The sequence below is a fragment of the Motacilla alba genome, chromosome 2 (genome assembly GCF_015832195.1).
Source record: "Motacilla alba alba isolate MOTALB_02 chromosome 2, Motacilla_alba_V1.0_pri, whole genome shotgun sequence".
Lineage (NCBI taxonomy): Eukaryota > Metazoa > Chordata > Aves > Passeriformes > Motacillidae > Motacilla > Motacilla alba.
Window position 1 is genome coordinate 43727313 of NC_052017.1, and position 130476 is coordinate 43857788.

At 43.1% G+C, this 130476-nt stretch overlaps 7 protein-coding genes and 2 non-coding genes across 18 annotated transcripts; 6 read left to right on the top strand and 3 right to left on the bottom strand.

Moving 5' to 3' along the window:
- The first annotated feature begins 2444 nt into the window (after positions 1-2444).
- On the top strand, positions 2445-43054 carry GLB1 (galactosidase beta 1). The gene is made up of 16 exons (XM_038127576.1): positions 2445-2719; positions 12670-12839; positions 18372-18522; positions 18816-18876; positions 19709-19803; positions 21039-21219; positions 22442-22500; positions 23380-23501; positions 23583-23623; positions 24084-24196; positions 27034-27108; positions 32598-32687; positions 34221-34334; positions 35348-35479; positions 38789-39028; positions 42794-43054. The coding sequence occupies exons 1-16, from the start codon at positions 2666-2668 to the stop codon at positions 43052-43054; spliced, it is 1959 nt and encodes a 652-aa protein (XP_037983504.1). The 5' UTR covers positions 2445-2665.
- On the top strand, positions 2582-7691 carry TMPPE (transmembrane protein with metallophosphoesterase domain). The gene is made up of 2 exons (XM_038127577.1): positions 2582-2719; positions 5492-7691. Exon 2 carries the CDS (start codon positions 5581-5583, stop codon positions 6895-6897), a length of 1317 nt encoding a protein of 438 aa, XP_037983505.1. The 5' UTR covers positions 2582-2719; positions 5492-5580; the 3' UTR covers positions 6898-7691.
- Positions 43055-58528: 15474 nt separating the features above from the next.
- On the bottom strand, positions 58529-64953 carry LOC119698083 (C-C chemokine receptor type 4-like). Of its 4 annotated transcripts, none has more exons than XM_038129560.1 (3): positions 64939-64953; positions 61653-61885; positions 58529-60420 (listed from the first exon to the last, which is right to left on the bottom strand). In XM_038129560.1, the coding sequence occupies exon 3, from the start codon at positions 60402-60404 to the stop codon at positions 59328-59330; it is 1077 nt and encodes a 358-aa protein (XP_037985488.1). In that variant the 5' UTR covers positions 60405-60420; positions 61653-61885; positions 64939-64953; the 3' UTR covers positions 58529-59327. The 4 variants fall into 4 exon arrangements, with proteins under 4 accessions (XP_037985488.1, XP_037985490.1, XP_037985489.1 ...); XM_038129562.1 differs by lacking the exon at positions 64939-64953 and adding an exon at positions 64594-64634; XM_038129561.1 differs by lacking the exon at positions 64939-64953 and adding an exon at positions 63906-64144.
- A 7955-nt stretch (positions 64954-72908) lies between these two features.
- On the bottom strand, positions 72909-85523 carry LOC119697980 (CX3C chemokine receptor 1-like). Of its 3 annotated transcripts, none has more exons than XM_038129405.1 (4): positions 84637-85523; positions 83312-83383; positions 79467-79544; positions 72909-74576 (listed from the first exon to the last, which is right to left on the bottom strand). In XM_038129405.1, the coding sequence occupies exon 4, from the start codon at positions 74560-74562 to the stop codon at positions 73501-73503; it is 1062 nt and encodes a 353-aa protein (XP_037985333.1). In that variant the 5' UTR covers positions 74563-74576; positions 79467-79544; positions 83312-83383; positions 84637-85523; the 3' UTR covers positions 72909-73500. The 3 variants fall into 3 exon arrangements, with proteins under 3 accessions (XP_037985333.1, XP_037985332.1, XP_037985334.1); XM_038129404.1 differs by having other exon boundaries at positions 79456-79544; positions 84637-85519; XM_038129406.1 differs by lacking the exon at positions 79467-79544.
- Positions 85524-92472: 6949 nt separating this feature from the next.
- Positions 92473-96334, bottom strand: LOC119697979 (C-C chemokine receptor type 8-like). The gene is made up of 3 exons (XM_038129403.1): positions 96231-96334; positions 96076-96144; positions 92473-95175 (listed from the first exon to the last, which is right to left on the bottom strand). The coding sequence occupies exons 2-3, from the start codon at positions 96127-96129 to the stop codon at positions 94096-94098; spliced, it is 1134 nt and encodes a 377-aa protein (XP_037985331.1). The 5' UTR covers positions 96130-96144; positions 96231-96334; the 3' UTR covers positions 92473-94095.
- Positions 96335-96689: 355 nt separating this feature from the next.
- On the top strand, positions 96690-108876 carry SLC25A38 (solute carrier family 25 member 38). 5 transcript variants are annotated; one of them, XM_038129300.1, is made up of 7 exons: positions 96690-99415; positions 101380-101501; positions 102120-102204; positions 102710-102889; positions 103271-103505; positions 104120-104286; positions 105152-108876. In XM_038129300.1, exons 1-7 carry the CDS (start codon positions 99341-99343, stop codon positions 105272-105274), a joined length of 987 nt encoding a protein of 328 aa, XP_037985228.1. In that variant the 5' UTR covers positions 96690-99340; the 3' UTR covers positions 105275-108876. The 5 variants fall into 5 exon arrangements, with proteins under 5 accessions (XP_037985228.1, XP_037985230.1, XP_037985229.1 ...); XM_038129302.1 differs by having other exon boundaries at positions 99341-99415; positions 103337-103505; XM_038129301.1 differs by lacking the exon at positions 96690-99415 and adding an exon at positions 100232-100357.
- Positions 108877-113215: 4339 nt separating this feature from the next.
- Positions 113216-117902, top strand: RPSA (ribosomal protein SA). Its single transcript, XM_038127927.1, has 7 exons — positions 113216-113339; positions 113583-113750; positions 114656-114774; positions 116034-116279; positions 117122-117250; positions 117493-117661; positions 117758-117902. The coding sequence occupies exons 2-7, from the start codon at positions 113618-113620 to the stop codon at positions 117850-117852; spliced, it is 891 nt and encodes a 296-aa protein (XP_037983855.1). The 5' UTR covers positions 113216-113339; positions 113583-113617; the 3' UTR covers positions 117853-117902.
- Positions 115359-115516, top strand: LOC119698396. Its single transcript, XR_005256156.1, has one exon. It is a non-coding gene; the product is annotated as a small nucleolar RNA SNORA62/SNORA6 family (small nucleolar RNA).
- On the top strand, positions 116442-116600 carry LOC119698388. The gene has a single exon (XR_005256148.1). It is a non-coding gene; the product is annotated as a small nucleolar RNA SNORA62/SNORA6 family (small nucleolar RNA).
- Positions 117903-130476: the final 12574 nt, after the last annotated feature.

Here is a 130476-nt window from a genome sequence, read left to right on the forward strand (position 1 = left end):
AGAGAACTTGCAAGTGAAACACTGCTTTTTGGTGAGAAAACTAAAGCCACCAGCATTTCTTCTATGTCTTTTTTTTAAACTTTGGGATGCTTAAGCATAATTTCGGGATGATTTTAAAAGCTCTTCATTTATTACAGGTACTACAGGCAGAGAAGTACTTAGCTTGACATTAGCTTTTACTTAGCTGGAAAAAAATTTGCAGAAACAAACAAAACTTTGGGTTATATCCTCTTCTGAGCCTGACCAAGAAGTTTCCTTTTTTCACAGTGAAAACTGCACCATGTTTGCAGTAAATCTATCTTTTAACATGCCTATTTTCCTTTCCTTGGGTAAAAAGAGGACATTAAGCTGCTTCATTCCAAGCAGGCTGCTGGAGAGGTTCAATACCTCCTCAGAGGGTCTGTTTAGGGGAGAGGCTGTGGCTGCAATTCACTGTCCTCTATGAGGAGGATATTTGCAGTCAGTGAGATCAGCACCTCTGACTGCAATTCCAGACAGGTTATTTGCTTATGTAGATTACACACAGGGGTCCCTGGGGGACTTCCATGAAGAACAAACAAAAAAGGGTCTTCTTGTTCCAGCATGGGTCCACAATCATTAAACTTTTCCTTCTCTTCAGAAAGGTGGAGAGTTAAAGTAGAAAACCAGCTTGAAAACTCTCTGAATGGTCCTGGCAATTAGAACATCCATCACAAAAATGCATCAGCCCAGGCCTGCACAGATAAACTCCTAAAAATAGCTGAAAGAATAGTTTTGGCTGTAAAGATGGGTTGCAAACACAGAGCTTGAGGGAAAAAAAGGATTATTTACATTACCCTAAGTGTAGCAACACTTTTCCTCCACAAAAATAGGACAGGTTTAAAGTCTTGGTACTGAACATACACAGTTATCCAGTTTCTACCACAAAATATATATATATACATATTTCTGCGAACCCAAGTCCTGTTTGCTGGCATGGAATGTTTTAGCAATTCCTGTAAAGATCCATGTCACAAGCAGCTCCTTTTACAGAGCACTTGGCAAGAGGGGACATACAAACCAGACCCCAAAGGCTGGTGTTAAACATTCTCATTTCTGCCAGGTCTTCATATTCCTTTGCTGTGTATTCTTAATTAAATTGGGAGCTGCCTGTGCCTGCCTGCCTAGTTTGGAGTACCCATTTTAGAGTAAATATTACTTTGGCTGCATCTGTTCCCAAGGGATAGAAAAACTTTACAGATCTCAGGTCCAACTACTATTTTAGGAGAACCAATGGCTTTGTTACTCACGCTGCAGGCTGGCTCATACTGTGACTTTTAACTCTTGAGTTAACTCCCTGCAGAAGTGTGCAGGGCAAAGGGATAAAACGAGGCTCACCAGGGATGAGCAAAGGAATTTGACACACCAAAGATTTGAGAGGCTGTGTGCCAGTGAGATCCTTAGTTGGCTACCCGAGCACCAGGTACAAAGAACTGCATTTGAAGTGCTTCTACACACAGCATGAGGAACAAGCAAGAGGAGCTTAGAAGCCTTGGCTCAGCCCCAGAGATGCACAGTCACTGGCATAAGTGAGCCTCCAGGTAAGGATTAAAGGACAAACAAACAAAGCGGGTGTAATTGTGAGAGTCTACTATAGGCCACCCAGTCAGGATGACAACACCAACAAATTAGTCTTTGTAAATCAACATGGTTGATAACAGGTCCACAGGACTCCTGAAACACCTACATCTCTTGGTACAGGTACTATGAGAAGTGACTAGGAAAGGTACCCTCCTTGATTTGTTGCTTGTTAACAGAGAGGTACTTGTGGGCAAAGTGATGATTCGTGACTTTCTTGAGTGATGATTTGTGGCTTTCTTGGCCACAGCAACCATGAAGCAATCAAGTTTAAAATCTCTGCTGATAGCAGGAAAACTGCCAGCAAAACTTAAGCTCTGGTTATGAAGTGAGCAAAATTCAGGCCGCTCTGGGAACTAGTTAGCAAAGTCCCCTAGGAAAATGCCTCTTTCTGCCTAGCCAAGGTGGCAGAGGCTGCGGCTGTTGTGTCATTCCTCTGGGGAGCTGGGGCAAGCCCTTGGCCTCGGACCAGCCAGAGTGTGTGTGGTCTGGCAGATGATGGTTTGATCACTGGAGGTAAAGGCCAGAATCAGCTTTCTGTCCTGGCACCTATTGCGTGGGAGCAATCTTTGGAGATGCTGTACTCGGCATTGGCGGCTGTCTCTTGATTTCAGCGCAGGGCTCCGGAAAGAGGATGACAGTGCTTTAACATGGGAAGGAGAGCACCCAGGCCCAGTGCTTCCCATCAGGATGACGGGCTGCCCAGAGGAGGTAAAGGTCAGCAAGACCTTTCCATCTTGGAAACTTCTGCGTGGGAGAAAACCTTGGATGTATTCAGCATCGGAGCTTGTATCCCAAAGTCTCCTGTGAGCTCCTGACACTGCACGGCTGCGCTTGAACAAGGGAAGCAGCGCTCCCAGCCGCAGCGCCTCAGCGGCACACTGCCGGGGAGCCGGGGGGGGGTGTCCCGGGAGGGGAGGGCAGGAGGAGGCCGGGCTCGGAGGGGTGGAGCGCCGCTGCCGTGGTGCCGGTGCGGAGGGAGGAGGAGGAGGAGGGATGCCCGTCCTGCGCCGGCCGTTTCCCGGCGGAGCCGTCAGCTGACGCCGCCGTTTCCTGGCTGCCGCCCGCCATGCTGCGGCTCCTGCTCCCGCTGGCCGCCCTGGCCGCGCTGCTCCGGGCGGCGGTGAGTGCCCGCCTCGCCTCCCCCTCCGCCAGGGACACCCGGGGGCAGCGGGGCCCGGCTCTGAGGGGCGCGGGGGCCGGCGTGGCCGAGGGAGGGCTGGCGGGGGCCTCCTGCCGCCGCTGGAGGAAGGCGCTTCGCCTCGGTCCTTTTTTAAACCATGAGCGATTTAGGGCTCATGGGCGGCGCACAGGGCGCGGGTGCCGGGCTTGTGGCTGCGCCGCGGGGGAGATCCCGGAGCCGGGGCTGGGAGGGGTCCGTGCCCTTCTCCCGAGCAGGCCGGTCGCTCCCGGCCCGCTGCAGGTGTGGAAGGGCTGGCGGTGCCGCCCTAGGGGGGTGGCGGCCGCCGTGGCCGCCCGGCCGGAGCGGTGCTGCCGGCCCCGGGACTCCCTGCGCGCCCGGGAATCGCGGAGGCCTGGCTGAGCAACCCGGAGCCGTGAGGGAGCCGGTGGCGACACTGCTGGGAGATCCCGTGGGAAAACGTGCTCATCCTGCGGGGTGTGAGAGGAGGGAAAGAGGTTTTTCCCGTTCTCCATAGATTCTGTTGTGGCCGCCTTGTCCCGGGGACACCACGGCCTAAGGACGAATGCTCGTGCTCCACAGTTCCCGTGGTTTATGCCTCGAGTTTAAGGCAGAATGATACTATTAGATGTTGTAGATGTACTAGCAGATGTTTAGATGTTGTAGATGTACTAGCAGATGTTGTAGTTGGATGTGGCACGGGTGGTTAAAGATATATGTATGTATGTATGTATGAAAAACATAACGACGTCACTTGAGACCTTATGGAAGGGAAGATTGGATCACAGTTAGTGTGCTTTCCTAGGGGTGAGGTTGTTGCTGAGCCTTCCAAAATTTTAAAGGTAGCAGGCAAGAACAAATACTCTTCAAACTTGGTAGTATTAGCACTTTTGGGGGATTTAATAGGTTAGTTTCAAATAGATAACTATGTATTTTTACAGTATTTTTTGAGAATTTGCTGCCATGGGAGGTTGTAGAACCAGATAGTACTCAACAGATTAAAAAAAAAAGGATATGCTACATTTAAATATGTCAGGCTCATAAGCAATATCCAAGACTTTCCAACATCCGTGTTCAACAAGAAATGACTGTGCAAGGATTTGCCCTCTAACATCCTTAGTGTAGCAGCTGTGTCAGCTGAAGGAGTGTGAGGAAGGAGACCACAGAATATGGCCAGGGTTCTGTCATTTGTTTAAACAGCGTTTCTTACTGGTGTTGTCCAGACACAGTATTGCATGGTGCCTAGAGGACCTATGGACTTGAATCAGTAGGGCATTTCTTGTGCTCTTATCTTCCTAGCTCTGTGTGTTTTCTGTAGAGACATATGTGCAAAACAGCACTATTTCTTAAGAGTAGTTTAGTAACAACTGAGAGGGTTTGAGGAGCTGAGGCTGGCAGGCACAATTTCCCTTATCAGCCCACAGTTCCCTGACACAAGCAGTGAGGGAAGGGTTTTTTTTAAAACTTAGCCTAGTCCTCAAAGTAGATCAGGGTCCTGTCATCACAAATGTTCTTTTAAATTAGCTTGAGAGAACATATGCAGCAGATAAGCAACCTGGCAAACTGGTATTCACAGACTTCTGGGCTTAGGCTCACTGCTGAGCCCCACGATGCTGCTTTTGTGCCCTAGTTCTGAGATATTTTTGGCTGTAATGATTGCTTGCTTTCTCTAAGTGTGGATTGAGAGGCAGGAAGTGTTTTGAAAATAATTGTGCTATTATGGGACTATTATGTCAGACATGGTCTCTGTTGTATGTTATGAAAGACTGCCGAAACTTTTTAAATCTATGATTAAAATAAAACAATAGGTTTCTTCTAAATAGAAATGTGCAACCTGAGCACTAATAGAAACACCGTGACTGAGCAAAATACAGAGCAAACCAGGGAATTCTGCTGCCATTCAAATATAACTGATGCTTGCTTGTTTGTTTCCAGTCTGTGAGCAGTCATGCATTAGATTCTGTGCTCCCCTCTAAAGGAGCAGGGTGTGGTATTTTAATCCCTTTTCAACTTGGTTGCATCCTGTTAGACCAGGATATACTAGAACAGGTGTTGAGTCTTGGAAAGCTCTACATGTAGTGGAAGTGAGCTGGAAGTGAGTAGCAAAACGCAGTGTGAGTTTCACTGATCCTACTGATTTCCAGGGCTTTGGAGAAATCTGATTCACAGTGGCAGGCAAGGATATCTGCTGATCACCTGCAGTTTCTGGGACCACAGTTGCAACTGTTCCAGTGGGGGTTTCACTGCTGCTGCAGCATGTGTTAGTAGAACCTCTTGCATTTGGTAAGAATGATATAGGGTGATGTCTGCTTTTCAGATGGAGCCAACTGCTTAGCAAGAAGAACAGAAATCATGTATTAAGTTAATATCAGAAGCAACTTAGTCCCAGAACATGTACGAGATTTAAAAATGCTATAATGGTTTTTCCCAGGACTCATTGCATCCCTGTTGGGATGTATTGCCATCTACTATTAGGAAGTCTGGATGAGAAAAAAGTGTTTAAAAGAAAAGGCTGTATGGGGGAGAAATGATTGAGGGAGGCAGACAGGGAGATTGGAAGGAGACTTCCACCATCCAGTCCTTTCTGTTGTCTGGTTTACTCCACTTCAGGACATTTCCTTTATGTTGTTATGACTGATTCTGCATGACCCAGCATCTTGTGTAGTATGTAGGGTAACAGTCCTTTATTGCAGTCTGGGAGAAAGGGAATGTGTGTAATATTTTAAAGCGGCTCATACTGGTTCCTGGTTGCAGGCTTTGTTGACCCAAGGCATCCCTTCATAACCACATTATTGACTTCTGGAGACTTCTGCAGAACAGAAGGGAACAGTCAGGAAGCAAAGATGATCTCCTTCAAGCAACTGCCCATTGAAGCCAAGGCTGCAGTGGCTGCAGGAGTGGTTTTCTTCTCCATGATGCTATCACGGAGTTACCTGGCAGAAAAACTCGATTTCAGGACACGGCGCTGGCTTCTAAGGCTGCAAATGGCACTGTTTGCTAATACACTCATGTTGATGGGATCTCTTCATGTTTGGAGAAGCACAGTCACCACGTTCACCAGGTCTTCAGCTGCCAGCTCCTTTTGTTTCATGCTGTGGAAAATAGCTGTGTTCATGTTTCTAGCTTTGGCTCATTCAAGCTTCTTTACATTGCTATTTCTTGTTGCAGAAGAGCCCTATTTCTTTTCTTTAGCTGCCTACACTTGCTTGGGGGCCTACATTATTCTCATCTTTTTCCTCTTCACTCTGGGCTCTGTAGAGCAGGCTTACAAGTTCTTGGCTGGGAGAGGCGCTAAGGCAGGCACTGGCAACAAGAACAGAACAGCACTGAAACCAGTTCTGGCAGTCTTGCTGACTGTTGTGCTGACTGTTGTTGGGCTGTTAAATGCTTCCCAGCCCCCTACTGTGAATTCAGTGGAGATTCCAGTTCACAAGCTGCCCTCAGCAATGAATAACCTGAAAGTGGTGTTGCTTTCAGATATCCATCTGGGGCCTACAGTTGGGAAGACCAAGCTTGCCATGATAGTGAGAATGGTTAAGGCTTTAAAACCAGATATCACCGTGATTGTTGGGGACCTGTCTGATGCTGAGGCAAAGATCATACGACCTGCTGTTGAGCCTCTTGGAGAACTTGATTCTCCTTTGGGGACTTACTTTGTCACAGGAAACCATGAGTACTACACCTCAGATGTTAGCAACTGGTTCGAGCTGTTAAAATCATTTAACATTCAGCCATTGCATAACGAGAATGTGAAGATTGTTTCACCAAAGAGCACTTCCGACTGGTTCTGCCTGGCCGGCGTGGATGATATTGAAGCAGATGTGTTGCGCTATTCGGGACATGGCATGGATTTGAAAAAAGCTCTCCGAGGTTGTAGCAGTGAGCATGCAATAGTGCTCTTAGCTCATCAGCCAATTGCTGCAAAGTGGGCCCTTCAGGAGAGACCAGACATAAATTTAATTCTCTCTGGCCATACTCATGGAGGGCAGATTTTCCCTCTAAATGCTGGAGCTTATCTTCTGAATCCATTCTTTGTTGGCTTGTACCAAGTTGGGCAGAATACCTTCGTCTACGTCAGCCCAGGGACGATGTACTATGGAATACCCATGAGGCTGGGCAGCAGAGCTGAAATAACAGAGATTGTTCTGCGTTCTCCTTGAGGAGTTTCCATTTGACAGACTTATATATTTTTTTTTTTTTTGGCCAGTTTATTGGCTCTTCTACTATGAAAGCAAATTATTTTTCAGGGAAGCCAGAGAAGATGTGTTGGGCTGAACTTCAGCAGGTTCTGTTAAGTTTGAGCAGAAAACACTAACTGTATCTTGGGCCTATGAAACAAATTTGGGACATGTTAAATTACTGAAGTAATTATGTCTTTGAGTTCATTATTGTTGAGGTTCTGCATTTGAAGATAACACTGATGTCACAGCAATGATGTGTGTCCTGTGCATGTTTAGTAATACCTGTGTCCTGCAGCTACTTCATGTTCCACTTGGTGTCCATCAGGCAGCTGCCTTATCAAATCTCAGGCAGGTGAAGTTCTGAGCTCGTGCAGTGAAGTCACTGATGTGTGCTTTGCAGAAAGGCCTGCAAGAATGTGCACTGAGTATGGAAACTCTAGGAGGCTTATGCTAGAGTTGTTATGGGGAAGGAGGAGTTTAATAGTTTAGAGTTGGTTTGGTTTTTTTTGATTGAGACTGGATGTTTTTATCCTGCTAGCTGTCTGCAGCATGCACCAGGGCTTCCAGTCCATGCTTCTTACTAGTACTATCAGTTGCCAGGCCTCAGTTCTAAAATTCAGTTTCGTCCAGTTAAAAAGTTGTTGAAACTGACACCAAAAGGTGCAAGCAGCTGTCTTTCTCAGGCATTTTCCCCAGAATAGTTGGGCATCCAGTAATTGCTTACTGAAAATAATAGCTCTAATAAAAGCAAATGAGGAAAATTCCAAAATTAACTTCTGTTGCTGTCTCAGCATACAATACCTCCTTATATAAAGCACTAAAATTACTCAGTGTCTTTTGTCTTCATTCTGTATTTTTTTCTTTCTGCCTAATTTCTCCTCCATCATTTTTCTCTTGCAAGAGTAAACAGATGCTATTTCAATACAATGCAAATAAGTTAATGCTTGAAATTTGTTAAAGGCTTTAATGTTTAAGTAAATTATGTCCTCTTTTAATGAGACTAAACTTGCAGCAGGTGACTTTCCCTAAGAGCATTTGCATGTCAGTGTCCTGGTTGTCTGATGGGCACGTAGGAGAGAAACTGCTATGGGATAATGGATAGAGGATTTCTTCCCATCTTTCATAGAAGGGCTTATCATAAATTAACACAATTATGGGATTTTTGAGGTATTAGAGAATAATTGATGCAAATATTCTTGTTTCTATATCTTTGCGTTCATGTGAGAAAGCCAGGATGTGAAATAATGTGTGACTTTTGTCCAAGCCTATGAAACACTTTACTTCTGTGCATCTTCTCTCTCCTCCTCTCCCACCTCATTTCTGCTGCATGAAATATCACACACCATTAGAGCCTGGGAATCCTGTCTCTGTAGTCTGCAGCTGTAGCCACAGGGTTTTCCTTGCTCTGCCTTTCCCCTCAGGCAGACCCACAGCATGGGGCAAAAGAGGGCGGTTCTTACCATGAAGACTGAGGATGGAAGACAAGAGCTGTGGTGTTCAGTCTTTTCCTGCCTTCCTGTGTGATCCTGAACCAGACAACCATAAACACTTGGTTTCGATCTTCAGCTTCTGTTCTCATATTGAAGGAGATGGGTAGGAGTGTCTTTGAAAAGCCCTGTAGTCTTTGTAAAGTCGAGGGTTTTTGTAAGTTAGATTTTCAGATTTGACTTCATCCACTCTGAACATCTCCCAGGTAGAGTTTCTAATTCCTGTGCTGGTTTTGTATCCTGCTTCTCTGTACAAACATCTTATATTTTTACTCAGCAATAATGAGAAATACTGTAAATGTGTCACAATGGAATCGTTGGAGAAGTCAGTCCTCTTCTGAAAGATTGAATACCTTACCAGCCATGCTCTGTGCTTGCCAGATTAGATAATTTCTATTTCCCACCACTTATAATTTTGTAAACGTTTTTTTATGATTGTGTGATAGTATCTGCTTAAGTATCCTAAAGTTTCCATGTGTATTCAACACCGCCCACTGTCCATGCGGGATGCATCAGAGGCTTTTTGCAGTCGGTAGCATAGTGTCAGATGGGGAAGGAATGAGGAAGGAATTTTGATTGCCTGTAACCCTCTGGTTATTGTCAAGTTGCCTTCAGTTAAGAGCTGTGTTCTGGGTTTAGTGGTGCAGAGTATTCTCACCTGGCCAGTAGCCCAGGAGGATTTTTATACTTGTTGCACTGAATGTTCTTACCATGTTAAGAAGGCTAATTGTTAAGCCAGTTTCCTCAACAGGAGGCATTTGTGGGACTGATTTTAGATTGTGTCAGTGTCTCAGTGAGATGCCAGTATTATTTACTTTTTTCTCCCTGCCCTTTTTATTTCTCTTCATTCTGATCAAGTGTGTGCAAAAATGTAGCTGAAGGGGTCCTTCCATCCCAGAATTTCCTCATTACATTGTATGTGCCTCTTTTAAAAGTTAATTATGTATCCTTTCAGAAGCAGATGAACGTCGTTTTAGGAGTGGTCATATTGTCATTTCATATATTCGTTGAGTTCTCCTGATGTAATTTAGTTCTTGTCCCTTTTTTTTGTATCTCTCCCTCTGAAAGATTGTTTGCTGGTGATTATTTCTGACTTTGGAGAGCTTTTTTTCTGTGCCAAAAGACTTCAAAGCCTTTTCTTATTTTGCTTTTTAATTATGAATGGAAAGTATCCTAGATCAACTTTCTGTTTGATAAGAGGAATGAACTGTTTCTATAATCTCTCCAATCAGCAATCTCTAACTGTCTTGCAAGCTTCTTTCTATACTTTTTCCCGTTTGATTTGAATGTACACAATGCAGACCTGTGTTCAGTATTTCAGATGAAGAAAAATTGCTGTGCTGCTTATTTTTTAATTTTTAATTTTTTTTTTAAATTTTATGTTTGTGTGTGATGTATTTAATCTAGAGAACTTAACTAAATGAATATATATTTCATCCTATGAAAGGCCAGTTCATTGGGGGCTAAGGAGGAGTTAATTAATGTCAGAATTAATAGCAAAATATAATAGTATCATCACTTTGTGAAAATTATATTTATTATATAATTGCAGTAGAATGGACTGGAAAATATGTAAATTGTGGTATAACAAATGCTTTAAATGTTGGGATTTAATAAAACTTTATTCTTATAATCAACTATGAGGTGTCTAGTGACCTTTTATTTTGTACCAGTATGCCTTGTAGCAGCTCATGCTGAATAGTTTTAACACACTCATTATATTTAGCAACAAAAAGCTACCAACAATAAACCTGACTAGTTTTGTAAACTCTTACACCCCTACTGCTAACTGAGTCGTGGTGGAAAGTGGGAAAGGCCACTATTACATTTGCCTAAAGCCTACTAGGAGAAAAAGGTCCAGACGGCAGGGGTGAGGATGTGATGCAGAGAAAAGGACCACTGAGAGGGCACAGAAGGGTTACTAAGAGAATATTTTGGAAGGAACAGAAGAAAATGAGTGATTTGTGGTTCTCAATTTTGGTACTTAAGCTTTGAGGTGGAGAAAGAGGTGTTCTCTGGTTGGTCTAAGAGAGGCTAAAAATCTTCAGAGATGGAGGATTTGTGCCTGCATTTGTTTGCTTTCTAAATAAGAAAAAAATCCCTGTTTTGTAAATTTGGAGAATGAGAGATTTTTGCCGCTGATAAACAGTTCTGTGTGTTGAAGATGGGGAAAAGACTTTGTGTCAAGAGACATGCACATTATAAAATGTTGAAATAGCATTAAGGTTGCAAAAATAAACTCTTTACTTGATTTAAGCAAGGACAAATGCTTTAGTTCTTCTCTTTTCCATGTGAGTGTGCTCTGAGGATGTAAGGTGCAACACGATACCATTGCCTGTAAGGGTCTGAATTTTCAGCTGGGCAGTGATATGGTATGAAGGAAGTGGCACCCCAAACAGTGCTGTTTGGCACCCCAGACAAGCAGAGCCACTCCCCCACCTTCTAGGGTGACAAAGTGGGAATTAATTCCTTGCATATTCACAATGGTGAGTATACAGTATTTATACAGAATTTACAGACGTAAATTCATGAGGAGAAATCTCTTGGTTTTTTTTTTTTGCAAGCTCTGGATCATCCGCTGACAATGAAGTAATGCTGAGGAATTGATCATGAAGGAAGTCTGTTTACAATAAATGATGAATGAGATGAATTCAGAGTATTCTGGCGGTTTCCTCCCTCTCCTCATCCATGTAGTATCACTGTGTCAGGAAGTGTATGTGTTGGGAAGGTCATTTACAGCTATGGTCACAGCTTCAAAAACCTGACTTCTAAATGGCAACTGGTTCAGTGATTACCACTTTCATAATTAATACCTCCCTTTAATTGTTTTAAGATAGCCGTGGCTCTCTGCCAGAAGTGTCTGTCCCTGAGGGTGTGTAAACAGTTTTTTCAACATTCATTATCTCAACAGTTCTCTGCCATGAATGGAACAACTGTCTTTTCCATAGACCTCTTGGTGTAGTTAGTCTGAATGAGGGGGCTAAAATCCTCTTACAGAGGGACACCACACTCTCCTTATTTCCAGGGATAATGGCCTTTTAATGTGTAAGGTGCTTCTATCCATAGTGGTGCTTTTTTTTTTTTTTTTTTTTTGGTTTCTTTTCTGTGTTGTTGCGTTTGGTTTCAGAGTTCCACTTAGTCATGATCATTTTGAAGCACTCGGCTCTGCATTAGTGCTGTGACTTGTCACAGTGCCCTAGAGTAAAAACATTAGAAGAATACGAAACATCTGCTTGATGTCTGTAAGGGTGAATAGTTTCCTTCTCGGGTACCCATGGAACAATTCCATCCTAGTGCAGCAGGCCCGGCTGTCAAGATGCAGGTTATAAATGAAAGATCAGGAAAAAGTCACATACATTTAAATTGAACAGAAAATAAGCAGCTGTACAACCTGTACATCCTTTGCAGCAATAGTTTGCTTGAGGTCTAACAACCTGGAGTTACTATAGCATCATAATTTCCTATGGAGAGTCCCAACCCTTGAGTTACATTTATTCCAGAGCAGTTGGTTTGTATTTCCGAATTCTGTGTGGTCCTGATTTTGGAGAGGCCTGACATGCCCATACCTTTGTTGAATAAAGATTTATTTATCCTAATAAAGTTAAGTAATCTTAAGAATGGGTCCATGTTTGTGCAATCAGCGTAAAAAGCCTATGCTGTGCAGCACTTGGCAGCCCCTTGCTTTCCGTGTTTCCTTGCCAGCTCCTTGCTGTATCTTGTCATACCTGTTGCTACACATCCACCACACAATTTCACTTGTTCACTGTTGGCAGAAAGTTTTGAATTGCTTTGTGTATATAGGACATTTTCCACTACATTTTTTTAGGTTTTCTGTAAAATAATGCCTTTGTTGCAGATGCAACATGCTGTTGTCTTTCTCCTTGGAGTCTGTAGTCTAGAAAGGATTGTAAAGTGTTATTTCAGTTGCTCTGTTTAATGACAGTCTAGGGATAGGCATATTGGCTTAGCAATTTTGTCCATTTTTCAGGAGGGAATGTGTTTTCTTTGAACTATATCTGCTAGTTTCCTTGTTCTTTTATCCTGTGACACATTACACTGGCTCCCTTTTGCTGATTTGTTGTGCTAAGACTCAGGTGGGCTATAGATAGCCAGAGGAAAGTCATTCACCATCTCTTATTTTAGGACCATTGTATCTTCTGTTGTAGACAACCCACAGATGTTGTATAGCCTGTTCTCTGTGTCTTTCAAGGCAGAAAACAATATTACGGTGTGTTTTTTTGTTTTGTTTTGGTTTTGTGTACAGAATGTACCTGAGAGGAGTTTTGGGATTGATTATGATTCCAACTGCTTTGTCAAGGATGGGAAGCCTTTCCGTTACATCTCCGGTAGCATTCACTACTCGCGGGTGCCCTCGTATTACTGGAAAGACCGCCTGCTGAAGATGAAGATGGCAGGGCTTGATGCCATTCAAACGTGAGTAGCTGTTGACTTTCCAAGTGATTTGTGATCCTGGGAGTTGTATGAGAAGTCATTAAGAGGAATGCTGCTATTACTATTTTTCCAGTAATAGGTGAGGAAGCCCTGGAGAAGTGAAGGGTGGTACAGGATGACTTTTGACCACATAAATGGGGGCAGCTGGGCAGGTTGTAACCGGCAGTCTGTTTCCCTGATGACAGGCAACACCTCTGGCTTCACAGCCCAGGGCGCAAATGTGACCTGAAATAAATTGTTGGACTATGAACTTTGACAACTATGGAACAATTGTTCCTGCCTCTGCCAGGGGCACTGTACTTTCTGGTCAAAAGGCAGACTAGGTGTGAGGAGACAATAACCTGTTAGTACAGCCTGGGTTGGTATCACCCAGAAGCCTTGAAAATGTTGGTGAAGACTGCAGTAACATTAGAAAGCTATATCAATCTATTTCACCAGAAGCATTTAAATTTAGATAAATGGATGGGGAACTAGATGTACTTCTTTAAAAAAAAAAAAGCTTAAACAGCTTTCATTTGTGTGTGTGTGTGTGTGTTTGCAAAACCCTTAGTCCATTTTTCTTGTCTTTTCTACCTGTTTGGGTACCTAACTCAACAGATGAGGCACAAGTTAAAGAAAAAATCAGCTTTCTCTTATTTTTGCCATAGCTTCGTTGACAAGGGAAGTGGTGATGTGTAAGGCACAGTTTTTTCAGGCAACTGTTGTAATTACCTAACAGGTTTGTTTTCTTAAGTCATTGCAAGGCTTAGAGCTTCTCTTTGAAACCACCTGCTTTTGTGCTGTAAGAAGTTCAGCTTCTGACAGTGCAGAGCCTGTAGGCTCAGTAGGAGTGTTGTACCACCACTCCTTTCTCACCCTTGGAATCTGTATTTTTGTTAGACCTGCAAGGTGCATGGCTGCTTTTTACACTTGGGCATGAGACTAGTCAGAGTTAGTAGGTGAAGAACAGACAGCAGGGAGAGAAAAACAAGTTGAATTTTTCCAAATTTAGGATTCTTTATTTTTTTTGCATATCTTAAGACTCTTGGCTGTGTTGGGATGATGCAGTGGTTTTGTGGTTGTTTTTGTTGTTTTCTATTAAGTAATCAAGTTCTGTCTTTGCTCATATTAATAAGAGCAATGGGATTAAGTAACACACTTGCTCAGGATCAGGTTGCTGGATTTGCCCAAGTAATTACTTTTTGCTGAAATAAAAGTAATTTAAAGTGAACCTGAAAATTATGCCTTTTGGTGTCTGGCTTGAAGGTCAGCCTGTGACTGACCCTATGAGCAGTGACTCCTATGATCCATAGTGTCTCATACTTCCCTTATGTCTCTGATTATTTCCTCCTCCTCCCAACACCCATGTGTTTTCAATGCCCTTTGTTCATTTCCAGCTTTTTCAAACAGTCAATTTTTTCTTTTTTTTTTTTTTTTCTTTTTTAAATTGCCTTGTAATGTCTCTGATGCATCACTGGCATTTTGAGATAGTAATATTTTTTTCCATTCCCTTTGTCACTGTTGTTCAATGGCAAAATTGCTGCAGGGCCAGTTTGGATTTTTTCTTGTTGCTTTCTCCCTCTTCATTTGTGATCTCCCACTATCAAGGTGGGTTTTTTCCTTCTTTCTTTTCTGCTTTTTTCCCTTGTTGAGACCTCTTACTCTGCTTGACTGTTTTGGATTAGTATCTTTCTGCTGTGCAGGAAGGAGTGAAGATTTGTTGTTTTGCTGGTGCCAGCTGATCTCTGTTGGTCTTGGGAGAGCTGAGCTGGGTCTGTTTTGGCACAAAAGGTGCTGTGCAGCTGGCAAGTGGTTATGGCAACTGTGGCTTTAGGTGTTGTTGCTGGATCACATCATAACAGCTTTATTAGTCTCCTCTTATTTTTCTAAGAGCAGACTGAGATTCTTTGACTTTCTCTCCCATTATTGCTCATGTCTGGATTTTTTCTGCTATGGAAAGTGTACTTTAGAAGCAGATAGCGCTCCTGTGCCTTGCATTTTCTACAAGACTCAAATCTATGTGTCTTTCCATTTGACACCAGTCACTCTCTTTCTCTCCTGATGCTATAAAAACACCTCACCTATAAAAAAACCCCTTTTGTTATTCCTTGAGTTTAGCCAATAATCAAGTCTTACTGCTCTTGATTATTTGAGATAAAGCTATGAGTATTCATATTACCCCAAAGAAATCTTCTGTGATTTTGTGTGATTTTGGTAAAAAAGTGGAAGTTGATCTTTGTGATTGGGTTTTTGCTTTCTCTTCTTCTGCATACTCTTTCCTGGATCAGTAATATTGCTAGCAAGGGACAGGGATACAAATTTTGTGAAGTCATTCTGGAATGAATGGGCAGCAGCACTGCCGGACTCTGGCAGAATGTGGTAGTTGGACTCCCAATCTTGAAGCCTCATCTGAAGACTGTGATTTTGCTGCTTGAGATTTTTTTCCATAAGACAGGGAATGTCCTGCTATAATTTGAAATACAGGAACCTTCCTTGTTCTTATTGAGGCATTCCCAGTGAGGTTTACCACTTCAAGGGAAACAGGATCCTTATACTATGGGATTGTGCTTGTAAATACCTTGTGGATAAAGCCAACCAGCCATGTTCTCCTTCCTGTTCTCTGCAGCCTTTCTTCCAAAAGGCTGCCTATGCCTTGATGCATCATTCATCTTATGACTGAGGCAGCAGCTCCTCCTGATCTCTGGCATAGGTGAAGTCAGCACATGAATATAATTGTCTGCACCTGGTAACATCGTAAGCAATAACAGAGCATGAGAAAACAGATGACATTAAGCTAAGAGATCAAGGCTTACCCCTTCTAAAAAGCAGGTTGAAATTTAATGTCGTGGTTGGTGTGATGTCCCAGAAGTTGGTGGAGGAGGATGCTGAGGAGTTCACTCCCCACCTCAGCAGAGGTGTCTGGTCACACAGGTAACTGTCCTTGTTTTCAGTTCCTGAACTGTGTCTGCCAGGTGGAAATGAGTGCAAAGGCATCAGAAAAGCACGGGAGCTTTGGGGTTTGTTTTACACAGAGCAGATAAACAATTGCCACTAGATGGGGCAGAAGAGGTATACAGGATTTACTGATCAGTGGAGACGCTTCCTGGAAGAATCCCCAGTTACCTTTACAGGCTCACAAAAAGTTAGAATGTTGAGCATTTTCTTTGTTTTACTCTATTTGTTGACTAATGAACAGAAGGGTGTAAACCTGTACAAAGTCCTTCTATAATGGAGCTGCTGTTTAGAATATGGAATATTTAAAAATTAAGCACAAATTACTATTTCTAAAGACTTGTATATGAGTAATTTAACTAGCATGCTCATTGATGAAAGTAGTACAATTTATTTAATTTTAGGCTATTAAAAAAATCCCTTCCTAGTATTACAGAGAGAATTATCTTGTACATTAAGGAAGTTGAAGTGTGATTTTTTGCCTATTGATAATATCTGAAATAGGAGAGAAAGGCTGTGACTTCTAAAGAAAGGAAGGTTATAGCATGAAGCTTAGAAATTGTGGGTAAATGGAAAGTAAACTCAAATACAGAATAAATACCATATTTCAAGTTTGAAAAAGGATGAGAGTTTCCTTTATAAGTTCATTATTCTGTAGCTAAAGCAGTACAGGATTAACAGCTGACTGTAAATTTTGACAATGGTATGTAACAAATATACTCATTAAAGAGAACAATTTCAATGATTTCATTTGAGACCATACTAGCTGTAGAAAATATATTGGGGGATTAGTGTCTTCGTAACCATTTTTAGACCAGTGTTTAAAATAAATTTTTATCATGATTCATTATATAAAACAACAGTTTCAAATAGGTTTTTTTCTTGTGCTTCTTCCCTTTTTCTCTGCTAGAATCTGCTTTTTTTCCAGTCTTGTGGTCAAGCATGTGACATAAATGAAAACTGTTTCTGGAAGGATTTTTCTGTCTTTTTCCATCTTGAGCATACAGGAGCTGGAGAAACCCTTTCATCCTCACCTCAGACAGTATTAAGTGTATTTAAACCTTAAGACTTGTTTCTGAACAAGTTCATAATTCAATGAGTGTATTTTCATACAGTTCATATATTCATTAAATGTGCATGTAGTTTTTTTTTTACAAGTGAGTTAATTGTGCTTCAGAAACAATTAGAGCAGCTTGACACAGAAATAAAATATACCACATAGAGGGAAATATGTGCATTTTGGTGCCTGAGTGCATTGCTTTGACTCCATCCTGGCACTCAAATTTTAAGCTTTATCTTTTTGAACAGAGGTTTAAAATTTTGGCATTTGAGATGCTATAATATTCAAAAAGGTTGAAAGATTATAATTTTTGTATTTGATGTTCATGTGCATGTCTGTGTATGGTCATGTTAGTAGTGTACTCATGAGAGGGTTCCTGTTTTTCTTCCTTATTGAAAGCATTGTTTTAGGGACTTTCTTTCCCTCTTGGGTGGTTTTTGCAAAATTAAATGTGGAACATACTAACAAACCCAGGCAGTAAGGAAAATGTTGCCTTAGAGGATCTTTGCTTGACTAGACACAGTTTTGGGAATTTTAGAAATTTTAGAGGAATGAGTTTTCATATTCCCTTGAATCCTTGCTCAGGTTGTAATCATCCCTAATTTTAGCCTGTCTGTGCTAGTCTGCCACTTAGTACCATGGCAAACAAAACACAGTTGTCAAACAGGGATTATCAGCTACAGCACTGCTCATGGTGTTTGGTAGATTACCATTTCCTTGTTGTCTTTCAACCAAGTGGGTTTTTTTTTTTTTTTATTTCTGTGATATGTTCTGTGCTGAGGTTGTGGTCTCCTGAGTCCTAAAGGTAGGAGAGAGATGTTCTTTCAAATGGTGAAGTGCTTGTTTGGCATCTTTATAACTTTACTTTGTCCAAGCTCTTGGGCACCTTAACATTTCTTAACTTAATTGTTTTTCCAGTGGTGGTTTTCCAGAACCTGGAAATGAAGACTGTCAATGAAAACTTGTTGTTCCTGGTCAATGAAAAGTTTTGGGACCTAGATGCAATATGCGTCTTAGGTGTTTTTCAAATTCGTTGCAGTAGCAGCAGCATAGACCTGTCAGCATGGTTGGTGTTCCCTGTGCAAGCTGGCGGATCCATTCATGAAGGGTCATGTGCTGTTTTGTGCTCGTTCTTGGCCTCCTCCTTCATGAGTGGTTTACCACATTCATCTCCCCATCAACCTCCCACCACTAAACAGCTGCCAGCTGCCTTGCCAGCTTCAAAACTGTTCATTTAATTTTGGAACAGACATCATGGTTTCACAATGGCACTACCAGAACCTGTTCTTGCTCTCATAGGGATGATACCTGCAGACATAACCCTAATTTCAGTGTTAATTTTAATGCATTCTGCTGTATGAAATACCTGACAGAAGAAAGGCCAGAGAGTTACTCCTGTCTTCTACTGATCCGGAGGATCAGCAGCCATACTGATCTCTGGGGCATGTAGTGCAAATAGCTGTTTTTCAGAATTTTGGTTTAGTCTCAGTTTCCTAATGGAAGGTGATTTTCTCTCTTAATAGGTATGTCCCATGGAACTACCACGAACCCCAGATGGGCACGTATGACTTTTTTGGTGGCAAAGATCTAGAGTATTTCCTGCAACTTGCCAATGACACTGGATTGCTTGTTATCCTGAGAGCTGGACCTTACATCTGTGCAGAATGGGACATGGTATACAACCTTTTGTAACAGCTCATTTCTAGGGTAAATCTAGTGCAAGTATTTCTTAAAATAGACAGACTTACTCATGGATATATCCTTAGACAAGAGTCTTGGTGTAGTGTGTTAAAATCCATGCATCCTAAGTGACTTATTACAATACAAAGTTACTCTGTTTTTTTTTCATTAGGAATTACTACTTTCTTGTAGACAATCAGTTTTCCTGTCTCAGTATATGTCTTGATAAGAGGCTAAATTCTTCTTAGGATTCCTAAATATGTCACTGTTTCCCTTTCTTTTCCCAGGGAGGTCTTCCTGCATGGCTGTTGGAAAAGAAATCTATTGTTCTCAGGTCTTCTGATTCAGGTAGAGGCATCAGAAAAGGCCATTAAAAATACACTGTAGCAGCAAGGCAACTTTCTGTTTGAGGCCATTACTAGATAATTCATATTTCAGCTCAAGTTTTCTTGTGAGTAAAATCTTAAATACTTTTAATTAGAAGTGTGCATTCAGAAAGTGTGTAGAACAATCAAAGTTGGGGAGAAAGTTTCCGAGGTATTGTCAAGTTGGTGCCAAGAGGGGAATCATTGTCACCATTGAGGAAAAGACAGCTTCAGCTTTGAGGTTTTTGGATTTGCCACAGCCACTCATAATGGGGACCTTCTTGGCTGGTCAGTGTGCAATCCAGAATGAGTTACAGCATTCTCATGTGCTCCTGTTAAGAACCAGACATGGGAGAATGAGATGAGACAGGAGATTAATGTGTTTATTGGGGTGAATGTAGGGGATGAACATATAGATATCATATCCAACTTCAGTTCTGCTGACTGTGGTTAAATTATCTATTTAAAAAATAGTACATAGATCAACAGTTGAATTTGTTTGAAATGCATTAGGACAACTTGTGAGAGATAATGAAGTCCTTTTGATAATTTTCCAAGTTCATCTGTATTTAAATGTTTTATTTCTTAGTAAACTGTACTGGAAGCTGTATTTATGAACAAGTATTTCTTAATCATACTGTATTTATGAACAAGTAGAAGAGCACATTTGTTCAAGTATAAGAGCAATCTGTTAATTAAATGCTGTTCATAATTTACATAATTGAACGCTACATAAAGATGACCCATATGTAATTTAAAACAAAATTAGAAAAAGGCAGAAAAGTTGTGAAACATATATACTTTGTGTATCACAGATTACTTGAAAGCGGTAGAGAGATGGATGGGTGTCCTTTTGCCAAAGATGAGGCCTTATCTCTATCAAAATGGGGGTCCAATCATCATGGTGCAGGTAACTTCCTGAAAATCAGATGAACCCAAGCAGCATGAATGCTTATACTGCTCTTGCAGACATACCATGGGTCTTGGGTGGTGGTGTCAAAGGTATTCCTTAAGTTTCAGGTAGCTGCAAGATTCTGATGAAATACCTTATTCTAAAGAACTGAATCCACTGTTTCTAGGACTCAGAGAGCCCTCATCTGCTCTGTCAAAGTTGTTTCCCACAGCTGCATAAAGCAATAGAGGGAACTTATGCAGCTTTTTAGATCTGAGGTTTGTGGCAATTCTCACATAAAGCCAAAATGCATACAGTTGCCTGAAACAATCTGACAGGAAAAAGGGGAATAAGAATACTCTTAGATACAAGAAAAAGCAGTATGGAGTAAGTCTAATTTAGCACCTAACTTAAGTTGTAAATGTTTCAGGACACAATTTTGTATGTTCACGGTGAGTAGCTTCTGTCCTAAACTCCTTCTAGACAGATGTGTGGGACTGATTGTCCTATATTTGTAGTATTTGATCATAACAAAGCTTTATTTCAATTTCTTTAAACTCCCTGATTGGCACAGGATGGGATAAAAGACCCTTCTTGTAATACGCCCGAGATAATTTTGTTGAACAGTGTGTTTTGTCTGTTGAGCAGAAGCACTGGACAAAATTATTCATTGTCAGAAATAAGATGCTTATGACAGGATTTTCAGAAATAACCTTCAGGATTGGAACCTGTTATATTTGGAGCTGAAAAGTTCATCTCCTTGGAAAAGGGGCAAGATGAGTACCTCCCAGTAGTAGCACAGTTGTTCTCCCTGAAATCCTTTTGAGTCCGTTTCAGGGCTTTGTGGTTCATGTGAACCCTTTGTAGATGTCTCTGTTCTCAATGTCCAGTTTTGTTGTAGTTTTGATCATTTCACAACCTGTTCTGTGGTTTTATTGGTCTCCTTGGGAGGTGGTTTATAGATCTCAGATTTTAATAGAGACTCTATTATGATCACTGTAGCTAAACAGATGCTTTGGGGAGGGACAGAATTTTGCAGAAAAATGGCTTAGCTCTGCACACTGATGGGTCCACTGTAAAGTAGAGTTGAGAGGAATGAGTCTTGTCTTCTCATACTCCTCAGATCTGGAGTTAAAATGACATTTTCAACATTGCTATCAAAGGAAGAAGAGGGTTGGATTTGTGCTTTCTCTTTTGTTATCAGATGCAAACTGAATTGGCTATGGCTTTACTGACTTGCTTTTACTCTACAGGTAGAGAACGAGTACGGAAGCTACTTCGCTTGTGACTACAACTACCTGCGCTTCCTTCTGAAGCTCTTTCGCCTGCATCTTGGGGATGAGGTGGTGCTCTTCACAACTGATGGTGCAAGCCAGTTTCACTTGAAATGTGGGGCTCTTCAGGGTCTTTATGCAACGGTGGACTTTGCTCCAGGTTGGAGACTGCTGTTTGATTCCAAAAATTCTGAGCTCTGTGTGTTTGTGGCAGAACAAACTGACTTTACTGCTTGCCAAACTTGCCTGCTTTGTTTAAAATTTAAACGGCTTTGTTTAAATTTTGTTTAAAATACACAGGCATTTATGTGTATTTGAAGTACTCCTAAACATACAAGAATCACTCATGAGCACCCAGTTAGAAAATCATAATCACTTCCTTGCATCTTGAAATCATGAATAGCCAATTTACTCTGCTCACAGCACATATTTCCTAAAAATTAGCAATAATAGTTGGCATTGATTCCTTGTATTTTTTTAATACTCCTTTTTGGTGTTGGGTTTTTTTAATGTCCTCTGTCTGTCCTGGAATCCAGACATCCAAACAAATTTCTTTCTATGCCAGAAGTTATTAGAACAAAAAAAATACTGTTGAATATCATCATTAGAAATGTACACACTGCTACGATTTGCTGTGCTATAGGTCTGAAGAATGGCTAAGCCTTAGTAGTGTGATCAGAGAGTATCCTTTTGATAGGAGAGTTAAGGATTTAAATGTTCGTATACTGCATGGACTTGACAAAATAGGCTTAAGGCACAAGAAACAAACTCCAAGACAGATGTTTTCGGGTTTTTTTATTGTGCAGCCTCTTCTGTACCTTACTGTCTATACAGTCAAACACATGTGCTTAGCAGGGATCTGTTTTCTTGCAAGTTGAATGAAATTGTGGATGTCTTCACATGTATCCTTTATGCGATGGTGAGCCACTCATCAGAGAAGTTATTTCCAGCCATATGGCTTGAGCCACTAGGAGTGATCAAAAGTGAAACACCTCTTTAGAGATTGCCTGGTTTCTACTCTTCCCCGTAGCCTTGGTAACGTAACCCCAGACTTGGACTTTCCAATGATCAATAGCAATTCTGACACATCTCAGACTTCTTTGTGCCAGGATGCCATTTCTGAGAAAAGCTGGGTTTTCAAAAGATATGTCTCAAAAGCAAAGACACATTCACAGGCATGCATATGTGCATGTATATATTTAAAATAAGTTTTGCAAGTTAAACATCAGAATCAAAAGTATTGATTCCTGTGTTTGCTGGAGCAGCTTTTTTGTCATGATTTTTGCTAGGCTGGAAGGGAGATAAGGCACCGATTTCAATAAAATGATGGACCCAGAAAATCATGGATACAGCAACTCAGTTTTATTTCTTTCTGTTTATAGGTGGCAATGTCACAGCAGCATTCTTAGCTCAAAGGAGCAGTGAACCAAAGGGCCCTTTGGTATGTGTTTTCAATTAAACTTTTTGTATCATGTCTAATCTTGAAGTTGTTAATCAGAGAGGGATTGACAGCAGTGCATTGAACAATTTTAGGGACCTGTTGATGAAGACATAATTTCCAAGCCAGAAAAAATGAATAGAGGAGCTTCGCTGTGTGTTTGTCAAATCCACATTAACTGCTGCTCTGCAAATGCTATTTTAGTCTCAAAAAGTAATGATTTTGCTTCAGTAGTTTTCCTTGCTAAGACAGATGTTTACAAAGCAGCGGAAACGCTAAGGATGGTTAGACAAGTTAGTGAGATATGTGTGTAGGTAGAAGTTAAAAGCAGAATTAAAAGGGCAGATTAAAAGTTGTTTCCTGTTTTCAGCAACCCCAGAGGTTTTATACAAGCTATAGTAGGTTGTGAGAACACTGGAAGCCATTTTGAGAAAGAGAGAAGGCCCACTGAGGGTACAAGATTATCTCTGTGCTAAGGAGTTGTTTAGAAAGCAATTTGAAATATTTTTCATTACATCCAGTTTTTGTATGCTATTCTGCAGAGAATATGTTGATCATTTATTTGAATGCCAAGCATCTGAAACACAGCCTTGTTGCCAGGTTCCCAGGAAATCCATACTCTTTGATGCTTAAGCAATTGTTTTCAAAATGTCCCTATAAAATGATTGAAACAATCCTTTAATTCCTTTGACCTGTAGTCTGCTGAAAAGGACTGATCTAGTATGTACTTTGCTGTATTTATAGTAGCTTAAAACTGACACAAATTAGTCAAGGTGCCTTTTTTTCCTTCCCTCTTACAGTTAGGAACCTTAATTCACATTACATTCTGTTCTTGTTCCCTCTTCATGTTTTCCCTTCCTCTTTTGCCCTTCCTCCTTTCAGGTTAATTCTGAGTTTTATACTGGATGGTTGGATCACTGGGGGCACCGTCATTCTGTTGTGCCCGCACAAACTATAGCTAAAACACTTAATGAAATCCTGGCACGTGGTGCTAACGTTAACCTGTAAGTGTGCGTTCAACAGAGCTTAATTTTGGGGGGATTTCTTTTCCCAGTTCAGCAAAACCTGATTTTCTTTCTTTTTAGGTACATGTTTATAGGTGGGACTAACTTTGCCTATTGGAATGGTAAGAAATTATTTAAATTATACTAACGGTGGAGGGGAGCTGTTTATGAATTAGGTAGTAATATATTTTGTGAAAGAATAAATTTTGCCTACTTGCACATGGCAAAAGACATGACTGCACTAGCTGTTCTTTGTTTATTGCCAACATGTTGTACCAAACCCACATGGTATTTGTCTTTTACAAGGCTACTTCTGCTTCACTTGGTGCTGTGAAACAGCTGGAACACAGATAAATGTGTTTCTCTTCAGAATGTTTCACGGAGTGGTGTAAGATCACAAGGACATTATCCTCCTTCAGGAACAGTTTTTTATGCCAAATCCCAAACATCAAGGCCTACGCTGAATCTAAAAATGTAGCAGAATCTGTCTGTAATCGGAAAGAATTCTGACAGTTGATACCTTTGGAAAAAAAAAATCTCTTCCACTGTTTTATTGCTTTTTCTTTTTTCCTCCTCCCCTAGGTGCTAATATGCCTTATATGCCTCAGCCCACTAGTTATGACTATGATGCTCCCCTGAGCGAGGCGGGAGATCTGACAGAAAAGTATTTTGCCTTGAGAAAAGTCATTGGTATGGTGAGTGTCCCCAGGATATTTTTAGAATGGTTCTTTGAAGTATTCCTGGTGTACTCCAAACTCTCTTGTTTTTCTGTTGGTGTAATTTACTCCTCAGCGTACTGTTTTCTGCAGTTGGGGGAAGTGAAATGGAACAAGACAATTAGGCCAACTTAACTGCTTCTCGTTACAAAAAGCAAAAGATCTTGCACCTCTCTAGCTATTCTTTCTGTCCCAGTGGCTTCCTCCTTCCCTTTGGAAGAGAGGATGTGGGTGTAGGTCTGATGCTGACATGGTTCAGCTCTCCTTTTTTTCTATATTTGTTTTCTCTCAAGGTCAGTAAGGTGAATCAGCTCACTCAGTAGGATGAGAGCCAGTGCTGCCACAAAGGGAGCAGAGGGAGATGGGAAAGGTTTGGCTGGGAGTAGAGATGGAAGGAGGAGTGTACAGAGCTTTTTCCTTGCAGCATCAGTCAGCCATTCAGTCAGCTTAGGCTGATGACCTGATGTCAGCCCAATCTGTGCTGCAGTTTAGTGCTTTGTCTGTCTGTCCCAAACTTCATGTTGAGGTTTTGGGCCTCTGAGAAAGACCAGGCTTACTCAAAAGAACACATCTTGGTTTTGTGTTTTCACAAACTGCAGCTAGTGGGTGGGACCAGCTTTGGGTTGCTGTAAAAATGTGCAGTGTCCCCACAAATGGAGATTGAAGTAGAACATGGAACCTGTGTCTGGGTTTTGAATAGCCTTGCATTGGAGGCCGTTCAGATGAGGCTTAAAAACCAGTTCCATGTGAACCCCAAGGCTCAGTCAGGCTTGTAGTCACTATCCTGTTGCATACCAGCAACATTCCTATTCACTAGAAGACATTTTTATTCTGAGAGTAGATCTCCCAAAAGTGTACTACACTTTCTCTAGGGTTGAGAATGCCTTTATCTCTTTAACTGTGGAAGGCCTGCTGTGGATTTTTTTTTTCAATTTCACCATTATCCCTAAGCCTGATGGGATAAATTGATGGGATAATTTTGATGGCCTTTCCAAGGGGAGTTTCTTGTCTTGATACAGCTTTTCTCACCAGAGAAATCCACAAACTTCCTGATTTTGAGTTGTTTTCTTCAAGGTGAAAGACCCCTCTCTGAGATGTAAGTAGTGTTCTAGTACAGTGAGAGAGTCTTGATAAGATGTGAAATGTTCACTATAACCACATGTGTCATTTTTTGGTTGGTTTGTTTCTTACTTTGCCTGTCCATAGATTTTCAGTGAAGTTTTCCTGTCACTGCTGTGGATTCTAAGCCTGTAACAATTGATCTACTCAGTTGCAGTTTGAGGTGAAGCTGATGAAAGAAAATAAAGTTACCTGTAACATGACCGTGTTCAACATGTTAGCTGTGCTACAAGAATAACATTAAAGTCTTCCTTTACAGCTTCCATTAGTTAAAAAATGTAATGAAGAATTTCAGTTGACAGTTTCTTTCAATTGGTGACGCATTCTTTTAATTTTTACCATTGGGGCTGAAATTTCCTGCTTTTGGTTTCTCCTCTTCGATGAATACAACTTTTGTTTTCTTTAAATCTGGGTATCTTGATTGTGTTCCAATACAAAGGAGAAGAAATTAACTTCTTACTGGAAATGTAAATCAGGCTTTCATCCATCCATAACTGACACTTGACAGGGTAGCATTGGGAATTAATTGCTGTGGTCTGTTAAAAACAAGACACAAAGCCTCCAGCTAAACCAAAAACCCTCTCAGCCCCTAATCAAATTTATTTTAAAAAAACCCTGACAAGGTAAGCACTCCAAAGTCACCAAATTTGCAGATAGAGACACTCTTCACAAGGTTGGTCTTTTATATGTATTTATTAGAATGTAGGCTTGGATTGCTTGTTCATATGGGTATCTCATCTGCAGTTTTTTCTCTAATATGCAGACAGGCCATGTCTAGTTAATGAAAGAACAGATGGGAAGAGTGGCTATTAAATAATGGCAGGAGGGAGAGAAGGGGATGATGGCAAGGAGAAAAGAAGATTGTAGGCACAGAAAGGAGAAGGCCAAGGTACTGGGCAGAAAGCCACTGTCTGGTCTGCCACATCTCAAAGGTGTCCAGGAAAGTAGTGAGTGAGTGGAGGACCTTCATCCCTTCTCTCTGCTGGTTTCTGGTGGTTATTCTTAAAAGTATAGGACAAGAAGCAACCAGAAGGAGATGGGTGGTCAGAGCATTTCTTTGTCATGTTTCCCTGTGAGTGACTGAACAGTTGTCTAGAACAGGAACAGAGAGAAGCTAAAGATGGGACTTCAGGGGTTCATGGAGCTGTGGTCTCCAGGCCTGTTTCTCAATGACCCCAGCCCAGGCAGTAATGCAGTAGCAGGTGGTGGTGGTGGAGTATTGAAACACTGAAAGGAAAGGCACAAGAGGCTAGAAATTCCTATAAGGAAGTGTGGCTCACAAAGGGTCAGATGGAAATACTGTCTTGCAGGTTTGTAAAGGTTCACTCAAGCTCCCATGAACTGGGAGAGGACTGCAGGAAAGCTGTGGAAGAGAGTAACTAGGCTGTAGCCACAGGAGGGCTCCAAGGGCATTGGGAATTTTGGTAGTTCACTTTGTTCATTATGTTCATTTTTACCTTTACATAATGTTGAATGGTTATTAAAAATTGTTCACCATATGTGATCAAGTCAAATTTTTTCTTTTGAAAAAAAAAACCCCTCCATCTGAAGACTAGATGTAGCTCTAACCTTTAGGGAGGTTATTAGCCAAAGTTATAATTCTGTTAGCTGTGAAGTGTAAAGTGAGAATTCTGTTAAAGTGTGTTTGTATTTAACTTGTGTGTGTGTGTGTGTGTTTTTTCTCCTTCTCTTTCTAGTATAAGGAGTTACCAGAAGGTCTCATTCCTCCAACAACACCCAAATTTGCATACGGGAAGGTTCACTTGCAGAAGGTAAATTAACGCCTGTAATACACTGTGTATCTTTTCATAATGCTCTCGGTTTGCTTTTTATTAAAAATATTTATGAGGGTGTCACAACAGGCTCTAGATATCCTACAAAATAATGAGGAAAACCTTGCAAGCAAACTTTGAGGAAGGAGGGAGCAGAGTTTGGGAGTTAGGAATCATGCCCATATTAGGAAATTATCAAAGGCATCTTACCTGGCTGTAAAAAGATAGTGTTTACAATATACAGTATGTGCCTGAAGCTTTGCTGAACTGAAATTAATATATTATTAACACAACAGATTCATAGTTGTTAAAGATAACTCATGTATCAGTAATGTAGTTGGGGGAATGTTACCATGAGACTTACAACAAGGTGTTTCTGTAGCTGCTGATGCCTCTAAAGTGGAAGGAAAAGTGGATATGTATATTTGAAACAATTCCAGGCATTTAAATTTTCAATGTGGAACATTTTTGATAAATTTGAAAGTCTTATTGATAAAGTTTCTCACAAGATCTGTAGCTGATGAGAGAAATTAAATTTGTTTCCTGCTGAGGGACAAGCACACAGAACTAAGCACTCAGAACCCAGCCTGTCTGACAATAGTGGTGTAGCTGGTCAGCTCACAAGTATCTGGGGTTTGACCGTAGCACCATCATTTTGGGACCAAGGACAATTTTTTGTGAGATGCATTTGAGAACTAGGTTCCTGCAGTGAGTGAAGTGGATGGTTTAATGGGCAACAGAGGAGACTGCAGGTTTGAACTTGGCTATATTCTTTCTGCTGGGCACAGACAAGTTTTGAGATGGAGGATTTCTGCAATTGATGTGCTGGATGCTGTAACTCCTAATGCTTTGATTCATACTCTGTAATTTCAACTTGGCAGTTATTTTTCCAGTTTGTCTTGTATCTCATCTCTGCAGCTGAAGCATTGCAAAATTTAGTAGTGATAAGGCTTTGCAGGCATTTTCAAGTCATTCCGCTCAAGTGGTGGGCAGAAGAACTTTTTGCATAAAAGTGGTTCATCTGTTAAGTTGAAAGAGATCTGTATCACTTTCAACAACCTTTGAGTGTCTTCTTCCCATATGAGGTTTCACTGAACTGTCAGTAGTGACTAATTATAGACTCTTATCGCTACACCCACCACCGTGGCTGCTGTCTTTGGTTGCGAGCACTTGGCAGCCCAGTTATCAGATATTGACTCTCTCCTCTTGTCATGGGTCATGGCTCTCAGGTAAGGCTGTCCAGTTTCAGTAGAATGAAGAACTTTCTCTTTCATGCCTTCAAGAAATGAGTGCCGCTGGACTCTCACAAGAGTCAGATGACCAAACTTGCTCAAATATTGCATCTTTGACCTGACCTGCCCCTTCTACACTTTGTGATTTTTTGGGAGGAAATGTTTCACTCTCCAGACAACAGTTTTAGGAATGCAGATAGCATGTCTAAACTGCCAGATCTAAGGTTCCTGTCATGCTTGTGCATATACTGCCATCAGCACTGAGAGCCTCTGGAGCTATTTTTTGTGAAGAAGGTGGCCTTTTGCTCTGTGACCCACTGCTTAGCTTCAGCAGTAGTTTGTTTTGCTGGACTGCAACACAAGTCGAGTCTCCAATCGCAGAGGGTTTGTACTGTGCTAGCCCAAACCTGCCTTCCCATCTCCATTCTAGCTCCAGCTGGAACCAGTTCCAATGCACCTTGTTGTGTGAAGAAGCCTTAATGTATTTTGGCGAATATCAGAGAGGGAATATTCTAAATAATAGCACTTAGCTTTGGTAACAGTAAACTTCCTAGCTGTGTCATTTGCAGTGACAGTCAGTGCTCACACAGGTACTGTGTGGATCTTCACTCTCCAGCTGAGGTCCAGCAGTCAGTCTGCCGCAGAGAGCATTGAATCTACTCCAGTGAACCAACTCCCCTGACACTTTTGCAAGAAAGGATGAGAGAAAGGAGACTGGAGTATTTCAGGGGTCATATGATGTACTTTACAGAGGTACATGTAACCAGAGCAGGATGTTCTCTGTCTTTTTTTTCTCAAGATATTCTGTGGCAGTTCAGTCCTTAAGTACCAACTCCCCTGATGAGACAATTGTTCATTTTCGCTATTGATTTATTTTAAAGAAACCTCTTGGGTGGGAAAAATACAGTTTATTAAAAGATGCTGGAAACATTGACATTGCTATGTAAGAGCAAAGGCAGGAAAGCAGGAGATATGGAAAAAATCTTGTAGTATAGATGCAGAAGAAAAGTGTTGAAGATGAGGAACAGGGGCAAGCAAAGGCAGAACCACAGTAGATGGGCTCAAGAAGTGTGAACAAGATGATAGGTTTTAAGGACTTAAGCCCCAGAACTTGGGAAGCATTCTTTCCAGAGGGGAGTAAATGAATCTTAGTTCCTGCAATGTGTCCACGTGGCTTTGCAGGCTTGTGAGCAGGTGGTAGTTTCTGGTTACCACTTGGGGGGCCCTGAGAAGTGCTTGGTCACAAGGAAGTGCTTGCCCTAGCACAGCAGCCTGCAGAGTTATAAGTTCTGGAAAAGTATTCAGTTCTTAAAATGTGGAGAGCTCGAGCAATAGCAAGTAGCAGGTGTGTGTTTGGGCTAGAAAGGGGTTAAGCAAACAGGATGCTGCCTGTAGTTGATATTCCTGTTGGAGCTATTTCATTCCTTTTTTCTTTCGTGCTTGACTTTACACTTGGGTTTTGAAAACTTTGCTTTGGAGGATTAAAAAACCATTGCTTTTCTTTTAGCAGTCATCCGTTGTTTTACAGGTTGTTTTTAAAAAATCCTGACGATATTTGTAATTTTTAAGTTTACTGGTAAATTTCTCTTGTGGTACTGATTGCCCACTTAGTAGCAGTCAACAGGAATTTGCAGCAAGACTAGATCTTGTCTTGAAGGTTTTTTTTGTATGTACCGTTGAAGACTGAAAAGCTGAACAAAAATAAACTACTGAAGTTTCAAAGAAACAACCTTTTACCGATCCCTAAGTGAATCATCGGTGACCCAAATTCAGAATAGAAGCCCCTTTGGTAGCAGGGACTGAAAAAAAAAAAAGTCCAACAGGCACATGTACAAACTGCTAATACTCAGGTCAGCAAAGCACAAAGCAGCATTCATTGCCACTTAGCAGTTGATTTAAGTGACAGTCATGTCTTAATGCTGCTTGTATTCATTTTTGGTTTTGCTATCCACCTAGGGCTAAGACTATTAATGCCCATAGAATTGTTCAATTCTATAAATTACCTTTGTCAGTGTTTGTGCATCTCTTGCTTCACAGCTCTTGTTGAAGATCTGGTAGCTAAATCTCTCCTGTGGCCTGGCAAGTCCTGCATATTGCTGTAACAAAACTGGCTCCCTTGGAGGAGCACAAGATAAGGAGTGGATGATGTACGCAGTCTGGAATGTTTGAGAAATTTTACTGTATGAAAGATGATTGCTATTTTAGGTACAACTTTTAAACTGAAAACATAAGAGCAAGCTACTTTCATCAAAAATTTGCAAGCCGTGTTTGACCAGCAGTCTTCTTGCCCAAGTGAACGTGTTTAACTGTGGGCTAGTAAGGGTGACCCAACCTCCAGACAGTGTTGGTGTTACCTTTTATTTTCTTATGACTTGCTTGTTCCTAGCTAGAGTTAAGACAAGCTCATTTCAGAAGTCTGCTTAGATCTGTGTCTATATGGTTGTTGTGGTTTGATCCTGGTAGGCAGCTGAGCACCATGCAGCCGCTCATTCTTTCCCAGTAGGGTGGGGGAGAGAATCAGAAAGGTAGAGGTGTGAAAACTTGTGGGTTGAGATAAAGACAGTTGAGTAGGTAAGCAAAAACTGCACACATAAGTAAAGCAAAGTAAGGAGCTCATTTGCTACTACCTTTGCAGAGGGAGGCGTTCAGCCTTCCCCAGGGAAGCAGGGTTCCATTATAGAATCATAAATGTTGGAAAAAATCTCTAAGGTTACTGAGTCCAAGCATTAACCCAGCCACCACTATGTTCTTCACTAAACCATGTTCCAGAGTGCCACATCATGTGGCTTTCAAACAATTTGTGTGTGTTGGTTACTTGGCAAGATAAACACTGTCATGCCAAACATCTCTCCTTTCTCCTTTTTCCTGCAGCTTTTATTGCTGAGCATGACACCAATGGTACAGAATATCCCTTTGGTCAGTGGGGGTCAGCTGTCCTGGCTGTGTTCCCTCCCAGCTTCTTTAGCACTCCCAGCCTGCTCTCTGGTGAAAGAAGCATAAAAGTTTTTGAATCGGTGTAAGCCCTGCTCAGCAATGACCAAAATATCCCTGTGTTATCAGCAGTCTTAGCAAGAATCCAAAACACAGCCCCGTGCTAACTACTGTGAAGAAAATCAACTGTATCCCAGACAAAACTGCTGACTTAATTATGTGTACATAGACAATTCATGCTGGCTTCTCTTACATCACTGCAAAATATTGTATGTACATTCTAATATTTCAGTACAACTTTCATGTAAGTTCTGCAAAGGTTCAATATTTCTGTTATTGAAGTACCTTCAGAAGTTTGTACTGCTGTGAGTACTCTTACAGTATAGTTTTACATGACTTTAAGCACCTTTTTTTTCTTCTTTTTTAAGCATTTGATTTTAAATCTGGTATATGAGAGGTATTTGAATGTCTAATGTGTAGTTACCACTGAACAGTGATGATAATTCTGGGGAAACAGACTGACATCTTTCATGAAAAATCACATGCAATTGATTTTTTGAGTTTCTAAGACACTAGGCATATTGTCTGCATTTTAACTAACCTAAAACTGATGATGGTGTTTGAGAGAGAATCATAGATGGGTAGAATATTCCATAATGGCAATTAAAGGCAATTTAATTGTACCTATCTAAGTTCTGTCCTTATTCAGCAAGATATTTATGTGTGTGACCAGCCTAAACCTTGCTCCCAGTCTCATTAAAACCAGTCCAGCTACTTACATTACAACTTAATTACAGCCTTAGAGTTTCTAAAATCATTTAAGACTAAATAGGGTAAATTCGTCTTGGATGGCTTGTGATGGAATTAAGCTTTATCCCTACTTAGCTCAGAATGATGCCGGAGTAACTCAGTAGGAATCAGTGGCATTTTCCCTGGCTTGATTCCAAGTGTAACTGAGCAAAATTTAGGTAATATATTGCTGTGTATTAATCATGCAGAGTAGTTGTGTTTTTTTATACAACTTCTGTGAGAAACTCCTGGGGTAGTTCTAGTTAAATAATAAAGGGTCACTTTTATTTTTATGAATGCATAGCAAAATTAGAGCATCTGTTTTTATTAAAACACTGCTCTACATTTGGCATGTTTCTTTCAGAGTTCATCAGTTGTCTCTGCTATATTGTATTTTAAATGTCTGCAAGGATGGTGTAAAGATTTGTTAACTTTCTGGACGCGTGGAGGTAGCTGACTTGATGGCTGGATGTGCAAGCTGTTATATTTCAACTGAAACTTACTGACTTTCATGTATCTGCCTTTTCTGTGCTGCAGGCAGGCACTGTGTTGGAGGTTCTTGATGGACTGTCACGTTCTGGACCAGTGAGAAGCACTTACCCATTGACTTTTGTTGAGCTAAAGCAGGTGAGAATTCCTTCAGTAGGCACTTCGCAGTAATTTTGTGGAGTTTATTTAAACAATCCTCTGTGGTATTACTCTTCTTATGTCATGTCTTACGCTTTATCTAGCACACAAGTAATGGTATTATAAAGGTATCCTGGATTTTTGCATTGGAGACCTTTTCATATTCTATAGTACTGCTGTTTTGCACCTGAGGTTTTCCTCTTCCTGTGGATGTAGGTGTCTGTGTTGTCTCGGCATTCACCTTGATTTCTCTCCTCTCTGAAGTATTAATTTTCAGGTCTTAAATGGTGCTTTTTTTTTTAAATCGTCTTCATAGCCCTCTGCTGGATCTGCTTCAGTAGTTCTGTGTCCTCTTTTCCTGAGGAGTCCAGAACTGAACACAGCACTCCATATGTGGCCTCACCAGGGCTGAGTATAGGGGCGGGTTCATCTCCTTTGACCTGCTGTCCATGCTTTTCCTAATGTTCCCAGGATACCATCACCCTCTTTAGCCCCCAGGGCACTGCTGGCTCAGGAACAGCTTGTTGTCCACCAGGACCCCCAGGTCCTTCTTCACAGAGCTGCTTCCCAGCCCCCAGCCTGGGCTGGTGCATGGGGTTATTATTCCCCAAGTGCAGGGCCCTGCACTTGCCTTTGTTTGAAGTTTGTTATTTACCTCTCCACCCAACTCTCTAGCCTGCTAAGGTCTCAGGAATGACTATGACTTATTGTTGCCACATTTCTCCTCACGGAGAAAAGCAGGGCACAATTTTTCTCAATAATATTTCTGGGATTCGCATTCTCTGAACATCAGAGAAAGAAAACACAATTCTTATCTCGTTTGTAGTGCCTGTGTTGTGCCAAAGTAGAATGCAATATGGAGATTGTTTACCCAAAGTGAGGATGTTTTGTTCCCTTGGCCTATCAGGGCCAAGAGTGTGTCTGTGTCGGGACTGTCTGCTGACAGTCACGGGACAGTCAGGGGATGAGTGCAGTTCTGTGCAGTTGTGAGCAAGAGTTAGTGCGTGGCAGATTCAGCTTTAGATGTATAGAATAATATAGTGTAATAAAGTACTTAATTAGCCTTCTGATAAGCTGGAGTCAGATGCATCATTTTCTCTCCCCTCGTCGGAGTCGCCTTTGCATCAATAACTTATTTTTTCCATTCCTGATGGGGAACTTAGTGAAAATTATTCGAAAATGTTCCTGATGTAAACCATGTAGTATTTAATGGATAATTAGACAATGTTGACTTGATGAATCTATCAATTTATGGGCACTGGCTGAGAAGTGAACTTTGAAGAAGTTTTTATGTCAACTGAGTTATAAAAGAATTTTCGCCAGTTTACCTAAAGGTCACCCATTACCTAAAGGTCAAAATAAACTCTAACCTGAAATGGTGTCTGTGATAGTTGGTGTCTGACATGAATGAAAGTCAGCATTTCAGTGCAGGCATGTAGGCAGAAATGTGCAATATTTTTAATTCATGACCTGAATTGAAACAACAGAATTACTTGGTTCATTAAAAGGGCTTTTTCCCTTTTCTTTTCCTAGTATTTTGGATATGTACTGTATAGAACTACACTTCCAAAGAACTGTGTGGAGCCAACGCCACTGTCTTCACCTTTAAACGGAGTCCATGATCGTGCCTATGTCTCTGTCGATGGGGTAAAATCATTGTTTGCTGGTGTTAATTTTTTGCCATCAGTGGCCTTCATGAAAGTTGAGGATGCAGACTGGGTTTTTTTTCCTTCTTTCTCCAGATCACCAAAGCAACCCTGATCGTAGTTAATCACATAAGGAAAATAAGGCAGTATAAACTTGATGCATATCCAGTGTTCAAATTAGTATTGCAGACAACATGACTATCTATTGTCTTGCCATTTTTGACATATTTGAATGTTGATACATATTCATGACTGCGGTGAATAAAAGACCTAGAGAATGGATTTACTTGCAGGTTTATGGAATATATTACTGATATATGTACTTGGTGGCTTTCTGCAATATATGCAAATATTTTTTTTATTAGTTTTCTCTTATTTCTTCCTTTGAGGGTGGAAGAAGGAGGAAGCCTGAGCCTATGTCTTACCTTATGAAACTGGCTTGTAACCACAGTTTAAAAAAAAAAAAAAGAAGTTTATTGTACAGAATGTAAATTTAGTCTTTCTTTCTGTAAGCAGGATTTTGGCCTTGCTTAATGAGAATTAATATAAATTCATGTATTTTACAGTCAATTTTTTAGTTAATATTTGATGCATATTGACTCTCATCACCTTTGTGTCCAGATCAAGCTCATCTTTCATTGTGTTGTGGGAATAGGAATAAATAAAAGTAAATATTGTTGCACACATAATTGGAAGATGAAGCCAATGATTAAATCACTGATATTGCCAAAATCTTTTCAGTCACTGGACTAAATTTGGGAACTTGCTTTTGTGAATCAGATGCATCAAAACCCACTATGACATCCAGCTGATGTACTGCAATGTGAATATTGATGTAAAAGCCCTTTGTGTATGCTTGTGCTCACATGCAGGAGGTGGAGAGGAAAGGGATTTTCTTTTTCTTTTTTTTCTTTGTCACTTTTAATCTTTTGATGCAAGTTGAAAAAATAAGTAACAGGGCATTCTTGGTTTTCAGTGGTTATTGTTTTCTTCTTCTTGTTGCAATTCATATAGGTACCTCAGGGTATCCTTGAAAGGGACAAATCACTTAAGATAAATATAACTGGGCAGGCTGGAGCAAATCTGGACATCTTGGTAGAGAATATGGGTCGAGTCAACTTTGGTAGATACAATAATGACTTTAAGGTAAGTAAAATCTGTTGAGTTATTGGATTTTGATAGCTTTTCGTGTTTTCCACAGGTTAAAAAGAAAGTAGGGAATTAGGAAGAGCAAAAAGGTCAGGATTAGACAGCTGTAATTTTACCTGAAATATAACTAGTCAGTAGTTCCCATCTGAGTTTTCCAGACACCAAAATCAATGTGAAATTAAAAGTTGCTAGACATCTTTTAAACTTTGTTTGTTCACTTACATTGTCAGCTAAAGTGCCACCCACAAGATTTTCCAGTTCAGATGAGTTTATAAATAACAATATTAAAATTGTTTCTATCAGCTCCAAAAATGGGTTGGAAATTGGTCCAAAACTTGATTGCACTTTGAGGCTTGTGAATCCTGGGATTGCTTTTGGAGGCTGGGGGGATGTATATATGTGTACGTAAATACCCTGTTGTATCTTTCTTGTTGTCCCATTTCATTTGTCAGCAGTGTGCTCTTGCAGTACTCTGAGTGTGGCTGGGAAAGGCTGTCCATGAGCACTTCAGCATGCAAAAGTGACAGTTCACCCAAACTGAGCAGGTGTTACTAATATCACAGAGCTTGCCTGTGCTTCTGGGTGTGTGCTACACTTCAGGACTGTCACCTCCACGCATAAGTGGCTGTGGTGGGTTGACCTTGGCTGTGCTCATTCTGTCACTCCTCCTTCACCAACAGGAGAGGGGGAGAAAATACAATGAAGAGTTTGTGGTTCAAGATAAGGACAAGGGAATCGCTCAGAAATTTCTGTCATGATCAAAACAAACTCAACTTGGGGAAACTCAATTTATTTTTAAATATGTCATCAGAGAGATGCTCCCAGAATCACTGATGGGTTCAGCCATAGGTCTGTTCCAGAGTCAGCTGGAACTGTCTTTGTCTAACATGGGGCAGCTTTTGACATCTTCTCAGAAAAGTTCCCACTGCAGCTCCCCTTGCCAACAAACCCTTGCCATGTAAACCCCATACCACGGAGGTACCACTAAGGTAGCACTAGGAAGGGCAGGGGCAAAAAGTAAACTTTTCTGGTTTTAGACTTAATGGGATCCCCAGTGCTGCATAACAGTCAATAAAAGACAGGAGTGCTTTAGAGGTGAGTCTTGTATTATATTTGTGCTGTGTAGAGTTCACAGCATGCCTTTTTTTTTTTTTTTATTTTTGGTATTATTAGGATGCAGTAGGTAGCAGTGGTGCCAGCAGTAGGGGAAGGAAGCTGGTACCCCAGTGTTTTGCCTTCATGCTCAGGCAGCAGAGACATTGCTTTTATTTATTTATTTATTAACAGGCTAGATGATAAGGAAAGCTGTATGCTTAGTGTTAAATTAAGGTAAGAGAATAGAGGTTTAGAGGTTGGATTAAGGTGCTCAATTGCTGTGGTTGAGCTGAAATTCACACTTATACCTTTTAACCATATAAGAGTGAAAGCAGGTTTAAGAGACGTGGCCATGGTGAAAATAATCCTCTAAAAGCAGGATCTTTCTGTGTAGAAAAGCCAGCCTTCTTTGGGTAGCTTTGGACTATGTGCATTGCTTCTTTCTGTAGACTCCATCCCTCATGCTCTTCTTCATGTTGATTTTGAAAACTGGGTGTAATCATACCTTGAGTTTTAAAAATCCATGTGCTTCTGAAAATCCAGTTAGGGAAAGAGGTTCCTGTCTTGTGAAGCCTTGCATTTTTTAGCAAAGAGGATAGGTTTTCAGGGGTTTGTTTGGCTGGAGTTTTATCACTTTTTTGAACTTGAAATGGAACTAGGCATCTAGCTTTTGGGAAGGAATCTTGAAAGGATTTTGGCTTTAAAACATCCTGTTGATCTAAGTCATGTTGTTAAAAGACACAAAGGAAGGAAGAGTGTGGTTTCTGTTATTTTATGTGTCTTTTCACATGAACACTGCCACCTATATCTCAGTTTTACTCGGAAAATTTATATCCACATCTTGGTACACTGAGTCACTAGCCCAAGACATTATCTCTGCACAATAGCAGAGAAACTGCACAATAGCAGAGAAAGTGGTATTTACATCCTACAAATCTTCTCCAGATAAGGATCATTGAATGTGTATTCTTATGCAGACCTCAGTAAGAATGTTTGGTAGATACTTAATATAATTTGAAAAATCACTCTGTTCATTGTGCCTACAGATGAGCTTAGGGAGGAAGGTTAGAAACTTCAGGCTAAAGTTATGTTGCATTACTTCAATTGATTGCTAGACAGAGTAGAGTCTAGGTTGTATAGAAAAGTTTTGTCACTTAACTTTTGACACTTGCAGATATTTTATTTTGACATAAGCAAAATAAGCTCCTGTTCTGTAAAGTGGACATTAGGTAAAGGAAGAGAAAACCACTTAGTGCTCGTACAGATGGTGAGCCTTTTGGAGACGGTGCAACGCTTATAAGATATCACAGCAGACACACAACATAGTATCAGCTGTCCAAAGCCATGGAAACTGTGGTTTTGCTTGTTCCTGTTTGACATGTGATGTTTGCGACATAACTTGTGTTGCACCAGCTGTGAAAATCAGCTTCTATGCAGGGTCTATTCAAGCACTTAAAACCAACCCCTTGCATTGCACTGAAACACTGCTTTAGGAACAATTACTGTAACAAAATTAAGGTGTGTGCAGGGGTAGCTTCATGTTCTTTTCATTCTTCTTAAATTATGACCTTACGTTGCTTTGTCATTTAGTGTGCAAGCACCCTGGTGTGCTGTGAACCACTGTGTACACAGTCCCCTAGAAATGAGATGGGATTCCATGGGCTTGAAGCTGGCTGTAAGCTGAAAGTATTTCACTGAATTGGGCACGTGCATTGATTTTATTATCCTGTATCTTATCTGGAGAAGATTTGTGGGAAGTAAGTACCACTTTCTCTGCTATTGCGCAAGTTAATGTCTTGGGTTAGTGACTCAGTGTTACCAAGTGATGATATCTCAGGCTTAATGCCATTTAATGTTGCTTCTCCTTTTTATTAAGCCTCAGGTTTTGGAATCATGTCCATGTAAAAGCAAAACAAAAATTTTTCCAGTTACAGGAAAAGAATTTGAAAAAAAACCTCGTGTTTTAATGAAAGCCTGAAACTCTGAAGAGGAACAGATCTTTCACAGAGAATAAAGGAAGCCCTTTATTTTTAAGCAAAGCTTATAACTTGGTGAAGACCATATGCTTGGTGGTTTTTTTGTACACAGATTGGCAGCCAGCTGTTACTTTGATTCAGTTTTTATTTGTGACTGATTTATAGTTACACGCAAATAACTTAATAACATCAGTTAAATATATTTTTGTGTTGTTTTTCTTTTTCTTCCTCTTAGGGTCTAGTTTCAAATTTAACTCTTGCTCAAGATATACTTGTTGGATGGGAAATCTATCCTCTAGACATAGATGGAGCAGTGAACTATGACATTATTTATCTCCTTCATCACCAGAAGACATCGGCTGTCAAAGCACTGAATTATGAAGTACCTACATTTTACACTGGTACTCTTTCAATTCCTGGAGGGATTCCAGACTTGCCACAAGACACCTATGTCAATTTTCCTGGTTGGACAAAGGTACAAGTTTTTTGCTGTAAAAACCTCAAAGTCCACTTAGAAAGCTACTGAAACTTCTATGGACAATCAAAGTCCACCTCTCTTAGATGGGTAGAAGTTGGTCATAGAGGTGGGTGTGTCAAATTTATTTAAATTACTAAGAAATAGATCCTTTGCTTTATGTAAATCTGGGGACAAAACATTAAGAAAAGGGAAACATATTCCAAAAATACGTGGTGTTGATGTAGAAAGTGGAGCATCACAAAAAATACCCCAACCAAAACAACTGAACCAATCCACCCAAGTTTTTCAACAGTGAGAAAGATTAACTGTCAGGCTGTTTAGAAGTCTTGAATTTGGTTGTGCTGGGTTTTTTTTTTTGGATCATATTTGAGGTGCTGTGTTAGGAACTATGGATCTTGTTGCAAAGCATAAAGAGTGTTTGACTCTGGCTGGTGGTGTGCCACAGATACGGATCTAATGCATGGAGAAGGTTGCCTGTACCTGGACTGAATGGATCAGGGAGCACTGCTGTGAGAAGCTTGTGGGCAGATCTTTGCCAGTGGGAATTTCTCACAGGGTTGGAGTGTAGCTAGAGCAGGAAGGAGTGTGTTTTCACAGTGCCATGTCTGAAACCACCAGCATGCAGGATGGGTGAGGAGCAGCTCAGCTGCTCCTGGTGGGAGGCACAGGGAGCAGAGTGTGTGCACTGAAGTGCTACTCTCTTGGAAGCCTAAGTGTTTAAGTCCAGGCTTTAGAAAATTGTTCTTTTCTGAAACAATTAATTTATTGCTATTAAAATAAAGTGGGAGAAGGAGCTGCTTTTGATCTGTCTCCACTGCCAATATTGTAGTGGTTAAAGCACTCTACAATATGCAGAAGGCTGTGATTCATTGCATGCTCTTGGTGTTGCTGACACGGAGCTTAGATGAGGAAGTCTGACTTGGTCCCTGTTCCTATATATGTGCATTTCACACAATCACTGAATAAAATTGAAAAAATAGCTTGTATTTTCATGGCAACTGGAATCTTAGACCTTTTTAGTAAATTCTGTGACCCCATCAGTCATAAATCTTCTTCAGTAAGCGAGGTGGCCATACCTGCCAGTTGGCAAACTGCCATATTTAAAATGGCAAGGTAGTCCAAGAATTCTTAGGTACTGGTGGAAATCTTTTCCTCTGATCTATGGAAACCTCTGTTTTATGTAGTTTGTATACCCTGTAAAGCAGTCCTGGGGAGAGATTCCAGATAAACTTAAATTTGGCTGTTGAATTTATCCTTCAATATGGATTGGATGAGAGTTTTAAGTAAGATACCTGGAAACTGAGACTTTTGGATAACTTTACAAATGAGCCAATGCCTTTAAGGTAGATGGGTATAAATTCCAGTCACTGTGTGTGGGCCTTAGTTCCTTGCATGGCACTGTGTAAATTGCTTAAATGTGGACTGGGATTCTTAACGGGTTAAAATTCACCTGTCTGAGTTGTTGAAAAACCACAGAAGCAGCACTTACCAAGAAAACTTAAAGTCCTAATGATGGTTCTGCCTTTGCAAAAGCAAGGAATATAGCATGAGGGACAGCCTGGAAGGAAAGGTGCAGTATTAACAGTCATGACCTGTGTTGTACCTATCTTGCCTTCAGTGCTTTTTAAACCCTTCAGTAGTAATAAAACTTACTTCACCCTCACATGAGGAATCATGATACCCTTAAGCATACATGCCACTGGGTTAATATTTAGATTTATTGGACCTTTTTTTTTTTCTTCGAAAGAAAAGAGGATTTGGAGTCAGAACTGTTCTTGTTGTCTGTGGAATCAAGGGCTATATTTGCTGTCCCTGATAAAGGAAATCTTGCTAGTGAAGATGAAGTTCCTTCCTATTTTATTTTGTCTAGGGCATATTTATTAGTAGATATAATGCCATAATTTGCTTGTTTGGTGCACACAAATTCCTGAGTGTGGAGTCTTTAGAAACTGCAAGTTCTCTTTAAGTCTTTGGAGTTGAGAAATTTAAGTTCTTAGCTTTACTGGAAAAAGAAGTTACAACCAGTGACTGATTCAGATCAGAAACAGAGACCTGTCTGATCATATCTCCTGCCTCAGAACTCTAGTGCAGTTGATTCCCACACTAAACACCTACTTCCCACAGATTACTGTCATTCTCTGTGAGAGGAGGGCCACTGTCTAGTGGGTACACTCACTCATCCATCTTGTGTGTGGGGGGTTTGCATTCCTGCCATGTTTTCTTCTTAACCTACTACAGAAAGTAGTGTGTTTGAATCAAGATAAACTTGATTTTTAAAAAAAAGCATTTGAGGTCAAGGTTTATTGACACCTTGGCAGATCAGTGCAAGATAGGATCGTATACCACGGAAGTGGATACAGAGGTGAAATGAAGAACTGCATTTGTATGTTACTTAACTCCTTAAAAAGTTTCTCTTGTGAGTTTCATAAAATTTGTTTTCATAAATACCTGAAGAAAGAAACACTAGAAAAATACCACTAAAGCAGCTTGAACGGCAATACTTGTTGTATTACATTTGTGCTTCTGTAAAATGTGTTAAAATATTCTGATTTCAGCTATTGCAGACAACTTTAGAAATCACTGAATGCAGTAAAAGTCCTACTTTCCACTGATTCAGACAATTTTATTATGTTTATCAGTGTACATCCCTGCCCTGAGTCTGGTTTTCCTCTATGTTTTGATTACCAAAGGCCAAAGCAAGAGGGAGAAACAGGGATGAAGTTATCTGTTTCCATCCCTCTTCTTGACACTAAACTCTTGTTTGATATACAATGAAAGGACACTTTGAATAAAAGCATATTATTTATGCAAATCAGCAGTATATCCTCCCTCTGTCTTGCTTAAGAACCAAGACTCAGCTCAACTCAGCAGGAGTCAGTTTACAGTTTTACTCAACATTCTGCAGCTTGCCAATTTATGGACTTTTGGAAAAATCTGCATTTATGTCACTTCAGTGTGTCTATAGATAAATTAGTGTTTTAACTTTTTTCCTTTTTTCCTTGCCCATTTATTTTATTCTTTTGAATTTAAGGTACTTATGATGTTAGTACAGTATTTTGAGCTAGGGGTTCTGACAACCTCAATTATAAAAAGCAATTTTAAAAATTTGTATGCCACAATTTCATTGTACTTAAAATAATACTAGGAGATCCCAAGGCTTTTAATGGTTGTTTGTAACTACAACAGTAGTTTATTGCAGTGTGATTTCACAAGTACTTTTGTTGACCAAGCTATTACAAGTAAAAGAGAGATCTGAGTTTCACGTGTCTAGACAAGCTGTATCTTGTGTCTTGTGATCTCAAAATCACAGAGCAGGGACTACCAAGGTGGTGCAGTCTTATACTTGTACAGAGAACTATAAGAGCCTTATGATCTGCTTTTTTCTTCTGTGACTTCATTCTCCTTTTAAGAATTAGCTTCAAGCAAATACAGTTTTTGGATTTGTTTTGGTCTTAAACTTGGGGCAAAAACCAGTGCAAGGAGCCTGCAGTTGTTTTTCTAATTATTGTCATATTTGGAATTACTGCAGTATTTTACCACTTTCTTTTTAAATATTAGCAATGGCTTTAACTGCTCAGGGAATTTAGGTTCTTGATTGTCATTAGCATTTTCTTGAACAGATTTTCTATCCTTGTGTTCAATCAAACTGAAAGGTGAAGCGAGTTCAGTTACTATATCAAGAATGTTATGCTTAAGTCTATTTTGCCATTTCACTTCTGACAGATTATTAAAATATTGGTTTTTTTCCTTCTCTCTTAACAGGGGCAAATTTGGATCAATGGCTTTAATCTTGGTCGCTACTGGCCAGCCCGTGGTCCTCAGCTGACTCTTTATGTTCCAAGGAATGTACTTGTTGCCTCGGTACCAAACAACATAACGGTGTTGGAGCTGGAGCGCTCTCCTTGCAGCGTCCAGGCGTGCGAAATAGAATTTGTAGACGAACCTAATATCAATGCAACCCTACTGCATGAAACTGATAAACCCCCACTCTTTGTTAGAGAAATGTGGACGAGGCATCTATAATGATTTGAGTATTTCTTTATCTTCCACCCTCCACCCTTTCCTTCTCTTTCCCTAAAAGCATACTGTGTAACACAGGGTCTTTGAAAAAGGGAAGTTGTTTAGGTGAGGCAACTTCTTAAATTCTTCAAGGACCTATTTTTTTTTAAATCTCTCAGTTAAATATTGAATTTCTTTTTAAAAATAAAAGCTGGAGCTTTGAAATTTGCCTTGGACTGTGAAATTGAACTCAACTGGAAGATAATGTTTCCATCAGCCTAGTAAAAATGTAGTCCTTGTACTCCGCTCATACTGCAGTAACCTTCCTATGCTTTTATTTTTCACCATGTTTTGCAACTGGAGAGAGGAGCTTACAAAAGGCGTGCAGGCCCCACTAACTTGCTGGTTTTGCTTAAGTGGACTGGTAAGTCAGAGCTGCCAATAGACAAGACACTTTCAGCTTCCCTAATCACCTTATTAGAGTATCAACATCATTTTAGTTTCATTGGGCTTACTGCCAGCATTGAGTAGACCTCATTTTTTAATGCAAGTGACTTTCAGAAAATTTCAGTTGATTTCTTATAGGACCAGTGACAAAAACTGTGGAAGAGAGCATTCAAATGCCAGCTGCTCCAAACAGCAGTAACATGGAGTCTGCATCTGTCCCCTCTTGGAAAGCCAGTTTACTGCTTCCCTATTGCTATCTCTGAAGACTTAAAGTAAGTTAAGAAGTACAAGGACATGTGAAATTTAGGCTGCTTTAGTGGAATCACAACCTCTGACGAACCTGCCTGCAGAATGTGGTTTTAAAATGATGAATTGTTTCTTTATTTTTTTTGTTTGAGTTGGGTTTTTTTCTGGTTTGTTTGTTTGTTTGTTTTATTTCTTTTTTTTCCCCCTATTGTTGTGGTGTACCTGCTTTTCATAGACCAGCACCTTGGAAGTGGAATGCTTTGAGTTAAAGAATTTTATTTCTCTTTTAGTCATTAATTCACATCAATTGTTTTGTTCCAGTAAACTGATGGTCTTTGTAAGTGACTGATATTTGCAAAGATGCACAGACTCCATCAGTACATTTGACTTTCTGCAGACAGAATCTTCTTTTTGATTCTTGTAATTTTGGTGTCTGTCATGCAAATTCCATGGTGATATTTAAACAACAGAAGATGATCAAGTATTTTCATAATCTGTGATTTCTTTGATTTTTGTCTGACATTATTAAAATTATTCTTTAAAGATTAAATTCTTGCTCTGTGTGTTTGAGAAGGAAAAAAAAAGGATGAGAGAATTATGAGCATTTATATTAAGGGAGAAATGAGATTGTAAAGTCTCTGTGGATGATGAGTTATTCTTGCTAATGTCTTGTTTATTTTCTCTGTTACGAAGATCTGTACAAAGAAAAAGGAAGCAGCTATGATGGGCTGACCATACACTGGAGTGCCACTCTTTTCTGAGATGGCCAGTGCAAGATCCTGGCTATTTCTTCTGGTGATATACTATCACTGGAGAAGAGGATGTAAAAGAGCACCACCTACCTTCATGTCTGCTACGTGTTTGGCATGTTTGATGGCTATCAAAGGAGACAAATGGGGCTCATCCAAGACAGAGCAGTTCTGCTCTTAAATTCTGACCTCCAATGTCAGTTCCAGGGTCTGAGGGCTGTGCGTTCCATACCCAGATGTGCTTGATTCTTGGAGTGGTCTGCTCTGACTCCAGATTTTTTTCTTTCTCAGCACCATCCTTATGGAGAACCTGGAATGCACTCTGCATGCAATTAATTATCAATTATTAATTACCTCAGAGCTAGGCCTTGAAAGTAAAGAATGAAACAGAATCAGTTTTTAACTGATGGGTTTTCTGGCTTGGAGTGTGCAGAATGACAGTACTATTCATGTATTATTTAAGCTCAGTGCTGTTACAGCTGGCAGTATTTTTATTTGTATGGCAGTTAGTGCTGTGAGGGCAGTAAAACTCCTGGTTCTCACTCTTAAATTCAGTTTATGTCATACTTGTGAAAAAGTAGTGTGATCTGTGAGACGTCACTTTTCACCATGAAAATTGAAAATTAAGTAATATTACCAGCAGAAGGGCTTTGCATCAAGAATTACAAACAAGCATCTGATTAGTTCCAAGAATAACAATAACAACGTGGAAAGAATGGGTTCAAGTAGGGCTCCAGATGGCTTCTTTTGCATACTTGCCTATTTACTGCTTTCAGTGAAGTGGTCTCCTGTCTACAGAAAAGAGCTGAAAATTGTGGCCCTGATTCCTAATCCTCTTCTACCTACATGGAAACACTGCTGGAGATGTTGAGTATTCAGAAGGGAGGTCCATGTGCCAAAGGACCAGAGTACAGCTCTAGGAGGAACCTGTTGCCAGTTGCTGCTGCTTTACCCAAGGGTGTGTCAGCAGGTGCTGCAGCTGTGTTCTGCCCTGCCTGTGCCCACACTGGGGCACTGTGCCCACACCACACGCCTGGTACTTACCTTAGGTTTCCTAGCCTTGGCATGAAGTTCTGCTGGAACTGAGTGTGATACAAAACAGGACAGTGTGGCATTTCCTTCTTTGCAGCCTCAGGCAGGTCAGTTATTTTAACCTGTCCTCAAATGTAGTTCAGCCATGTGCGAAGTGGAAATGTAATCAGAATTAAAGTTTCTGACTGAGGGAAAATGAGTAAGGGAAGAGGGGCCATAGGGTAAGGCACCGGTGGGCCTAGTTTCAATTTGTTTTTGAAAGGCAAGGTGTGAAAGCATTGTCAGACCCCTGGCTGGTATCTGTGGTGTAGTTGTATGAACTATTCCAAGTGCTGGAGTTCAGCGGGATGGTCCCTCTGGTGGAGCCAGCTGCCTCCTGAAGGCCTGGCAAGAAGGAATATTCCTAATGCTAAAACTGTGGGTCCTCAAATCTTTCCTGGTGCATCTCCTCGGGAATTTGCAAATGCTTTGCTTGCACAGGAGCTGAGTAATGAGCACAATATTCTCTCATTTTGGCAGACAGTGCAAGTATGGTATTTGGTCAGAATTAGTTCCTAAAAACCAGAAGTTTCACACTGATCCCCTCTGGAAGGTAGGCAGATGCTTGCAGTTGTGTAGGGGGATGCCCTTTGAAATCTACTCATAGAATAGCTGTAGTGGCTCAGCTTAGCACAGATTTATTTATTTTTTCATATTTTTTCAGCTCTGGAGTGGGGTTCATAAACTTAGTCTATAATGCTGTCTGTGCATGAGTGAAAGCCTTTAACTGTGATTATTTGGAGTGAATGAGCAAATAGAAGAACAAGAACTGGCAATCTGCTATATAGTTGAATTATATTTCTTAACTTATGTATGAGACTCTTTTATAATGTAACTGTCTTACTAAGTTTAGTCAACATATTTTAGTCCCTGAATGACAGGATTGAGACTTGACCTTGTCCTCCTTTAGACTCTTTGTTCCTTTTGTAATTCTCTGGTGCAGACAGCTCTCCAATATCCTGCTATCCAATCTCCTTGGGCGCTTCACAGTGCTTGTTGTTTTCTTTTGCAGTTTTTTGGATGAAATACTAATTTTTTGATTGCACAGTTTGAATACTTTAAGGAGCGACTAGAAATAATCCTTCTGCCTGGACAGCAAGCACTATCCGCCTGATAATTACAGAAGAAGGATTATCCTGTGGTTTGCAGTGTGCTCTGAAGGAGATAATGCTGTTATTGTGCAGGCTGAGAAGGTGGCAACATTTTAACAGATAATACAAGATGAAAGGTTTGTAAGAGATGATCTAGCCCTATGTCTGTCTACCCTAAGGCAACATAATTTGTATCTTAAATATTCTCAGTGTGTTTCTTTAACCTAGCCTTCAAGATTTCTTGTGATGAAGACTCCAGTCTTTCCTGGGCAAATTATTCCAGTGTTTACTATTTGGAATCTTGTTAGCAGTAACCAAAGCCATCATTGCTGTATGTAAGCCAGTTATCACTTTCACTGTCCACAGTCAACACAAAGTATGTATTTGTGTTCTGAGGCTGTTTTGTGCCCTCTCACTTACTTTCTTATCTCTCTTTTAACTTATTTAGAGAAATATTAAGAAGTGCAGGGTAACACAGAGAAGATTTAGCAAGGATGTGAAAGGACAACCAGCTCCTGAATTACCTTGTCCAGCTGTTACAGCATCTCTTTTTGACAGAAATTACTGCATTACAAGAAAGTTGTCTTGCAGGCTGGGAATTAAAGGCATAGCAGTTAACCTCAAAGTCCTGGCTGGGAGCTCGTGTGACAGAAGAATCTGGAAACTGCAGAAGAATGGGGTCTGGTTTGGTGGTTGTCCTTCAATGGGAAGACAAAACTAGGCAGAAATAGATTATCCTAGAACTTGGTGCCATGGGCTGAATGGAAAAATGTTGGAAAAGTAAATCACAAGGATCTTTCTTATGCTTTTGCTGTATAAAGTGTGTATGTTTAAAAATCCCTTTTCAGAAGATATTTCCTGATGCTTGTTACAGTATCAAATATGGGAGTAGTCACCTTCCCCTGCTTTGGGGGAAATGTTAAAGGTCTCTGTTAGCTCAAGGCATTTCACAAAACCAGAGCTTATTTCAGGTAATGCCATCCCTTTTGACGATTATATATTGTGTGGCCAAGGAATTTGGGATATATTTAAGCCTCCCGTTTTGGGCTTTAGCACATACACCTGTCCCTCAGGAGGCAAGTATATACAGAGCTCCAAAGTCAGGGTCTTAGGAAGGTCCCACATTTAACTCCGAAGAGTTGGATTGGGAAGCACAGACTTGTTCCTGAGACTCCCCAGCACACTTTGATAGCAGTCCCTGTGCGAGCATCACGGTAAGCTCACTGTCTTGCACTCTTGTGTTGTGCTTACAGCTGCATGATCATAATTTAGCCTTTTAAAATCTTTTAGTAGACAAGAGAGGGGAAAAAACCGGCACCCTTATGAAATTGAGAATTGAATTTGAAATTCCAACTGGAGGTACCTTTTTTAAGTAGAGTGGATTTGTTGAATATCAGTGCAAATTCAGTAGGAAATTGCAGCCAAATCTATGATCTGAAAGGCTTTTTCTGTTTTCTTTTTCACTGTAAGTATATGCACTATTTTTATTAAACTTGGCGCTTCTGTAGGGCTCATGCTTCTATACTAATATTAACTGAGCATTTTCAGTGTTTGTAAATGTGGACCAGAGCACAGATATGGGCCGGAGTGGGCAGATGCCTAGCAACTCATCCTTCTGATGCTGTAGCTAAGAAATTCGTACCTCTTTCCAGTTTCACTCTTCCTGAACTCTTGCTGGTTCTTCCTCTCAGAGTAGGGAAGAGTAGAGATTATGTGTAGAGAAACTGAGAAAAATTTCCTTCAATATGTCTTTATTTGTCTAAAATGGAGTTGATCTCCAATCCTTCCACCTACCCATTGGCAGTTTGCAAGCTGGATGAAGATGCCTGTGCATCCATAAGCTTGCTTATGCCTTAATGCTGCTCACGGGTGGGTTACGGGGTGTCTCCACACAGCCGCATTAGAAGCTCAGATAGCTCAGTCCTGATCAGAACTGCCTGTCCGAGTTCCCAAAGCAGCCCGGCCGCCCGGGCACCTTAGCAAGCTTTTTAGTGATCTCAGCTCTTTCGTGATTATCAGCCCATTAGTGATTTCAGCTCTTAGCTTGCAAGGGGCCACGGGCCGCAGCAGCTGGCAGACGTGGGGAGAGAGAGGAGAAGACCCATGTGAGGTTCCGCAGCTTGTCTTTATTGATCTTCTCGGGGACAGCTCTTCTGCAAAAGGTTCTCAGTGACAGCTCCTCTGCTGGACTGGGCAGAAGCAGGGGTTTATATAGGGCAAAGGGGAATTGAGAATTGTCCAATGGTAAGGGTTAAAGGAAAGTGACCTATAGTCTTACAGAGAGATAAGCAGGGGTCCAAGAGAGGGGCTCCCAAGGTCCAGTCATTATGACTCGGTATTTCCTTAGGCTGCTGAATGCCAGGGAGGCCTTGCAGGCCCCATGCCTCCTACAATGCCTGTCTCCTTTCTTTCAGATTTCATTCAGAGGTTCCTTTTCTCAAGTTCCTCTTGGTCAGGTGTACAGAGTGAACACTCTTTATAGATCTCTTGTCTAAATTTAGCCAGAAGTCTACTCTGGCTGTGGGCTTGTCCAATAGCACTGTGCAAAGCACTCGCCCTGGGAGAGGGTGAACTGCTGTTGTGTCTTGTGGGTGTGGGGTCTGGTTTTGTTCCTGTGCTATGGGTGAAGGGGCTGTCCAAAGCACAGGATGAACAGTTGAGGAGAAGGTAGAAAAATAAACTGATAGCTTGCTCCTAACCTTCCTCATGCCTTGCCTGTTGCTGAGCTTTAGAACTTTCTTCTGTTTGCTAAAAAGTTGGTTGCTCTTTTCACAGCAAAAAGAAATGGAATAACATAGAAATTGCAGAAGAAAAATATGTACTCTTTTCTTGTGTCTTCCATGTTAAATTCTATTTCTGGATGTTGCAACACTCTGCTGAACCATCGAGGCTTCCTGGAAGACTTTAAACTCTGAGAGATGGGTCTGGATCCTGCATACATTTTACATATTTTCTTTTAAGCTGTTTTGCATTTTCCCCCTCAATTTTCGGATGTGGTCTGTACTAATAATAAATAGGTAGATTCAGTGTGCTGAAGAACCCAAGAGCCTTATACTGAACTCACAAAGTGCTAGCATGATTTCCTGCAAAATATTGTCAATTGTCTTCTGCTGCCCTGTATCCCCATCTGTGTTGTTTTGTTGGTCCCTTGATCCAGAGCAGTATCTACTTCAAAAGCTGAAGTGAAGACAATGTGAGTCTTTTGACTGTGGCTAGAGACACTTTCAGATGTGACTTTGTTTAAAGCACTGAGTCCATCTAGCTTGTGCTGAAGTAGAGGAAAGTTTAACAGAAACAGCTAGCAGCAAGCTGCCTATTTTAACTTTTTCTAGTCTAACCCCTCGGGTCTGTTTCTTTGATTCAAAGGCTTCAGAGGTGCTGGGAAAAAAAAAAAAAGGTAGATCCTGCATGGATTAGCCAGATGTTGTACTCTTAATGTCTTTTATTGTGATAAGAGGGACCACATACTGTTACCACCCCAAAACTAAGCTTTTTTCACCCATCCTAGGAAATAAGGAGAACTTGGACAGATGCCAGTAATTTAGATGCAAGAGCAGACACTACCTATGCTGAAATGAGCCAGGAGGCTTTTTGTTGTGGTTTTGTTTTTTTCTTTTAAATTCTGAAAAACTCAGTCCGTGCAAAGATACTGAAAAAAGATCACAGTAATAGCATACTTGACTTGCATGAAAGTTGTTTCTCCTGTTCCTGTAGGTACAGTACAAAGTGCTGTAACTGGGGATGTTTAAGCACTATGGAGCTACAAGCAATAAAGAATATTCAGTGTCACAAAGCATGATCTGGATGTGAAGCCTAGTGAGGACTGGGGAAGGCTTAATAATATGCTGGGTAAAGGGTGGGTTCTTTTTTGGTTTTGATTTTTTGTTGGTTTTGCTTTCCTTGTTTTTCTGTTTATTGGGGATTTTTTTTTTTTTTTTTTTTTTTTTTACCTAAGCAGGTTGGCATTGGAAAGGGAAAGGAAAATAATTTCCCCTTCTGGTACCTCCAGCTACAGGCTGTGGCCTTGCATCTCACTAAACTGGCAAAGGTGAATGATGCTGAGCTCTGTAGTTTTCAGATTTCTTAACTGCAAGTGGAGAATTTTTACATGAAAGAAGGGAGGTGAACTGTAGTAAAGGTTCAGCTCCCCTGGCTGAATGTGCAAAGTGGGGAAAATTAATCCAAATCCTAATAAAATCTGCCTAACTGCAAGAATGGAGAATGTCCATCCAGTACCAGTTTTGCTGGTACTTTCTCCCCACCTGCTCATCACCATCTTGTCTTTCATTTTATCCAAGCAAAGTAGAAACCATGCTGGTTCTGTCAGTCATTGATAGGCATCATCTATTTTCACTTCACAAAACAGTAAGTTGGATGATCTCTGGTTTGCTTTCCCTGTGGTTGCTGGTGAGCAAGCACCTTCTCTGGACACATAACCGTGCTGTTGTACTTCTCCTGCAAGGTGAGTGAAAAAACCTTCAGAGATTCCCAAGGCTTCTCCTCTCTCTGAGTTGGTTAAGGATTTGGCACAGCTCACAAGAACCCTTTTGTCTCAGAGGCTAAGGGCTTTAAATAAAAATCAGCTCATGTTTTTTGTTGCATTTGATCTCTTTATCTCATTTAGTAGAACTTTGTTTTTTTCATATAAGAATAATGTCACTGAGTTTGTCTAAGGTCCATCTAGCTCAGTATCTTCTTTTGAAGTAGAGCATATCAGATCATCTTTTGTGTTTCAGGACTTGGAAATTTAAGGTGAAGTCTTTTTCCCTACTAAGTTGAGCTAGAATTTCAGTGCTTTTAAGCTCTTTTCAGTACAACAGACTCAGGCTTTGACTGCTGATTCAGCTGCTCGCTTGCCATGACTCAGTTTGCAAAAATAACACCCCAAAACTCTGAAGTTCATGCTCTGCAAGGCAAACTGAAATACAGCAATTGAAATAATTTAAAAGTATAAGTTCTGTTCAACAGCCTTGGTTGGTGCTCCATAGCGTATTCTGATTTGGGAGGTTGCTCATTTGTTGTCAGGCTGTAGACCTTTCGATGCAAAATTGTGATGCTGGTTTGGCTTTGAAAGAATGTTCCTATCCTTTCTTGTGAAGTTCTGTTTTTTCCTGTTACCTGTTTTAGTGTGTTCATGCAAATTGGTGAAACCCCCTGCTGATTACAAATGTCAAAACCTCAGTTAAATTAGGTAAGCAAGTTAAAAAAGGGTAGGGGTTTAGTCTTCAAACCTTCATGATTCAGAGCAATCACCCATTGGCTGAGAAATGTTTGGAAGAAATTGCTCAAAATCGAAGACTTGTGTTTAGAATAATGCATCATTAAGTTGTTTTCATCTTCTGTGGAAGGAGATTAAACTTTCTGGGCTGTGAGTAAATGAGAGTGTATGGTTCTTGATGTCTTGAGACAAAGCAAGGAATCTAGCAAGTAATGCACAGATTTTTATTTCTGTAATACTATCTAATTGTAGTACTTTTCATCTGCAAAATGCCTTGTTTTACAAAGGAGGGCAGAGTTTTGATTTCCATGTGGCAACTGCAAGACTCAGGTTGACCGACATCCCTTGCAAAGCTAAAGGTCAAACCTCAACAGATTTTGTTTGTTTTCAGGGAGAAGTATTGGACTGGGGTATTACAGTCTGATTTGGGTCTGTTAACTCAGATTGAGAGATACTGATATGGCTAGGTTACTTCTGCCTGGTTGAAGTCTGCACCACCATGATAAGGAAGTGCAGACAGTGGAGGGTATGTAGTAAGGTGGTGTTAATAAAACATGTGTTTTTTTCTAAGCAAGACCATTATCTGCACAAATACAGCTGATGCCAATTACATTCTGCCCCCGTCCACCACAGTCTGTCTGTGTGGGACTCTCTCCATTTGCAGTCACAAAGGAGAAACAGACTTTTATTCAAATGTCACGTCTGGCTGCTGAGTCTGTGCAAGGTCTCACCTACTGGGTCTTCAGCCGCTGCTCTTGTTGGAGTACACTCACACCTCGTGCCATTCCCTGACCAGGCAGCTGGGGCTTTTGTTGTGAAGGATCTCACTGATTTTTTTTTTTCAAATTCCTTTTTTTACTGTGTTTCATTTTGCTTTTGCAAAAGCAGTAACTTTGTGGAATCTTGTGGCCTCAGGTCTAGAAAACATGGCAGACTTTTTTGAGTCTAAAATTAACATTGATACTAGCTCCCTATTTGCTCTGTTGTTGGGCGGTATCAGCTCTTCCACAGTATCTCTGTACAATTAGTTGACAATTATAGAGGGCTTTTTTACATTTCTCTATGAATCTGGAAGCCTCTATATACCCACTAAATTATGCTGGTGTGACAATTAAAGAATTTGGCATGTACCCTCCTGAAAATTTAGGTCACATTCAGTTGTATCATATTGTGACTGAGGTCTTCATTTTGCATTACGTTAGAGAAAAGGTGGGCTTTTTTCCTTCCCCCCGTTTCTGACACTATTAATAGTTGCTCTGCCTCTGTGCAAACCCGTTCCTGGAATTAAAAAAAACAACATGCAAATTAAAATTCAGCAGAACCTTGTGTATCTAGTGCTAACCTTGCTTTCTCAGTCTCTGACGCAAATTGTAAATAGTTATCACTTAAGACTTGACCTTTCATAAACGCTAATATGATGATGTTTGATTGTTGAAATTATATTCAGTCTCGTGTTGATGGAGTCTATAAAATACTGTAGTCTTTTACACTATAGGCAGTAAATTTAAAAAAAAACACAGAAAAAACATTCCTATTTTTGTCCAGTAGTCTTCAACACTCATCACTTCACTAAAATTTTGCTTCTATTGCTGGCTTTTTTCCTAACCTCTGGTACATTCCTATGCATATGTGTAATAAGCTGCTTATTGAGCAATCTGGTGAACTTATTCTATTTAAGCTGTTTAAGTGTGTTAAATAAGACAAATCCTTCATTTTTTTTCTACAATTTTTGGTTACGTGAGGGCTTCTGAAATGATTTCCCCCATCAGAATGAAATTATAATAAGAATTCAGAGCCGAATTAATGAAATACTTCATTGCAGTAATGTTGACAAATAGGCTTGGCTTACTCAAAAATAGTTTTAATATGAAGATGAAATGAAAATGAAGAAGAAATTTGAGGCTAAAAAGTGTTTATCTTTAGCCAGAGCACCTGCCATCAAAATTTTGCCTTATCTATATTTTCTTCAAATCATAGAAGTGTTTGGGTTGGAAGGGCCCTTTAAAGGTCATCCAGTCAAACTCACCTGCCATGAGCTGGGACATCTTCATGAAACTGCCTTGTCAAAAGGAAAACATTCTGCGGTGCTGTGACAAGACAGGCATCCCACTGCGTGACCTCTGCGTGCAGAGAGCGTGAGCTTAAGCCAGTGAGGAAGTGAATGGATTGACATGTGAATGGATTCCATGTGACTGTGGAGATGAGGTGGTGGCATGTGAGGTTCATGCAAAAAGCCAGAGCAGCAGCAGACAGTCACCAACCTTTCTGTGGGAGATTTTGGAGGTTTCCTAATATTTCTGAGGAAAGGAAGCGAGTAGTGACCTGCATTATGAAAGGATGGGTTGGTAAAGCAGAACTGAGGAGAAAAGAGCCAGAATCTTTCCCTTAATAAACCCTTCACCCCCTTCTCTGCAGGACTGAGGAGTTTTGTGTGACACCTCATACTATGGGTTTCACTGTTCTAGAAAGCACAAACAAGATTCTTGATAGCAAGGGCAGAGCTGTTCTCTGCAGCTTCTCAGTGCTGTTTGTCTGCAGGGCATGCAGAACATGTCATTGCTTCCTGCAATCAGTCAGACATATTTTCTTTCCATTCCCAGTGCTTGTGAATGAGCAAAAAGGGCATGAGCAACAGCAAAATCCATCCTTATATTACTTCTGTGCACTTTTTGCAGCTTTCCCACATACTCTGATAGCAAAAAAGGCAAGTCTCTCACTCAGCCTGCAGTCCCGATCTTGCTTGGGGTCAAATTTCAGTTTACCAGTTGTAAGCAAGTACAGAGATGTGTTGTGGTCTTTCCTCACTTTGATTAAGGTGCTTTAGTGTTACTATGAGCCCCTACTGCTCTCTCTGTTTGTGAGTAATAGTGACAAGTTAAATGCTAGGGAGGGCCTCTCTCTTCCATTGCCCTGCCCAAACCACAATACTTCCATGGAGGTTCTTTAAGGAGTGCAAAGTTCCTGTGCAAAAGAAACAAATATGCTTTTCATGCAGGGATGTCCACCTGTTGTTTCAATCACGGTCCCAGATACAAAAGTCTCTTCCTGAACTTGGCTGCTTGGACCTTCTTGGAAAATGCTGAATGTATGCCACTAGTCTCTTTTGAGAAGAAGAGTGCATTTAGTAATGTCAATCTTCATTCAGTCTCTATTGTCTTACATGTTGCTAGCATCAGCAAGAGTGCTTTTTATGAGTGTTTTGTATCTATGGAAAAAGATCTGATTCTTGATTACCTACCATCGCTCTTAAATGCAAGCAACTAAAAATCTTGGAATTTAAAAAAATTCTTAGTGCCTTAAAAACTAGCACCTTAGTAGTTTTATTTTGCAACACTTGAATTCACAAAGAACTTGCATTATGCAGTTACAGAACTACTTATACTGGATGTGTTCAGTTGCTTGTTTTGAAACAAGAAATTAAAACCCAGAGAAACTTCAACCCTTCAAATATGACTTGAAAAACAAACAAAAAAGAATTTAAAAGTACAAAAACCAAAGGAGTGTGATCCATTGATCAATCATTTATTTGTTCTGAATTAACCTGGAGGACTTGACTTTGATGGCCTGGAACAGATAAAGAACTTTTTTGTCTTTGAGCTTTATTTCTGTGGAGTGTCTTTAACTCAATGACTGTCCCATAAAATGGGATTTTGTTAGTTTTGTGATGGGCGTTGCTGCTGGATGGCTGTGAAAAAGAAAATCACCCTGGGAGCTTCTAACTTGGTGTCTCCTCAGTGGTAGGGCTCATTGCTTTAGGACTGATTTCTCTGTGATTGCCATTGGTACTTGCTGTGTCACAGCAAGGTGATTGCAGATACAATCACCACTCTTTCTTCTTTGAATGGTCTTATCAGTTATACAAATGCTACAAATCTCACTGCTATTGTATCATTTCCAGTCTCCTCCTTGCATGACTGGAGTAGCAAAGTCGAAATTTCAGTAGGCATTGCCTTAAGCACTATTTTAAGGATTATTTTGATTGATATTATTAAATGGCCCTTGATTTCTAACTGTAAATCAAGTCAGATGGAGATGTTGGCATAAGAGGCAGGATGTGATGAAGCTGGTCTCTGGTTGTGTTAGGAGAGAGATGTTGGATAAAACTGCAAAGAATTAAGAACTCTTGCAGGAAAATGTGTGATGTAGATCCCTGCTGGCAGTTTAGAAGCATCCTGGTTACAGAGGAGCACTATGGTGCCTGTTGAATTGTACTCCCCTTCAGAGCAGGTGTGCAGAGCTGGGACAGTGACAAGCAGTCACTGCTGGGACAGTGCTGGGACAGTGACAAACAGTTGCAGTCTAGGAAGGAGAATGGCAATTCCTCACTGGCTCTCAGACTGAGAGGAGCAGATTGACTGGGAGCAGGCTGCACTCCACAATGCTGCTTCTGCACGATTAAAAGCGGTAAAGCTGTCCTCCAGAGTAAATGCGTAATTCAGCTTTTTGTTTAGGGACTGACTCTGGTGGCCTAAGCACGCTATGAAAACCAATCAACTTGTTATCTTTTTATCATTATTTGTATTTAATCTAATTAGCTGATTTCCCCCTTTGTCTACCTTTCTGTGGCTCCTTAGCATAACTGAAGAGAGGATGCAGGTTGGTCTTCTGAGGAAACTTGATGTAAAAATGTGGCTTTAAGAATGAGTCAGCTTTGTTTCACTCAAATGTCTATCCATCGTCTTTCATGGTTCAGTGGGTTTGTACAAATATTCTTCATTGTTGGAAACTCTTGTTCAGCTAAAATAACACCTTTGTCAAGTGACATTTTGAAAATCCCTACTTTATTTTTGTCTGTATTAATACTATTATCTCGTCCTTTCTCATCAGCAGATTTCAAAACCCTCTCTCAAAAGAGGAGTGGCATTGTCCACTGCAGCTTGGTGCATGTGGGAGGGGGGTTTGTTCAGGTAATGGAGGAGGAAGCCACCCATGTTCAATGAGCTCCAGCCTCGGGACCTGTATTTCCTGAACCCATCAATTTAACATGAGCTCCTCTTTACACCCAACACAGCAAAGCTGCTCAGAGCTGAGCTGCATGTTGAGCTCAGCTTTCAGCTCAGCTCAGTTGCTCGTCCAGCACACGCATTGAGCAGCTGTGAATATTACTGGGAAAACTGGAAGAGGCTATTTGGCACAGAGGAGCAAGACAACATTCGCCTGGGAGTAGTTCTGGATGCACCAGGCCCCCCCTCTGTGCAAGGGAACCGTGCACAGGCCATGGGGTACAAAGCTGAGTGGTGACATGAGGCACATTTGAGTTTTGTGTGGGAGAGGGGCTCTGCTCTGGCTCTGTTTGTGGCATTGCTGCATGGCTGCTGGGTGTACCCCATTAATTCCACAGCATCCTCCCTCACCATAGAGTTTGCCCAGACCTGGACCTGCCTGCAAGCCATTCCCTGATACCACTCTTTGCCCTGGATGTCTCTTACATCACAGCTGTCAAGAGCCTTCAGCTTGCTCGTTCCTTGTTGACCCTCATTTTTGCCTGGCTAGCTCAGACAGCCTTCCCCTTAGTCTGGAAAGCAAGGACCATTCTTGCTGACCAGAGGGATCACAGAGCAGGAAAAAGGAGAAAGAAGCTGCAGTGGAAGCCGTCTGAATTCCAGGGCAGTCTGTGTACCAGACAAGTGCATCGCTCAGCAGTTGCCAGTGCCTCTGCTGTCAGCATCACCAGCTGTGAGGATGAAGTGCCGTGCCACCTTGGGATGTTATGATGGCTTCAGTCTCATCTGTGAGAATTTGAAGCACCTCACACTTTAAATTTGTCTTCCTTTTCAAAAAAGGTGATGGGTGGCATAACCCACTCTTTCTATCACTTTTTCCCAAGTGATCTATGTAGTGGATTCTAAGGTTTTGAGCATTAAGAATTTATAGTCTTATTCTTGAAAATAAAGGCTCTCTCTTACTTAATGTCTTCCACAGCTATTATTATTATCTGCATTAATGCAGATCCTTGCTTGTCATCCTCAGCAAACAGCAAATGGTAGTGCATTCCCAAAATTATGATGGATACATGTGTGTGTGAGATTTAAGTGTACTGCATTTTATTTTCAGTCTTGTATCATGAGAGAGGTCACATGGAGGTGAGCTTCCACTTACATCTCTCATTTAGAGTGATGAGCACAATGGCACTACAATATTGTTACATTTCTTCTTTAGCCTTTTCCTGATGCATTTTAATGCCTTGTTTGCTCTTTGCAGCCTTGGCTGAATGCTGAGCAGGCACTTTATTACTGACAGTGTAAGAAAAGAATTAATCTGGTTTATAGTAAGAAATCTGAACTGGTTTTGTCCAGCAAAAAGACACACCAGAAATATCTTCTAATACGTATTTTTCAACTCTTAACTTGTCTGCCACCACATTACTGATTTTTTGCCTTTTTTAAAATCATTTTTGTGCCAAAATCTAAACGCTGCCGTATGAGTTTCCTTCCTGTTACAGATTTCTGATGAATTAATATCCTGTGAGTGGCTACTGGGGTATCACACTGTTTGCATTTTGCTGTTATCAAATGCAAGGATTCTATGTGTGGTTTCTAAGTTATGACAGATGCTTTCTACACAATCTCTGTTTTTACTTTCTTTTGTTTTGCCAGATACATCTCCAGTGAATGAAAAATGTGTTTTGGGGTTAAGTACTTTTGGAAGAAAGTACATTAATTTTAAAATATATACTTTTTAACCAAGTTGCTTCAAATTTATTCATGCATGCTGGAAAATAAGGTGTTTTTTAACACTTTTATTCAAAAATATTCAAAATGTTTTCCATTTTAATTAAAATACAGAAGTGCTATCCTGAATTACAGTGATAAAGTAATTCAAAATGCCTATATATATACCTACATATAGGCGTATATGTCAACCTGAAAGAAAATGCACCTACAATGAAAAGTAATGGCTTTGCTTTGAGTCTTTGTGCACATAGAGAATATATTTTGTGCTTTTTCTTAATGACAGGGGATATATCATCCCTCCTGAAACGAAACATTTAAAAGTAGCAGGTACTGCTAACAGCTGCCTAAGAGTCACAAGTGAACAAGTCCTACACAGATCAACTGCAGAATATAAAAGTATGATTACAATCATCCTTCTTGAGTACATGAATATGTTTTCCAAGTGCATGTGCTGATGACAAGGTGCTGTCTTCACCTCTGCCCCTCCATGCAGGTCAACATCTTGATGCCGGTGAAAAAAAGCCACGCAGTGCAGTGCTTTGCACAGAGCTGAGCAGTGATTTGTAATCACAGCAGAGAAACCTTGCATGTCCATCCTCCGTGTTCCACATTTGGGACACCTTCTGTCATAATACTCAGAAAATCTAGAGGCACACATAAAGCTGATGTAAGTAATTATCCGGCACTAGCTTATTGTTAAATGTGTATGCATTTGCTTAGCTTTTCAAAATTCCTGATTTTCAAAGTTCCTGCTGCTGTCAGTTTTCTTGCTGCTGAGTTCAGTGGCTGGTCTGAAATGTGTTACAGAGCGTCTTGGTCCCCTGTAGACTGTGTGTGGAATGAACTGGTAGATTCAGTGTGGTAAGTGATGTTAACTCCACACCACTTGCAGAAATACCCTGGTAACTGCCAGTTCTTAAAGAGCATCTTCAGGTACTTCTTAAATTTCTCCCCCATGAAGAAGTAGATGACTGGGTTGAGGCAGCAGTGAAAAAGGCCGAGGATTTCCGTTACCTGGAAAGCATAGTCCAGATTCCTGCTCACTTGACAGTCTTTAATGACCCCCATAAATTCCAGCAGTTGTAAGAAAATAACAATGTTGTAGGGGGTCCAAAAAAAGAAAAACACAATCATGACAACAAAAATCATCTTCACAGCCTTATTTTTTTTGTCGTTTCTACAGTGAACTAATGTTTTAATGATCATGGAGTAGCAAAATGTCATAATTATAAAAGGGATTAGGAGCCCTAAAATGTTGACTTCCAAAGTGGAAAAAAGCTTCCATGTTGTGAAATTGCCTGGAAATCTCGGCTTGCAAGTAGTAAAATTATGTTCATTAAAAGACTCTCTAAATACAAGCTCGGGGACTGAGGCTGAAAGAGCTACTAGCCACACAGCAAGGCTAGTAATTAAGCCATGGAAGGTGGTCCTTGCTTTCAAGGAAAGCACTGCACGAACAATTGCCAGGTATCTGTCTATGCTCATAAGCATAATAAAAAATATCCCACTGTAAAACCCAACCAGGTAGATCCACGAAATGATTTTACACCAGGGAGTTCCGAAAACCCATTGGTCTACTGTGAAATAAGACCAGAATGGCAGGGATAAAACGAAGAGCAAATCTGAGATGGCGAGGTTTAGCAGGTACACATCAGTCATGCTCTTCAGCCTCTTGTATTTGAAGAGGACCACGATGACCAGAATGTTTCCAGTGAGCCCGACCAGGAATACCAGGGAATACAGAACGGGTAGGAAGGAGGCTGCAAACCTCCTGACGCTTTCTTTACTGCATAATTTTGGAGCATCATAATAACTATCGTAATATTCATAAAAGGTTGAGGATTCGACTTCAAGGGACTCTGTACTTGAAGAACTCATGTTTTTTCCCCCAGTTCTGAGAAGGGAAGAATATAAAAATGTCAGAATATAAAAATGTTGACTTTCAGTGCATCAAGACCACATGGTTACTCCACAAACCGGAATCACGAGAGACTGCTCAGGACACAACTCACTGCAGGTTCTCAGACATTATGTAAGCATTATGCATGTGCACACTTAAACAAGGTATTGTCCTTAGCATGCATGTGCTTAGTCCTTGCAGCACTGTGCAACTTTCATGTCAAGCACAAAGAGATGACAGGAAAGCAAATGGGAGTGAAAGATGTGGGCCACAAGTGTCAAATCAGAGAGGGTTAAGTTCCATGCTGAGCAAAATAAAAAGCAAACACTGTTCCTAGCAGTTCAGAATTTCACTCACCCACCTTTCCCATCAGGTATATGTCACCCACCATAGGAAGACAGTGATAAACATGCATCAGACTTTTTTACTGAAAGCTGTCATAAGTTTTCAACAAGGGCTTATTTTCAGTGGCTAAATGAACAACGTGAATTTGTCATCTTCATATATATGTTCTTTCCTAATAGGCAGATACAGAGGTTTAAGTGATGTAAGTTGGACCCAGGGAAAATATCTTGCTGATTTATGAGTCTGTGTGTTATTCACATCACAGCATCATTTTTTTAGCCTAACACACCATAAATTTAAGTCTGAGTTCTGTTCTTGTGTGTGTTAGTCACATCACAAGTGGCATTTTTTTAGCCTATCATATCAGAACTCTAAGCCTGTGCTATTTTCTTCCCCTTTGTCTTCATTTTATGAATGGAAAGCAGAAGAGAAGTGAGTTTCTTAGCTTTTCTTGTCTTAGCCCTGTGGGTTGCTGCTACATACCAGCAAATGTTGATTATCATTAATGAGACCTACTGTGTGTGTTCCCAAGCATGACACCTTTCCAGCCTACAGTTCTGTTCCATGCTACAAAGAGAGGAATTTAATCTGATTTACAAGTCACAAGAACTGTTTGACATCAGTGGTGTAGAAATGACAGCTTTACAGCAACTGCACCCAGACATACCTGAATTTAATCTAGGTTCAGCATAATACATTTGAATAGTTAAAAACATATGCTCACAGAATACACCCACTTCTGATGATGCAAGAATTCTTAAAACTGCTTAAAAAATTACCTGAGCAACTATAAAAGGTAAATGAAAAAGCATTACATTCACACATATCATGAGTGTACATGATACACAAATGTTTGAGCAATTGCATTTTATGAATTTTACCTTTTCTCCTCCTTTCTTCTCAGATGAGGTGAAGAATCTTCTTTGCTCTAAGGGTGCAGAATCTCTTGCTTTTCTTCAGGTAGCTCTGCCAGTGAGGTGCTACCCACGCAGCAGTATTCACCACATGTAAAAAGCAGATAGCACTAGGTATCTGTATCTCTTAGCGGAAGCTTCGACTTCCTTACACTTGTATCACAAGTACTTCTCTCCTCAGTGCTCATCAGAGATAGTCCCTTTAAGTCAGAAATAGAATTAAACGCATGATGTTTAAAAAAACCCACAGTTTCCACTGGGAGACTGATTACTGAGTTAAGGCATTTTCATTTCATCCAACAATCATTAAAACTGATGTCACTAAGCATAGATGTCACTCAGCTCTCATTCAACTGAAACCTTGTTCTTTTCCTTATCTCAGAAAAAAAAAATCAAAGAATCCTCTGTAGAGAGCAGAGAGGGGGCAAGCACTTGGTGGGTGTGTGGGAAGTGTGTTTCTAGTCCTTCTCTGACAGATAACTGATTTTGCAAGTTGCATTATGTAACTGTAGAAGAGAAAACTGTATAGATAGTGTAGGGAAGGCTCCTTTTAATCACTATTGCTTGAACTTCCTAACTCCTACTTATCTTACTAAAAATAGAAATGAAGGCATGTTAATTCAAACTACCTTCTTGCTTGATGTTTTCTGTTGCAGGCTTTATATACAGCAAATCTACCTCCTATCCCTGCCCAGGACAAAATGTAACAGTGGTCAGAATACTGAATAAGAAGTAGGATGTCCGCACGAGTGTGTGGTCTAAGGGCAGAGCGTGCAAAGTGCTGAGGTTTACCGAGGCTCTCTGTCACAGTAGGAAGCTCAGCAGCTTCTATGAATTTCTCTTGAGAGTGAGATGGGCCTTATTTGTCTTTTGGAAGATCCTGAGAAGGGAGAAGAGAGCGCAGAGGACACATGGCAGTCAAGTGGAATGGTTGTGAGTCCTGCCAACAGAACAGCTGTGCTGGCAGCTGGCAGGTGCTGGTCTCCTCTGTTTCCCAGAAAAGGCCAGCCAAGCAAAAGTACAAGCCATTTCTCAACAGGGGAGCCTGCTTTCTTGTGACCAGCAGAAACTGAAAATGCACAATGAGAAGCAGAAACAAGAAATCTACAGAAGGTGGTAGTGAGAGTGGGAAGAATCAGTCATGTCTGTCCACAAGAGATTATCTATTTTCTTGTTTGCTCTCTGGTGTTATTCCAGACACAGGTATAGCTTTTGTTGTTATGCCATTTGCTGCTATCTCATATGCCTCTGACACTGTTACACTGCCCAATAACTTCTGTTTGGCTGAAGAGCTTGATGTGAACGTGATGTGAAAAGCCTGAAGCATGAGATGCAGGATCTACTGGTTTCAGGTTTTGCCAGAATAAAACAACTGTGTGGGAAGGACCTTGTCAGTCATCTTTCACAAGCTGCATCAGTAGATTTTTAAATTGGTCTCTGGGAGATGTTCCTCCTGTACAGGTTATTGCTCTGCAGATCACCTACATTTTCTCTTCGCTTTACTAGCAGTCCTTAAAGGATGTGGACATCAGATAAGCAGGCAACACTGTTGTACCCATTTCATCAGCTCTGCTCGCAGAAACCAGAAGCTGTTCCTCTTGCTGTTCGTCTCTGTAAGGGCCTCCCTAATCTCTTCATTGTGTTGCACTAGAGCCACAAGTTCAGCTCTTCAGCCACAATAACTATGAAAGAAAATCTTTCTTTGAGTACATGCTTTTCAGGAAAAAAACACCTCTTGCTCTTTACAATGCTCTCTTAGGCATTGATGTTTCTTAGTTCTGGCTGTAAATTTTTCTCCTCAATAAACCACCATGCCTCTGCATGCTTATCTTGTCCCAGTCATTATTTTCAGCTCTATCAAACTAGATATCTTTGAATTTCATCAGTGATAATTTTTCTTGATTTCCAGATGAAGAGGTGAATAGAACTGAATCCATAAAGATTAAAATCCATAAAGATTAAAATCCATAAAGCTATTAAATCTCTTTGACCCTGTAGGAAACCTGTTTGGTCAAGGAATGATTTCCCATCAGCAGCAAAATTTTGCGAGAAGTGTTGACCATCATCACCAGTCTTTCGAGACCTATCCTTAGCACACAGGCTGCACTTCAGATATGCTTCTGATCTTTCAGGCATACTGTCAGCACAGAAAAAGTCTGCAGCCATGTGAATTCCAGTTTAGAATGATCCATACAGCACTAGTTTGAAGAAAGTACCTACCTGGCACAGACAGTGCCTTTTGCCCAGTCCTTCTTTGGAAGGCTTTTGAGTAGCAAATGCACCCGCCGTAATACCAACTCACTTCATGCTAAATTGCCAGATGGGAAGGGCTGTCTTTGTAAGGAAACTGAGCAAGAATTTTTCTGCAGAAAGAGGAATGCTCAGCCACAAAAAAGAGAAAAACAGTTGCAGTTACAGATACTGAAAACCTGTGATGTGTGAACTCCAGAAAATGAAGATTAAAAAATTTATCTGCCAGTTCATGAAAATCAAGAGGATGTGAATGAATCCTGAAATACATTCTGATGGCTTACCAATTAAGAGAGTCCCTGGGAGAGCCTGCAAGGAAAACTGGAGAGAAAATAGGAAAAAAAAATCAACAAAAGAAATCTCTGAGCAAATGAGACAATGCAGAAAATAGAGGAAAGGTGTTGTGAGTGCAGGTCCTGCAATTGATTGGAGAGAAAGAAGAGTGGAAGGGACTGAGCATAACTGTAGTCTCCAGATGGGGGCTCTTAGTCCCTTCTAACACATGGCAGCCTGTCAGATGCTTCTCAGAGAACCTGGCAGAGACTAAGCAAAGGAGAATGGCAGAAGATGGCAAGATTATGGGGAAAGGGAGAAGCGTTCTCAGTGATGCTGCTGTAAAGCTAAAGGTTTTGCAGAGGAAGAGAAGAAGTCATTTTACCTCTTTACTAAATGGCATCAGGATATGTGACAACAGCCAAATAAATAACAGGGTGGACCAAACCTGACTGGCCTGACTGGAAGGAGATTAACCTTTTATATGGGATGGTGTGCGGGGGGGGGCACATGAAGTGCAACAGGAAGGAACTTAATAGAAGCAAAATGTGGAACAACCCATACCATAAAAAAACTTTGCTTTCCACCAAAAAATTATTTCAGCCTCTCCCATCTTTTACGGGAAGTCTTGTCATTGATTTGCCATTTTACAGGAGGCCATTTTTTAGGAGTCTTGCCCAAGGAATAACTGGAGATAGACATTTGCCCAACCCACTAAGTAGATACTTACCACTGATATGCCAGTGCACCATCCATTCTGTCTGATCTCAGCGCTGGCCAGGGACAGGTTATGCAGACAAATCCTCATTTGGAAGAGGCTGGCCCACAAGAGAAGCAGATGACAGTAAATAAAAAGGGACAACTATTGAAAGAGTTAGTATTGTGATTGATTGTGTGGATTGGTGCAAGATCCAGGCTGCCAAAATCACAGGTGGACAAACATTTACCTTTCTCATTGAACCGTTCTCTCCATCAGGTAGCCAGCTCCTTTGTGTGTTGTCTGGCCTTGTGGAGTTCTTCTTTTGCAATTCAGGTGAATTTGGATCACAGTTTGCACATCTGTAGCTCCCATTCTTCCTTGTAAGCATAGTGTTTGTGCTACCAGAGTATTGTACAGTTCCTTTGTTTGTAATTTCTTAATGTATTCCAAATTTTCTGCAGCAAAACAGAGCAATTGGAGAGAGATCTTAAAAAAGAAGTGAATAATTTCCTAGTTTTAGAGACAACCACTGTTGTTGTTTCTCAGCTGATTCACCCACAATTTGCTTCAATCTTTTTGAATGCATGAATTCCCTTTGGCTAAGATAGCTGTTTGTGCTGACAAGGAAATTATTTAAGCCAAAAACATCTTTTCCTTGTTCAATGCCAAGCTGCAATTCCTCTCTCTTTTTTTTTTTTTTTCTTTCAGTGGACCAGTCTTGTGAATTCTACTGTTTCTATCCACTGGTGATTCTGTGAATGATATCAGTCATCATTTTCCTCAGCCTAATTTGCTTTCTTTCTACATGCTGTGCTTGCAAAGCTGCTATAGACAGAAGTCCTATTTAAAAAAAAAAGAACTGAAACTTCTCATCTCAAACATGACAGAAATAGTCATTTTGTATGCTGAATTTTACTTAAAATAAAAATCACTGATGCAAAAAACATCAGGGGCATCTTTAGAGGTGATGAGTTTATTCTTCTTAAATGTGAAATGGCACAGCAGGGAGCTTTCTTTGTAATGTTCAGTCATCTCTTAAATGTCACCGAGCAGTTAAGCAGTTTCTACATGTAGGTAAGAAGTCTGGGCTGTTTCCACTCTGAGGAGCTGAGGAGCAGTGGGAGCAGTTGATACCTGAAGATTGAAATTTTTTTTCCTAAATGTCCCAGCCATCACTATGAAGTCTTCTTAAAGGCTGGTCTTTCAAAAAAAAAAAAAAAAAAAGGCAGTGGTGAAAGCAGAAGTGTTCTCAGGCCACTTTTGTTGTTTACTGTGGTGACTTTAGACACAGAGGAAGGATGACAATGTGGTGTAAAGGCTTTGTGTTCTGTGTGCTTTGTGTTGGTGCCCCCAAGCCTCAAACACTTCAGTTGCTGGTAGCCTTTAAAAGCTTATTAAATGACTGGCCTTATCCTAAACATCTGCATCTTCAAAGTCTCTCCTGCCATGTTCCTCCCAGGGCAGATGTAATATAAAGGAGGCTAGTTTAAAAAAAAAATAAAGTATTTGCAGAGGATCAAGAGTGAGAAAGAACTAATACTTGATCTTACCAATTACTAATCTTTTCATGTTTGCCCATGCCCAGGCACTCTGTTGTTCCATGGAAAAGCTGTTTCATTCATCAGCAAGGCCTGTTCAAGACAATCTGTACAGCCAACTTATACAATACTCAGTTGACTTTTAGTAGCAGGGGAAACAACTCAGGACACCAAAATAAAACTGTGAGAGGCACAACAAAAGGTTTTTCATTGGAGCATCTCTGTCATCTTTGTGATTCACACGATATTCTGATGTGCTTTATGAATTGTTGGCACAACTGCCTGTAGTTAATTTTACATCCACAGACTTTCATTTGCTCTCAAGCAAATAAATAAAACCTCAGAGAAATTGATGTTTCTTCCATCAGCACAATGTAATGACTAATTTTTTCTTACTTTTCATAAACATATTTTTTATACTATGTACTTGCTCACCAGTGACTCCACTTGCTTGACTGGGGTGCCCTGCTTTAACCATGAACGACTTTCAGGTCCAACGGAGTTTAATAATGCCACCTTCTGGTGGAAATGCAAGGAAAGCACTGACATTAAGATGGGCAGGAGGAATGATGGAGTGAGCTTAGGGCAGAGGGTCCTGTGTGAGCAAGGGTGATTACAGGGATAGTGAGAGGGTGTGGTGACTCTGGAAATATTTGGCTCCAGGTGCTGTTAGCTTTGTGCAAAAAGATATATGCCACTGTCTACAGTTGCACCTTCTCAATCTGACTTGAACTATAAACCCTGGTCTGGGCATTTTGTGTTGCTTTTATTGTAAATTGAATTTTGTCCATTCCTGTCACTGTAGCCTCCTGAAACTTGAACTACCAGGAGGATCTGGAGAGCAAGGCTCAGCAATGGGACCAAGGAAAAGGAACTGAACAAGAGACCAAGTGAGCGTGAGCCTTAATGATTCAAATGAGGGCTCCCTTGGGGAAAAAAATCAAAACAAAAACAAAACAAACCACAAAAAATCCCCCAAAACCAAAAAAACAAAACAACAAAGCAAAACAAAAAAACACAAGCAAAAAACCAGCCAACCAGAAAAGAAAAAAGAAAAAGCTGGTCACAGTATGAGGATAACTATTTTCTAAGACAGGAGTCCAAGAGGGAGGGTGACTACAATGAAGCAGAGACTCACTGCGAGGGGCTCTGAAGCCACTTACGGGTTACGACCAGGTGAATTTTAGTCAACTCTGATACTGCCATTCCTAAAACAGGCAAAGAGCTTTGAGCCTCCTCAGACACAATCCTTTCAGGGCAAAGAAGATGTGAGGTGAAGGTCCTTCATCTGTGCCAGAAGACCTAGCATGACATCCCGAGGAAGTGCTGAAGAAGCAATTCCTGGGCACACTCTCCCAGCTCCCCATGCCCGGCTGCCTACAGGCCATTAGCACTTCTGGTTCCCGTTTTCCTGTGGGGAATGCTGCCATTGCCTTGTGCTCCAGCTATGGCCAAACTGGGATCTGTGAACTTGATCCGTGTTGCCATGGTTGCCTGGGGCGAAGTGGGTGGCAAAGGGCTGTGGACAAAGGTGGTTCAACAACCCGCCCCGGGTGCTTTCAGATTTACCATTTCCTCCTGGTTCGCTCCTACCTGGTGGGAGAGTGGAGAAATGATTGAAGCAGCAGCTCAGGGTTTCAAGCAGCTCTTAGCTGTACGAAACCGTCCTGCTCCGGGCACAGGAGATCCCTCATGGGGACAGCAGCTCATGTCTGACACCAGGGGGAACTGTCTTGTCGCAGGAGCCATCGCCGCTCCGCTTCTTCAGCTTTGTCGGTGTCCCCCGACGCGCCCCGCAAGGCCGGGTCACTGCAATCTCTGCTGACATTTCTATGCCTCTCGGTGGCGCTGGCTTTAACTTTAATGTAGCAAATTGATCGGGTAAACGTGAGCTCCTCATGGGAGAAACGCAGCTTCTCAGCTGCCTGCATTATCCTGGCATGTTGGACCTATGTGTTGTGGCACTGCTGTGCTGCAGCTGGATATGGGGCAGTGACAAACGCATGCAATTCGTCAGAGACTTAAAATCTGAGTGGGGTGGGAAACAGACTGTTCCACTGACAGCTGCAGTGGGAAAATGGATCATATTCCCTGTATAATGAAACAGCAGTGCCAGAGTCCTTGCTGGCATTCTCTATCCCATTCACCAGCCTCTGTCTCCAGTGATACAAAGTTCAAGTGCTCCTTCCTGCTGATTGAAATATCATGGTTAGAATTGTGGTAAATGCAAATTGTTCTTCAAAAGCAAACCATTTTCCTCATGTCCACTGGGAGTTATTTCACTGTATTTCTTTAGGGATAGGAACAAAAAATGCAATATACTCACATTTTTGTGTTGCATGTTGCATATTAGTGTAACAAGCAAAATCGGACAGGAAAAGTTGGTGGATTATTTTTTTTTTTTCACTTTGAAAACAATGTGCTAACCCTGGCCCTGTGAAACACAGATCTTGAGGTTTGGGTGTGTATGGTGAAAACCAAGCTCTTATGGTGGCTACCAAGTAAATTAGGAAGTTCTGCTTACAAGTGGCAACAGAATTATTGCTAACTTCAACAGAAACTATATGTATGTGGTTAAGTGTCAGAAACAAATTTTTAATAGTTAGAAACTGTTCTCAATTTTTGCTTTCATTACTGAACTTCAATTTCAAAATAATAACTCTGGATGACACGGATTTTCATTAGAGTTTTGGGTGTCCTACAGAGTTCAGAAACTGAACTGCAAACAGTAAAACTTTGAGCAGGACTAGGTATGTTGTTAAGTGTCAGAAACAAATTTTTAATAGTTAGAAACTGTTCTCAATTTTTGCTTTCATTACTGAACTTCAATTTCAAAATAATAACTCTGGATGACACGGATTTTCATTAGAGTTTTGGGTGTCCTACAGAGTTCAGAAACTGAACTGCAAACAGTAAAACTTTGAGCAGGACTAGGTATGTTCTTAATACAGAAATTATTTCATTCAGTGGCTATTTTAGAAGTGGTGTGTTAATTTGCCTTTGGCAAATATGCATCGTGCTTGGGCTATAACTACAGAAGAAAGACATTATCAGATGGGAGCTGAAAAAGCAACAGTGAGTAGAGTTAGTGCAACTTCAGATTTTCTTTGAAAAATTCTCATTTGTTTTTTAGTGATAGTAACACTTGGGATTTGCACGGATCAGACGTGTTCCCTCATTGTCCTGCTAAGACAAGGGCCTTATATCACTCACAAGATCACAGTGAGGGATCTCACAAAGGTTATAGAGACAAAAGGGAAATGACAGAATTTAATCCATATCCCATTAATTCATTAATAGTTTCTCTGTGAAGAACATCATTAAAATTTCAGACTACCCTGGGACAGGACTTCAAATTCACTCCCACCAAGTGCTGAATCCAATGGAAATATGTGGGTAGTGACTGGTCCTTCTGATGCCAGTGTTGGAAATGTCAGCTTTCACCACTGAGCAATTTCCTAGGCCAATGTGATGCCTTGACTGGCTGCACTTCTAAGCTTTTTGTACAAGTTTTTTGTTAAAAAACCCCCAAGTATAAAAAAAAAAAAAAAAAAAAAAAAAAAAAAAAAAAAAAAAAAAAGAAATGTAAATCCTATTGTTTTGGAATTGTGTTGTAATATTTGAATGAGATGCATTCACAGTGGCACCTAAAAAACCACTGATGTCCACGTATTGCACTGCAAGCAGTTCAGCTAAGCAGTTCAGCTAAATATAGCTGAACTTGCTCATTCTGTTTTTAAGTGGAACATGAAATATAGTCATGAACCTGCCAAGGACATTTGGATTCAGGTTTTACTAGTTCCTCAAACCTAACCCAGCTGGGAAAAGATTTATAGTTAAGTGTCAGTGTGATTCTCAAACAGGAAAAAAAATTATAATAATGAAAAATTAGGATGTAAAGATAGCTCATCAACCTCAAAACCCCAAAGCCCAACACCCACCCCCCAAATCCAGAGATTTCCTCACCTCCTTTTTCACATCTAAATTCTATTCAAGGGATAGATATGAGTGTGTGTGCATTTCCATGTGTAACTTGTGACCTGCTAAGTAAGCAAGCGTCTGTCCTTAATTTATAGCAGATGAAAAGGTTTTATCCCATACTGAGAGTGGTTTACTTTCTCATGGGTAATGGGGAGGAACTGGATGTTGCTGGTCCTCAGGGATGTGTTGATCCAGTCTAAGGATAAATGTATCATTAGTGCTGTACATTGAAAAGCTTTGCAGGTTGTAAACTAACTAGGCAGTTAGAAAACACCAGTTTCCTGCTGCAGAGGTTTTGAAAGAGAAGTTGTGTCTTTAAATAAAGTCTACAATTAACTGAAAGTCCAGTTCTTAAAGAGACATCAATGGGCTTTCTGTCAGGCTTGCATGGTGCAGTGCAGCAAAGGGCAGCAATGCCTGTCTCAGCTTGCAGCTGAACCCAGACCTGGTAAAGTTTGCTACTTGCTGCTCTCAGAGCAGAGGTATGTCCCATGGAGGCCGAAGTTTTTTAAGGAACAATTACAAGAATACTCTTCCTGTTAATACCAACAAAATTAAAATGGTGATTTTGGTTTTCACTTGGGTTTTCAAAGATTTACTGCTGCCCCTATGAGGAGGAACCTGCAAAAACTAGCAGTTTGTGGTGGAGCCAAATGCCTAGAAACCCCCTGAAGTTTTTAATCTCATACAAATGCTCACATATTGAGCAACAAAACATGAAAATAAATGGTAAACATAATAACTTGCAAATGCATGGCATAAAACTTGACAATGTTATGCTGGCAATCCTTGGAAGTCTTCCATTGCACGGTGTGGCAGAGAAGACAGGAGTGCAGGATTTCAGGGAGGGCCCTTTGACTTGGAAGTGAAGGTTTTTTGCAGCTTGCAGAGGACCCAGGGCTGTCTGGGTCAAGGCAGTCTGACACACATTAGCAAGTCTGCCCTGCCAGAGGGAGATGCATCTGGAAGGAGAGGGATGCATTGTGCTGGTGAAGGGTGGCATTGCTGGGGAACCACTGGGTCAAAGCAGCAAAAACCTCTCCTTTCCTGGAGAGCTGGCATCAAGCTGTGGGTTTCCACCTTTCATTCTGCAGACAGCACATAGATCATATTTAAAGGTGCTTTTTCCTTTTCCTACTCAGTAACTCAGCATTGTCTGAAAAATCAAAGGGAAGTTAAATAAACCAAGCGTGATTGCATTGCTCAGTTTGGCAATCCACCGTCCTCAGGCTGACTTCAGGCTGATAACTTCTTGTTTAGTCTCAGAGCCTTCCTCTTTCTTTCTGCACATCTTGGCATTTCTTTAAAAACATTGTAAAAATACCATTTCTTAAAATACCGCTTTCTTGGAGGGAGTGACAAACAAAGTTGCCTTATACCACTTGATTAGGCAGACTGAATTTTGAAAAATAGTTTAATTTCAAGGGACAGTCATGCTACACTTAATCTTAGACAACAAGTCTGGAAGCCTACTTATAACTGAAAATTACAAAATTGAGCATAGAGAATATAATTCCACCAAATACAAAGAATTTTAGAAAAACAAGGTTCAGTTGGGGTTTTTTTACTGTAGATTGTGATGAATGTTGAGTAGCAAAAAATGGAATATTTGTGTAATCATGGGAAAATTGCTCAACTCTCCTCCACATTTTCTAGGAAACAAGGTGGTACTAAGGTCCACAAAGGTGGAAACGAGGTGGTACAAAGGTCCACAAAGAAAGGCCCTACTCCTCCCTCTGACAGTCTGAAACAACTTTTTTTGTGTAAGTTCAAAAGTGAGAGTGTTTCTTCAGATTTGACATATTACCAGTTCCATCAGAGTACAGAAATAGGGTTCCACTGTCATGGACTTGTTTTGTAAGACTGGTCATCACCTTCCTTGTAAGGTGATGTCAGCTTCATTACTGGCAACAGTCCTTTTTCCCCTCACCTAACTCTAGTCCACAGTCCCAACAAATTCTGCTTTGCTTTTGCAGCGATGACAGGGATGCCCAGGTAAAGGACTCAGTTGTCTGAGGGACATTTTGCATCCCCAGTGCATTGTTACTGCATGAGTAACAAGGATATTTGGTGGCTGTGCAGTGCACATGGGCAATGTGTCCTCTGGATGCATAAAGTCTGGGTACAACTGCAGTTTTCCCTGGGGAAATCAGCTGTGTTGGGAGAGGCTCCAAAGCTGGAGGGAGGTTGTGGTAAGGAGAATGGGCAAGTGATTATTTCATCCCCAGAGCCACTGTCTGTGATAGTGTAGTCATGGTTGGTGTTTACAACATGTGGCAAGCAGAGCATGGGTGAGAGGCAGGGACTGACCATGCTCAGCTTGATTGTGCTGTACTTGGACCAAGCACAGGGATATCCCAACCCATACTTCTAGTTCCCATTGTTCCAGAGGCTGCTGATGTCCACTGGTCAGAACTCTTGGGGATGTGCTGTGTGAGGGGCTCCACTGAGCTCACTAAACACGTGTTCAAAAATAACTCCTTTTTTTTTAAACAGTGGTATTTTATTACATATGAAAGCACAGTTAAAACATTTGTTGCAATCAATAAGCACAGTTAAAACATTTGTTGCAATCAATAACCACAAAATCACTTCCTTATGGATATATAGCATCAAATATACACCCCTTTACTATCAAAAATATTCCCCTCTCCCAAAAGTTAGTCACTATTCATTGAAGAGATTTCTCTTCCCTTATAAAAAATGAGTTTAGGTCTATGTACATCAGTATCACATGCACATATACTGACACATGCACAAGTTCCAGTGGTGGAACTGTTCAAAAGGTCCCTTACCCTTAAATTCTTCTCCTCTTCCTTTTCCAGGCACAGAACGCTCCTTTTGTTTCTACTTTCCCTATTGCTTGCTCTTGATTCCATTCCATGTCCAACACTGACATATTGTACTGCTTTTGTTTTTAAAATCTTTGCTGTTTTAGAATAATGGTTAACTAGAGGCATGTCAGTAATTCAGTGCAGCCTTTAAGGCTCTTCATATGGGTAAATGCAACCCCTCAGTGGCTGCTATCCCTGCAGGAGACTCATATTGATACATTTCTCCTTCTGAGACCCTTTCAGACGAAGACAGAGCCGTCCTGGTCGCTGGTGTTCTGGGTCATGTTGCTGTTCACCACACTTTCTGCATAACTAACTGATTGAGAGACCTGGTAGTGACTGCAGGGCCCACAGAAACACAGGCATGGACAGTACTTCAAGCAGACATGATAAAGGTATTTCCTAAATTTTTCCCCAGCAAAGGCATAGATAAGAGGATTGAGACAACAGTGACTGAATGCAATGGTTTCAGTCAGGTGCATTGCGTAGTCCAATGACTTAATTTGGTTGCAATCTGTGAATAACTCATAGTAATTTAAAGTATCTAGAAAAATCAGGACATTGTAGGGGGACCAAAACAGAAAAAAAACCACCACCACAACCAATATCAGTTTTATGGCTCGTGCTTTTTTCTGATTTTTGCAGGACAGGAGGGTTTTGATGATCCCACAGTAGCAATAGAATATGATACAGACTGGGATGAAAAAGCCGACGGTGTTCAGCTCCATATTGCAGAACACTGGCCAGATGTTCTCCAGCTTTTCTGGGAAGACAGCAATGCAGTCATTTTCTATGAGCTGGGAGAACACAAAGTGTGGCACTGACACTAGAACCGCTATTGCCCACACTCCGCAGCTTACAAGAAAGCCATGTCTTACTGTTCTGGATTTCAGAGAATAAGTTGCCCGGACAATGGCCAAGTACCTGTCAATGCTGATAACAGTGATAAAGAACATTCCCCCAAAGAAACCAATGTAATATAGGGAAGAAACAGCCGTACATGCAGTAGTCCCAAGGGTCCATCCATGGACTGTGTTGGATGCCCAGAACGGGAGGGAGATCACAAAGAGAAGGTCAGAGACAGCCAAGTTCAGGAGATAGACGTCAGTGATGCTTTTTTTATTGCCTTTCACAATGGCAAAAACCACCATTAGATTCCCTGTGAGGCCAAGAGCAAACACCACAATGTAAAATAGTGGCAGAAATATTTTCCCAAACTCTTGGATGTCGGTTTTATTGCAGGAGAAAGCATGTTCATCGTAAGTGTATTCAGCTGTGGTTTCTGCGTATGCTTCTGTCATGCTGAATTTGCTGGCTAGAGGTAAAATGGAAAGAGTAAAGAAAATAACATCAGAGTGATCTTACATGTGCTGTGGTAAAATACTGAGGGACTGCAACAAGCATGCTTTGGGATTTTGTCACTATTTTAGTGAGGGTTGTGTTACTGTGGAGCTGATGGTAGTTGCGTTATGACAAAAGCCCAGACTCTGCTGTTACATTTACTTCACTGAAAGTTAACTCTTTAGGATAAGAAAAAAAAATTAATGAGAAATTAAAGGGCTGTCACATAAGCCCCTACTTATTGAAGTGCAGCAGGAGCAGCAGCAAGCTGAGATCTGGTTGAGCTGTGCATGTGACGCGTGGCAGCACCAAGAGGAAGGCAGGTGCTCTGCTGGTCTGTGGGCAGTGCTTGGCAGGAAACGATAGTTCACAAGTAGATGTTGAGCAGATTTGGTGCCTGTCAACACCCCAACAGCCCCATCTCCCTCTCTCACCAACCCTTGGCTGGAAGGGTACAAGGCACCCAGCTTGGTCTGGCCTGAGCTGATGCTTGCTGATAAGGGAGGAGCAAGCCTGCACTGGGACATTGCTGACAGCAAGCCTATCTTTGATAAGGCTTTTCTACAAATCAGCCTATGATCAAAAAAAGACAAAATATATTGACCCTTTTCCTCAAGTAACAAAGCATCTCATGACTGCTCCTGCTCTGGCTGTGAGGCTGGAGCCAGGAATTCACCTTGGCTGAATCCAGAGGTCACGTGTGTGACCTCTGGGCTCACTGGTCTGCACACCCAAAAACCCAGAGCACCTGTCATTTCATCTGCTCTCCTCTGGGATGTGGTGTTAAAGACTCTGCAAAGATTTCTGTTTGCAAGGAATCAAAAATCCTATAGGAGTGTATTTGGTCTGCTCCCTGGTTGGGTAAAGATCTTGGAAATATCCATTACTTTGTCTCACTGGAGGAGATGAAAGAAAGTGAGTGCAATATGCTGTCCAGAAGCCCAGGGAGGTGATAACATGGCCAAATCAGCCTGTTAAAGCTTAGACCAAAAGAAAAGGTCAGTGATAACCAAACTGCAGCTAACAACTACCCCTTGGCCACATCTTCTTACAGGAACCACCTGCTGCCTGTACAGAAGGGACTCAGTTCAGTGACCACAGGCTGTCTATGTTTACATCTCCTGTTAGTGGGAGATACAATCAGTACAGCCAACAAGGAGCAGTGCATCTTCATACAATGCAGATCAGGCCAAATCTGCTTTGAGACAAGACAGATTGCTTTCCAGACCGCTGACCACACTGATGGAACTTCTTCTCCCAAGTATAAGGTGAGCCTGGACACTCTGCTCAGTAGTAGGTGCTGATGGAGCATAGCTACTTTGACTCCTGACACTTAGCTATAAGTGATTGGAATCCACATCTCACCAACAGCAATAGTTTTTATTCCTTCTGTTTTAAATAAGCCATGCAAGATTAAACATGAAATAAAGATGTCCTCAGGTATGAGACAGTTTTCAATGACTTGGTGGTAACTACAACAATCTCCCCCATGAGTAGCTACTGTGACTATACTGACATTTTCCCCTAATGCCTCATTGCCAGAGCATCATTCGTGGTATTGGCTGTGAAGTTCTGGCCTCTTATTTTGTAGCAATATCTTAAAGAGCATATTTTTTGTGCTAATTGGAAATGCAGGCTCTCAATTTTAAAACATTTTTTAACCTGAATGTTCAAACCCTAATGATTAGTGCCTGCAGACTCTAGAAAACATCTTTGTGGTTTGCACAGGAAAAGTGGGCTAGAAAAGGCTGTCTCAGCACTGGTAGCTCTGGGGCATGGGCATAGTATGGGGAAAGCTGTTTGCAGCAGGCAGGCACGCCCATGGGCAGAGCGGCTCTTGCAGTACCTATCCACTTGAACTGGGAGCTGAGTCTGCCTTCAGAGTCTGTCCAGCCCCTGCCTGCCAGCCCAGTCCAATTCTCCAGCCTCTGGAGAGGAGGTATCTGACACCAGCAGACTTAAAGGGATACAAGCTGGAAAAGCTTAGGTGCTGGGGCAGAAGCTGACAGCAGTTGCAAACAACATACTTATTTTCTACTGGTGAGATAAATAAAGAGTTGCCATCTCTTTATCTGGCCTGTTGAGTGATACAGGAGGAGACACCACATATAAACAGGAGTGATACAGGAGGAGACACCACGCCTATCAGCAGGAGACACCACATACAAACTCAATAACCCATCATTTTCTGCTGTCCCATCCTGATTTCTTCCTTACTTTCTGAGATTAAATGTATGCAGCAAAAGCAGCAGGATGCACCAAGTCTAATTTGCTGAATATGTGTCACTGTCAGCCCCCCAGCTTCTTTGCCACTGAGCTGTTACTGCACCCATCTGTGCACCCAGAGCCTACGCCTTTCTCTGTGGGCTCATGTGCTCCACAGCTGGTTCTTCACTCATGCAGCAGCAGCTGAGGGCTGCAGAAGTGACTGACTGGGGCAGGAGCACATGGCCTGTGAGAAGACACTGGGTTTGGTCAGCCTCAACAAGAGATGTCTCAAAAGGTTTTTAGGGAGAAGGTGTAAAGATGAAGCAGATGACTTTCCTCAGGGGAATAAATAGCAATACCCATGGGAAATCATTACATAATGCATGGAAAATAAATTTTTGCCATGATGGTGGTCAAAAACCAAGACAGGGCTCCAGAGAGGTCATGGGATCTAATCCCTGGAAGTACTTGAAACTCAGCTGGCCCTGTTGTGTGCATGGGTTTGGACAAGAGACCTCCAGAAGTCCTGTCCTATCCTTGTGACTCTGTGGCAATGCCAGACAGAGATCATGCTGTTTCTGCAAAGTGTTCCAGCTTCTTCTCTGCCAAGTCAGCTCCCGTTTCAGACATGTCATTCCTGATACGACAACCAGAAGTCTCGTCAGACAAAGAGGAAATAACTGATCGAAGCTTGCTCGTATCCCCTTACCACCTTTGCTAATTATGCTGTCATCCACAGAGGGCTGTTTGGTGGCGCTTGCCCTGACTGTCTGTGCTGTGTGAAATCCCTGCTCTGGAGAGAGGGAATGCACATTGCTTTACTCTCCTCTTTAAGAACCTCTAACTATGCTGAGTTTTAACATGCTTGCTCCCTTAATTCACAGCTTGTCTGTCTGGAGAGTTTCCATAAGTGTCTGTAGAAGTTGCTGTGCTCTGTTGCACACAGTATATCACACATATAAGGAAATGCAGCTCCCACCACGGGTTAGCTCTCAGGTCTGGCAGGCTTCTGCACAGACTTCTGAACTGGACGTTGCCTGGAGAGAGAGTTGGGTGTGGGCCACCTTCTTCACTGGAGAACATTTACACATATGCACAGGAGAAACTCCTAGCCTTAGTGAAATAAACAGAAACATTGCTTGTGCTGGGATTTTTCCTGAAATAGCTTTTCAGTCAAGTAATCTCCTCTAGCTTACTGATGAGGATCATTTATTTCTACAGTAGCAAATTACTTCCTTTACCCTTGGATGGGTGTTTGTGGGGTCTGTGGTACCTACAAAAATGGGAAGGGTAAGACTGTCTTGCGTGTCCAGGGGCATGCAAGGACTGCACTTACCAAAATGACATTGGTGTTTGAATCTGCTGGCAGTCTGTGGCTTATTCACTCTCTATCTCCTGGATTTCATTTATCAGCAGTCACTCCTATCCTTCCACCACCACTCATGCTGCACAGGCAATGCCACCAGTACCATTTGAATATTTAGCTCCTCTGATACCACTTTGCTCAGTTTCAACTGATGATACTCAGTAGATTGGCTGCAAATTTCAAAGGGCTCCCAAAACTCAGCCCATGCCAGATAGGGATAATGTGTTGAAATGATATTGCACCTTACAGAGAGAAACTTAGATCTGACCATCCTCCATCCTTTCCTGTCACATATTCTCTGTCAGCCTGTCAAAGTCCACTGCAGCACATGCTGCAGGTTTCTCACCATCAGCTGCAACCAAATTTTCTCTTTTATGCTTACAATAAATGTTCACCTAAGGGACAGAATGAACTGAAGAGTGTGGAGGACACAGGAGAACTGCAAGGCTTTGAGGTTTCTCCAGCAGATATTTTCCCTTGCTGACTACAGGAAATAGTAGATTCACTTCTGCTTCTCATGGAACTGCTCAACCAGTTATCTCTCTCTCTGGATTTCCCCATCAATTTTACACCCTACTCTTCACAAACACTTCTGCTCCTAATCATGTTTATAGCTACCTCAAAGACCATAGTCTGCAAGACCAAGACCCCTGTTTCTCAACCCAACCACCATGTGCACCCCATGAAATATAGGGGGAAGTGAAATTGTGAGAGGTCTGCAAACTCCTCTATGGAACTGAAGTTACATTTCAATTCTCAAACTACACTGGCATCAGGCTGGGTGACATAAGAGCAAATCCTGTTTATATATCTGATCTTCCAGGTGTTATCCCTGGCACTTCAGCCAAGTGCCATGTGTTACAGGCTTTACTGCCAAAAAGAGGGAGATTTACAAGAAATTTGCCTCCCTGTGATGCGGCTTCTACCACCAAATTAAAAGAAGTGAAAACAATGACCAAATCCAGACCTCTGCTAGAGGGTCATGCTTCAGATTTGCACAATATGCTAATAAAAGTATTTCAGCCTCAGAAAGATTTTCACACCTTAGTCAGCATTTCTGAGTGAAGCATACATGTTTTTCTCATGCTAGAAAAACATGTTTTCAATGCACACTGAATAGCCTGATGAATCAGCTGGTCCTGGGAAGCTGTAGGCTTTGTGAGAAACCCTGTGAAACCCTACAGGTGTGTATATCCCTTTTTCACCCTTCGATCTGAGCTGCCATCACCCTACCCAAATATGAATGCTTTTGCTTTTTTGCATTTGCAACTACACCCACCTGCTTCTTACCAGCTGGTGATTCTCAGCAAGAACACAGGGATGACCTCAGGCACCTCCAAACGAAATGTTGAAGCTATGGTGGCACTTCTAACACACAAAAGAAAGAGATTAAAGTAAATAACCAGAACTGGGTGAGAACTAGGAGGAGATAGCACTCGGGGTAAAACTTAACCAGCCTGGCAAGCAGCTACCACAGAATCATTAGACTGCCACAGACACCTCTACCCATGGTTTAGATGAACACCACCCAAAACTTAGGCTTAGGGTTAATACATTAACCAGAGATGGGACCTGGTTGCTAGTCCTACACCCTGCTAGTTCCTGTAATTCACTTAGTTTATTTTTCAGAGAAGGGTGGTTCCATTCGCAGGCAATGGCCTGTGGAGCTGGTTGGGATCATGTTAGATAGCCAGGGTCAAAAGCAAGCTCATTCCACCAAATGCAGTTACTTTAAATCTTAAATTTCTGTCTTTCATTCAGTCCTGAAGTGGGGAGATGTTCTCCCTATTCCACCTCTACATGCAGACTTTTGAAAGTGGGAAGCAAGGTGAGAGGGCTGATCTAACCTAACCTTTAACTCAGGCAAAATGAATTTAAACTGTTAAGGGGCAGAGTGCAGCTAAGGTCAATCTGTGGGGCTTTGTGGAAGAGGAATTTTAGTTTGGGCATCTGATGGGATTGCATGGTTGAAAAAAAGGAGCTGTGTGGGTGAGTTGGAGCTCTGACTTGCACTGCATGTTTATTTGGTTAACACTCGTCTCCAGCCCAAAGAAAGACCAACAAAGCATTGCAAGGGGATTTGGACCAGTTAGATATCAGATCTCAAAAGACAGACATCCATGGAGGAAATCTTGCTGAACTGGGAATATTGCTTGTAAAATGTCTGTGGAAATGACAAGTTGAAAGCCAAAAACTCTTTGGTGTTTTCATCATTGCCCTGAAATCACATTGGCAATGAGAGCTGGCAGGGGCACATGATAAAAGGGTTATAGGAGAGTGATTCAGACAATCTGATTAATCTGGGGCTTCCTGGATGATTCACATTGGCCCTAATGGAGCCAAATGTAACCAAAGTGACAGGCTTGGGAGTTAAACAACACAGGCCATGTCTCAGCTGTGGGGGCATATCTGAAAGGAAACTTGACTGCAAGAAAAGCTGATGCAACCCTCAGTTGTTAAAAGAGCTTCCAGATGGGAAGGTACAAAAGAGGGATGACTTTGCCATAGCAGAGCTTCATACAGGGGCTTCAGGCATAATTTGGTAACACCTGGTTTCACTTTTGCTTGTGTTAATAATCTTGCTAATTATTTGAATGGGATTAGCTATCCTTTACAGTGATGCAGGGAAATTCAGACCAGAAACATGCAAGACAGGAATAAGATGAACATTTTTAGTTGTGAAAGGCTAATGACTGGAACAGACTTCAGGTAGGAAAAGGACATTTTTTGCATGTCTGAGGGTCTTCACTTTGAGAGAAGGTATCGGTCTGAGAAATGGATTTAGGCCAGACATAGTGGAGAAGCTCAGCAGGAGGGTGCTGGATTAACCCCTACAGCCCTTGACAGGCAGGGAGGCAGATCAGGTTGGGGCACAATTCTCTAAACAACCATGACTCTCTTCTGGTAATAAATGAGTGAAAAAGCTAAACCCTTTGAGCTCTGCCCAACACCAGCTAGCTCAAATCCTGGGGTGTGAGCCCTGGAAGGAAGCAGGGTCCTGTGAAAACCATGGAGCTGGTGTTGGGTTAGCAGTGAAGCTATCGTGATGGCTGTGGAAAGAAAGCAGCACATTTTGGAGATGTTGTTATCAAATAACTACCCTGTTGAAACCTGTGTATTTTCCCACCTAACCAGTTCTTTTTTCACTCCTCCCTCGCTTCTGAGTGAGTGTGGAATAATGCCACACGCTCGCTGTCCCTCAGTTCTTCCTCGGTGACTTTAAGGTGAGGAAATTCCTTTCTTTGATGTTTCTTCATTCTTCTGTCATTTACTCCCAGATCAACTGGACTATTTCTGTGGCCCATCAGAATTTTGCAAGCCTAATAATTGCTTTTCAATTTGGGTGATTTAATTCATGGGAGGCTTCCCCCGGTAATTTGAGGATAAATGTTTTAAAAGCAAGTAGTTCTCTGGGATGCTTTGTTACTGAATTTTCCAGTTAAGGTGAAGTTGAAGGTGCAGAAACGTGATGCTGAGGCTTTCAAAGAATCAGGCCACTTAAAGTGTCGTAAGTAAATGACTCAGAAATAGAAGGCGATGAAACCACTGCTGATAAGAATAATGCCTGATAAGAGACCTTGGATCCCCTTACAACAGTATTTAGGTCAAAGATATTTTAAAAAGGGCAGTTTCCTGATCCCATTCTACAGTTTTTACACCAATATCACAAGCTAAATTAGAAGTAGACACCACTAGCTGAAAATGAGAAGCATGTAAATCTAAAAACTTAAACCAATGGTTTTTGGTGGAAAAATATATTTGGAAAGATCAGACTTTGATCATGGAAGGCAGGAGCAGATAATGCAGAGTCCAAAATCCCTGGGGTCCCTCTCACCTTTGCCTAGGGCATTATAGTTTTGGAAAGTGCTTTCTTAAGGATGCTCCATGCATACCTGGAGGTAACAGCAAGTAATCAGAGCACTAGATTCCCAAATCAGAGCACTAGATTCCCATCACATCAAAATTAGCTGTATTCATGATTTACAAAGAAAACACAGAAACATGGAATTTCTGTTGGATGTCTCTGCCAATGTCAAGGGCTTCATCATCTGTCTTTCAGAGCAACAACAGGGGTATTATTTTGAACAAGATCTTGCCCTTGCTCCCTCAGTGCACTGGCCAGGCTAGTGGCCTCACTCAGGCTGTTTCTGCTGTCACCACAGCAAAGCAGGCACAGGGGACTGAACCCAGATGTCCTGGGCACATTCTGCCCCCAGCAACGTTTCCCCACTTGCTGGGTTTTTTGCCTCACCAGGCAGACTTGCTGTGAGCCAGTGGGAAGGGACAGCTTCACCACAGCAGTGTGTGGTTTGCTGGGACCAAGTTAAGTGCTGCCAAACCCCTGGCAGCTCAACTCTGTGGCTGCTGGTGTATTTATAGAAAGAACTGAACCTCTCAGTGGTTTCAACTCAGCACTGGGGAGACAAAGCCCCTCTGCAGCTGACAGGGTGGATATGCAGGAGCCTTGGTGCCCACACACTTAATGGAGCAGGGAATAGGTTCATGTTTCAGGGCACGACCAAGTCTCTTGAGCACGTGAAGCTGTTTCAGAAAGGACTCCATGCATTTAGGAAAGAAGACCTGATAGTACAACTCAGACTCCAGCATCTCCCCTACATATTAAAATTGAGGTGCAAAAATCACTGAAATGCTTCTGAAATTTGCATCCATGTCTCTCAGGGTGGTCTTGATCCTATGACCAGAAGCAAGGGACCTCTGAAGAGCTTCTGCAGTCTGAGATGGTTACCTGGCAGTGCCCTGCTCCCAAGGATCAGCCAGGGGATAGGAAAATAAGTAAATGGTGAATATTGTTGTAGAGTAGTATTTATTTTGGTCCTCACAGAGGCTGGAGAGCAATTTAACTCAGCTACCAGGGAAGCAGTGGCAGAGCTGAGGGAGCAGGTCCCCTCTCAAGAGCTGCCCCCAGGGAACTGGGTGTTTGAGACTGTCATCTGACAATGGTGACTGGATGGTGACTGGCAGGATCAGGTTTATCTTGGAAAATTTATTTCACAGTTATTTCATCTAGCCTGTAAGTTCCCCCAATTGCCCTTTCTGCTTGCACAGTTGCTCAGGCAAGCTGTATCTATTTTTTCAAATGAATAGTTGACCATTTGGCCAGTGTTTTCTCTTACCTGCTCTTCCTCAGTATTTCTTTTTCCCAGGCTTTCTCTTCTGAAGCAGCATTCAAATTTCTTTTGTATTTTCTGTTGAAGAGACAGCAAAACCAGGTGATTATTTGTAGCTATGAGCACCGTTTGTACTTGTTTATGGTTACTGTTTGCTCTGTCCTCTCGCTGCCTTTATTGTGGCATCTATTTGCTTCCTGCCCCCGCCCATTCTTGTGATTAATAATTTCAAATTGCCTCAGCATCCCTGAGAAATCAGAGAAGGCTCTTCAGCAGTAGAAGATCTTTTAAATCATCTTCTCCATCATTTCAGACAGCAGAGCACATTAAACCTTCTTGATTACTTATAGATGAGATTTATGTTCTGGAGTTGCCAACTCCTTCCTGGGAATATCAAGTTTTCTATGGGATTTAGTCTCAATTTATTATGTGTTGTCTTTTGTCAAATTTTAGCCTTTTTTTCTCCCTTTTGGACTTTTTTTCTGTACTGCCCAAACCCTTTTGATTCATTGCAGTTGCCCTCTTTTATCCTGTCATCCAGTTCCCTCCCTCTGGCTGCCCTGCCTGCACACAGGGCTTGCCCCAACAGACCAGATTTTGGAAACCACTGCTGTGGATCTGTGTTTTTATCACACAAGTACTCAGTGGGTTGCCACCACTGTGGCATTAACAAATGTCTCACCCAAACCGGCAGACAACTTCATGTAACATCTTTCCTGTGGAAAGCTGAGTCACAGGAAAATCAAGTATGTTGTACAGAAAGGTAAGGGCTTTCAAATGTTTTTCATTTCCACTGCCCTCTTGCTGGTCTGTCTGTATCAGACACTTTCTATTGATTCTACCAGATTTTCTGCTTTGGGCTGTCTCTCAGTGCCAGTGATGTTTTGGATGTTGGTTCACTGACTAAAACTAGAAGCAAGCAATGCTGGTGAGTTGTGAAATCTCTGCAGACAGCAAAGAAAAAACTTTAATGAAGTAGAAGGGCTGCATCTTCTTGCTCTGTCCTTCTATGTTAATTTTGCACACTAGTCATATATCAGCATTTATTAACCTTGAGGATTTCTATCCAGGGTGAATATTCCTCGTACCACAAGACACCACAAATAATTAGTGACTGAGTAAAATTTATCTGCTCTGGTTCACTTCGTTAGCAGAAGTGCGTCCCTTTTTACTTTCACAGTTTGTAAACAGTACCCACGTCATCTTTATCCAAATTAAATATCATTCAGGTTCTAAGCAGTAAGCAGTGAATAATTTCCTTAAGTTCATGAGACACCATTTTGTCTCATTTTGCTCTGTCAAATTATAGGGGAAATATAATTGTCTCTTACCTTAATTCATAGCTGCATTGAAAACCAATGTTTTCTTCAAGCTGAGCCTGTTTGGATTTAAACGTATGTTTCCTCTTCTCTAATGCTTATGCCTACATGAACGTGTGGGCTTCCTGGGCTGAGCTTCGGGGCTGAGCTGAGAAAGCACTGATGTACTGTGCTTGGGTCCTGCTGGCTTCTTGTGAAATTGGCAAGTAGGATGCAGCCACTCAGAGGGACAGAAGTACTTACAGGGGACAGGATTCGCACAGAGACAGAAATGCCTAAGATGCCACGACAGCATGTCAAAGCTGTCACCCCCTTAGTTTCCCCCATTCTATGGAGAAGGAGACATTTTTCACTCAGACAAAGAACAGTGTGTATAAATACAAGTTTGGTCCAATAGCAGGGGCCTTGAGCTGTGGGGATGCAGGATGCAGCACAGTGAAGTACAGGTATGGGATGGTAGAAGATGGGGCACAGACTGGCACTGGCACTACACAACTCGCTGACGGTCAGGTAAAAAAATGCAGATCTGGAGATGGCAAAACTAGGTTTAGTGGTAACAGAGAGAACAAAATTATTATCTAACTTCCACAGGGGGCACTGCTTATGGTAGGTTTTGTATAGACCAATGAAGAGAGAAGGTACAGAAGCATGTTGGAAAACTGATCCAAAACAGATCCTGGAAAAAAAAAAGTAGGACAATCAGGGTGAACATTGCACTCATCCCAGGGAAGGACTGGAGGTGCTCACAGCTCTCTCTGACACCTCACTTCACCACAACCACCAGCCTTAGGACCCTCAGGACCTTAGGACCCAAAGGAGCAGGGACAAGGGTGAGCATAACACCAGGAAAGTCAATAGAAACTATGTGTGTGCAAAAAATTGAAACTGCAATAATGTTCTTGTTCTTTTGCAACCAGCGGATTTAAACTGATAACAACTGGAGCCTTGAGAATGCCATTGCACTCACAATAAATTCTTGGCTCTGCCTGTGATACATTGTGCCCCTTCTTTGTCTGTAAACAAGATTTTAAGCACAATGTCTCTCTGCAGCCCAGTGGAGTCAGAGGGTTTAAAATATTGGGATGTTCATAAATCAAGGACCCTTCTTGGCCCCTGACCTGAGCATCCTGCTCAGGACTGCACTCTGAGTGCAGCACAATTGGGATGCTGTGAAACACATGGCCAGGCACCACTGGGACACAAAAAGCAGTTCCTCTGGGGAGGAACAGGGCAGGAGGCTGTGCAGTGGGGTGTGTTATGAGAAACAGACGTTGCATGCAGTTGGCTGCTGTACCAATACCAAGGCCCTCCAGGACACAAGGAATGCAGTCCTGGAAACACCCCCAGGTACTGCCCCTGCCTCAGAAGTCAAGGGAGATTAAAATGCCTTCTCCCCAAAGGCAGAGTTGTGCTGTCTTCAGGCAGGCTGACCTTAGTAGGATTTTGTGGGTGGAGAGCATCTTCCAGGTTGCCTGAGCTGTTGCTTGTGGATTGATTAGCAAGTTACCAGGCAAACATCTTTGTGTAAGTTCAGTTCTGGTATTTCTGGCACATTTTGTGGTTTTTTTACTGTGTTATGCTTTATCTAGCAAATGTTACATCCTCAACAGCTACATAGCAATGTAATTAAGGTCAAACCATGGGCCTCCAACATCAGCCCAATTATGCAAGTGATGTCAGCCAGGTGGGCCAGGACAAGCACCAGTGGAAATGATCAGGGAACTAACTCCTGGATAGGTGTTAGCCAGGGACAGCAAAGATACACTTCTGGAAATAAAGTTTAAAGGGTAGGGAATTATAAAGGGCCAAAGCAGTGGATTTTCAAAACTCGCCTTTTTCTCTGACAGGTCCCAGCAGACCTCTCTAAAAACAGATGTAAAGCACTCTGCACTGTTTTCAGGACAACATCAAAAGGCTGGTTTCTCCCCACACCCTGAAAGTGGGATCTATGACTGCCCAAATTATGAACTTTTAGCTTGCAGAAAGATAATGTCTGGTAGATGGTAGTAAGGAAATGTTCTCATTGGGAACCATGAGATTCAGAAAGCTGAATGAAGGTTTCCTCAATGCCAGTGATAGTCTGATACTATCAGAGCAGCACTGCCCTGTCTGTAGATGTGCTGTTGTTTAGAGGACACCCAAATCTAAATTTGTCTCCCATGTCCTCATGGGGATGATGAAGGGCTGTGTCCCTCCATCCCCACCTCCCTCAGCCTTGTAAAGAAGGCACAGATAGACCAGTAGGAGCTTTCCCACTGGGGACCTGTGGGGGACATGCTAAGCTGGTTTGCTGCCGACCTATAAAACGTGGGCAGAACCCAGACAGACACAGCCACCCTCACCTTGGTGGGCACCTGCTCCTGGGTCACCAATACTCAGCACAGGACCTCTGGTGTAGCTCTTTGCAGGCAAAACCCTTGAGAAGGGGGGTCAGGACTTCCCATATGTAACAGCAGGAAAGGCTGACCCCAGGCATTGCTTACCTCCAGGTAGAAAGAACTTCCTAGCAACCGGGTTTTTCTGAAGGTGGTCACCAACCTCTTCCTCCTGTGCTGCCCAGAATTTAACTAGAACCAAGCACAGAGCAGGCTATTACCCTCAGAAAGAAATTAAGTTTGCCAAATTTTACCCACACAGGTTTTATCTGGAGACTTCAATTAAAGAGAAACCAATTCAAGCTGACTCACAGAGATCCTCAGCAGGTATCCCCGGGAGACACAAAAGGCTTTCTGCTGTATTCTGCTGTGAGTGATAAATCTAGATAAGAGTACTACTCATTATTATGGTGTGCAGTTGTAGTGCAACATGGACAGATGTGAAACTGATACCGCCTGAAAGACAACTGCCACATCAACCATATATCTGCTCTCCATCTTCAGCCTCTGTTCACACTCATATTGAGGACAGCTCAGGAATAAAAAATTCTGAGGAAGCTGCTGAAAAGACCTTCATTCTGGTCCATACACGATGGATGAAAACATCTTTTGTTCCTCCAAGGTAAAACAAAAAAGATGTTGCATCCCTTGTAACCAGAGAGACTTTTCCTGGGAAGGGCTAGGTACAGTGTGCTGCTTTCCCAACTGGGAGGCACACAATGATTTTACAGGAAGAAATCAAGAGTAAAGGATGTATGTGCAGGGACACTGTGGGTAAAGAGGGGTAAACACTCTGTTCTTTTTATTCCACCTCCCTCGGAGTGGCCTTCCAAATTTGAAAACTCATTTCTCTCAATATCAGGGGAGATCGGAAGTTCTTCAATACCACTGGCATCTCCTCCTGCTCTGTGGCCAGGCTGCCAGGTCAGCTTGGGGAGGCAGGGTTTTGCACAATATCACTGCCAATTTCAAGTTTTGTGGACAAAAGCACTCAGTAAAGAAATGTCTAGTCTGAAGGATCAAAATGCTGCTCCCCCCAGCACACTCTGCTTTTGCTGCCATGGAGGAAAGCATGATGGTGGTGATTTTCTATGAAAAGAGGCTTTCTTGGTTCTCAAGAGTTTCACTAGAGTCCCCTCTGCAGGCCAATGGGGAACGGTAGTGGCCTGGGGGTACCTGCACCCTCCTCCCAGGATGGAGCCCCTGAGTCCCACAGGAGCTCTGGGGTGCAGAGCTGCCCTGCAAGGCACAGCAGCATGACACACACCATAGCCGTGACTGCACTGACCCCTGCTGGACATTTTTTCTCTCAATTTCTCCAAAAGTCTCATCTTTTCTGTCAGCTGGGTAGAGGTGCTTCTGAAGGTGCACAACGACGTCCTGTTCCTCTCATGCTGTCCTGCAGCAGAGCCCACCTGGCAGCTTCTGGTGCAGATGTGAGCACCAGCTGTTCACACACAGGCACACCCAAAAATCACAGAAATAATTTCTGTGCCTCACTTTTGAGAGAAAATCCAGCAGAGAGAGCTTCATCCCTTCACGTCACTGTTCTGCAGAGATGCAAGAAGACAACTGAGCTCTGGTGTCTTTCCAGCCACCACTGGGAGATGTATTTATTCTACATTACAAAGCTGATGATGCAGAAATTACCCAGAGTGAGGAAGAGAGTAGTCATGTTTAGGGATGAAAATGTTTCATCCTGAGGGCTGCTGAAGGGAAGAGCCACAGAAAGCTGAAGGTTTGCACAGTTTCTACAAGCGGAAGGAGCGTGGCTCAAACAGATATCAAAAATTAAGAGAAACATTTGTTCCCACATTAGAAATGTCACAGAAGGGATAGGGACATTGAAACAGTTTAGCGCTTAGGCTCACTCATTCCTTGGTGACCCCATCGTGTTCCTGAGCTCCAGCTGTCACACAGATATGGTGGTGTCCTGCCCTGGAGAGGTGGCAAAGGCTCCTGCAGGTGTCCTCCTCCCCTGGGATAGGTGATGTGCCTGTGAGTTGCTTGGACCCACCTGTTTCAGGTGTGCCTGAGTAACACCAATTACTCACAGTGCATTGTGAGGCTGCCCTGCTCATGAGGTCAGCTCTAACAGTAACAGCAAGACCCAAGTAAGATGGGAAGAAGCCATTGGCTGGGCAATCACATCCCTTCCTCCCCAGGCTCATCCAGACAGGAGGAATGGCTGCAGAGCCACACTCCAGCAAGCTGCTGTTCAAGATGCTGAATAAAGAAATGCCTTTCCTCCCTCCTCCCCACCCCTCTCTCCCATGTGCTTCTTATGAGAGCTGAAGCTGTTGGGTGCATTTGCACCAGCACCACCCTTCTCTCTGCAGCGCTGCAGCTGAGCACACTTCAGGGAAGGGCGGTGCTGGGGACACTGAGATGTGCAGGGATGGTGGTGCAAGAAGTGCATGGGAATAGAGACAGGTGCAGACATAGGGAGAGAGGAGAGTGGAAATGCTGCCTGCCTTGCAGTGAGCATAGACAAAGACCCAAAGAAACCACCAGCACTGCTCTTTGCTCTCAGCCCAGTTGAATACCTGAGCATTAGGGAACAAGAGCTGTTTCCTCTGCTCCTTGTTGTATAGGAAAGGCAGCTGGTTTGCAAACATTTCTTGCTACACCGATCTCTTTACCTTGCTGCGTGCTGCAGTCAAGGTTGGTGCTGACTCAAACACCAAGGGCAATCAATACTTTTGCAATGTCCTGGCAGCCTGGGTTAGGCCAGGGCTCTGTCCTTCCTTCCTTCTGTTCATCCTCACATTCTGCACGTACATCCACACCTTCTCTGAACTCAGGCATGCAGAGGATCACAGAGACTGCACATCCTCCAAGGGTGCCAGGTGAAGAAAGGGACGAATGTCTTGGCAATGCAGACCTGCATGCACGTCGCACATTCATCAATGTTAGTGGGAAATCTGCCTGGATATCGGAGCATGGGGAGGAAAAACCTTTTGCTGGGGTGACACAGCCAACACTGCTGTTTGCTGTGTGGTACTTTTCTCTTGCATAGAGCTCACCCAATGTGGTAAGTCTGACCCAGCTGCTGACACCAGCATTACCCTGGCTGCACTGGCTGCTGGAAAGCACAGCAGAGCTGCAGGGACACTCGGAGGCTGGGAGAGCTACGTGGGGTCAGAATGAGGCCCCAGCAGCCGCACACGTCAGCAGAGGCTGTAGGAACCCAAATCAGTGCTATTCTGAGGTGGGGATTTCTGTGACCCGTTTCCGTACATTTTGGCATTTCAGCCAAGTCAGCAGAAGCACAGATTTACCTAGGGCAGAGCACACCGCTCACAAGTCATGCGTCAAAACTGATGCACTACAGTAGCAGCTTTCCTTTGCTCAGTATTACTTGCTGCCTTTAAGTGACATTAACATTTAAGGTATGTTAACCAAAAATGACTATCAGCCCACACATTACAGTTAAATCTGATATATTCACACTGAAGTTATAATTACTTTCAACTTCCCAAACTATTTTTATATCTGGACAGAATAGCTAAAGTCATGGGTTTTTTTCTTCTGTCATGAGGCACCTTTCTGGACCCTTTTCTGGCACAGTCAGTTAATTTCCATGCTACTTCATAATTGGTATACATTGTTTGTATGTATAAAAGTGTTTTCAAGAGGCTGAAAATAAAACAGGAGTCTCCTGGATATGATACAATTAACTTGGGGAGACAGGCTTGGGGAGTTTCGTGTATGCTAATGTAGAGGCCCATCCCTGCACAGGAGCCTCCTTCAGCTAAGAGAAGAGTGGGACACAAATACCCTTCATTAACTTTTCTCTTTCCCCTCCTTAAAGTTTTGCCTAATTCTGACCTCCAGCTGTAGCTGGATGTTGCCACAGCAGAAAGAGGCAGAGTTGTGCTGCTGGCTGGCAGGGCTCCTCCAGAAGGCACCAATTCAGTCCCATCCTCATCCCCAGACTGCATCCGCTGGCCTGAACAAGTAACTTGAAGGCCAGAGATTCTGCTGAGGATTTAATAAGTTGGTCTCCATGTTGCCTTGGGAAGGAGACTTCAGCATAATGCCAGAAAAAGCTGGATATGGACTAGTTTCTTACTCCAGGATATTGTTTTGGGACCAGAGACTATGATTACCTGTGCTAAAGTGGCAGTCCTGCAGCTCAGAGCTGAGATGAAGAACAGTCTGCTAGGTCCCACTTGACACTATTTTCTGAGGGATCTAGCAACATCATAAGCTGGCATGTCCTCCGTCATACATCCCACTTTTTGCTGCTGTAGTTGAACAGCATGGTCCTTAAATATGCCCATACAACTGCTGCACGTTTGCAGTGTGGCAAGTGATGAGCACCCCTGACGCCACTGCAGTGCTCCAGCCTGTCAAGGCCTTCCCATCCAGACATTCAGAGAGCATCATCACTGGCATCAGACAAAGTCTCCATCTTTCTAAGAGACCCTCTGGAGAAGGGACCCTCTGGTGCAAGTAACACCAGTAAATCACAAGAAAACAAGTATGTACTTTAGGTTTAAGGTAACTGCGGGTAACAGTTACTCTGGTCTCTGTTTTAAGATGATGTGCTGAAGCCAAACCAAGATTATATCTGACTGTTTCATGTGACAACATCATCCTAAATCCTCTTTAACCTGCATTATCTCAGCAGAAAGAAGAAGCAAGATCAGGATATGAAGGTAAGCAGCAGATATGAGCAGGAGCCATACAACAGCTGTGGTGGGTAACTTTTATGTAAGTAGGTGAACAGGCACTGGGGCTGTGGAGGATGTCTTAGCTTCAGCTTCTTGTGATCCCTGCTCTTGGGAAAACCCTAAAATTTGTCATTTTCCTCAAGCTGTCTGTCAGCTTGCACAGATAAAAGACAATGTCTTCAGCTCTCAATGCCCTCACAAGCACTGGAAGGGCAGCAGACTGCTCCAGGCTCATCCCTTCAGAAAGCAGAGGAGCTCTGTGACCTACAGGGGTGCTTCTGGCCACCCAGAGCAACACAGGGCAGCTCTTGCCAGCCAAGCACTCTCCGGATGTGGGTCTCACCTTCTTCCTTTGCACAGAAAGGCAGCAATACCAGCTTAAAGCAGTTGGGTGGTGAGGAGAAGTTGAGGTCAGGTCCCACTCAGAGCTCCTGGTGTTGCTGATAAAACAGAAGCCAGCTGCCTCTGGCAGAAACACCCTTTAAGCTGCAGAAAGCATCTCCTGCTTCCTTGCTAGAAGGTGTTGTGGCAACAGCAGGGCAGGATGTCCTCCAGTGAGAGCTCAAAAAGTGAAAGACTTTGCAAAGAAGGCTCTGCATGTTTAGGCTACCTTCATGCCACTGGGTTACAGCCCTTGTGGGGAAGCCCTGGATCACAGACTCCCTCAACGGTGACATAACAGCAATCAATGAAACCTCTGAGGGAGATGTCCCCTAGCAGACATGATCAGCAACCACAGAAAGGCCATCATCATCTTGCCAGCTGGGGCAAATGGGCTCCAGCACCACAAAGGGGTACAGGGTGAGGCTGTTGAGGCTGCAGAAATCATTCCTATCTCTTGTGCTTCAGCTGAGTGGCTTGTACTCTAGAGGGCTCATACTGTGAATCTGCAGGGGAGAGAGTTGCTGCCATACTCTTGCCCACCACCCTTTGGCATTGCCCTGAATTTTGTGAAACCCCTTCTAGAGAACCTGAAGGTTTGCATATCCAAAAAAAAACTGGCTGTCAATAAGGCACCTGAAAGGTAGAGGCTGTACTGCTGCACCAGGCAGCGATCCTGCTGCTGGGACCAGGCAGCAGCTGAACTGAAGAGGGGGCAGAGAAGAGGCAGAGGGAAGGACCATCAGTTGTGTAGATCTGTCCAGGACAGAATAAAATGCAGATGCTGACACAAATAATGATGAAACAGGTTCCTCAGGTGTAAAGATTGTGCAATTACACTGCACACAGTATCTTTATTATAAACTGAAAATATTGTGGTATCTTGTAGGGACAAATAGAAGAGAACAAAAAGCTTTAGCAAACCATTGCATTTTTCTAACAGTATTTGCACATATAAAAGTATATATATGTATAAATACAGGAATATATTTGTGTGTATTTGTGTATATATACACACATGGGCAAGTACAGATATGCATGTATATGTACATAGCTCTATATATATAGATACATATAGATATATCTATACGAATGGGTAGCCATTCACATATATAAAATCAGTCATTCCAAGTTGGAACAGTAACTGGAATGTCAACCCCAGCTCCCTGCTCAAGAGCAGTGACCACACTGGCACGCCAGTTTACCAGTTCATAAAGTTCAAAAATGTTCAGAAAGTCTCCTGACAGGGATGTGTGACAGCTTACACCCACTATTTTTTCCAGTCTTCAGCCTTTTTCCGGTAACAATTTCTCCATCCATTCATTCCTGTAGGGGGTTGTTCCTTGACATTCACAGCATAATTTCTAAGCTACAGCTTCAAACCCTTCCAGCCAAGAAGCTGCAGGCCCTGGTAGCAGATGGGGAGTCAGGATCATACCCAGATATTAATTCATATTGATTTTCCAAAACATGGACAGCATTTATTTCTTGGTTGCTCATCCAATTACTCACTCACTAAGCTCTTCTGGGGCTGGAAGCACTGTTTAGATCTGTCAACTGGGAGCCAGGCCCTGGCATGACACCTTAAGCTTTGGCCCCATTTCCCTCCAAAGAGCAGGTTCCCTCTTCTGCAGTGAGTCCCATCCCTGCTCACAAAGCCAACACACTCTGCTGCGACAAGGGAAGGAATGGCCAAGTGTCCAGGGTTTGGAAACATAAAATTTTTTACTCAGTCTGAAGGTGGGGTGGTATGTTTCTAAGGTACCTCTCCATGTTGCTCTGGCTGTGTGGGAGTCTGCTGTTTTTTTCATGAAGCAAGCAAGGCAGGATGTGCCAAGGGAAAGGGAGGATGATGCTAAAAAAAAACCTCTAAAAAGTGAGAACACCAAAAGTAACCACGATAAAAGCAAAATCAAGCAGCTGCTTTCAATTTTCATGTCCTAAAAGGTTGCTCAAACAGTCCATGGCTGTGGATGCGCAGTTGAGGATTTCTCAATTTTAGGTCACCTGTCCAGGATGATAGTTTTGGACTTGTTCTACAAGACAGTGCCAGCAGAAGACAACTGTGAGGACTTGGTGTGCAGAGAGGAGTGCTTGTCCAGGCTGCGCCCATTAAAAACCCCGTAGCCTTTGCAGTTCGACAGAAAACATGCAGATTTTTTGAAAATGTCACAGAGATGCTTCTTGAACTTCTCACCCACAAAAGCATAGATGACTGGGTTGAGGCAGCAGTGGACAAAGGAGAGTGCCTCAGTCAGCTCCACAGCTAGGTCTAGCCTTTGGCTTGTCTGGCAGTCATCGATGATGGACATGTTCCTCAGAGAGTCCAAAAACAGCACAATGTTGACTGGGGTCCAGGAGAGAAAGAACACAATGACAACAATAAAAACCAGTTTTATTGCTTTGTACTTGTTCTTGGTATGGCACTTCTGCAGGTTTTTCAAGATGCTATGATAGCAGAAAATGAGGACAACAACAGGGATTAGCCACCCCAGGATGTTGACTACAAAATTACTGAAAGTCTTCCAGCCATTGTTGCCACCAGGATAGTGAGGGAGGCACTTAATCTGGTTATTGTCATTCACTTCCTGGAAAAAAAGTAAGTCTGGCATTGATGCTAAAATGGCAACTGCCCAAACAACCAGACTGGTGATAAACCCAATGGCAGTTGTCCGAATCCCTTGGACATGGAGTGAGTGGACTATGGCCAAGTACCTGTCGATGGTCATGATGGTTAAGAAGAAGACATTGCTGTAGAAACCAATGAAGTAAACTGAGCTGATGATTTTACACAGTGCATTTCCAAAAGTCCACTGGCTCGCAATGGAGTACTGAACCAAGAAGGGCAGGGAGAATAACAAGAGGAGGTCAGAGACAGTCAGATTCAGCAGATATACGTCAGCCATGGTCTTGATTTTCATGGAGACAGTCAGAATCCAAAAAACCAAAGCATTTCCCACGAGGCCTGCCACAAACAGTATGGAGTACAGCACTGGAAATAAAGTAGATGCAAATTCTGGAATACCTTCAAGATGACAGATGATGTGTAGTTCTGAGTAGTAGAAGGCATACTCATAAGCTGCAGAGGAGTTAGTTGTTGGTGAGGTGTAACTCATCTGTTCAAGGACAATGACATTTATATGAGCCAAATCCCACATTAGTAGACATACCAAGCAAGAGTCAGCTCACACCAAGCTGCATGAGGACAAAAGAGATGTGCCACAACTGTGGTATAAGATGCAAATGAAGAATGAACACGAGTGACTGGCCATCCCCCTGCAAGACCCAGGATGAGATCCTGGGGCATCACAGAGCAGAGGAGATCAAGAAAAACACAGCTGTGGTGGTAAAAGTTACCAGCATCCTCCTGATGGCTCCATGTAGGGCCATGGCCCATGCCGGAGTCCAGGGGGGCACTGAGGCCAGAGACAGGGAGCATCCTCAAGCCAGCAACAACATGGGCATGGCCAGAAGGCTGAGAGCCCCTGATATGGGTTTTGGGGTCTGATTTTATGTTTCCTTCTGAAAGGAGAAAGGGAGCATGGCCCAAGGAGAAACTGACATGTTAACACACATCTCCAACAAGCTTTGTTTCCAGTTAGCTGAATGCCAGAAATGGGATGCACCAGCAGCAGTGGCATGCCCCCCTCCTGCACACCAGCCCCTTGCAGCTCACCCTCTCTCCAGCAGCAGCCACCACATCCCTGGGCAGTACTTGTGATAGCAAATAATTAAAGAAGATGGATAGCAGCATCCCTGTCAGGATGTCCTCCACAGGACACTCCTAGCACTACCTCTGCCCTCAAGGACATTCTTCTTTCAAAAGCACAGTGTCATCGGCTAAAGATATTTTCACCCTGTGTTTTGGTTTCCTTCCAGAGAACAACAATCACACTGATTTCTTTTAAATGCCCATCATCTCCACCAGTACAGTGTCCCCATAGGAAAAACTGTACCTCTAAGAAATGCTACTGGCCCCAACTTGCAGAAGAGCAACCCAGCAGGGAGGGACTCACCAATACGTCCTCAAAGCCACTGCTGCCCAGCAGGTCTGTCAAATTCTGCTCCATAATCCAACACTGTGTCTGAAAGAGTGCAAAAAACCTGTCTTTTTAACACGTATTTTAAAGAAGCAGGCATACCTTTTTGTATATAGGCTGGCAATATTTACCTTAGCTTATGCTGCAACGCCAAGTCGCAGGTAAGGTCTTTACTGTAGCAGTGCACAGTCCTAAAATAGCTTTTCCTTTGTGTGACCTCTGCTACATTAAAGATGTATGAAAGCCCAAGCCAGTGAGTTCAGCCTCTGTACTTAACACCTACAGAACGGAAATGTCAGCCTTATCTTCTGTATGATCACAAAGTTTTCATTTTGAGCACTTACACCACGTTTGCTTTAACATGTCATTTTTCCTTGGAAGGCACCTTCCCCCACACCCACCCATGCATAGACAGGAATACCTAATGGAAATGATCATAGAATCATAATTATTTAGGTTGGAAAAGGCACTTAGGATCTTTGAGTCCAGCTGTAATCCTAACACTGGCAAGTACATTTGAACCTTTCTTCCCAGAACATGCATGCTGCATGATGCTCTCACAGACTAACACTGAAATAAAGCCCTGAACAGCCCTGAATTCCCAACAACTCTATCACACACCTACTGTGACCTCACCTGGACCCAACACAGCTTCCATCCCACAGCTGTCTCCGATCTTCCCCACAACACAAGATACAGGGAAAAGAGCAGCCCTACTGAGCAACAGGAAACATTTGAAGTGTGTTATCTCCTTAAATACTGCTGTCCTTGCTAGAGCTTGGTGCATTACTGAAATTCAGGTAAGTCATGTTGCATTGAGAAACAGACAGGACTCCGTCTCCTCAAGCAGAAAAAGCCAATTCTTTATTCACATAATTAATTTTTATACAGTTTTCACAGACCTTGTGTTCAACTCCAATTGGCTACTAGTTTTCTTGCCACTCAATTAATTGGTTAATAACTGGCATTTTACCTTCCCATCAAATCTCTCTATTCTTGGATTGTTTATATATTTTCTTCACTGATTCTCATGGGACAGATCTATTGTTTATGCAGGTGCAAACTTATTTTTCTTACTAGAATAGGTTGTTGTGTTAAGTGTCTTCATTCTTATGACTTTTCCTTATGGGAACTTACAAGCTACTGCTAGCTTAACTAGAGTAACAGGGCCTAGGCCATATTTAATAAGACCTTTTTTTTACAGTATTTCTACCTGTCTGCAACAAGTCACATCATCTTTTTGTTAGTTTTTGAACAAACAGCACATCACTGAGCATCAGTCCATAGATGTGCTGCTAGAATCCCCACGTGGAATAGGCTGTTGTCTTTCTCAACCCCTTTGGATGTCCACCTTCACTCACCATCACTCTAAGGGCAGAGGGATAAATATTTGTGAACCAAGAAAATCTGCAGCTATCGAATGTGTGGCAGTGGATGGCTTTCCTCGGCCATCGGTGCCCTCAGTGGACAGTGTGACATTAGGTCAAAGTTTTATGTGTGAGTCAAGCCATGAAAGCCGAGCTCTGCTGGGTATTAACTCTTACCAAACCTGAAAGTAGGAATTAAAACCAGAAACAAACTCTTCTGCTACAGGCAGTGTTACTGGCAGTTGCTGGCAGTGTTGAAGCCTGATCTCCACTGCCCTAATGCACGATTAAAACGGCACTTACAACTCTCTTGGTGCTAAAGTGGCAAAGAAAACAACCAAGAATTATTCAATGTGGAAAAAGATGTGTCCACCAAATGGGGATTTGGCAGTTCCGTGCCTCTCATCTTTCATCTCCTAAATAGAGATGACAGGCTATCAGAGCACAAGGACAGCGACATGAAGGGACGCGGCTCCCTCTGCTGGGCACTCCTGCAGAATTGACACACATCCCTGCAGAGATGTGTGAGATCAGCAGTGCTGTTTCACCTCCTCATTCATCATGAGGCTTATTTTAAGGAAGAAAACGCTTCCACAGCAAGACAAGAATCTGGAGACTGCTGTTGCTGCCAGGGTTTCATGCTGGATGAGCTCTTCGTTGGGATGCGTGTCATTTGGCCAATATTGTTGCAGCCCATCTTGCTTCAGAAAACTACAAAAAGGTCAATTGTTGCTCCATCCAAAGATATGGAGGGAGAGGATCTAGCCACACCACCCCCAGTTCCATATAGAAACATTTCAAATGCATCACTTGAGTTTGTCAGCCTTACTACAGTTAAGCTTACTTCTCTAAACAATCTATTTACCCAAGCCCATCCAGAACAGCCAGAAGAAACACACCAAAAGAAATAGCCAAAGGGGCTTTTTCAAAATGACACATATATCCCAGACAGCTTCCTTATATAATCAATTGTATAACAGATTGGGTTTACAAGGAAAAGTTTTGGTAGCAAGGGGGCTGCAGGGCTGCCTGATGTGAGAAGATGCCAGAATCTGCCCCCGTGGTGGCAGTAGCCAGTTCCAGATGACTCCGAGATAGCCCTGCAGCTGGTCAAAGCTGAGCCCATTGGTGATATTGGTAGTGCCTCTGTGATTCAGAAACACTGTGCAGCAGCAGCTGGGAGAGAGTGAGAATACGTGAGAGAAATGCCCTGCAGAGCCCACAGTCGGTGAAGATGGAGAGGAAGGAGGAGCTCCAGGCAGTGGAGCAGAGATTCCCATGCAGCCTGTGATGACGCATGCTGTCCCTGTGTTGGTGCGCAGTGGAGCAAGATGTGAGGTGGGGAAAGAAGCACTAGGAGGGAAGGGGACAAGCTGATCTTCTTCTCCATCAGTCAGCAGACAAAGGTAGGTAATGAAATAAAAGGCAGTTACTCACTCAAGGAGGGAACTGCTTAACAAGAGAGGAGCTTGCCAAAGAGAAGAGGGAGTCCATAATGAAGTGCTTTTGCTAGCCTGCGTGTTACATTTTCTCAGAGAAGTATGTTCTCTCCTTCTTCAGGGGCTGCCACAAGGCAAAGCGAGCACAGGAGAGGAAGTAATTTGTGCATAATGGCTACTGCTGCACACAGGGTTTTCCTTCTAGGAGCACCTGGAGCATGATGTTCTGGACGTTTCATTCCTTACTTGGCCAAGGCACAGCAAACAGACAATTCTTAGAAAAGCAGCTTCCAAAGCTGTAACTTGCTCCTCCCAGCTCCTCCCATTTTGCTGTTGATAAACAGTGTCTGGCTCTGCAGGCACTGCGAAGACACAGTCTCAGGGCTGGCACAGGTCTAATACTGAAACTCTTCTTTTTGGTGCCTCACTTCTTCAATGCTCTGGAAAGCCAGCCTTCCTCTGCTCTGGGCCCAGGATGTGGATGAGCAAGTGGAAACGCTAGCCACAGCGGTAAGGACGCGTCAGTGTGCATCTCAGGTTTCTGAACAACACGGTATCCATAGGGAGCTGGTTTTGTGGGGAAGTGGGAGGTGTGAACCGAGGGAAGACATGAAAGCTGTCAGTTATGAACTGATCCTTCCCACTGCCCATGTCTGACAGAGTGCTCTGGGGCTCCGTTGCTGGATACAGCACAGAGCGCTGGAATATAGAGTACAGTTGCTGGAACTGAGTAAATTCTGGTGACCCCAACTTCAGGCCGTGGAACTGTTGGAGGTGAGGCCACAAAGTAGGAGCACATGTTCTATGAAGGCAGGCTGAGAGCATTGGGGCTGTTCAGCTTGCAGAACAAAAGATTCTGTGGAGATTCCATAGAAGCCTTCCAGTATCCAGAGGGGGGCCTACAGGGAAGCCAGAGAGGGACTCTTCATCAGGAACTGCAGTCACAGGACAGGGAGTAGCAGATATATATTGAAAGAGAGGAAATTAAGGTTAGCTATTAGGAAGAATTTTTTTTTCTGTGAGGGTGGCAAGACACTGGAATAGGCTGCCCAGAGAAGCTGCCGATGCCCCACACCTGGCAGAGTTCAAAGCCACACTGGACGGAGCCTTGAGCAGTGTAGCGGGAGGCGTCCCTTCCCGTAGCACAGAAGCTGGACCGAGATGAACTTCAAAGATCCATTTCAGCCCCTTTCCGTTCTACGATTCTGTGTAGAACGTCAAAAAGCCGTGACAAACACCGTGACAAACACGCGACGCGGGGACAGAAGCGGCTGCAGGGCAGCCGGCTCCGGGCCGCGGCAGAGCGGGGCCGCGGCGGGCGAAGGGCTCCGGGAGCCGCATGCGCCGGGCGGGGCGGGCTCCGGGCGGGGCGGGCTCGGGGCTGGGCCTCGCCGCTGCCCGCCGCGCTCCGGGGCTGCGGGCGGCGCTGGGATGCCGGGCCGGGAGGCGGAGGTACGGCTGCGCCGGGCCGGGTCGGGTCGCTGCGCCGGGCCCTCCTCGCTCGTTCTGCCGAGGAGAGCCCGGGGGCAGCGCCCCGGTGGGAGGCATGGGGGCTCGCTGCGCCCCCTGCGCTGCCGCTGTCGTGTTCCGCGGCCTCGGGGCAGCGGGGGTGCGGGGGGACGGGTCCAGCCCCGTGGCGGTGGGTCTGGGCGGACCTCGGGGGCACCACTGCTGGCCCGGAGCGTGCCCCGCGCTGCTTCTGATCTGTCCGCGCTTTCTAGTCTGTCGCGATTCTGCTGCGCCGAGGGGCGCAGAAACTCTTTCTTCATTAGCAAACACCGTTATATGTTTATAATAACATAAACCCTCTCCAAACACCTAAAAATCTTCACCCTGCCGTGGGCCCTGTGCCTCCTGCCGTGTTATTTCCCGAGAAGTGCCGGGCGGCGGCAGCCGCTGTGGGTCGCAAAGGCAGCCTCAGCTGAGCAGGCCGTGCCGTGCTTTTGGGCGCGTTTGGGCCGCGTTTGGGTCTGGGCAGGGCTCCCCGCAGTGCCCGTGGTGTGGGGGTGGCAGGGAAGGGTTGGAGGCGCTGCCAGCAGAGGTGGACGGGACCGCGGCAAAGGTACAGGTAGGTGGTGGGAAGGCGACACCTATTTCCTTTGCCGTGGCAAAGGGTAACCAAATGGCTCCTGGTACATTTGATGTTCAGAAAACTCTTACCAACCACCAAATTTCAGGGAGATTCTGGAACAATCTCTGAGAAAAAGCAGAGAACCCAAAAAACACAAATAAAACTTGATCAGCCTCAGAAAAGGTCTGGTAAAGCTTTCTGTGCCTTAAGTAGCTGTCCTTAGCATCTGGGGTCAGCACACCTTCTTTCCTATAGCATGCACATATCAGCTGAAATATTTCCTTTTGTGCCATTCTTAATTAAAAGGCCATTTAAAGTTCTATGCACCGTATCAGCTGAAATATTTCCTCTTGTGCCATTCTTAATGAAATGGCCATTTAAAGGTCTATTCTTCCTCTTCCAGATGCATCCAGTCCTAAAGGCCTTTGTCTGTGGCTCCATCAGTGGCACTTGTTCCACGCTCCTCTTCCAGCCCCTTGACCTGCTGAAAACCCGCCTGCAAACTCTGCAGCCTGCTGTGAATGGGTGAGAGGAGGGGGATGTGTCTGCGTGGGGGGCCTGGAAGTGCTCTGCCTAGGCTTCTGCCTTATTTGCTGACTGGGGCTTGTAGTTCAGAGTTGTAATCTGGGAAATCAGGCTTTCTAAAAGAGGAGGTATATTTTTATATTACGGAGAAGGATTGTTATTTTGCTTCAGAAGAAGAAAAATGTCTGTGAGTGGTTGTGGATGCCACTGGAATAACTTGTAACCTCAACATTTGTTCTCATCTGAGAGACTGGTGTTTGCTGGAGTGGCTACCATGCAGTTTCATGGGGTATCCTCTGCCTGAAAAAACAATCCTGTGTGGTTGTCAGATAATTTTTCATACGTACAGCTTGGTGTAGTCAACCTACAATCTGCTGCTGCCAACAAAGAGAATGAGCAACTAAAAACGCTAATGAGTGTTAAAAATTGTGAGATACAGAAGGTGATGGAGGAGCCCTGGAAAGAGCAACCAAGAAAAGCAGACTGAGATGAGGAAGAGCACCTTGGAGGTGCTGAGTTAATGCACAGAGATATGAGTGAAAGGGGTGGCTGTGGAGTACATCTGCCAAGGAGCAGAAGCAGGTCATTGCTTCAGTTCCTGTCTTGTCTTTCTTTCAGGTCTGGTCGTGCTGGGATGGTAACGCTGCTCTTTAGGGTTGTTCGTACTGAGAGTATTCTGGGGCTCTGGAAAGGTGTCTCTCCAGTAAGTGGCTGGTTTAACTCTGACTTGTAAAAATAAGTAAATAAATAAGCTTACTGTTTATTGCTAATTATGTCTGCCTGAATTTAATAGCCAACTCTTGTACAATTATGAGTGAAACCACATGATTTAGATTACATCCTATTTTAAGGAGTTAGTGTTGTAAATTTCACTGATTTGGTTATGGCAGTCCTGAGCAGCTGAACATTTGAATACTTTTGCAAATGTCGGGTGGCAACTGCAGGAACTTCATTTTGGTTTGGAATATGTTGTTCCTAGAAAACAGCCATTGAGGAATGCAATAAATACTGGCATCATTTGAATAATTTGTCTGTCAGTGCCATAACTGATTTCTACCTTATCTTCTTTCCTCAGCATGTTAGCTTTATTGATAATTTTATCTTCCACAAAGCTTTCTGTCAAGTTGAACAGTCTCAGAAATGTTCTGTAGTATATTTCGTCTTATGTAAGCTTTTTCTTTCTTCATCTGCTTCCGTTTCTCCTGAAGTCCTTTGCAAGATGTATTCCTGGGGTTGGGATTTACTTCAGCACTTTGTACATGATGAAGCAAAAGTTTCTTGCGGACCGTTCACCCACAGCCCTGGAGTCTGTCTTCTTGGGTGCCGCTGCTCGTGCAGTTTCTGGGATTTGCATGTTGCCAGTGACTGTAGTGAAGACCCGATATGAGGTATGACTTTCCAATTAGTCCCCTATTAATGGTGTCACACACCTTCCTTGCGATGCAAAATGTAAATCCATCTGCCTGGAGAAAGTTGCTAACTAACACTTGGGTACAGCCAGGAATGTAGTCCTGATTTCACCTCAGTTCAGACATTGTGCAGGAAATTATATTTAGGTAAGAAGATGAAATAGGATTTGCCCTAAGATTTACAAGTTTCTGTTGTACACAATATTTGTGTAGCATCTTTCATATGTTACCTCCCTGAAGGATTCTTTTAAAGGCTGAATTAGGTGAAACCCGGTTTTTGCCTTGGGTTGTCCTCTGTATTGCTGTCTTGGGCATCACATTAAGTTCACACTACCATTTGTTTTGATGTTACATCCTCAGGGGGTGTGTAGGGCTCCTCGACCTGTGCCTGGCACGTGGATGACTGACCTTTGCCTGCTCTTGCAGAGTGGAAGATTTGGCTATGGGAGTGTGTATGGAGCCCTGAAGAGTATCTATCAGACCGAGGGGGCTCGTGGCATGTTCAGTGGGCTCACGGCAACGCTGCTGCGGGATGCGCCCTTCTCTGGCATCTACCTGATGTTCTACACACAGACCAAAAACCTCACACCTCAGGGTGAGGCTGAGTGTTGGATGCTGGAGTGGAAAATGTTCCTCTTCTCAGATCTTGTCCTGCAGCTGACAGCCTGCATGCTCTGCTTGTTGCCCTCCACCTCGGAAGTTAAATTAGTCTCCTTTAAGGCTTTGGGTCACTCACTCACATTTGCCTGTGGAGAACTGTAGACCTATAGCTGAGGTCGGTGCAGAAATGGAGACTGGCCCTAAATTGATTGATTGTCTTCCTGAAAGCTGATGAATAACTGGGTTAGTGAACAGTTGAAAGACAGGGCGTCTTAAGCACTGCTTGCTGCTTCTGCTTGTCTTGCATACTGCTCAGTTTCCACTGAACTGGGGCTTCTCTGGTATATGAATTCACTGGGGAATATTTGTACAATTTTTCCTTTTCTGATTTTCTGTCAAATTCAATTCCCTGGCAAGTGAGGCTTTTCAGTAGTGCTAACTTTTGACTAATAGCCTTTTCCCCTTGAAAGGTTTCTTTAGCTGCATGGATTTTAACTTCTCTTAGGTTCTGATGTTGATTTAACCATTCAATAGCTTTCACTTTGTCACACAGCATGAGTGTTCCTGGCCAGAATAGTGTCTGAGTGCATTCCCTTTGCTCTTTTGCAGACCAGCTGGATCCAGTGCTCATGCCCCTGCTGAATTTTGGCTGTGGGATCTTTGCGGGGATCTTGGCCTCTTTGGCAACGCAGCCTGCTGATGTCATCAAAACACATATGCAGCTGTCACCCCAAAAGTACCACAGAACAAGCCAGGCCATTGCCTTTATCTACAAGGTGAGGTGAATCCCTTCTGACATGCACAACCACATCCTAATTCTGATCCCCTTGCTCAAAGCACAGCTTTGCTGGGGAAGTTGTTGCCTTTTCAAGAAGATGAACAAGTGTCAGTGCTTCACCTGCTCTTGCAGTTGGACAATTCAGTGTTGGTATTTTCAAGATGATGAAGGGGGTCATGCTGTAGTAGACCAAGACTGTAGTGTGCAGTGTGAAATGCTGGTTTCAGATACAAACCAGCTACAAAATAATTCTTTGCTCTTTAGACATCAGAAGAGAAGTAAATGCCCAGGTCTTTATCCCAGGAATGGGATGGAGAAGTAGTCAAAGCCCACCTTTCCCTTCCTACTGTCAGAAGGGCAGATCTTGGCAGATTCACTCTGTTTCCATATTGAACTCTATTCTTAAGCAGTAATCTGCTTATTGTATATGCATTTTTATGTACCTTTTTTTTTCTCAAATCATGGTGCTTTTTGCTTCAATACTTGTAAATCTCAGAATAGCTGAGAGACTTTTGTAAATATTAAGTTCTAAAACAAAGACTAGTCATTTTCCTGTAGTGTCTTGAAATGATTACACTCTTGCCTTCTCTTTGTTGGACTTGAGTGTGGCTTTCCCCATCTGTTGTCTCCATCCTGACCTTCCTTTTTCCCACTCACTGCTCTTCCTGCTTTGCTGGGTTGCTCTGCAATAGTGCAGTGCTACAGGTTCTTCCTAAATACTAAACGCTATTTAAGCCCGGGTCTTTTGAGACTCATCTGGGTCTGAGCTGAAATACATCGTGTGCTCTTCTGTGTAATAAATGATGAGAAATTAAAACCCACTAGGCAGATTGGGATGAATTACTGTTTATCTCCTGTTGCAGGACTTCGGGCTGGTTGGCTTTTTCCGAGGCGGTGTGCCCCGACTCCTCAGGCGCACTCTGATGGCAGCAATGGCATGGACGGTGTATGAACAGATGATGGAAAAAATGGGCCTGAGGTCCTGACTGAGCTGCACAAGAAAGGACCAGCTTCACTCCTTCTCCCGCTTGTTGTGATCAACTGGCACTGAGAAGTTCCCAGTTCCGCAGAGGAATAAGCCTTCCTCAGCCAGGAAGGAAGCCCTTCTGAGACAGGGGATTAGGCCTTTTGGCAAGTAGAGGAAAGGAAGGATTGGATCTTTGAGTTGTTTGATCAATGCATTCCAGAAGGACTGTACTTAACAGACTGCCTTGGGAAATGGCAGGGTTTTCACAGCTTAGTAACTATGCTGAGAAGCCCCTTTTAAAAAGAACTCTGTGCTCACCACCTTTATGCAATGAGACAGTATTAGAGCAAAAGTGTTTGAGGAGAAAACAGTGATGGCAGAACCTGCCAGCCTGTTCCCTGCTGGCATGGCCAGAAAAGCCACAGTGACCACTATCTGATATAGATCCTCCTTCCTCATATGCTTTATTCTCACAGGGGAGCACTAGCCCCTGGTGAAAACTGGAAACAATGTGTCTCATGATGCTTACATTGCAGGAGTGGGTGGAAGAGAAATTAAGTACAGAGGAAAAGGGTCAAACATGGTCTCTGCCATCACTTTTGTACTGTGGGTGATTGCAGAGAAAGTAACTGGAACCGCCTTGCTGTGTTATGTGTTATTATGTTATTGGGCACCTTAACACTCTTGAAATGTCCTTCTGCCTCTACAGCAGAGTTTGCACAGTAATTAAGAAGCATAAGGCACTTTAGAATTGATGCTACCAAAGTTCTACTTGTTCTCTGAAAAAAAAGAAAAGCTGCTGGTCTAACTACAGCAGGAACACTCAAGTGGGTTTTGTTGGGTTTTTTTAATGCAGTTGTCATAGAGACTTACTTGCTTCCTATTCTTTATTTGTTAATCCCTGATCAACACTCTCAGCGTGAACTGGTCCTTGGATGTAACTTTTAGGGCCATAGCTCATAATGCATAAATGCATAATGGAAACAGGTACAGATACTGGCACTTCAGATTTCCCTTAAAACATCGCTGATTGCATGTGGAGTATGTTTTGGTTTGGAAAGAAAAGGTTGCTTTCTGTAAGCTTTCTCCAAAGTTTGAGCCCTCTGGGTGCTTGGTAGTGATCTTTAATTCCCTTAGGGCTCCACACAGACCCTTCCCATCTTCCTTGCTGAGCCTTTTCTCTTATCAGGTAGTCCATGTTCGAGTATGCATGAGTTTAAATACACTTTTCATCCTTTGTGCCTTCTTACTCTTTCCTACTGTGTTACTCAGACCTCACGGTGTGTGCCAGGTGCAGCCTGATCCCTCCTTCACTTGTGCCTCTGTGATGGGTTGAGTCCCTTGCAGCTCTGTTAGCATAGCCATGAAGCTGTTATGGAAGTGTGCATCCTGTTCTGTAGCGTGCCTTGCAGAAGACTTAGCTTTGGTTTTTATTTTCTTAAATATCTAGGGATATTGCAGTTCACTTTAGAACCAGAGCACCTGTCTCTAAACATGAAGATACGACACTGTAGCTGTATGAACAACCAGTGCTACCTACCTGTTGTTCATAAATTTTAGAGTGTATTTTGGACAATCACTGCCTGCCCAGGCAACTTCCCGAGTGCAAGAACAGAGGGGGTGTGGGTTGTTACAGGTGTTCTTTACCAAATTTCAACTCCAAGAACGCATGATGACTGATATAACAGTTGAGGGAAGTGTAAGAGGACAGGATGGAGGCTTGGAAAGTGCTGCCTGTTTTCACACTCAGCCCATCTGTGAGGGAAGGGTGGTGCTCTGCAGTGCAGGAGTCTCCAAGAATGGTGGTGGAGGGTTCTGTGTGCACGTCTACGTGTTAGCAACAGAGCACTGCATCAAACCAGGCACGTGGCACGTTATTTGTTAAATCCTAAATGTGAACACCTGTTCCTTTCTTTTGCTGTTCCTTCTGTCCTTAGTGACCAGAACTTGTGAGAGTGCATGAAACCATGGTAACTGCACATCCTGCTTGTTTGCTATCCTGAGCACTATGACACAGAGCTGGAGAACCAAGTCGAGGATTGCTGACCTGGCAGAATAAGGTGGCAATCAGATGAGTTACCTCATTTGTCCTTTATCCCCCTATATATGGGATCAAACCAACATTGTGCTGGGAGCCTGAATTTATTTGGTGCTTTATAAATCTGGCATGTGAGTTGGATCTGTTGAATGTCCTGGGCAGTGGTAGCCAAGGGCAGTGTGTGGGATCACCTGCAAGGTACTTCACACATTTTGTTCCTGGTTTAGCAATGGCAAAGCAATGTGTAACCTGTGCAGACAGAAACTTAAGCTCTTAAAAATGAGGCAGGCAAGCAAAGAATGAAAGATAATCTGGAATTAAATAAGGTCCTCATCAGAAACCTGACTTTCAGGAACACTTTGGTGGCTTTTATGTCCCTGTACTCCTGCCTGGTCAAGTAACAAAGGAAGAAGTAGAGAGTTAATTTCCATGTGCTAATGTTTTAAGGTCTACTGTGGGGTTGTTTGTTTATTTGTTTTAAATCTGGAATCGGGCCTAAAGCAATGATAGCTTTTACTTTAGGAAAGTTTTTCCATTCTGCTTTGGTGCTTTGTTATTGGAGTAGAGTGAAAAACTATATGGTTTTTGGCTTGTGGATTAATCTGGGCTCCTCTGGATTTAAGAACTAGAGAATCTAAACTGCACTGTGTTTCATGTACCATTGGTGCTCCAAATCCAAAAGCTTATCTACTTGTGAGTTAGGGAGAATGAATTCTGTGATGCAAGCTTGTTTGTTTCTCTTTGTTATTTCTTTTGTCAGGTTTCATATATGGGGGAAGGGAAAGCCTGAAGTTTTGCTTCGTTCTATTCTGAAAGCTTTATCACATGGTCAGGCATAAGACTGTTTCTCAGCTCTGATCCTTACTGTCCTTCACCCTCTTCACCTCTTCAAAAACATTCTGGTTTTGAAGTGATTCTTGATAGTTGCTTCTTGATAGCTACAGCAAGTCAAGACAATCAAGTGTGTGGACTTGAAGTTTAGATGTATTCTCCTTGAGGTTTAATGCTTTTATTAACAGCAGATTGTCACTGTACAGCCTAAAGGTAAAGAAAATCAAATAAAGGATCTGGACAGAGGTGGTTAATCACCTGCCTCCATCATGCCAGAAATTCAACACTAACAGTCTTGTCAGATAATCATTTCCAAAGCCATCTTGGCTTGGTTTCCAGAGACAGTGGTGTGCTCTCTCTGTGCACTTCAGGATGGCAGTGGGATCCCTCTTGGACTGACCTCTGTTGCTGGCAGCGCAGTGTTAGTGATCGTGCACTGTCTCTTCTTGCTCCTGCAGCTGTGGCTAAGGACACAGCTGGCTGGCATGTTGAGGCAGGCAGTGTTTAAGTGAGTTGTAAAGACACAAGAGAGATAGTCTGATTATTCATGCTTTAGAAATCTTATGTTTCCATTCCTCCTGTGTGATGATTTGTTTGGGTTTTTTTTTCTCTCAATCTCTTAAACAGAGCTGGAGCTTTGGAACATTGCATAGCTTTGAGTATTGTGAGTCTATATAGTATGTGTCTATGTAAAATATTTATGTGAAAAGGTGTATTATATGTTTCTATTAAAAACTGGTTGCTAAAATTAAGGATGTAATCTCTTCAGTGTCTCTTTTAAAAAGCCCAAACAGACAAGCTCCAAACTGATTAAATGTACAAGAGATTGGACGGAGTAGAGGCTTAAGAAGGCAAAAGGAGTCTCCCAAGAGGACAGGACTGTTGCATGTATTCAGAGCCCATAAAAGGCGAGGAATATTCTCTTTTTCTGTGGTGTATAATATGCACAGGTTGTGCTAATACAACCTACATCAACTTTGCTTAAATGGAAAAACCACACAGCACTGGGTAATGTTGTGTTTTACACAGCTTCCTCTGCCTGCCTGCCGTGTGTAAAGACAGATGGCTGTTGAATCCCTGTCCTAGCTGGTGAAATACCTGCCTTCAGGACAGTGGGGTTTTAAGCTCTCTGGGGAGAAACTGTTTTTAGTCTCCTGCTGATCAGGTTTTTGCTACTCAGGCAGTCTGATCTCAGCAGGGCACCAGAAATTGTGCCTGGGACACAATTGTCTCCTGCAAGGCATAATGCAAGGGAATGCTGGATTGCTGGGATCTCTTGCTGTTGCAGTATGGTCCTGGGATTCAGTAGCAGGCAGGTTGTGCTAAGCAAAACGTTTTTGTTGATACTGAGATGTGCGTCTTCCAGATGTGAAGATCCCAAGCCTCTTTTCTTGCTTAGATAATACATTCTCACATGGAGGGTTATCTGTGTGTAACAGACCTACCAGAGGGTGCTGAGATGCAGCCTTTTGCCAGCTGAGCCTAAATTGCTTGCGCAGGTTCCTGGTAGCAAGTTAGGCCTGGGATAGAGCCTGCTCCTGCACACAGGGCCCCCCAGAGCTCTCCTGCTGCCTTGAAGAGCCACCTCCTGTGTAGTGGGTGTTGCCATCCACGCTGCTGACAGCTGCCCCAGCTGTGAGAAGAGATAGCAGAAAAGCTCCCTAACCCTTCTGGTGGTAGAAGGTGGGGAAGACTGAAAGTTAAAAGCACTGTGGTTGTAACAAAACATTGAGTTACAGATCTCCCTTCTTCATTAAAAATGGGCGAACACTGCCTGCTTTTTAAATTTTAATGAGTTTTGTGCCACACATAAGCACTGATGCCAGAATTGAACAGAAAAGATTCCTCATCCCACACAGGCACATATATATGTGTACTTTCGTGAACTCCATGTGGGTTTCTTGAATATGCTTATCCCTTCTGGCTTTGGTACTTATTTCAAAATAGCAAGCTGCTTTTCCACATTGCAGTTTCTTAATTTGTGATTTTAGCACTCTAAAATGCTTTAGTAGTTTTTATCATATTGCATTGAGGAGTTTTAGTAAAAATGACAAAATCCCAGTGAGAGGTTAAAATGAGACCTCTGTAAGTTTTTGTAACAGGTGTTAGGCAATTCTAACTTTGTACAACTAGAAATAAATTTGCCAAAATATGTTTTCCCAAAATGTGTAAGAAGTAATAACAAACCTTTGAAACACAAGCCAAAATGGAATTTACAGGGAAGTACAGTAACATTAGTGCAGTTTCACTGAAAGTGGGTTCATCTTCACAGCTCTTCTTTGCCTTCTCCAGAGGTGCTACACAATCTCTTGGGTGACACCCAGTGTCATTGTTGGTGGGGAAGATACTGCCTGAAAGGCTTTCTGCCTGACCTTCTTCCTCAGACACACAACCCAACCCCTTCATCGCAGGAGCTGTCCTGGCAGCACAGAACACCTCCTCTGCAGCCCTGTGAGGAGCCTTCTCTCCCAGCACTGGGGTCCTGGTACAGACCCCTGCTCAGAGGCTTCTGGCCAGCGCTGCTGCTATGCTGCAGCCTGGGCTGGCTCTCTGGGAGATGGTCTTTCTAGGGCTTTGTGACCACCCCAGGCACCTACTTGAGGTCCTCAATGCAGCACCCAGAGGCTGGTGGTAGCTCTATGATGCTTCTCTCTGCACCCGTGGGCTCTGAATCTCCCTGGCCCTTCGGGAGGACCAGTGCCTCAAATCCACCTTTCCCGGCTTTGCTTGCTGCAGAGCAAGGCTATTCCCAGGGGCTGCCAGCAGCTCTGCATGTAATTGTGTAACAGAATTCAGTGTGAACTTTGGACAAGGGAAACCTTGTCTAAAACATGTGATAAGATAGATACACTTTCACCTCAGGGACATGTCCATAATTAACAGATTATTTTAAACTGTCTCAGCACACAGATAAAGAAAAAATAAAGGCAAGCTTTCAGGCTATTTAAGAAAATCATTAGAAAGACTTTATTGTCCAGCTTCATCACCACTTTTCCAAGCTGTCTCATGGGCTGTGGGCTCATGGTCTACCAGAAAGGGCCCCTAAGTGTAACAATAAAAAATAAACAAAGTATTAGTGATTAGCTAGAGAAGTCTATAACGCTTACCAGTGGCACTCTTTTGATAACATTGTACTTTCTGCAATATTCAATACTTAATTTCCAATCATTATGTTCAAATACATTTTTAATACAGATGGGTTTCAGTTGTGCAGAAGAGCTCTCTAGGCGAAATCCATTACCCACACCATGGTGACATCACCACCACCTCTCCTCTTCCTTCCCAAGATAATATTCACCCTGCTCCTGTCTCCTCAGGAGAGACACAGTTTGTACACAGCCCCATCAGGTCAGCTCTCACCATCCACCGTGCACTTACCCAAGTGCCACAGATGTCTGTAATCTCTCAGGCAGGAATAGTTCATGCTCTGGCTGAGGGCTCACTTAGTTTCATTTTTGCCTACTTTGTCACCACCATGTGGAAAATGTTTGAATTACTCTCTTACAGCATATTCTAAAGCTGACTTGGTAATCTCTCTAATTAACACCATCTAATAAGCACAAAGAAAAGATGGATAGAGAGCCATTTTCCAGGAGAAAACGAACATGCATGAAATGATGTTGTAACCTGCTACTTGAGCAATTTTTCTCCAGAGTAACTCAGGGCTCAGGCATCGAAAAGGAGAGTCCAGGCCCAGTCACACTGATGTGGTTATATGAGGTTAAAATAGAAGGGAGAAAACTAAAGGAACACTGTTGTTAGAAAGATGTGAAGATTAATTATCATGTGCAGAAGGCACTGGCAATAGTATTTGCACTGTCCAGAAATGTATCCAGATCTTGATGATAGCAAGCACAGCAAAGTATCACTACTTTTCTTTTTTTTCCGAAGAAATTCCTTTCTCAGGCCTGTATAGGAGGGTAGGACAAAGAAGATGAGAAAGACGGTGAAGATTCTTAAATCTCATCACTTTCTGTAGTTTCTTAAAAGCAAACAACAACAAAAACATCCCAAACCCAATAACACACACAAACATGGGCAAGTACCACAAGAATGTCTACTGCAGAACAAGGATGTGTCAGTTCAGAGTCAGTTTCACCTGTTTTTACTGTCATTTCTGCAAAGGACTGGAACAGCCTTGGATGCCCAAGCTCTCCTGCATGGTGCCAGAGCAGTGCCCCTGCAGGGAGGGGAAATTGGCTGCAGGGAAGATGCTGCAGCTCCTTAGAAGCTTCCCCTCACAGCAGCAATTTAGAGCCTAGATATAATTAATCAAATAATCATGACTCCCCTGAGAGCATATATTTCACTTTCAGCAGGAAAGTGGAATTGTAAAATGTTTAAAATAAATCTTTGCTTTCTGTTCACTTCAGGACCTCAAAAACAGCCTTGATGTTGCTTGGAGCACAAGCCTCAGGATGCTGTGAAGCAGCCCAGACTGACAGAACCACAGAACCGTTTCAGTTGGAAAAGGCCTCTGAGATCCTGGAGTCCAAGCCATGACCAAACACCACCCTGTCAACCAAACCCCGGCACTGAGTGCTTCATCCAGTCTTTCCTTAAACACCTCCAGGGATGGTGACTCCATCACCTCCCTGGGCGGCCCATTCCAAAGTCTAATCACTCCTTCTGTGAAGAAACTCCTCCTAATGTCCAACCTAAACCTCCCCTGGTGACACTAGAGTCCTCCCGTCCCGTCGCTGGTTTCCAGGGACAAGATGCCGGCCCCCACCTGGCTACACCCTCCTTTCAGGGAGTTGTCGAGGGCGGTAAGGGGTCACCCCCGAGCCTCCTTTTCTCTGGGCTAAGCACCCCCAGCTCCCTCAGCCGCTCCTCACAGAACTCACACTGCAGACCCTTCACTAGCTTTCCCCCCCTTCTCTGGATCCGTAATCCCACAAATCCCAAGAGCTTCGTTCAGAACCAGTGTCGGGAAGTGGCCCGGGGATCGCGCCCGGCCCGGGGATCGCGCCCGGCCCGGGGATCGCGCCCGGCCCGGGGATCGCGCCCGGCCCGGGGATCGCGCCCGGCCCGGGGATCGCGCCCGGCCCGGGGAAGGCGGGGAGGCGCCGCCGGAGCGCGGCCCTGCCCCGGCGGCCACGGAGCCCCGCCCCCCGGGCGCCCCATTGGCTGGCGAGGCTATATAGAGGCGTCAGGGGAAGGCGGGTTCTCTTTCGGCTCCGCGCCGCCCGGGCCTCCACACGGCGTTGTCAGCGTGAGTCGGGGCCGCCGGGCGGGGGTCGCGGGGGCGGTGGGGACGCGTTCCCCGCCCTGCGGTTACACCGGGGGGCCCTGTGCATCCCGCCGCACCGCCGGCGGCCGCGCTGGGCCGGGCCGGGCCGCGGGGAAGGCCGAGGCCTGCCGCTTGCAGCGCGGGAGGCGGCCCAAGATGGCGGCCGGGGCGGCTGGACCTCGTGGCGCGTCCCCGCCGGGCTGAGCCGCGTCCCTGTGCCCGCAGGTTCCCTGTCGTTGCTTCCCAAGGGAAACCCCACAATGTCCGGAGGCCTCGATGTCCTGCAGATGAAGGAGGAGGATGTCCTCAAATTCCTCGCTGCCGGGACCCACCTGGGAGGTACCAACCTGGACTTCCAGATGGAGCAGTACATCTACAAAAGGAAGAGCGATGGTAAGCAGGCGGGATCGGTGGCCCGGGTTGGGCGGTTGAGATCTTGTGGACACAACTGGGAGAAGCAGAAAAGTGCTAGCGCTTGATCTCTTTAGCATAGTTTCTCCATGGCCTTTTTATAGTCGTGTTACCTCCAAGAGGTAGAATAAAGTACTGATTTTGTACTAGTTCTTGACTATCTTGATCTTAAAATCTGGTAAATCAATCACACCTGGTTTCAATAATTTTGCTAGTTCTTTGCTATATTAATAAAATGGTTTTAGTATCTCAGTAATGATTTCTCGTTGTTTGTATTGGTTTTCAATATAAGCTGCCCTGTTTTAAAAGATTTAAATTCATACGAGGACTAGGTTTTTGATAATAGATGCTGGAAGCATGTGACATTAAAACCATAAGGGGAGAATTTTCTTTAGAATAGCTTTCCACTAGCTAGAATAAGACTTCAATGTCGTCATTTCATATAAGACACTGATGTGCTGGAGCATGTATGGAGAAGGGCAGCAAAGTTTTTGAAAGGTCCAGAAAACATCATGAGGAATGACTGAAGGAGCTGTGTTTGTTTAGTCTTTATAAGAAGCAGCTCAGGAGGGATCTCACTGCTCTCTACAACTACCTGAAAGAAAGGGTCACCCTCTTCTGCCTGCCAGCAGTCAGAGGATCTGAGGAGGTGGGTTTAAGATTAGATAAGGGAGATTCAGATTAGATAATAATAAAAATTCACTGCTTGGATGGTCAGACAGTGGAATAGATTGCCCAGTTGCATTTAAGGGGGACCTGGATACGATGCTGGTTCTATGAATTTTGGAGTAACCACAGCCACGTGACAGATTTAATGGCAGAGGAGCACTATCCTGTTTTAGGATCTTGTATTTGCTGGTTGCTCTAAAGCCTCTTGTTGCCAACAGGTATTTACATCATCAATCTGAAGAGGACCTGGGAAAAGCTGCTCCTGGCAGCTCGTGCCATTGTTGCCATTGAGAACCCAGCTGATGTGAGCGTCATTTCTTCCCGGAACACTGGACAGGTATGGACATCAGGAAGCCTGCAGCCTTGGGAGCAGGACTCCCTTGCCTTGCATGCATTACTGACTGCCAGTGACAGCTTGGTGATAATGGGCAATAGCACCAGTTCTAACGGTAGGAATGCTTTCTGTAAACATGGTTTTTGTGTTGCACTTGGCAGCTTAAAACAGATGAGTTGAAACCCGCTCCCCATTTCAGGGCATTTGATAACTTGTTTTTCTTCCATACCCTTCTTCTTGTTGGATTTCTGTCATATTAGTGGTCAGTTCCATGGTGACCCCTTTTTCCCATTTCTACTGCGTGTAATTGGCACTGATTTTCTGGGGATAGTAAGCACCTGAATACGAAAATTGTCAAACAAGACATTTTCTATTATTGAGCAAGGTACAGTAACTAGTATATTTGTAATTTTGACTCTTAAATTTTTTAGCACAAAAACGTTCTGTTTTAGAAGGTGATAACCTTTAATTAGTCACTGGAGTTTGTGAGGTTGGGTTGTTTAGGTAACTGCAGGTGGGGCCACAGATGTTTAGGGAGATTCAGGGGTGAATTTCTGAAGGAAAAACTTGGTATCCTGTGGGATTGATGTGCACACTGTTAAAGCTTGATGCTGAGGTCAGTTTCTGGCCAATGAGCTCTCAAGTGTCGGAAGTGTGCGACAGCAAAGGATGGCAGGGTTTTCGCTAACGCCAGGAGAGGGGCCCCCTCTAGGATTGGAGTTTGATAGTAGGCCCTGCCACATGCCTGACAAGTTGGAAGCTGTTGAAGTTGAATGAGAACTGCCAACTGCAATTTCAGTGGACAAAGCTACGATTTGTGTGTGTTTATTACTGAGTTTTTGTGTAGTTCCTTGAAGTTCCTGGATAATAAAAAGATGTAGAAGTAATGGAAGAAAACGTACTTTGGGTTTTTTTGTAAGCTTTTTGTTTAATTCAGCCTTCCATGATTTGATGATGAGAGTTTGGAGTAGAGCTTGCCAGTAATAACTTGAGGGGAAGAGAAGGCTTTTTTTTCATGTCCTGACTTACTGCTTTCCTGGTGGATATGGTCTTTTAAACTCATGGTGTAGCTCTTTTCAATAACATATTTATTTTGTCTCCTGAGGTGGTGAGCCCTGATTTCACAGGAATGGAAACAAAGAGTTCAGTTAAATTTCGTGCACATTCACTGGCAGTGCCTGGGTGACTTGACTGAAATGTACTTTTCTGGCTTGGTTGAAATGCAGTTCTCTTGCTTCACCTTTGCTGTGTCCCTTCTGCAGCGTGCGGTTCTGAAGTTTGCTGCTGCCACTGGGGCTACTCCTATTGCCGGGCGTTTCACCCCAGGCACCTTCACAAACCAGATCCAAGCAGCTTTCCGTGAGCCGCGGCTCCTGGTGGTCACGGACCCGCGGGCTGATCACCAGCCGCTGACAGAGGCATCCTACGTCAACATCCCCACCATCGCCCTGTGCAACACCGACTCCCCGCTGCGCTACGTGGATATTGCTATTCCCTGCAATAACAAGGTAACGCTTCCCTGTGGCATTCCAGGCAGCTTCCTGCCTTGGACTTCCAAGATGGATGCTTTCTGCAAGGGAGGGTTGGCTCATGTCGCATGTCGCACGTGTATCTTGGGGGATGAGCTAATAATGAATGTCTCTTGCGGGCGGGTGGGGAGGAGAAAATAAACTGCACACAGTTGGAGCTTGGAGCTGAGGCTGGTTTCTGGCCAAGGAACTCCCAAGTGTAGGACGTGTGCTATAGTAACCTGGCAGGATTTTTCGCTGACGCCATGAGGGTCTTTGTGACCCAGTGAGTGGAGTTTGATAGTCATTCTTGCCACAGATCATAAATATGAATGAAAGATAAGTGAACTGATGGAGAAACTGCTCTGACACATTACCTAGCCAGAAATCTCCTGAAGGGTAAAGATAACAAGCAGTCTTAGATCTCTGCGGAGGTGTCAGTCACCAAAAACTAGTGTAAGCCACATGTGAGGATGTGTGTAAGCTTTGTTTATTTTGTCAAATTTTCAATTTCTTCATTCTTGAATATGTGATGAACATCATCCCTGTCTTGGATGAGACTCACATGAGGGTAGTGAGCAACGTGAAACTGTAACAGGAGAGTTACTTCAGGCTGTGATGTAATGGCATGATGATTTCTTGAGAGACCTGAAAATGTCACAGGGAACTTTAAAAGTTACTTTTTTGAAAGTACTTTTTTCAAGTTCAAGTACTTGAGTCTGGCGTTGGCAAGTAATGTCTTTCACCAAGCACGAGCCTTGGATGGGGTACAAGTAAGTCTTCTGCTCTTTCTGCAAAGGTTTAGCTTTACAGCAGCTCTTACCTACTCTGTTCTTTTCCAGGGAGCCCACTCAGTGGGCCTGATGTGGTGGATGCTGGCTCGGGAGGTCCTGCGCATGCGTGGCACCATCTCCCGTGAGCACCCGTGGGAAGTCATGCCTGACTTGTACTTCTACAGGGATCCCGAGGAGGTAGGAATCCTCATGGCAGGGATTGTGTCTCTCTGGGATGTTCTGCTTGTGCTCATATCCCATGGTCCCGTGTGTCTGCTGTTGAGGACAGGTTTTGCTAATGTAATGATGGCACTTCACACTCTACTGTGGAAGTTGGTTAATTGTATTCCCAGTTGGTGCCTGTTTTCTGATACTTAATAGTAAAGGTTGTGTTCTGGGATGTGTTCCTGGGAGACTCAGGCCGGGCTCTTCCATTGCAGATTGAAAAGGAGGAGCAGGCGGCTGCCGAGAAAGCTGTCACGAAGGAGGAATTCCAGACTGAATGGACGGCCCCAGCTCCTGAATTCACTGCTCCTCCTCAGCCCGAGGTTGCAGATTGGTCTGAGGGAGTGCAGGTCCCATCTGTGCCCATCCAGCAGTTCCCCACAGGTCAGTTTGGGGGGTGTCTGTGGAAAGGGGGTGGGGGTGTTGTGGTGGGTGGAAGGAGCTGGGGAGCACTAAGTGTTGTTGTGTTTGTGATTGCAGAGGACTGGAGTGCCCAGCCTGCCACCGAGGACTGGTCAGCAGCTCCCACTGCCCAGGCTACTGAGTGGGTTGGCACTGCCACGGAATGGTCTTAACTTCAGCCCTGCTGTACTGTGAGAGAAATAAAGGCTGGTTTAGTACACACTGTGCTGGTGCTGCGTTTGTAAAGTTGCTGGCTGGTGACACGTGGGTAGCGTGGGGCACAGTCCTCAGGCAAGAGCAGGCATGCCTGTTACACACTGTCAAATGGAGCTGGGAGGCTATGGGCTTTGTCCCTGCCTGCAGCAGCTCGCTGGGCTGTCCCTCCTGTCTTTCTCAGTGTGTGAGGCTGCTCTCACATTCCCACCTTAGGATGTGGTGAGGTTGGGCAGAGCAGTTTGCTTTTTGTTTTTCTTTTTTTTTATAGCAGCCCATCTGGGTTCACCCAAATTGACTGTTCTTGTTGCTCTGCCTGGGGTTTCACAAGTTTGCTGGGTGATGATGGTTCTAGTGACCAGGTGTGGGAGGTGGCCTGACTGAACAGTGTGGTGAACAGAGCCCTTGAGTTGGAAGCTGCTCCTCTGATAGAAAACCAGCTTTAGCATCAGTATTGCCAGTTCCTTCCTCAAAAATACTGCAGTAATCTTCAGGAAAAAAACACCATATTAGTTCATCTGCTTTAGTTCTTGAGGATTGTATTGCTGTGATTATTAGCAATAATGGGAGGTAGACCCTTCACCAAGAGAAATGGGGTTTTGCTTGTTGGAGGTAAAGATTGTTCAGATTGGATCTTTTTTTCCATATTGGTGTGGTTGCAGATGCTCCTTTTTGTACCTTCAGCATTGTCAATCAACGTGTAAAGAATGTTTTCTCTTGGTGCATGTGCTTATTTCATTTTACCATAATAGTGCATATTAGCAGTAAAAAAACATAAAGCAAGTTATGCATATTACTGCACAGTATCTGTCCAAAGGAGACTGATCTTTCCTCCTCTTGTCTTTACCTGTTACGTGCAAGGTGACTAAAGGTTTTGTTAATAATGAACAGCATGTAGCCGAGAAGTAGATGAGCACTTCACCATTTGTTCCTGAAAGAGCCTGCCCTGCTCTGTTTACTGCGTTCCTCAGAAGTGTGCTTGTGGCACATCATCTGCTACTTTCCAGAGCCCAGCAGGGGGAGGCTCCTTCCTGCCACCTGAGGTCTGTCACTTGTGTGTTGGGGTGTGTTGAGAGCCCGGTCATTTTGGAACTATGTACCTGCTGATTGACTCTCCAGATCTGAGATTGCCCCAAAAGATCTGTTGGCCTGGAGTTATTTTTCTCTGCCACATTAAAAATTTCCCAACTTGGAGCACAGTCTTACCCCGTGGTACATTCAGTCTCTGCTGCTACTGTTGCTGTTTCACCGTTGCCCCTTTTATCCGTTGTGTAACTTCTTTCCTGCCAATGTGTTCTGTTAACGAGTATGTAGAAGTCATCAGACAGCTCCTGTGTGGGTGATGGTGCTGTTTTAAATCAATTGGTTCTGAGTAATTGCTGCCGAAATATTCCTGGCATGTTACTGCAATGTGGTTGTTTTCATGTAAGTATTTCCTAAAGTATCACTTTTGACTTTCATGATTCTCATTCTTAGAGCCCAGGACTGGCAGTGGCAGGTGGATCTGCACAGCCCAGTCAGGACACAGATCTCTGCATGTGGGTTCAGAATCACCTGGGTGGGGTAATGGATAGAGTGGGAGGGCTTGTTTGCCTGCAGCACTGCAGAGGGGATGCATTGCAGCCTTTTAGGAAAGGAGGCAGCCTTGTCTGTGACAGCAGAGGACCTATGATCCTCGGCATGCCTGAACAGAGTGGCACAGGACTGGAGACAGCAGCAGAGATGTAGCAAAAGATCCTGTATCTGCCACAGGATTCCCCTGTGGCAAATACCTGGAAGATGTAATCTATTGAGACAGTGTAGAGGAATAGGGAGGAGGTAGGAGCAAATCCTTGGCTTGTTCATTATTGCTTTTTTTTTGGGTAAATGCAGAGTTGTTGAATAAGAACATGGAAAACTTGTAACTATTGTTCTGGATTGATCTGATTTGACCCAAAATGGCTTAGGCAGAGATCTCTGTATAGTGGCAATTTCCATTGAGGGTTATGGTAGTGTTTCCTTTCTCTGTGACCTTCTCTTTGTATTTGATTTGGATTGATGGAACTGGGTTGAATAGGGCTGGATGAACTTCTTAGGATAGCCTTCTTCCAGAGTTGGTCTCAACAGGAGCTGGCTGGGGCCTCTGAGCATTGTAGAACCCCTTTGGACAAATGAGCTGTTGCAGTCCTTGCCAATAAGGTACGGTGGGATCCATGAATGTCTTGTGCATACAGGCTTTCCAGTTCCCTCCCTAATTTACATGCCACCATTCACGGATGTTCCTTTGCCACTCCAGTCACTTCTTTGCCTAAATAATCACGATATTTTTAGTATCCATGTATTGTCAGATTACACCTAGGTTTTTCTTTTGCAAGAAGCAAAGGCTTTTATGCACAGCTGAAGAGATTCATCTCTCTGCTTAAATCCAGGCTGCAGAAATGTTCCTGTAGTCTGTTTTGCTTTGTAAAATTGTGAAAATGGCTATAGGATGTTTGGTGCTGACTTTTAGGAGTATAGGATATTGTGTTTATTCAAATCAGTGCACTGTATAAGTAAGTATATAAAGGAAACTGAGATGTGTGTGATGAATTCACCTCACTGCTTCTCTTACGAGGCTTCCTCCCCACCCAGGACTGTGAGCATGCAGCTGGAGTGGATCTTGTAATTTTTTTTTCTTGGATTACTAGCATCTTGATGCAGAGAGACATAGAGTAAAGCATGTGGTAAATCTGCAAAATGAATGCAGTGCTCTCCAAAGCTGTGCATCTTTTACCTTCTTAGGACATATGGAGCCTGGCATCTTGAATATATTTTCTCCCTGGCAGAGGGAGAAAAAAGAAAAGCATTCCAGATTTATGTCATTGCTGTAGGACCAAGGTGTTGCTGGAGCTTGTCCCCACTGCCCTGCAGCTTCTGAGGAGACATCAGCCAGCATTTCAGGCAGTTTCTTTTCTCTAGCCAGTGCTTGGCACTACCAGCTCCCAGCCCTTGCAGCCTAAAGCTTGTGAAAACCACAAGGCCTCAGAGTTGGTGAAAACCCGATCTGCATTGAGTCTGTATGACAGGTAAAGGTGGAACAGTGTTACAGTTTTGTGTAGCACTGGGAATGAAGAACATCATCGATCATCAGCTCTGCAAAGTGGCAGACTGATACACACCTTAGGCGTGGGTACAGTCTTGCTATGTCACAACACTGATTTTCTCAAATTTTTGCTTTATGGGGCATTGGATTCTGAACCTGGGTTTATTTGGTTTTTTAGTACTTGTGATTTTAAGAATACTGCCATTTTTCTGCTGTCCAACTTTGGAAGCATGTAATTTTCATTTATACATTTTTCATTTATACACTCAGTAGTCACTGATAAAAAAAACTACATAATGAAGATACATTTTTGATATCTCTATAGCTGAAAGAACATGTCTTTTCTGGGCTGCTGCTTAAACCTTCTGTTCACCAAGTGTTAATAAAGACTTGAGTTTACCTGGTATGTCTTCTCATGTGACAGAGTCCTAAATATTTCTGTCAGTGTTTGTTTCACTGGCTACAAGATTGATTTTATTAGTTCTGTTCAAGCATGAATAAAATAAATTCTAAAGGGATGCAGGATGCATACTTTGAAGTGGTGGCTCCCTAACCATGCTTTGAAGGCCAGAGAAACCTGCTTGGGTAGAAGAATCTTTCTCTTCATGCTAAATGCCATTGCACCACATGCAGAAGGGTTCCTGGGGTTGAGTCACACAGCTCACTCTTTGTTTTGGTACAGTCTTGCTGGGGACATTTGGGCAGGACAAGGGGTACCACAGTGCATAGGGACAGCCTGTGCCCACTACCCTTGGTATGGGCTTGGGTTTTAGCAGCTCAGAACAGGGGAACAAGGTCTATTGCATGGGCCAGAGCTGCATGCTGAGGACTGAAACAATATTTTGGCTGCTTGATAGGACTGTACACCCTCCCACCACATATGTGGGTCAGGGTCAGGTTTAGTGTTTCGCAGAGCAGGGAGCACAGCATGACAGGTGTGGCACAGTTCAAAACTCAGAGCTGCTCTGCCACGGGGCACAGTTGTGCCAAAGACTGGCAAGCTTTTGCTGTATGAGGGCATGCTGGCACTGTTCCTTCCTGTGCTGCAGCTGGAAATGTTAGGATGCAGCCGACCAGACTAGAAAGCCGCTGGGAAGCTCAGGTTCTCACCTGCAATACTGAATTAGTTAGCATTGCCCTAGGAACTGGTTCCAAAGTGTTTGCCACCTTCTTGAGAGCCCATGGGCTGCTCAGAGTGAAGGAGATGGTCTGAATGTTTGCCTTTTGGGTCTGGACCAGGTCAGGACGATGCTACCAGCCTTTTCCAGTCAGACACCGGCATGGTGACACAAGTGGCTTTCCGGGAGCAGGCTAACACCCCAGCATCGCTCCCACCCGGCAGGTGACCGGAGGATGGCGGTGGTGCCTTGCACACCTGCGAAGTGCGAGTGCGGGGATCCTTCCCAGGGCCCAGTAGATGGGGCTGTGGTTCCTGCTTTCCCGCCTTCCGGCCGCCGCTGGCAGCGTGGCAGCAGGGCTGGGCAGAGCTGCCCCTCACCTGGCTTTTTGACCTCCCTGTACCAGAATGGTGCCGTCTCACCGGGACCATAAGATACCTAAAAAAACCCCAAACGACCGAAACCGTACTATTTTTCTGTTAGTGTCTGAGTGTTAAACTTTTTTGCCTCCATGCTCAGCTGCAAACCTTGATCTTGACTGTAATTTCCCTAAGGGAGCAAGTGTAGGATGCCGCTGGCTGCAAGTGCTCCAAGCTGAAGAAACTCCATGTTGGAAAGCCATGTTTCTAACTCATCTTTCCTGTTTGGCTTATTGCTTCCAGCATTTTCTAGAATGCCTCGTCTTCTCCCTAGTACTCCCGAAGCTCCCAGGTATACAATTCACTGCACTTGTTGACTTTGTTTATATATGAAAAAAATTAAGCAGCACATGCAGAGAGGGAATCAGGTGTGAACCATTTTCTCTCTTGATATTTTGCTGTTAGAGGCTCTAATTTGAGAGGAAAGATTTAAAAAAAAAGACACCACCACTTCCCTCTCTGCAGCATGTTTTGAAGGCTCCTTTAAGCCTCGTTCCTGCTCCCAGCTGGGTAAGGTTTTATGAGCCCCAGGTGCCACAGGCTGAAGTGTCTCCTACCATTTTCTCACAAGGACTGGTGTGGGGTAGGAGTGAATGTGCTGTTTGTTGGCTTTTCTTCTTGGCTTTGTGAAGCAAACCCACTTTGTCTGTGTGCTTTCAGGAGGGCTGAGAAGTCTAGCAACTAGTGTTTCTGATTTCAAGGGCTCAAGTCCTTTGAAAAGTTTTCAGATAAATTTAAAGTCATAATTCTTTTCCCTAAGCCTGTCTTGGATTTATGCTTGATTCCTATGCTGCCTGTGCTCATTTTATATTTTATTTTTGTTCTGTGAAAGCTACATGTTTGTGTTTATTGTTTCAAAATGAGAACTGGGATTTCTCAAACCGTACCTTGAATATAGCAGAAGGAACTTCATTAAAATGTCAAATCTGCGACTTGTGATTTAAAATATGCCAAGTTATCAACTCTGCATGGTCCCCCTGTGGGATGAGTGCTCTGGGAAGCCATTGTTTTGTGGCCTATGCTGTCTCTACTCCCCTGGGATCTCAGGGATGGAGCTTGCTCTGTTAAGGTAAGTGTCAAGCTTTCTTTAAACTTTATCTTAAATCTTCTATCATTACAAAAATAGTGGATTGACCTTCCCTTCTAGCGTCCATTTGGTAGGCACCGCTCTTCTGCTGTTAAGATAATTGCAATACAAAATACAGAGGCGAGCAGTGAGTGCCTCCCATGGTGCAGTGTAAGGGGAGCAGGGTGGGCATCAGGCACAGAGCAGCTGCCTCCTTGCTCTCCTGGGCTGGGGTGAGCTCAACAGCTCTGATAGCTGCTCACGCAGTATGTTGCTGGTACCACAGGGACCCCTGTGGCAAATGTGTGCTTGGCACATCTTCCTGGTCAGATGAGATTTTTAAGGGACACCATTGAGGATGCATCTGGGTGTCGTGGAGCCCCCAAAACTGCCCAGAGGCTCCCTGCTCACCTGGAGGGCCAGGTGGAACAGCAGTTTCACAAACAGTTTAAGCAGATGTTACTTTCAGAGGCTCTGCCTTGCCTTCTATGTTCCTTCCTCTGAATTCAAGGTCTGGTGGTGGCAGGAAAGAGGAAACCCTTTATTTTAGGTGATTTGTTTTGCCTTCTGGACATGGGGCTGGAGGAGTACTGTGGGCAATGTATGTCTGATCCATCCCCAACAATGTGATGGTTTTGGCTGTTTGGTGGATAACCAGTTCAAATACAGTACTTGGCTTCAGTGGCACCGTGGTAGTGCTGCATACCCAGGTGGTGACTCGTCCTGTTCCAGCAAGACTAGTTCAGCTCCTCAGAGCCAGCTAAAGGTCTTTAAAAGCTACTCACCCTCCATGTTACTGGCATAGGTGCTGAGGAGGACATAAAGAGCTGAAAGGGCATGTTCATGACACTGGGCTTTCCCTGGAGATGGATTACAACTGATTTCCACCACTTCTGTTCAAAGGAACTGCTTTTGTCCACGGGTCAATGCTCAGGGTAGTGCCAAGGCAGATGTTTCCCCACTGTTGGCTCTCTGTGGCTGTGGCACAACCCCATCCTATGTGGGCATCATGACAGAGGTGGGGAAAGTTGAGCAGAAGCTGTGGAGAGTTCCACAGGCAGAGCTGCAGCTGCTTGTGAAGAAAACCTTGCCAGTGGCTCATTTGTTATGTTTGCAAATGAAGTATCAAAATGCTTCTGCAGCTTTTTCCTCCAAAAACTGCAGGGCTTCTTGGGGAGCAGAAGCTGAGTTTGCCAGGGCCCCGTGCAAAAGCCCTGTAGCCCTGACCACTGGAGCAGCTGCAGATGGAGCTGGGGGACCTGCAAGCTGCAGTGGTGCTAGTGAAGCCCTTTTGGTGTTCAGGCAGTGTTTGTGCTGCTCTGTCCAAGCTGCTGTAGCAATGTGCTCTGGTTAATAAAGAAGACATGGTTTTTATTATGGTGGTTTTTTTTTTTTCCTTTCTTCCTGGCCTTCAGCCCTCCAGGCACCTTATTAAAATAAATCTGATAATAGCCTTCATATTTTGAAGTTCCTACATATCTGCCAAGGCACTGAATTATTTACTGCTGCTGCTGCTGCTATCCAAAAAAACCCCAGAAGTCCCATATGTGTGAAATGTTTCTTAATTAGAGGAAGGTTTGGATCTGCAGGCTTTTGTAGGAGGTAAGCCTTGGCTCCCCCAAACAACTTTGCTTTGAGGAAGGGAGAATGGAGGAAGGGGGAGAACACAGCTGCTTGGGATGTTTTTGCAGCTGCTCTTCCCTGGAAAAATGAGTTAGTAATGCCATTAAAACAATGTTCCACCTCCTACTAACCTGATCTGTACACTTGATCACTGTCCTCAAGCAGTCCAGGTAACAGTGCTGTGCTGCTGTGGTTGTTTTTATTTTATTTTCAACTGAGCTGAAGTTATTTTTTCTCCCTCCCACATTGCCAGGAGAGGGATGACACTGGCAGCTTCTGCAAGCATTGCTCAGTTCCTAATGGAGAAGCTCTGCTGCTTTTATATCCTGCAGCTGTTTCCTTGCACAGTGTTTTCAATGCCTTGTGTAGCAGAGGTGGGTGCAGTGTGCCCTTACCCCCACGCTGGCCCTAAGGCAGGTGCAGGGCTGTTGAATTTCTTACCCTCCACATTTCCCAGCTCTGTGAGCTGGGTTAAAGGATGCTAAATCCCACTCTTGTTCCTTGGGCTTGAGCCTCCAGGGAGCACAGCCAAGATCAGTACTGGGGGTTCTTGGGTCCCACTGTTGCTCTTCTGCCCGAGTCTGGTGCCCAGGAGGTGGGGAAGACTCTCAGTGATTGTCCCTCTCCTCTCCTTGGCTTCTCTGCCATCTTCAAGAGACTTTTGTCCATTGGGTCTTTTCATGGACGTTTGATGCTGATGCACATAAAGCCTTTGCCTCTGGGAAATGGCATCTGTCTATCCACCCATCCCTGGGTGCCTGTCAGCTCTCCTCCCTCCACCTGCGTGCTTGGAGCACCAGCTGCAGAGAGAAATCTCTGTGCTTCAGTGCTTTCTAGTTCTGCTGTCAATCATGGAGGAGTGGTACAGAAAATAATCTAAATTCTGAAGCATTTTAAAAATCCACTCATCTTGATCTCAGTGCCTGTGTGTGGATACGTGCATACACAGACTGTCTCCTGATATGTGGGAGGTTGGTGGCCTTTGCTGAGGTCATGGAGAACCTGGGTATTCTCTGAGTAGCACCATGTGGCACCAATTTAAGATTTAGAGACAATGTTCACATCTGGGTTTGGATGTTTAAAGATGTCTGAATGGAAGGGGACCCCAGGGAGTTGGGTCCTGTGATTGCAGCAGAGCCAAGCCTCCCTGCATTAGCTCAGCACAGCATTGCGTTGGTATAGTCCATTTAAAACACAAGGCTGAGTTCTGATTCAGCACTGATGACTGTGTTGTGTGAGAAATGGGCCAGGACCTAAAATCCTGAGGTTTCAGAGTCACTTTTTCCCCCAGGGGAAGACTGAATCTGAGCATTTGGGAGTGATAAAGCCTTGGCTGCAGATGAAGCTGGTCTGCCACCTGCCAAAGGACAAGCTGCTGCCTCAGGGCTCGGGCAAACGGCAAGAAAACCATGACAGAGAGCAAAAAAATCCCCACGGCTGCCAGGCTGGAGAGCTGATAACATTGCATGCAACATGAATCAAAAATGAGGGGAATCACTAATTTAAAGTCTTTTGGCAAGCACTCAGTTTTTTTGTGTTTTTTTTATTTTCTTTATCCGGGACATTTTTACTTTGAAGGGATGTGATTTAGAGAGGTGGTGGGGTGAGGCTCAAAGGTCCCTGTCTGACCTGCTTCAGTGCCAGCCAAAGCACTGAAACGTGGTTGCAGAGAGTGCAGGGAGGGGTCTGAACATGCTGGGGTGCAGAAAGGTGAGACACCTGCTGTACCCATGGCCTGCTGGGGTCAAGGGTCCACAGGACATTTCATTAATTCTTAGTGCATCTTCAACATAGAAGCTGCTCTTGTGCTCCTGATACTGGCAGGGACCCTGGGCTTCTGCCAGTGCCAGTCTGTGAATGTCCTCCTTTGAGTGGGGCAGCTATTTCTAGAAATCACCTCTTGGCTTTTCTGTATTTGAAAGCAAAACTCAACCACCTGATTTTTTAAGAAATTCTGAAGTTTCTTTTTATCTGTCTCTCGCTTGTATTTTCTGGTGTGGTTCTTGTTTGTTTGTTTTTTGGTTTTTTGTTTGTTTGTTTTTGGTTTTTTTAAGGTTCTGGTCTCTTTTATAAGCCAAAGACATCAAGAAAAGAGCAAGGCCTCTACAAATGAGCACAACACAGTATTTAAGCTCTTAATTCCTGTGAGGAATCAGATACTTAAGTGTTTTTCTTGGGTTAGACCTTTAAAGCAGAATCCTTTTTGAATTTGCCTCATGTCTGACCTGACCAGACTCCTTGGCTCAGTTCCCTGAAGGTGAGCATTCCCAGACTGGCACTGGCAGAGCTCCAACCCAGGCAGACAGGAGCTCGTGGGGCTCCTCAAGGTTGTGGGGCAGGATGAACTGATAAAATCCCAGTCTCCATCATCAGGAATTTTTTTCTGGGAAGTGGTTTTTGGCTGTCTTTCTTACCTGGATTTGTCAGTGGAAGTTTTTTAGGGTAGATCTGAGAAATTGGTGCCTGTGCCAGTGCAGCCTGTGTTCTTTGTTCCTACATTGGCTCTTGTGGTGTCTAGAGCCTGTTTGTAGGTGAGAGGTTTCTTTAGCCTGGATGTCCAGCTGAAAACCCTCCTCAGAACCCTGAAAGAAACTACAAATCTACCCCCAGAGCTCTGTTTTGTTAACTGGTATGAGAAAACCATCTCCCCTGTCCATGAGCAGAGAAAGATTCCAAAGAAGAACTGAGGTGGGTGACCCACAAGACCTCTGCAGCTCACATTTTCAAGTAAGGTGACAATTCTATTTCTGTGGAGATTCAGAATGTGTGATAAATGGCTTTGTCGTAGTGCAGGGTTAGCTATAGGAGAAGAGGATGAAAGCTCAAGATGGCCTGTCTGCTTGTTTAGAATACATGAGGTTATCAGGAAAAAGAGTGCTGTCAGTACTGGTGGCATCCAGTGCTTGTTTCCCTTTCTCTCCTTGGAAAGCATCATATAAGTCACCTGAAAATACAAGATTCAAGAAAAAAGTTCAGGTGTTTCAAAGTCCTCTTTTGAAAAGAACTTACTGTCCTTCTGCAGCAAAAAGCTGATTTTTCTGCTTTGGAGAACCTAAGGTGCCTTGGCACCAAATACAAATTCAGTGTATTCTTTGCATTCTTTTCTGGATTTATGAGCAACTCTGCTTAATGATGTCTACTTTTATCTGCTCATTGAGAGTACAGAAAGCAGCTTATCTTGTATACAGCTTGGCACTTTATGATAGAAATGTCTGAATTACATTTTCAACCCTAAAAGAGAGGAGTGCATATTGTCATCCCCTTCACAGCTCATGTTTATCCACGTGTTTTGCAAAATTGCCCTTTAATTTTTATTTTTTTTTTATTTTGCTGAGGCTCCTGTTCATTAGTAACACTGAGCAGATGCTCTGCCTGGCCATGCAAACTAAAAACTGATGCCCATGAGAGCCTCTTGTTTTAAAACAAATCTTTAATGAGAAGAATAATGAAATGATTAAGCTTAGATATTTCCTTGTGTTTTTTACCAAAACCTCTTGGCTGCAGCATTTGAGCTAGTGGCAGTACAAGATGTGAAAAATTTGCAATGCAGAGGGCTCTTTCAGTCATCCATGAATGCGAGCTGAGAGCTGGGAGAAGTGTTACTCGGAGGTTCCTAGTACTCTCCACTGAGTTTTTCTCCTTTTTTTTTTTTTCCTTTGCCCATGAAGTTAGACTGAGCCCTGGAGGAAAACTGGGATGGATACAGTCTTTCAACAAATGTTAGGGAAGGGGGTTGGAAATCAATGCTCAGACAATGCTCAGACAAGGGCTTTTTGCTGTTTCTAACAATAGAAAAATAGGAATGAAACCAAATACTACTGAATATTCCAGGGAGTTTGTGGAGTTTAATCTTCAGTTGCATGTGAATAACTGGTAAATGGACTCAAAACTCCAAGAGATAAATAATCATTTCAGTCAATATGAGGACTGGGGGCTGGCATTTTTGCACCTTTCATGACTCTCGTGCTCTGACAGAGGACCCCACTGTGGACTGGATTCAGGGCAGAGAGTCGCCACTGACCTGCAGGAATTGTCTGGCTGATATTATCACCCTATTATCACCTGCAGTCTCTGAGCCTGCAACAGACATTGATCAATGGGTGAACCTAATGTATTATAATTAGAGATAAATAAACCTTGAAGGAGTAATTAGCTAATGGGCAGTTGTGTGCTCCAGAGGTGACACAGTGCTTTGCAATGCTCCATATTGTTGCTGGCCTGATTCAGAGAGTATCCAAATCATGTAATAGTTACTAATCTGGTCTAAGTCTGCCTCTGCTTCTCTGTTTTTCAAAACCCGTCTGGAGTTCTTTATGTCTTCTTCATAATGCTTCTTGTTGTCTTTATATGTGTGCAGGCATGTATGCACACATGTTTCCAGCCTCTTTCAGTTTGCTAGCAGAGGTGAGATCTGAAGCCACATTCTCCCCTTTCCAAATTGTGTTTCAGTGTGAGCTGAGGAATGAAGAGGAGGAGAGTACTCTTCCTTGATATGCAACTAGTCCCTAAGATACCAGAGTCTGCAGGGCAGACAGGCTGTGCTGGAATCAGGGCACTGTGCTGTTTCTGTGACATCCTTCTGGGTTAGCAGGTTGGGAACACCTTCCCCCAGCACTTTCTGACCAGTATGGACACCTCCGAGGAAGGATGTCTCCTGGAAAAGGCCTTCTCTTGTCTGACTTTTGAGCAGTTGAGTGAATGGGTATCTCTGCAGAGAGCTCACCACAGCTGTGTTGCATCAGCTACTCTCATGGTAAAAAGGCAAGACAAGACCTTTTCTGTGGGACCAAGATCAGAGAAATATCCTTCCAAGCCCAGGAAATAAATCCAATGAGCATCTTCTCATGTGGAGGCTCCGTGGGAGAATGACCAACCATGACCACAGCAGTGTCCTGGGAACAGCCAAAGTGACTTTGAGCTGTGCACCAGGAACAGCTGTTTCTAGAAACAAACCATTGACTCTTCTGTATTTGAAAGCAAAATGCAATTATTTAATTTTTGAAGAAATTCTGAAGTCTCCTTTTATTTATCTTTTGCTTGCATCTCCTGGAAGTACTTCTTTGCTATTCTTAAATGACAACTGGAATTTCTAAATAGTTATAATCAAAAACTAGGCCAAGACATTGTTAGTGTCTCAGTTGTGCTGGGTGGTGTTGCTAGACTAGGAATCATATCCTAGGGATTGAAATAATGGTGCAAGCTGCTGTCAACAGACTGTGAAAAGAGGAGTGGAGTGGGAACCTAGAGAAAGTGGTGGTGAGATTGAAAAATAAAAGTCTGGAGGAAGTAGACTGTAG

Excerpts from the sequence above, each read along its gene's own strand:
- SLC25A38 (XM_038129300.1), top strand. The coding sequence starts at position 99,341 with ATGCTCTGGAAAGCCAGCCTTCCTCTGCTCTGGGCCCAGGATGTGGAT. Across the intron at positions 102,205-102,709 it reads TCTGGAAAGGTGTCTCTCCA|TCCTTTGCAAGATGTATTCC; the intron begins GTAAGTGGCTGG and ends TTTCTCCTGAAG. Across the intron at positions 103,506-104,119 it reads CAAAAACCTCACACCTCAGG|ACCAGCTGGATCCAGTGCTC; the intron begins GTGAGGCTGAGT and ends GCTCTTTTGCAG.
- TMPPE (XM_038127577.1), top strand. The coding sequence starts at position 5,581 with ATGATCTCCTTCAAGCAACTGCCCATTGAAGCCAAGGCTGCAGTGGCT.
- LOC119697979 (XM_038129403.1), bottom strand. The coding sequence starts at position 96,129 with ATGGAGCAGAATTTGACAGACCTGCTGGGCAGCAGTGGCTTTGAGGAC. Across the intron at positions 95,176-96,075 it reads GTGGCTTTGAGGACGTATTG|ATGAGTTACACCTCACCAAC; the intron begins GTGAGTCCCTCC and ends GTCCTTGAACAG.
- GLB1 (XM_038127576.1), top strand. The coding sequence starts at position 2,666 with ATGCTGCGGCTCCTGCTCCCGCTGGCCGCCCTGGCCGCGCTGCTCCGG. Across the intron at positions 18,877-19,708 it reads TCTCAGGTCTTCTGATTCAG|ATTACTTGAAAGCGGTAGAG; the intron begins GTAGAGGCATCA and ends TGTGTATCACAG. Across the intron at positions 19,804-21,038 it reads GTCCAATCATCATGGTGCAG|GTAGAGAACGAGTACGGAAG; the intron begins GTAACTTCCTGA and ends TTTACTCTACAG.
- RPSA (XM_038127927.1), top strand. The coding sequence starts at position 113,618 with ATGTCCGGAGGCCTCGATGTCCTGCAGATGAAGGAGGAGGATGTCCTC. Across the intron at positions 114,775-116,033 it reads CTTCCCGGAACACTGGACAG|CGTGCGGTTCTGAAGTTTGC; the intron begins GTATGGACATCA and ends TCCCTTCTGCAG. Across the intron at positions 117,662-117,757 it reads CATCCAGCAGTTCCCCACAG|AGGACTGGAGTGCCCAGCCT; the intron begins GTCAGTTTGGGG and ends TTGTGATTGCAG.
- LOC119698083 (XM_038129560.1), bottom strand. The coding sequence starts at position 60,404 with ATGAGTTCTTCAAGTACAGAGTCCCTTGAAGTCGAATCCTCAACCTTT.
- LOC119697980 (XM_038129406.1), bottom strand. The coding sequence starts at position 74,562 with ATGACAGAAGCATACGCAGAAACCACAGCTGAATACACTTACGATGAA.